This window comes from Camelina sativa, chromosome 17 (genome assembly GCF_030686135.1).
Source record: "Camelina sativa cultivar CO46 ecotype springtype chromosome 17, ASM3068613v1".
NCBI classification, from domain to species: Eukaryota; Viridiplantae; Streptophyta; class Magnoliopsida; order Brassicales; family Brassicaceae; genus Camelina; species Camelina sativa.
In genome coordinates, this window is record NC_141896.1 from 23190043 (window position 1) to 23330597 (window position 140555).

A 140555-nucleotide genomic window follows, 5' to 3' on the forward strand; every position below is an offset into this window, starting at 1 on the left:
CCAAGAGCATGGGATACAAAACTCGATCAAGTTCTAAAGGAGATGAACTTTAAGAGGTGTGTCAAGGAGCCATCGGTATATCTCAAGAAGAACGAGAAAGAAATCTTGATAGTGGCAATCTATGTTGATGATCTGTTCGTAATGGGAACTTCACAGAAGGTTATTGAACAATTCAAGGAAGATATGTCAAGGAAATTTGAGATGTCGGATCTAGGCAAGTTAACATACTATCTCGGTATCAAAGTAATTCAAGGAGAAGATGGGATCATGATAAAACAAGAAGGTTACGCACATGGGATCCTTAATGATACTAAGATGGAATCGTGTAATTTGACTCATGTGCCGATGGAGTCAAACTTGAAGCTCTCCAAAGCAGAATACGAAACTGAGATCGATGCAACAGGTTATAGAAGAGCTATAGGATGTCTGAGATACCTTCTTCACACAAGACCGGACTTAGCATTCGCAGTTGGAGTTCTAAGCCGATACATGCAAAGCCCGAGAGAGTCACATGGAAAAGCTCTCAAGCACGTGTTAAGATATGTGAAAGGTACGACTAACCTTGGTTAGCATTTTAGAAAAGACGGATCAAAGAGGGTGATAGGATATAGTGATAGTAGTCACAATATCGATGTCGATGATGGGAGAAGTACATCAGGTCATAGGTTCTACTTCGGTTCATCGCCAATCACTTGGACATCACAAAAGCAACCCACCGTCGCTTTATCCTCATGTGAAGCAGAGTTTATGGCAGCAAAGCCGCAAAGAAAGCTATATGGTTCAAAGAGTTGTTAAAAGAGATTCTTTGTATTGACGAGAAGGTCATACTAAAGATTGACAACAAGTCGGCCATTGCGTTAACAAAGAATCCGGTGTTTCATGGGAGGAGCAAACACATACTCTCAAAGTATCATTTCATTTGAGAGTGCATAGAGAACGAACAGATTGAAGTGGAGTATGTACCCGGTGTGGAGCAGAAGGCGGACATTCTTACTAAGCTGTTGGCAAGAATAAAGTTTAAAGAAATGAGGAGCCTAATCGGAGTTGTAGAGACAAAACTTCCCGGAGTTCAAGTTGGAATTAAGGGGGAGAATGTTGGATAATTCCAAGACTTGGAGACAAATTAATCTCCTTCTAGAAGATGCTAGAAGAGATAGAAAATAGGAAATACAAATATAGTATAAATATTAGAAGTTTTGTAAGTTTTCCTATTCCATATAGATTTAGGGGTTGCTAAGATCTATATAAATAAGAAGTAATGGAGAGGTGTTCCATAAGACCTAAGAAAGAAAAAGATTTAGTTTTGAGAAGTTTTTAAATCAATAAAAAAAAGTTGTTCTTTAATCTTTCAAGTTCATAGTTCTTTTGATTTGAGCAGTTTGGCTTGTGAGATACTTTGTAGTATTCTAGGAAATGTCTTGACTGATTTTTATATATATCTTGTTATTGAATGTATCTCGTTGATTATAGACTTTATAGTGACCTCATTTGGTGACGACTGACGAGACCAAGTCATTGGCTTATAAAAGATATTAGAGTTTGCATAAATTTGTGTTCCTCGTAACTGTGCTGTTACGAAAACATATATGGGCTACATCAGAGTAAGATCAACATCACGTTTGAAACTAAAGAGCAACATAGCTAGAGAGCATATAGTCTTGTAATAGTAGATTGCAATAGCCGACCGAACATATCCAATACAAGTTGAAAGTTGAAACTATGGAGACAGTTTTATATTAATGCTCAATCCTTGGTTGGATCTGGACTGGGCCTGAGCCTGGGAATGAAGGCCTTTAAAGATATTATTTTGGGGAATTTTCATCAAATAATTTGTTTTCCTAAACCTAATTAAAAGAATACTATGAATTACAAAATACCGTTTGTTAATAATATGAAAATTGACAATTCGTTTTGTTTGTTTCCAACAAATTGACAATTCTTATGTATGATTTAGGAATTTTTGTCTGTGCAAAAAAGAAAAAAGAAAAAAAAAAAAAGGAAGAAAGGGATACAGTGACAGGACTGTGAAAGAGGTCTCAATAAATGACAAAACGGATTGGTGGGGGAAGGAAGGAAGGAGGAGGAATCGTCGTTGATAAGAAGAGAAGGTCCCCAAGAGGAGGTGGTGGTGGTGGTGGTGGTACTCTGTGACAGTAAATTTCGTGTTTTTATTGACCAAATCCCTTTGACACGTCACTTCTTTCGCCACCGTCTGACATTTCCCCCAACACCTCTCTCTCTCTCTCTCTCTCTCTCTCTTTTTTTCTGGTCCTTTTGACTCTTTTTTCTTAATATTATTTTGAGTATGATGATACTGAAAACATTCTTAACTACATACACATGGTATCGGATTTTATCCCATAAGGCCATAATTTATGTGACAAGTGAATATTTAAGCTGCGTTTTTTAAAAAAAAGTTTCTTGAAAACCAACTAATCTTTCTTCTAAAATATGGACGTTACATTCTCTTTCTATATAATTGTTTTGTTATATGTTTTCTATTGCATGTGATTTAATTTATGTCAAGCCGGTAGGAGAAAAATAAACGTTGCATTGGGTTATAGTTGAATAAAATGCTGTTATAGATTATTTTCTTCCCTCAAATTCTTACATTTTTATCTAGTGGGTGTGGGTTTAATGCACTAGAAATGTTTGTTTTTCTTTGTATTTCAAATCTAATTTGGATATAGAAAATCCGAGATATATATAAGTTAGATGTATTTTTTAGTCTTTATATACATAATGTATAATGTATGTATTGTACAAGAGAGTATATTTGTAGGCATGTAATTTGTCTGTATATTTATTACGGGAAGGGAGAGAGAAAAGAGGGGAGGCGTTGGTTCCCGCGAGAATTTCGCCTTATTATCCGTTGTCCTCTTTGAGAATAATTTATCTTTTTGTCTTTCTCCATTTTTTTATTAAAAAAAATCAATTATTCACAAAAATTACACCTAAATTTATCATCACATTAATTATATAGCATTGTCTCTATATCTCAAAATATTTTAAAAAATTGAATTAGTTATCAATAATATTTCAATATATATTTTTAAGATATAAACCTTTTTAGATATAAACCATAGTTTCATGTAATCTTTTCACACATTTGACGTTTGAATTAACGTTGAGAGGACCCACAACCACAGCTTCTTCTCCTCCCCATGCAAAAAAGCTCCTCGAGCTACTCAAATCAATTAAACACTGCAAAACTTCATCAAATACTCGTCTCTTCCTTTGCTCTCTTTTCACCTTTTTTTTGTTTGGTTTGCATCTCTTGATAATATTAGTATTGTTATATATTTACTACCTTCTTTTACCGTATAACATATTATTATACATGTGTTTGACTATAGAAATATTGATATTGTATATGTAGCACGACCTTTTCAGAATGCATATAGTCTTTCTTTTGTTAATGGAATGAGCATTTTAATTAAAAAGTACTTAAAAACTTTTTGAAAAAAAAAAAAAAAAACAAGGAATAAGGGAGAAAGAGAGAGAGAGAGAGAGAGAGAGAGAGAGATGATGTCTCATGAAGGTGAAAACAAGGAAGGAGCGTAAACTTTACTGGTCACTTTCTTGTTGATCAGTATAACATCTTTGCAACATTTGGCAATATCTCTCATCTGACGGCTTGCAGAGCAGCAGAGACCTAACCCAACAATCGTATCGTCGAGACTACGACACGTGGATGAGAGAGCTTCTGTACGAAAAGATCCAAAGATTGAAATGATAATGTAATGATGGTTTAATAATTTATATACTTTTTGACATTCTGTAGACTTCGTGCTCTTCTCTGTTCGTACAACAGACAGTAAATTACTATCCAGCAGTGTTTCAGTCTTTCCCTCAAACCGCACAGAGAAAGTGAGAGAGAGACAGAAGCCATCTTTTAAACTTTATAATTATACTCCCATTATATACTATAATATATATATATATATATGATAATGTTTTTTTTTTCTTTTAATTTAGTGGGTGAATATGAATATAGCTCATGTAACAATTTTACTTATACCACGAGGAAAAGAAAAGTTTACTTACATTTACGTAAATGTGGTTTAGTCATCTCTCTACCTATTTAAGGGAGATGATTTCGATTTTTAAGCAACAATGCGTCATGCTTGCTAAGCTAGTCACTGGAGTTGCTAAGTATAATTGCAAACTTTCTTTTTTGGACTCAAAAGTACGATTTTAAACTTTTGTAGTATTACACTAAATTTTTTTTTTGAATTTGTATGATTAAAGTAGTAATAATTTAAGAAGAAAGTCAATCAATTTGGGGGGTAGCCCAAGGAGCAAGGATAGATGAAAGACTTTTGAGCTAGAGAGAGAGAGAGAGAGAGAGAGAGAGAGTAAGACCAATTGTTCTCTTTTTCCCATAATTCTCCTTCTGATTCTTATGGATCTACTAACTTGTGCCATCCCTCTGTGTGTCATATTATCACAAGATCATTCATCATCAATTCATCATATAGCACCAACAACTTTAAACTTGTATCTACATGTAAAAAACAAACTATTAAAAACAAAAACCAATCAAACTTTGTGTGTTGACAATAAAATCTATTTAGCTAATTTAGCAAACTAAAATAGGTTAGATTTACATTGTAGGGGTATGAAATAGTATAACTTTGTTTGCAAAATACAGTATGTGATAGCATTTAATAGTTTTGATGAGTGGGTGGGTGTATGTTGCAATTATTGGTGAATGATTACTACCTTTTGCATGCCTTTTATATTCCGTTTTGCTTTCAAAACTTGAAAACAATAATAAATAAAAATAGAAATTTTAAAATTGTAAGGTTTAGGATGTTTCGCGTTGCACGTGACAAGACAATGACACAAGGCCGTGTTTCAATTGTCAAATGCGACTACCCATACAATGTGAAGACAACCATACTTTCAATTGTCAATTCTTAGATTTTTCCTCAAGAATTTGGATGATTTTGATATATAATATATGTTTATTTATTTGATAAATAGATGGTTGATATCAAATGTTGATTTGAATCTATATTATTATTTTCACAGTATTTTTTATAAAAAAGCTTGGAGTTCAGACTTATTTACAGACAATGCCACTGTAATTAAAACATTTAATACAAATTTTAAAAAAAAAAAAAATCAAATTAGGAAAATCGAGTATGAAAATATATATTTTCCTAAATATCTGAACAACATCAATTTCTATTTTTCTTTTTAGTTAAAAATTTTAAAATGTTTTAATGAAAAAAAACTATAGTATTTTACTTTATTTAATTTCGATTTTTCATAATTGATTTGGCATTATACATGTTTTTCATTATACATAAATTGTTTAATGTTTTCTATGTTAAAATGGATAGATCAATTGATGACAAAATAGGTAGAAAAAAATATAAAAATAAACTAATAATGTATGATTTTATTATACTATATATATATATATATTTTTTTTTTTTTAACCTCCACAAAATGATATATGTTTTTTGACTAAAAAAGATGTGTCATTTATAGAGTTATGATGTCAAATACAAATATATATATCCTGTTAGACAATTTAAATAGTGAATACATCAAATTTAGTCATATGAGTAATATCAATAATATTACTAAATTTGTGATAATAAAACCAAATTTGTGTAAATACAGATTTTAGCAATTTAACATATGCACAATACTAAAAAAGCAACAATAATTTATGGAAAATTTTATTTATTCACGGGTCCAAACCTAAACTAAAAATAACCATAAGAATGTGATGGAAATTAGGTTAATATTAGTACACAAGCAAAATATTTTAAAACTCATTCTTATATGAAAGGAGTTAAAAACCAACACTAATCCGCTCCATCATACTCATAGACAAAACTAACTAATTTCAAATTGGTGAATAAAATTTAAATCATTTTATACTAACTACAAACTATTATACATATTAACAGATGTTTACTTTCACAACAACTAATTTTGATTGATTAAATTCCAAAATAAAAGAATTTTGATGAATTAAATTTCAAATGAAAATAATAGTTTTTAAATAGATAAAGACAATAAAAGTACAAATATCTCAATATTATTGTAAAAAGGTTTAAAACATATATTTGATCCAACATAATGTTTTTTTAGTAAGTTATATAAAATATACAAAAATACATAATTTTGCAGTGTACCGCAGATTAAAATCTAGTATTTTTAATATTGGGAGGCGTTTCGGTTTTATATTAGAGGGTATAGTAAACTATTCGTGGCCACAGAGAAATTGGATGAGTCTCTCAATCTATTATTTGGTTTATGAATAGTTCTTAGATAATTTATTGGTAAACGAAATTAATTGCCCCATGATTAATAAATCGTATATAAGAACTAAAGTTTGTTTTTGGTCACATTACGATTTTGGTTAATAGATATTTTCAGTTATTATAACTATATTAACATTTGAAATATATTTTGTGTTATGTCTTTTTAGTTTTGCTTATTTAAAAAGATTTTTACAACAATAACTTCTAAAAATTTCCAAAAATAACATTGCACAGAAACTCAATTACTAAAACTTCTATAATCGATCAAAATTTATTATGTTTATTACCATAAAATCTTGACAACATCTATACATTTCGATTTTTCCAAAACAACTCTACCCATTAAATTTTTATTCCCATAATATTTCCAAAACTATCTTTAGAGATGGTATAATCTCTCAAATTTAAATAATATCTTGATACTGCATAATAACTTTTACGTATATAATTATTTCACGGGTTAAATCTAAAAAACATTAAACTTATGGGTTAAATTTATAAATACTAAAAATTGAAAATATAATAATATAAAAATAGTTCTTTCACTAGTTAAATCTAAAAAATACTAAAAATATAAATTTAATAGCCATAAAAAATTCAATACGGCAATAATGTAACATTATTATAAATAAAACCAAATAGTTGTTCCGTCATGTCAGCAATATACAGCTGGTCAAATTTTAGAATTAACAATTAAAATACAATTATACAATCTTAAACACTAAACAAAAAAACAAAATAAATACAATTTAAAAAAAAATTAATTTTTTATTATAAAAATAATATTCCGCAATGTACCGCAGGTTAAAATCTAATATATAAATGAAAAAGAAGTTACGAGAAAGAAAGAAATAAAGGGAAGTTATAATATATACATCAATTTGTACGGAGATGTTCCGTTGATGTGATTTACGTGAAGTTTTGTTGGTTTCTCATGTATCTAGAACTTAATAAAATGTTTTTATTCTTAGGTTCATTTAGGTTTTTATAAACCACATAACAGAAAAAAACTTGATTGACATAATAAAACCACTCGTTCATTAATCACATTGATAAGGTAAGATTCAAGTACCATGTTTTTATAAAACATATTATATTAATCGGTATCTTAACTCTGCCAAGATCCATTGGAACAACGACTAAGTCTAGATGCTTTCTTAGTCTATTAGTTTGGGTTTGAGATGATCAATTCCTCCGGTCCAGATACATTAATGTTCAATCAGTTCGATTGTCCAACTACGTTGAGATGCTAATCATAAACTCACCACACTCATCTAGCTAGTTCATATATTTCGCTAAGCTCATATACAAATTGTTCAACTTCACCATTTGATGCCATTCCAAATCACTCTGGTCGGCTATTTAACTCTAAAAATTTATCAAATCTCATGATAAATCTATACCTCGATAATTAATCTAATCATAATTTAGGCTCCAATGTGGATCATCTTGTATATCATGTGATTACACACGCCATCATCAAGTTAATGACATAACTGAGTAAATTAGTAATCAATTTGATAATGGCTTAGCCTCTAATATTGATCACTTGTTATGTCATCAACTTGATATTGGCTTAGGTAACGTGATTACCTTTTGTTATGTTGCCACTCACCCATCCATATCCAAAAATTTCATTGATGACTTGTTCTTCGATCATCCATGTGAACTAAACTAAATTATTTGATCTATCACTCAGATTTTCCTTAGTATAAGATTCAATACAACCAGTTTGTGCAAAAAAAAAAAAAAAAACATTAATTAGTTTAACTAATGTTAATCATTTTTTTTCGGGTCGTTTAGCCCAAAACTTGTTTTTCAATTAAATTATTATTCGATTATTCTTTGACTCTTTTTTTTTTAGCAAATTATTCGATCATTCTTTGACTATGTTCTTATTTCAAAACAAACTAACCCGATGTATTCATTGCTGGATATAGATGTTAAACATTCTTTGTTTATTTATTTTTATTGAAATCACTACTTACTCTATTTTTTTTTTCTTTTAACTAAAAAAATACTTTTTAATCTTTGTAATTTTTTTTGGTTAATATAAAACGAAAATTTTTTATTACTAGTCGAAAAATCTAGACTTGAATTTGTTATATTTTCTAAGGGGGGTGTATTCAAACCATGATTTTGGAGAATTTGATGGGATTTAGTAAATTTAGAATTTTGATAGATTTTAGGGAAGTTCATATGATTTTCTGTAAAATTCTTTCAAATCCCACCTAAAACCATGAGATTTGGATTTCTGTATTTTTAACTAAACAAATCCTCTAGAATCCTCCAGAATCCTAAAAATTATTAAAATCCTAATCCACAAAACTGTTTTGAATAACAGTGGATTTTAAAGTAGATTTTTAAATCATCAGTTCAATAACAGTGGATTTTAATAGACTTTTTAAAATCCATGATTGAATAACATGGAATTTGTAAATTTCACACAAATCACTTAAAATGTCAATTTGAATACACCCCCCTAATACTCGTGGGTTTGAAAATATATAAAAATTAGATACAAATTGCATTATATATTTTTTACTTTAATTTGAACTAGGGACAATTGTTTAATTTTATTTATAATGATGTTTGATTTTCACGGTATTTAATTTAGTAATAAAATTATATATTTTAAATTTTATTATTTTTATATTTAAACGGTAATACAATTATTCTTAAAATATTATAATTTTATTAGGTTAAAACACTAAAATTATGAAATTTAACTGTTTGTAAAATGTATAATTAATCAGAATAATATTTTGTATTTATTTAAAATAATACTAGTATTGTTCTGTTTAATATATAATTATTTAATTTAACTGATTGTTTATTTTTCATTGTATACAGTTTAATGATTGATTTTTTATTTTATTTTATTTTGGTACACATATATAGAAAACAAATTTGCTATTAATAAGGAATTTAAGTAGAATTAATTAGTTTCTATAAAATAATGATTTTGTCAATTTGCCATATTTTACTTATTGCTAGTGCAATTTTGTAGGGACTAAAATGTTAAATAAGCAAAATTAAAAGGATAGAACCCAAAATATACTTCAAAAATGTATATATTTAATCATAGATTTGTTTTGCCAATATCCGTATCCAAATTACAATTACACATATTAAAATTTATTTCAGTTATGAATATTTAACAAACATCATTTCGTCAACTCAAATCAAATCCATGACAAAATCAATTTGGCAGCAATTAATTTATCTCAATATATTGGTTATTTTGGTCTGTCGGATGGATAGCAATCGTCATGCTTCGTATAATTCGGTGTGCTCGAGTGTTGACGACTAAGGAAACATCAAAATCTTAAGTGAAAGCAATGAACTAAACATTCTTTGGTGGGCATCTATCTACCTTATACATTTGAATTATTATTATGTTTTCTCTCTTCTATGCCTTTTACTTTTTCCTTATGATATATTCAATGGACTTTAGTGATACATCGTCATGTATAGTAAATACACTCCAAGAACAAGTTCCAATATTAATAATATTTGGGACCTGAAAACATATAATACGAGATATTTTTCTTTACTTTTAACGAGAATAAAGAGATATTCTTTGCTTTAATGTATAAGTTAATTATCTTTTCCAAAAGCTTATGGTGATAGACAGTTCATATGCTTTATACCCACTCTAAAACCTTAAGGCCAATCTAAAGGTAATCACTAATCATATATTAACCAAACTCACGTCCATTTTTTTCTTAGCAAAATAAATGAACTTTTATATGTAGAAAAAATTATAGATATTCTTCTTACAACTTTACCCATTCTCCTTTAATTTGTTTGCTTTTCTTTCATTCATGTCCTCTTTTGTCCTTCTTTTAAACCTTTTTCTCTCTTTACTTTTTCTGCTTTTTCTCTTTTATGTCTTTTCTTTTTTACTCTATTATTATTCTTTATATAGATTTCTATATATCTTTATTATCGGAATTGTAAAATAATAAAAATAAATGTTCAACCAAAGAAACAGAACATTTATTGTGCCTCTAGTGGTTGATTCTTTACTAGCTCTTCTCAATAGAGAAGGAAAAAGAACAGTGTTTGTCAACCTTCCAAGAGGACACTGAGATTTGAGCTTTTAAAAAAGACTTATTCAATTGATATGAATATCGAACTAGTCATTAGCCAAAATAGAAGTTAATTTGATACTAATTAATTACTAGCTAGCTAAACAATAAATTTAGTGAGGTCGACCCAAAGTAAACTCAAGATTTGGCTTGAATGGACTTGTTCCCGAGATGCTTGATGAGCTCATCTCTTCTGATGATATTCTTTCATAACTTGAACACTTTCCATCTATTTCCTTCTGTTCCAATTTTAAAAAAAAACATTCATCACAATTAGGAAAATCTTCCATTGTGTAAATATATGCTTTGCATTATTATATGAATGATCATCATGTAAATGTAAATAATTTATCATTAGTTTATAAAGTGCAGAAACTTATGCAACACTAAGTAAAAATAATCTTAACATTTCCCTAGGGGTTAAATCTTCCACTAATTAAGAAAATAGTTCTAAGATCTAAGCTTACCCTATTTATTGTCCTAAGGACTAGTGTGTGACATTGACACAATTATAGACATCTTATTCTTTCTTATTGTTCAATGGAAGCTGCCGTGGTTTTTGCTTTTGCCCATATTAGCCTATAAGACAAACTTAGATAACCGCACCTCAAGGCATAAGCTTTCACAAGTCACAATATATGCGTGTCAAAGGTCAAAACAAAAAAACTCATCATGGTCAATGTCAACATGGTTAGGTTTTCTTTTATTTTATTTTTCCGAATAAATGTCTAAATAGCGAAAATACCCTTTGCTTTTGAAAATTCCTAAAGCAAGCTTTAATGAAAGCCCTTTTTGTGGCACCCCTTTTTATGTTTTCGGGTGACTTAGCAATGAAAAGAAATGGACAATGCATAGATAAATTGATATGTAGTACAATACATATACTATACACACACATATTTTCGTATACATAGTTATATGTTGCAGAAAGAGATGTATCGTACCTCAGAAGGTAGCATAATTTCTGCAACGTTATCGATTAGCTTCCCATGCAAACGTGCTTCTCTGCAAAAGCCAACAAAAGCTTGTTATATGTGATATTCGCTTTATAGAAATGAATAAATAAAAATGAAAAAATCAAAGAAATAAACAAAAAGATGAAGAAAGTGAAAAAGGAAGATATGAAATTACAAGACGAAAGAAAACAAAGCGTCTTTCTTTTGGTAATAACAAAGTTGTTTTTATCTCTGTCGACTGGCATGGCTGTTTGTTTAACGTAAGCAAAGTTTAGAACGTTGTAATATTATATTCTGACATATATATCTTACTTTATTTTTAGTATAAAGTTGAGAAATCAATCTTTTTCCTCCAACCCATGTGTTTGCCCATTTGATCATGTGTAAACCATTCTAAAAGAGCTTTAATTCCCCTAAATATATATCTCGAATTAATTTATATATATATGTGTGTGTGTATTCTTCTGAGTTGTGACTGTGGAGTGAGAGCGAACAACACATGATGATTAACCCATCATGTGTTTTGTCTCAACGCCAATCCGTTGGGTTTGTGGCTGAGAAAGAGACAAAACAGGACTACAAAGCTGAAACATAAAACCTAACCCAATTCTTAACTACACTTATATTATATATAAATATATAAAAGCATGCAACATGTACATGCTTGAGCGAGACTTCACGTTACATGTAGTTATTAAGTATTAACGATGGAATAATCATCTATATCTAGGCATGAATGTATGAGTAAAGATAGACCGTATATGCACGTACCCGGAAGAATTGGTCCATAGGCCATTTCCTTTCTCTAGAGGATTCGTCAATTCCTCACTATCTCTAGATTTTCGATTCATATCGAACATCCAATCGTCTGAGTTATTATCTCCTGACGATCCATTTTCATAGACATCAGATTGTCCTAAATAACATATAGAAGAAAACAAACAATTAGGGTTTCTATCAGAATCATACAATATCATTATTAAACCATATATATCCAATAATTTCACCGCAAAAGAATCTGAATTATTTCCCTAACACTAACCTGACGAAGCTGCTGCTTTGTCGGTTGTCTTCACTGTTCTGTACATCTGATAATATTTTTTAAAAATGTTCATCAAAAATATAATTAAGAAAACGCATGTACAGTATTAGTCAGCAGTATTAAAATTTCGATTAATAAGTCAAAAAGCAAAACTCTTAGTTCCGTATATATATAGATGCATGTATCGAATCATATGGCAAAGGAAGAAGAGACCAAAGTAAGGAGACCAATGTACTGTTGTCTTCCGACACAGTTGAATAGTCCCAACCAATTTTCAAAATAAGAAACATATATATACGCTGATACGCATACAATTATATTCTACTAGTTATATATATGTGCACAGACACATTGGAATAATTTAGAAAAAAAATTGGAACTGTTCGGACACAGAAGCATTAATTGACATTATTAATGAAGTTTGCGATTTTCATGTACCCATGCATGAATTTATGTGTCTAACCATGGTTAAAATCTAGCCCATTAAACATATGGAGAAGTGGAACCATGGTTAAGTTAGATGAACCTCCTCTCTCTCTCTCTCTCTCTCTCTCTCTCTCTCTCTCTCTCTCTCTCTCTCTCTCTCTCTCTCTCTCTCTCTCTCTCTCTCTCTCTCTCTCTCTCTCTCTCTCTCAGTGACTGTGTGTAAGACCAAAACCAATTCATCATTGAGAAATGATGGTGTTTCTTGTACTCTCCCTTTCTGATTTTTCTATTTTCATTATTATTAAAATTACTTTTTTCCTACCGATATATTCTTATTACTTAGAATTTATCCATAATTAGATTGTCCTAAGAATTATCCCTAATAAGAAATTAGACTTGTGAGCTATAGTATCATAATAAATAAATATATATATATATATACATTACAAAATAAGCCCAATCATACTTAATTCGAATACGATAAAATGTGTAAAATTAAATGATTATGTAGAAACAAAGTCCAAATGTTAGTGTATAACCCAAGAAAAATGGATGATAAGAAACCACAAAGTACTACTAATGTTTTTCTTGAAAATTAGCACAATCACTTACGCAATTTCTCCATCTCTCAATTTCTCTCTCTAACTTTCTATTCTATGTGTGTCAGTAATAGTAACATTGAGTAATTTTTGGTTTACTTGTAACAGGACAAGTTTAATCTTCCAAGACGAAATTTTATTTTAAAAAAACTTGCAAAAAGAAGACTGTCGATCAAGGACCATGAAATTTTTATTTATAATATAAATATGTATGGAATGTTTAAATGCATTTTTCTTTTGTCTTAACTCAAGCAAGGGCTGCATTATTGGTTGGCAAAATTGGATTTAATTAAGATAAGAATAAAAAAGGAAGGATCAGAAGAAAACAAGATTCGATCTGTTCTGACTCGAGTGGAACTCTGATTTAAGGAAGTCACCGAGTCAAATGCATCGATACCCGAGACGATTATTACACTATTAACTAATTATTTGCTTATAAAACTTTTTTTTTCATCCCAACTAATTATATAGCAATCATAGAAATGACTATCTATACTTTTAATTAATTTACCTGTAAATGGGACTTAACATGAGCCAAGGTGAGATCTTTGACATCCATGAGCTCAAGAACTGATTTAGGTGTTGCTCCTAATTAACAAGTGAATAAAACAAGAACTCATTAAACTTTTATTAAAAGGGTAATTAAGAAATGAGAAAGAGATAAGCCTTAAGGTAAAAGGAACATACTTTCATGGCCACCGAGTAACTCAACGGCGTGAACGAACCGGGCATGGAGAGTGGTTGTCCATCGCATCCGAGGAGCTCTCATGCTTCTCTTAGCCGGGAATCTTGGCATGAATCTCGCTCTGTTCAGTGTCTGGTGATGATGATGATGATTGTGGTAATTAGGGTTTGTAATCAAACCGGAGTTACTTACGCTACTAGTATTAAAGCTATGGTTGTTTCCGGTAAGAGACGGTGGAGAAGGGGAGGAAGAAGGAATTAGAGAGGACGGATCGAAAGGGAAACATGGCGGCGGCGGACGGTGATGATGATGAGGAGGAGGGTTATGGTAAAGTGGGATTCCTCTGATTGGTCTCAAGTGAGTATTAAGGTCATGAGCAAGAAACCCTTGTAAGTGTTGTTGTTGCTGTTGTGTCGGAAATTGGAAAGAGGTCAAGATGTTAGAGCCGTTGCAATTAGGGACAAGGTGAGGCTGGTGATGTTGATGTTGTTGATGATGATGAGAGTTGTTAGAGAGCGAAAGGTCTTGGAATGGATGATTGGTTGGCTTTGAGCTGGAATTAGAGACGAGAGTAGATGTTCTTGAATCGAGAGCTCTTCTCCAAAACCCTAAATCGAGTTCCTCATGATCTTCTTGATCAGTTGTTGATCTTCTTCTCTGCCATGTCGATGACGGTTTGCTGTTAGGAGGACTTATCTGTAAAGATAAATCGGGCTGAGCAGGAAACAGCTCCATGAAAGAGACCTTTTTAAACTTATTATATTATTCTTCTTGAATAGATTCTTCAGTCAGTTTCCAGAGATGAACCCTAGTTCTTGTTCGCTTGAATTAAAGACAAAGAAAATAATAAAAAGAGAGCTATCCTAATTTTTTTTATATTGTGGGTAAGGGAGGAAAAAGAAAATGGGTATTAAGGATTTGAGGAAGATATTTCTGGGTTTTGTTGAGAATGTTGTTTCTCTATAGTTGGAGGTTAAGCAGATTTTGCAAAGATTTTTGAGAGATATAGAGAGAGAAAAATCAATGACAAGGTAGTATGTAGTGAATGGTTGTTTCTTTTGTGTGAAGTATATGTGAGAAAATGACACTTGAGTGTGTGTATGAGAGAGAGGAGAGAGAAAGGTGTTTGTGTGGACATGGGGGGCTAGAGGAATTTAGGTTAAGAAAGGGGAAGAAAAGCAAAGAGATAAAGAAATTGGAAAAAAGAAAAAGAAATAAAAAAACAAAAGTGGTAAATGGTAAATAAGGCTTTCTTTTTTCTTTCTTTCTTTGCACTCTTTTCTTTTCTTTGGAGCAGAAAAGTAAATCCTTTATTTTTGTTTTAAACCATTTTTATTGTTCTTTTCTTAATCTACATTCCACCTTTTATTTTATTTTTCATCTTTTTACTCTTTTTTTTCTTCCTCAAAACCAATAAACTTGTGAAGTGAAATTTTCGAAAATATATAGCTATCTTGGTCTCATAGTTAATGGAATGATATATGATTCTTTGATTTTTTTCTGGCGATGGCCGTCTATAAGTTGGATATGAAGATTATCAAATCAGTTATGTCATAACTTAATTTGCGTTGAACTAATATGGTGGGAATGAGAAAAAAGTCTATATGACATACGGAATTTAAAGAAAAACAAAAAGAAAATGTTCATTTTGTAGAATAAAGTGATCCTTGGAATGTCTTTTTCTAAACATAAATTAACTAAAATATTCATCACATGAAGAAGAATAGAAAGGTGAAAACTTTGGAATGGTTTTCATCAATCTTTAGCATCCCACACGCTCTCTCTCTATCCTTTGCTTTTAACTGAAACCCAAGGTTGATTTATCCTTTTTACAAACCCTATATTCATTCCAAAAAGAAGAATAAAATTTAAATATAAAAAGCTTAAAATCTCAAATGAAAAAAGGAAGAACAAAGAAAAAGATGAAAAGAAAGAGTGAGAAAAAGGGGGAAAAAAAGAGGAACAAAACAAAGTTTGCTTATTTTAGCTTGTATGACTCTCTCTTTCACATGATTATCACTTTTCTCTTCTCCCTATGTTTTTTTTCCTTTCATTTGTAAATTATACCTTAATGATTAAAAACCCTTACCACATGTTTTTTTGAATAATCTGTTTTCTCAGAGTGATGTTTCAAATCAAGTCCAACATAAACCCCTGTGACTTCACTTATAGCAATTGCTATTGTGAATATCACAATGAACGATGGTGACCTATATGAACTACTCGATATTACAATTATTAATTAATTCCGAAATTATCTTTATGTGAGTACTAGATGATTAAAAAAAAAAAACTTTTTTGTTAGACACTATTTTGGAAAACAATTAAAACTAAACATGCAGACTAAGTTGATATTTGAAATTCAAAATTGATTAGCAGAAATTAGTATATTGTTAATATAAAAAAAAAATATATATATATATATATATCATACTATCATGTGGTTTCAAACCTTCCCAATACAGCCAGCTCGAGTCAATCAAGTTGGGGATAACATTGTAATTTACAATGTCGGATTTACTATGCGAACTATATTGTTGTGGTTTGTCAAAAGGACAATCGAAAGATTAAAAAGAAAAAGCCCAAACCCAATCAAATGCCTCATTTTAAACAAATACTAGCTAGAATTTTATAAAAAATTAAGAAGAAGACAATAATCACATCGCTCAACTACTTAGAATAGAAGAGACGGGTTCATTGAATAATAAAATTTGAATGGTTCAATATTTGACTGACTCTAAAATCTTGTCGAAAAATGATTTGAAGGATACCTGCAAATTAATTACGAGATATTAAAATAATAGATGTGTTCAGTTTATTAAAACCATACTATATTAAATCATCGTGACATAATGGTTAGTAGTGCCGATTACTTAGGCATAGAGATCGGCAAGATACCTCCATAGGGAATAGAAATCTCCATAAGAAAACGACATTTGATCTTAATTTTCTTGAAATTCACAAACATGTTTCTGTAGCTGATTTTGATTTTTTGATTAGTCACAACTACTAGTAGTAGTATATTATAGCACAATAAGCATTCTACATTAATGACACAAACACAATTAGTATTAAACTATTACTAGTATTAGATTCTTGAGTTTTTCACAAGGTTCCCAATAAACCCAAAAATACCGGTGTACTTAATATCGAATCATGCTTAATGTTTATATTATTTGAACCATGTTAGAATATTATTAGAAATTTGGGATGATTTTCTTTTTTTTTTTACAATTATTATAATATCTGACTAATAAGTTCGTCTGTTATGTTATGAATGTAAAAATAAAACTAACATAGCTCGTTTTTGTTTTTTTTACATCATTGCAAGGTTCATAGTATTTGAAAGCAAATAGAGATAAGAAAAAAAAGAGTTAAATAGAATGTCCAACTCGCACAACATTAAATGTGGTAGAAGAACCTCACTCAATTTTAAAATTATGACCCATTAATGGTAGCAGCAACCATTACGGAGCATCAAATTTTTGTAAATAAAATAAACTTTACCGTATGAGTATACACGTATACAAATATGTAGGAGGATTACGTAAATATATAGCTAGTTAGGTACGGTTTTGGCTATTGAATGGTCAATGCGGCAATTAGAACTACGGTCTAATAATAAAACACACATGCTTCGAGGATATGTGTATATGCCTAGGTATTTGTGTGTAAAATATAATATTTTCTAAAATAATGAATACTAATTTATATAAATACGAGGACATACGAGTCCAAAAGAAATACGTAAAACAAATACTGAAAGTTTTATAGTCCAAAATAAAATATTTAAGTTTGTTAGAAAACAAAATGTATTAAAGAAAATTCTAAAATTAATAAAGAAACTATATTTACATATCAAGTATAATAACAAAATTCTAAAATAAAGAAAATATATTTACATATCTAGTTTACATGATAAATATAAACATAAAAGTAAAAAAAAAAATTGGGATATAAATACAAAATAAATTCATCATATTAGTGTAATATTATGGATATATATAGAAGTAAAAAGTTTAGAAAAAAAATTTTACCTTAGAAATTGTATATGAGAAGGTTCATGAAATAGTCAGTTATATATGCACACGAGTTTTTTTGGTAAAAGTATGCACACGAGTTTCAAACGGTGTTCTAAATGCATGACTTGTCAAGTCGGGACTTCAAGAGATTCGATCAAATCGAGCTAAGCATAGAAATTAATGTGCTTCTAATTACCACAACAAAAAGAAACACAGTTTTCTGACTGAAGCAAACGGTAATTGTAGTTATAAGAAATGTCACAAGGTAACCGTCAGGGGCACTCAACAATCAATTTTATTGAATCCTACGGCTACAATGACGAACTTAAATTTATGAAACTTGGTTTCAAGATCTAGTTCATATAAGTTTCTAAATCTATCCCTTACTTTTGTTTTCCAATGAAGCTTGATGTACCTAACAAACATTACCGACTGAAAAAAACCATATCAAAAGAACTTTAATCTATACATCTAGACAATCACACAAACTTTTCTAACATCTAATTATGCTAAAATTTTATTGGTTAAATTCGCCAATCAATTAGCATTGGCAATTATATCCATCTAATTTACTAACCACTTATACACAATTTTTCATTTTTTTTTGTTTTAAATTGGCTTTGCTATTGTATCAAACACATTTGGGGCAAAAACTGTTTAACATTTTGAAATATCAAAATTAAAATGCATTGGGTTTAGCTTCTTGGAAAAGAGGTTAGGTTCAACTGGGGATTAACAATATACTTATTCATCTTCTTTCAGGGACTGCAAAATATTTTTTTTTTATTATGCCAAACTTTTTTTTTAAATATATTCTAGAGTTCTTGAACGTTTCACAAAAAAAATTTATGAAGCAACACCTCTTTGATGTCAAAGTTCATCACTTCAGTAGCTCAAATAGCTTTGTACTCAAACTCACAAATAAGTGGCTATACTTCCAATATATGAAACTTTTCCTTTGGCAAATATCGTAAGTCGAGACAAAATTGTGAACATCTTTGGATATAATACTGCTTGTAGAATTTTTAACATTCTTTTAAAGGCTGCAAAATATCCACCATATTCTCAACTATGACAATGATGTAAAATGTATTTCACTTCTTTTTTTTGAAAAATATTTACACCAAAGTCCATCTATATAACTTTCGTGGATGTAACTCTCATTCCAATAGTTATAAAGTACATCCTTGTAGAACTTTTTTTTTCTTTCTTATTTCCTTCAAGATTTGTTTCACAACCCTCAACTTTTATTGCTTCAAATCTTAGACCCTCAAACGACATCATTCATTTTCTGACGTAGTTTAAGCCTTTCAATTATTCTAGGAAACTCATAAAATGGAAATAGAAATCTCCCAGCGTGTAACATCCAAAATCACACTTGAATGCTCTCTAACAATTATGAAACTATTTTTCCCTATCTACAATTTATTAATCTTTTATATTTTTCCAAATTTTAGACATTATAAATCTACAACTATAAATTCTTTTCAGCATCTTGGAATAATCCATAATATCTTTTGAGTTTTTTTTTCAACTTTTTTTTTTTGTATTAGGCTATTGTGTGCTGCTTTCATAGCTTAGAACAGTAGGCTTTATCACAATTATGTTACAACTGTGTGGTGCGCCCTTCAATTCACCCATCAACAGAACATTCAAGTGGAAGCCCTCTGCCTATTTGGATCCTCACCAAATTACCTTCATTATTGAACCAAAAAGAATGTTTTTTTTTTGGCAAATTTTGGGTCATCCACTTGGTCGACACTTTGAACAATAATTTGATTCTTTTTTTTTTTGAAACACCAATATTTGATTTCATTCATCACAATACCAAGAGAGTTTGACCCATGAGAGATCAAGGTTTGTTGAAAGATCTTCCATGAGTATATCCATGGTAGACACAATGGTCATTGTCAAACATTGACTATATGACGTTGATAAGTTTGCTGCGGTTATGCTTCTCGCCGGCACGAGAGGAGCTACTCGAAGTAGTGCATAAACCATCTCAAGAAACTTTTTGAACTTTGGAGCAGTAGAGGCTTCCTTTGAAGCTATCATCATGATACAAACAAGATAACTGTCAAACCGTAACATAACCGGTAGTTTCTCTCTCACATAAGAGCCATGGCTATGGAGATTAAGAAATTCACATATGCTTTGTAGCCGGGTTGACAGTGACAATACATGAGCAGACATGAGCTTCAGGTTTGGTGACAAAGGTTGGGGATAAAGATCTAATGGATTCGGGAAAAAGACACAACTCCTTGAACTGTTGGCAGCGGAGTGATGCATAAGATCGCTAAATAGAATTTGCAAGGAATCATTGGTAACCAAAGGTCTCCTAACACCGGGGTTAAGCAGAAAGTAATTTGAGTTCAGCACTAAACCGATGGAAGGCTTCAGGATAAGGGGAGCAAAGATAAACACCATATAAAGAGCCGTTACCAGGGATATAAGATACTGATTAAGCAGGCCTAGCAATCTAGTCCGATGATTCCTCAATAGGAGTCTTCGACCTATGAGGATATTCTCACGACCTAGATCTTGATACAAGCTATAAACTGACCAAAGAGTAAATATCGGACCTGCATTTTTTCGTAGTGGGCTGAGGCTTGATGACTGCTAATGGGCCGACTTCAGGTTTCAGGTCCATCAAAGAAAACCCTAGGGTTTCATTTGTTGTCCAAAGGCAGATTTGTGGGCGGCGGCAGATCGGAGAGAGCATGACGATTTGCGGTGGATGGCATGTCTCTGAAGGAAGCACGTTCATCCCCGCCAAGTTATGGCGGTGGTGTGCGGTTGGAGCGGAGATCCAATTAGGAGAGGAAACCATGACCCTGAAAAGAATCTCGCCGTGCGCCGTCCGCGTCTCCTCCTGGCAATGTGCAATAGATGGTCCAAGAGAGATCGCTCCTGCCATCGACGAAACCAGGAAGAGATGAATCTCATCTGTGCATGGTACTCCAGATCGGGACTTGTAAGCAACTGTGGATTTTCGATCCGCTATCATAGGGTCTGGACACATAGAGGGGTTGTTGAGGTTTGCCGGAAACCATCTCCAACCGTTGAGTGGGGAACTAGCCAGATTTTGATCTTTCAAAAGGTTTCGAGAGAATTGACTTCCAATATATGAGACTTTTCCTTTGGCAAATATCGTAAGTCGAGACAAAATTGTGAACATCTTTGGATATAATACTGCTTGTAGAATTTTTAACATTCTTTTAAAGGCTGCAAAATATCCACCATATTCTCAACTATGACAATGATGTAAAATATATTTCACTTCTTTTCTTTTGAAATATATTTACACCAAAGTCCATCTATATAACTTTCATGGATGTAACTCTCATTCCAATAGTTATAAAGTACATCCTTGTAGAACTTTTTTTTTCTTTCTTATTTCCTTCAAGATTTGTTTCACAACCCTAAATTTTTATTGCTTCAAATCTTAGACCCTCAAACGACATCATTCATTTTCTGAGGTAGTTTAAGCCTTTTAATTATTCTAGGAAACTCATAAAATGGAAATAGAAATCTCCCAGCGTGTAGCATCCAAAATCACACTTGAATGCTCTCTAACAATTATGAAACTATTTTTTCCTGTCTACAATTTATTAATCCTTTATATTTCTCCAAATTTTAGACCTTATAAATCTACAACTATAAATTCTTTTCAGCACCTTGGAATAATCCATAATATCTTTTGTGTTTTTTTTTTCAACTTTTTTTTTTTTTTTTTGTATTAGGCTATTGTGTGCTGCTTTCATAGCTTAGAACAGTAGGCTTTATCACAATTATGTCACAACTGTGTGGTGCACCCTTCAATTCACCCATCAACAGAACATTCAAGTGGTTACAGCACCACCTCTGCGACCGATCCCACCGGAGTTCGACTCCACTAAGTCGCGTTATCCCGCGTTGTAAGGATTGGCTATGAATCGGGCCTTGTCGATTTAATGATGACAAAAAAAAAGCAAACAATTCACATAGAAATTCGATGAAGGATTTAAATAAGTACCACTACCACTATGAAGAGGCATTAAGATTTTCAAATATTTGAATATATAATAACCAAACATACATGTTTTCCTTTTTGTAATTTCAACTCTCAACTGTTCATATCAAATCAAATTAATTCAAATTATTCCAATTCATTAGTTTTGATTAGATTGAGTACTGAAAAAAACAGAGTTCTATTCAGCATTTAATATTCTTTTTCTATTATATTTACTTTTAAATTTATACAAACTATATGCTGTCAAACCAAAAGAAAAAAGAATAAATACACACTACTGATGAATACTTTTCGCAATAATTGAATAGATTTTATTGAATGTTCATATTATTTATACAAAAATATTTTCGCCATGTAGATCTCTGAAAAAAATGAATTATCAACGAATAGAGTAGGCTATCATGATAGTGATATAAATTTTAGTATCATTTACAATTTTATTTTTCTAATTACCAAGTGTTTTTATTTTCAAGAATTTTAGTGGGTTTTACTCTTTCATATTTTTCATCAGCCTTTGTTCTCTTCTAAACTAATAAAATTATAAAATTTTAAAAGCTGTATTATTATTTTTGGAAAAGAGTAGGTTACATATTGATTGCTCGAGTGATTACCTAATACACTTAACCGCAAGACAGTATATACGGAGTCGAATCCACCAAGATCAATGGTACACTAAAGATTTGTAAGAGTCGTAAATAGCTAAAGTGAACGAACGATAGTTTGTTTGGTTTCAGAAATCGTAAATAAAAATGCAAGAAATAAAACGATTAAACTTATGGGATTAAAACATTGGGTCATAGGATATATCAGAGATCAATGACTAATGAGAAAATAAAATATGGAATTCAATAATTAAGAACCATTCTAGAACATGAAGACTATAATAGACTAACCCTCTTTCAAGGCATTAGAAACTAAATTTAACTATTAGTTTGCTAAACTTTCATTTGCAACCTCCTAGCCAAATTTGCATTACAATCAAGTGCATTAAGTTCACAATGCATCCTAACATCAACTTTCGAAGGCTAGAAATATATTGCTCGATTCAAACTCATTCAGGTATTCTATTGAACACTTTTGATGCATAGAAAAATCTAGAGTCTAAAACAAGGTGATCAGTCCTATTTTAGCATTAAGATAATGTGAATCAAAGAACCTAAGGATTAAGAACTCCAAACAATAATTAAAACATAAATTCATTGAATCTCCTAATTAGAATCCTAAAACCCAATTGGAGAACTACTCACACATTGCAAAAGAGAAAACAAAAATCATAGATGAAGAAAACATGATTAAATTGCAGAAATAATAAGAACGGTTTTAGAAATCTTTTCCAAATTGTCAATGAAAATGAATCTCTAGAATCCCAAAAAAGTGGCTTACAAAAAGTCTCATGTTGCAGAAAAAAGCATAGAATAAAATTTAAGATTTTTCTCCCAACAAATAAAAAGTATTTATAAAATTCTCAAAATAAGGTAAAAAGGTAACGGCCTAGTTATGACATTTTCTCAGATAAACAGGTTTCTCAGGTAGGTGGATTTTAACATGAAACTTGCCGGTGTAGACTATGTTTCTTAGCCAGGCGGGGTTCTCATATAGGCGGATTTGACGTGAAACTTGCCGGTTCTGACTTCGTTTATCAGCTAGGCGGGTTTCTCAGATAGGCGGGTTTTAACGTGAAAGTTACCAGTTTAGACTTTGTTGCTTATCCCGGCGGATTTCTCTAGTAGGCAGGTTTTCACGTGAACCAACATCTATTTCATATGCTTGTTTATATCCAGAATGACTTATTTTTTCTCCATTTTCATCTAAAATGTCCTAAACCCTATAAAAACTCGATAAAGAACTAAAAAATTTCAAAAACACACTTTGACTCAATAAAAAATATAAAATAAGAGAGCAAACAAATACTCATAACTAATAAAAACACCATATATCACATACAACTTTTCATATCTATTTACCAATATAATACCAAGTCTAAGACTACAATTTTAACTACAATGACACGTAATATATGTAACTGTATTTTATTTTTTTCTTGGAATAAAGGAATTAAACATGATTGTTAGGTAATGTCTTATTCAAAATAAAATAAAATAAAATAATTGATTTCATTCTTTCGTGTGATCAATACCTCACCAAAAAAAAAAAAAAACATTCTGGTAATGTTCTTTAAGTTTCAACCTTTATAGTACATTCAAGAAAAGATTTTGTTCCCATTGAATGGTGGCTCTTTTCAGGTGGAATATTAGTTTTCTTTACCTCTCAAATATATGTGCATTTTGAATTTGGTATCCATTTAATAATATTTTAAGTAAATAAGAATATCTTTTTTCCTAACATTATTCTTTGATTAGGTTAATCTGTCTACATCGTGAAACATAAACCTCTCTTTTTCCCGCATAACTGTTTAGAAAACTTAACTTTTGTTTCACATCAAATCTTTTCTCATAATAATACTTTAAGACAAAGGACTTGTGATAGAAGATTTAAATTTTAAAGAAAAACAACTTATGCATACCGAGAAAACATACACCACCATACAGGCTTTTCCTTTATATATATACAAAATAATAATAATTTTTCACATTCTAAAATTATTTCCACTATAATTCTTTTGCATATTTCTCAAATCAAAAATAAATGATAATTTTAAAAGAAAATAAACTGTAGTTAGTTTTCGGTTCTTTTTTTTTGTGTGCAACCAAATAGTTTTCTGTGTCATATATAATCATTTTGTATAATAACATATGCATATATACTTTCTTGGTGGTTAAAAGATATTATTCTAAGATCATTATTCTTCACATAGGAAAATTAGGATATAATCAAAATTAAAGTCTAAATGATAAAAAAGATGATTTATGTGCCAAAAAGTACAAATTTAGTGGAAGATTGGATTGATTCTCTCCTAAAATATTGATGATATAAGTGGCTTAGTTACAAAAAAGAAAAAAAAATTGCGACGATAAGATTCATGTGCGTTGATATGAAAATGTCTTAGATCGAATTAGAAAGTAACTGACAGTCATCCACGTCAAAGTTTAAACGTATTGCTTCTAGGTTTAAAGAACCAAAAAAAAAAGATTGGTTAAAGATTAATAAATGTGAAATGTGAAATCTCAAGCGTTGAGCATATGCATGATGTGATGTTTATTTCACAAATAACGTGAACCAGTTCACATCTATAATCCGATATGATAATGCATAATTTAACCGAAGTGTGGCCACTATAAATGCATGCTCATATCTTTATATATGAAGATTAGATTCAAGCAAAATTCGATACTAAAAATATTTCGATTTGCGGGACTTATCTCATAGATAGCTCACAAAAACAGCAATTTATTTAAGCCGTAGAATGTCTTACTCCAGCTTAAAACTCGATCACAGAAACATTCTTATAATTCTTTGATTTGCATAATTAGTCATTGTTCTAGTATTTTCTCAAATATCAAGGCAGACAGCGGAGCGGTGTTCAGTGGTCTAAACTCGTTTTCTTGATGACTTGTTAATCTGAAAGTATATTTGTTCCCCACTGTTTGGACTGTTTTAATTATACGATGAGAGAGAGAGAGAGGAAGTATTTTTCCCCAAACGGATATATATATGTGAAAACGCTAATTATATGAAGTTACTTATATGGTATGCATGGTTCTTGCTATAAAAGTTCCGATTTTATAATAACTAAAATATTTATATTATATGTTAGTTACGCAAATGAGGTAAAATACGAGCTTAAAATATGATTTCATGTCATATATATACGGATATTTTCTTGTATATAAATAATTAAATAAACCTCTCTTTATGTAACACCAATAATCTATAAACCATATACGAAACGAAAATGCATGTTGGTTTTGGAACAAAAATGTAACATGTAAACGTAGGTGAATTATGTTCGTTGTTGTCTTAATTTTTATCACATTTATCTTTTGATGTGGATTTTCAAAGTGGAAAATGCGTTGTTAACTCGAATGTCTCCAAGGTAAATGATGCTTTTAACAAAATAAAATTTTAAAGGAAAAGGGGAAACAAAATGAATCTTTCCAGTGACTTTGAGGAAAGACAGTTTTTTATATAAATGCCCTACGAAATCTGTTCAAATACTAATCACTCCACTCATATAAAATATAATATATAAAGATAATTAATTTATATATGATATATGCATATTGACAAGAACCATTAACATTGCTTAATTCTTCTTCTACTTCTTCTTTTATTGTGTCGGTTCGCTCGTCTTTATATGTATTCTTTTCCCATATTGTAAAATAGAATAGTTTTGTTTTATTAATTTTAATATATATTCCAGAAATTCTCTAATTTTTTTTCAAAAATAATTCTCTATTCATGCTTTGTTATAATATATAGTGGAAAATTCCATTCATTTAGGATTCTATGTCCACATAATCAGATTTTTATTAGATTCACAAATATACTTCACCGCCGCAGTAAAAAAATGTTGTCCTTAAATAATATTAGCTAGTGACAAAATAAAAATCCATGCATTCTATAAAAGAAAAAGAAAAAAATTATGATCTACTATAAAGGCAGAAAATGAAATTTAGTTGTATCCGGATCGGTCTGAGTGGGTTGGTGTTTTATTAACGGTATGTGTATCGCCAGCTAAACATAGGCCTGGGCAAAATACCCGGATCCGTATATCCGATCCAAACCCGATCCAAAAAACACGATCCGAATCCGTATCCGAAATTGTAAAATACTCGAACGGGTTCTAAATCTCTAAATCCGAAAACCCGAATCCGAATCCGATCCGAACCGAAATCCGAACGGGTATCCGAATATACCAACATTATTAATATATAGTAGTAATATATTAGTAATATTTATAATTTTAATAATATAAGTGTTCAAAATATTCATATTTTTAGATATTTTCGACAATTTGAAGTATTTAAACTGTTTATTAGTAAATTTAGATAGAAAATACTCTAAATTTTTAGATATATTGCGTATTATTGAATAATTTAGACTAACTTAGATACTAAAATTTTGAGTTTTGTCAACTTTGGATAATCTGAATCCGAACCCAAAATACCCGAACCGAACCCGAACGGGTACCCGAATGCCCAGGCCTAGCTAAACATGATCATTAAGGGGTGGGCAAAATACCCGCACCCGATACCCGAACTCGAACCCGAACCCGAACCCGAAGTAAACAATTCGGGTCGGGTATAAATCACCCAAACTATCTGATCGGGTGTTCATATTAAATAAAACGGATACCCGAATCCGACCGGGTATACCCGAACACCCGATTAAACACCCGAAAGCATCCATAAGACCATAACCATTCCCGATTTCTTGTTTCTTGATTCATCATCAATTCCGCGAGAATTAATTTAAAGTGTTAGAGTGGGTTTCTTACATTTCATTGCTTGTGTGTATGAGTATGTATGTGTTTCTTTTGTACTTTATTTATTTTTGGCCTCAATTCTGAATTTGTTTTAGTAGTGGAGTCAACGAACAGTTAATTAGTCTGAGTTATAATAATTAAAAGCATGATTTAAACTGGATACACATTATGTTTTTGTTTAAGAATTCTGATTTAGTATGTTTTTTTTTATTTCTAGATGGATTCTAACTTTAAATTTGGTGTCATTTCATGTTTCAGGAAATCAAGAAGAACTATTGGTTTATGAACTTATTGTTTTTGTGTTTGGATTTGTCATTTCTTTTTATTGAACTCAATATGGTATGATGAAGTTGGGTTTTTTATATTTGATGATCACAAAAACAATTTGGTGTCATTTCATGTTTCAGGAAATCAAGAAGAACTATTGGTTTATGAACTTATTGTTTTTGTGTTTGGATTTGTCATTTCTTTTTATTGAACTCAATATGGTATGATGAAGTTGGGTTTTTTATATTTGATGATTACAATCAGTTTGTTTAGTTTGATAGTTTGGGTGTAACCCAAACCCGATGGGTGTTTACCCGAACCCGATCCGAAATCTAAAATTATTCGAATGGATCTTATAATTCTAAACCCAAACATCCGAAAACCCGAAATACCCGACCCGAAACCCGATATATAGGGTACCCGAATGCCCACCCCTAATCATTAACCTTGTGATCTGTAAAAATATTTTCAAATAGATTGTTATTAAAAACAAAAAATGTATGCATTGCCTATTTTAAAATGTTTTGAAAACGTAATACTTAATTAAAATATAAATATCTCATTTTCATAACCTTTGAATATTGCAGAGAGAATATTAGTAGCAAATCATCACGATTTCTTTAAATCCATCTAAAAAAGTCAAAAACTATTTAGAAACCTAACGAAACTCAAATAGTTCCAAATATTCATCAGAAAAAGAAAACACAAAAACTTAAAAGTTTTAATTCTTGTGCTAATGTTTAGACCCATCAGACGAGTTTCAGTTTTCTTTTTTATTTATTGGGGAGTTTACTAAAACATGTTTTAAGTTTGAGCCCTAGTAAAAAGGAAGATCCACCAAAAATGGAGGAACCAAAGAACAAGCCATCGCCTCTTGAGGTTGAATCTTATCTAATTTCCCAAAAAAAAAAACTGTAATTTATTTTGTGACATTTCTTGTTGTTCTGATTATAACGAAACCTAGTACAAACAGACAAAAAGAAGTTTCCGTTTGTGTATTTCTCAAAGTTAGACATAAGAAAACGTGTAGATCAAGCAAGTGATATTACTATGAGTCACAAAGTCTCCAAGAAGTTAGACGAGGAGCAAATCAATGAGCTCCGGGAGATTTTCCGGTCATTTGATCGGAACAAAGACGGAAGCTTAACCCAACTTGAGCTCGGATCACTTCTCCGAGCACTCGGGATTAAACCTAGTCCAGACCAATTCGAAACGCTTATAGACAAAGCCGACTCTAAAAGCAACGGACTCGTCGAGTTCCCGGATTTCGTGGCTTTGGTCTCGCCGGAGCTTCTTTCGACGGCGAGGAGGACGACTCCTTACACGGAGGAGCAGCTTCTCCGATTGTTTAGGATATTTGACACGGACGGTAACGGGTTCATCACTGCGGCGGAGTTAGCTCACTCTATGGCCAAGCTTGGTCATGCCTTGACGGTCGCGGAATTGACGGGGATGATTAAGGAGGCGGATAGCGACGGAGACGGCCGGATAAATTTTCAGGAGTTCGCAAAGGCTATTAACTCTGCTGCATATGATGATATATGGGGTTGATGTTTTTTTTAGTGGACTCTTCCATTATTTTCCCCCATAATCTTTTTAGTTTCTATGCTTAGTAGTTTTCATTAATCTACATGAAAATATATTCTTATATTTACAATAATTACTCAAGTTGAAATTCCGGTTCTTTTAAGTTTTCAGATTCTTGACATGCCTCGGTGATATGAGTAAATATTTCGCATTAAGTAATCTCTTACTTGTGGCAAATTTCATATGTATGTATTAGTTCATTGAAATATGGATATATACTCGATCCAGCAATTGATAGACCAATCCATATGTTTTGAGGTCTAAAAAGATGATAGAGCTAAAACGATGTACCTACGATGTTATTATTACGTTTAAGTTTTAGTAGGGAAATATAATCTGTTATCGAGTAATATATTTATTGAAAACAAATATCATGTAACTTTTGTTTCTTTGTAATCATGAATGTAAATAATCTTGCTCAAAAAGAAAGAAAGAGGAAAAAAAATCTAATGCATCTTTGTTTCTTATTTTCTCAAAAGTTTGTTGCATTTCATTGTAAAATTTTTTTGTTGCAACAAAATATTACCTTACAGAAAAGGTTAGAAATGTTTTAGAAAAAAATAATAAACAATACAGTACTGAACTTCAACGGTCACCACCATCGCCAAAAATTGCAAAACCTTTGATCTCTTCCACATATCTCAGATATTACTCAATTTTAAGAGAAATGTTTAAATGAATTTATACTAGCAATGATAATGATCATGTATAGTATATGTTTCAAACTATTAATTATAATCTCAATAAAGTCTACGAAACTTTATTATTCAAGCGTTAGAAAGAAAATAAGACATTGTCATGTTTTCTACATACTTGCTTCTGATTCTATCCACAAATCACATCAGTTTCTGGAAATAAAAAGCACAATTATGTCAAGAAAGATTATAGACTCTTTTATGGGTTTTTGCTGCTTAGTCTTTCATCACTGTGCCATCCACTGCAAAATGTCTTTCCTGATAACACCGTCAAACCTGCCACCTGTAACATAGCTCGGCTGAATCAGACTTGCAGCTAGATTGCCACTGTAGCGTCTGTACTGAGTTGAAGTTCCACTGGGTCTCGGCGGTTGGATCATCATAGAGACAGACGGGAATGGATTGTGCCGGAAGTGTCTCAATGAGGAGAACAAGTGCCTATCGGATTCACGGTTTTGAGGAGTCTGCGTCGTGTTTGTGTGCGATTTGGGACGGGACATTTCCGTTAATCTTTTTGCCTTGTCCAAGTTCGAGTTGGTGTTATGTGGTAGTTCTGCCCGAGTACGGATCTGAGCTGCTGGTTTCATCCGGTCTAGCCAACGGAGAATCCAGTTTCCAAGATTCCTACCAACTTCTATGTCTCTCTCTTGTATGTTCTTGTGAACCGAAACTGCCACATCGAAGATTTTACGAGTCCTCCTGAACCAACCAAACAGGACAACACAGTCAATGCATAAGCATAACCCTAACAAATGAAGCTAAGCTTCTGTCAAAAATCACAGAAAGGAGGATCACAAGGAAGAAATCTATACCGTAACTAGACTAGTTTCAACCTGATGATGTTATGAATACCGTAACGATGATATTCATAAACTTTTCCAAGAATCTCAAGCAAACACATGCAAGTGATAGATTCAAAGACCTCAATTAGACAACTCTCTTGGAAACCAAAGGCGAATCCAACGATACGATACCATCAAACACACCGCTAGTTCTCTAATTCCTACAAATCACATCGAGCTGTATGCTTCAATTGCAAAAGATCAAACACAACAAGGACAACAACAACGAGATCAAGAAACGAAACTATAGACTTGATTTTTACACAAATGAATCGATTACAGTAAAGGAACTGCTTCGATCAACCAGATTCACAATAGGATTGTTGTATCTATTCATCATCAAGGGGAGGCTCTCAGGTTTTGAACCCAAACGATTCGAAAAGCATAAACAGAAATCAACAATTTCAATTACAGAACAATGCAATTTCTCAAAAATTCTGAAGCAAAAACCTAATTTCACGAATCGAGAACAACACAATCAACATTGATCAACCAGATTCGAAACGATCTCGAGATAAACAAAAAAAAAATCTCACCGATGAAGAAACTGACGGATTTTGGGATGTTTCGGAGAAACAAGACGTCGCTGGATCTTCAAGGCGAGCCTATAAGTCCGTCTCAGTCCCAAGAAGTAGGCTGTTCCCAGAGTTATCTCCCAGAGCACCATCTTCCTTCTCGAACCTTCTTCGTCTTCTTCGGCTACACGATTATCTGATGATCGCCATTTCGGTAGTCGTCTCACTGCTCTTCTTCGACTGGTTCATCGTTGATACAATCTTATTGGGCCTTCATTTGGCCCACTTTGATAATAAACATATGGGCCGAGTTAAACCCAACGAATCTGACTTAAAAATGTGCTTTTTTTTTTTTTTTCTTCTTCTTTTCTAATAACGAATCTTGTGAAAGTCTCATTAAACTTAATTAAGAGACTACATAACCTAAGGGGGTTATTGGATGTATGATTTTGATGGATTTGGAAATCCGAACAAAAATCATGTGTTATTCAATCATTGATTTTAAAATACTTATCAAAATCATGTGTTATTGGTTCCATGATTTACAAATACTTTTTAAAATCCTCTGTTATTCATTTAATGATTTGTTTTTGGATTTCAAAATCCACATTATGTTTTATATGGATTTGAATGGATTTGATAGTGTAAAATAGAATGATTGAAATCCAAGAATAAAACATGTTATTTCGAAATCCATCTGTTTTGATTTCTAAAATTTACAATTCCATATGGATTTAGAAATCATCTCTCCAATAACAGCCCCTAAATAAAATCTACTTCGACGTTTTTTTCTTTTTTACACAACTGTTTTTATTTATAATATAAAGCCAAAAAAAGACAGGCCATACCAATATTACAATCCACCAAAGCCCAACAAACAAGCAAAATGCAGAAATCAAAATAAAAAAAAACAAACATAAAGGCCCAAACCCAAGAACAATACTTGGGTTCACCCCTAGGGGTGAACCTCTCCATTCACCTCCTTATAAAATAAGGAAATAAAATCTGTATACATTATTATAAAATTAAAAAATTAAACCGCTTTTTAATAAACCCAAACCGATATATATGAAATCTAAACCCTAACCATCTCATTTGTGAACCCAAACCGACATATAATTTCGTTCTACTTGTAAAATCTAAACCCTAACCATCTCATTTGTGAACCCAAACCGACATATAATTTCGTTCTAATTGTGAAATCTAAACCCTAACATCTCATTTGTGAACCCAAACCGACATATAATTTTGTTCTACTTGTAAAATCTAAACCCTAACTATCTCATTTGTGAACCCAAACCGACATATAATTTCGTTCTAATTGTAAAATCTAAACCCTAACCACCTCATTTGTAAACCCAAACCGACATATAATTTCGTTTTAATTGTAAAATCTAAACCCTAACCACTTCATTTGTAAACCCAAACCGACATATAATTTTACTCTAGTTTAAAAATCTAAACCAAGCCAAATATTTAACATTCCTTAATTAAAAGTATACAGAATTTGTTTCCTTAATTTGGGTTGCTTTTTAATTTATTTTTTATTTATTTTTTAAATGAAATATTAGATGGAAGATTTTGATTGGCTGAGAGAAGAGGGGGTGAATGGAGAGGTTCACCCCTAGGGGTGAACCTAAGTATTTTTCCAAACCCAAGGTAGAAATCCTTCCTTGAAGATTGATTCTGTGGATCACAAAACACGTGGCAAAAGGGAAACGCTAGAGAAGACACGTGCGAAGTCGAAGAGGCTGAAGTCTACAGGTCTCCGGTCATCGACATCAGAAAGTATCGTCGGAAAACGTCACATCCGGCCGAAAACGCCGGCGAACAACAGAGGAATCTCGATCTGCACCCATAGGAAAAGGCGAGTTCCAATTTGCTAAGAAAAAGACTCCACCAAATGCAAAATTCTTAATCTTCTTCTTCAAAAAAGCTTTCAATCTTCAAAAAAGTAGATCTACCCAACCCAGAAAAAACACAACAACATAAAAAGAGAAAACTAAAAAACTTAAGCCACCGTCCGCCGAATATAACGCTGCCATGGAGACCAACGCAAGCCACCCTTGATAAGGTAATCAACGGTGCTGGTCAAAAGCCAGCTAACGCCACGAAGGAAGCTGGCCGTTGCCGGAGAGAAAAACACAATAAAAACCTTTTGCTCTCTATTAGATTGTATATATTGGTTAAGCTTATTAGATTGATTTCCGGTTTATTAGGAATCGGTTTAGGTTGGTTTACTGTATATAATACATATATGTACAGTTTGTTACGATTAAATAATACAGATAAAATCATTTCACAAAAGCTCTTTACTCTCAAACTCTATTATGGTATCATAGCTTTTCTTCCGCAATTCTCTGTGATTTCACCATCTTCTTCTTCAAATTCTCCATAATCTCGCTGGCGAAACGCTTTTATCATCATCGGATCTACTTCCTATCTTTTGATTTTTGCGAAAATGGTGAAGAAAGGGGGAAAATTGAGAAATCGAAGTGAAACACCCGAGATTGAAGCATCTGCTGCGAGGATCTCTCGCGGATCAGTTGTAATCAAAGATCCAGAGTGGAAATGGCGAAACAATAACGTTCTTTTCGATCCGATGGATATGGAGGTCATGGATCTATGTCGAGGTCATCCGAAGCCTCCGATAGTCCGTTATGTCTTCAATCCTCCGATCATCCAGGTTTGATGATTGTTGCTCATACTCTAGATGGAACGAACTACAATAGCTGGGCTATAGCAATGAGGATTAGTCTAGATGCTAATAATAAACTTAGTTTTATCGATGGATCCTTGCCTAGACCAAGCGAGAGTGATTTTGATTTCAAGATCTGGAGTAGATGCAATAGTATGGTGAAATCATGGATTCTTAATGTTGTGAGTAAGGAGATATATGATAGTATTCTCTACTATCAAGATGCTGTTGAGATGTAGAATGATTTGTTTACAAGGTTCAAAGTAAACAATATACCAGCTAGAACAAGCAGTGATGACTCTAAGACAAGGTCAACTCGATTTATCCAGCTACTTCACGAAGAAAAAGACATTGTGGGAACAATTGGCTAACACAAAGTCCAGGACGGTGAAGAGATGTGATTGTGATCAGGTCAAAGAGTTACTTGAAGAAGCTGAAACTAGTCGAATCATACAGTTTCTCATGGGATTAAATGACGATTTCAACAATATCAGGAGTCAGATATTAAACATGAAGCCTCGACCAGGATTGAATGAGATCTACAATATATTGGATCAAGATGAGAGTCAGAGAGTAGTGGGTGTGTCTTCTAGACCAACCTCAAACCCTGTTGCTTTCCAGTCTCAAGCTGTGATCCCGGATCAGAATTCGATTTTGCTAGCTCAAGGAAATTTTCAGAAACCAAAGTGTTCCCATTGTTCTCGCATTGGACATGTTGCGGATAAGTGTTACAAATTACATGGTTATCCTCCTGGACATCCAAGGGCAAAGAAGAACAACTATGTGGGAAGCACGAATCTTGCTAGTGCTGGTCAGATAGAGGAGAGTAAGGATCAACTTAAGGAGAATGTCAATGATGATATGTCAAAAGAACAGCTCCAACAAATGATCACTTATTTGAGTACTAAGCTTCAGTCTTCAAGCGTCACTTCATGCCCTGAGAAAGCCATAGCTTCGACTTCTACTCCCGTGCCAACTATCTCACAGATATCTGGTACATTTCTCTCTTTATATGATTTGACTTTCTATGACATGTTAACTTCCTCTATACCTCATGAAACTGAGTTGTCTTTTAGAGCTTGGGTTATAGATTCAGGAGCTAGTCATCATGTCACTCATGAGAGAAACCTTTATAGACATTATAAACCCTTAGATAAAACCTTTGTTAGATTGCCTAATGGTCAAACAGTTAAGATAGATGGTACTGGCTATATTCAACTTACGGATTCATTGTCTCTTCATAATGTGTTGCATATACCTGAGTTTAAATTCAATTTGTTAAGTGTCAGTGTTATAACTAAATCTCTGAATTCTAAAGTGAGCTTTACTTCCGATGAATGCATGATACATGCTCTTACTCAGGACCTAATGATTGGGAAAGGTAGTCAAGTTGCGAAGCTTTATGTCTTAAGTCAGGATAAATCTCTGGTTAATATGTCTTGTAATAGAAACTCTATCTGAAATACTGTTATCAAAATCTAAGATAAATAAAAATAAAAGTCATTGTCATGTTTGTCATTTGGCTAAGCAAAAACATTTACCTTTTAAATCAATTAATCATATGAAAGAAAAACTTTTTGAATTAATTCACATTGATACATGGGGTCCTTTTTCTGTTCCAACTGTTGATGGTTATCGTTATTTTTTAACTATTGTTGATGATTTCAGTCGTGCTACTTGGCTTTATATGTTAAAACAAAAATCTGATGTCTTGCATGTTTTTCCTGGTTTTCTTAAATTGGTCGAAACTCAATACAATTCTAAAGTTTGTTCTGTAAGGTCTGATAATGCTCATGAATTGAAATTTAATGATTTGTATTTGAAAAATGGAATTAAAGCTTTTCATTCATGTCCTGAAACACCTGAACAAAACTCTGTAGTAGAAAGAAAGCATCAGCATTTGTTGAATGTAGCTAGGGCCCTTATGTCTCAATCAGGAGTTCCTATAGAGTATTGGGGGGATTGTGTTCTTACAGCTGTCTTTCTTATTAATAGATTACCTTCACCAGTTATAGACAATAAGACACCTTTTGAGCGATTAACCTCCACTACTCCAGATTATAATAGCCTTAAGGCCTTTGGTTGTCTGTGTTACTGTTCTACATCTCCCAAGTCTAGAACTAAGTTTGATCCTAGAGCTAAAGCTTGTATATTTTTAGGTTACCCCTCAGGTTTTAAAGGTTACAAGCTATTAGATATAGAGACATACTCAGTTTCAATTTCTAGACATGTCATTTTCTATGAGGATATCTTCCCTTTTGCATCATCTAATATATCGGATGATGTAAAGAATTTATTTCCTCATATTACTCTCCCTGCGCAAATCACAGATGATCAATTGCCTTTAGTGCAAACATCTTCCGATGCTCTTCATCATTATGACGAGTCATCATCCATGGTTTCTGTTCCTTCTGAACCTAAACCAACTCGGCAGAGAAAACTGCCTTCCCATTTGCAGGACTTTCATTGTTATAATAATAATACTCTTACTAAAACTAATACTTCTCCATACCCACTTACAAACTATATTTCTTATTCATACGTATCTCAGCCTCTCTGTGCTTTTATTAATGCTATTGCAAAGTCGAAAATACTTAAAAAAATTTCAGAAGCTAGGCTGGACAAGGTATGGGTTGATGCTGCAGGAAAGGAGATTGGTGCTTTTATAAGGACCAAGACTTGGAGTGTTTGTGATTTACCTGATGGTAAGGTGGCTGTAGGTTGCAAATGGGTATTCACAATCAAATATCACGCAGATGGCAGTATTGAGAGACACAAGGCTAGACTTGTGGCGAAGGGATACACTCAACGAGAGGGAATTGATTTCACTGACACCTTTTCTCCGGTTGCAAAGATGGCAACGGTAAAGATGATCTTTTCTCTCGCACCCAAGATGCAATGGTTTTTACATCAATTAGATATCTCTAATGCATTCTTGAATGGTGACCTCGATGAGGAAATCTACATGAAACTACCACCAGGCTATGCTGAGTTACAAGGTGAAGTTTTCTCTCCTAATGCGGTTTGTAGGTTGCATAAATCGATCTATGGTCTCAAACAAGCGTCGAGACAGTGGTTTTTGAAGTTCAAGACTACTCTTGTGGGATTTGGATTCGACACATGCCATGGTGATCATACTCTTTTCGTGAAAGAAGACAATGTTCAGTTCTTAGTTGTCTTGGTATACGTCGATGACATTCTCATTGCAACTACGGATTCCACTTTGGCTTATACTCTACGAGATCAACTGAGTTTGGTCTTCCAGCTTCGAGATCTTGGTACACCTAAATACTTTCTTGGCATTGAGATTGCAAGAAATGAGGAAGGAATTTGTCTCACTCAGAGGAAATACGTTCTTGACTTGTTGGAGACTACTGGTTTTTCGGATTGTAAACCATCTGATGTTCCCATGAAACCATATCAGCAGATGTCATTGACCAATTTCTCTCGACGAAAGAAGAAAAAGGTTCCTCCAGTCACTGAGGGTGATGATGAATATGAAGTTGAACCTGCTCATCCTTCTGATTCTACACTTGAACTTTTAACGAATACGAAGCAGTATCGTAGATTGATTGGAAAACTTCAGTATCTGACTATCACTCGGCCATACATCACTTTTGCAGTTTCTAAGCTCGCACAGTATTCCTCTGCTCCGCGAAAGTTTCATCTTTAAGCTGCACATAAGGTACTTCGTTACTTGAAGGGTACCATTGGGTAGGGATTATTTTATGGGAAGGATGATGACTTCTCGCTTCGAGGATTCTCTGATGCAGATTGGGGAGCTTGCCCTGATAGTAGGCGTTCTGTTACTGGCTTTGCTATTTTTATCGGTCAGTCATTGGTCTCTTGGAGGTCCAAGAAACAAGACATGGTTTCGATGAGTTCTACAGAATCTGAATATCGAGCCATGAGTGTGATTACCAAGGAGTTGTTGTGGTTCACATACATCTTGAAATCACTCCGGGTACCTTTCTCTCTTCCAGCTTATTTGTATTGTGATAACGAGGCTGCTCTCCACATAGCGAGTAACTCTGTTTATCATGAACGGACAAAGCATATAGAATTTGATTGTCACAAGGTCAGAGAGGCGATTGAAGATGGTGTTCTGAAGACCATGTTTGTTCGCACTGGTAATCAGCTTGCTGATATCCTAACCAAAGCTTTACCTCCGGCTCTCTTCAATGCTAATATTGGCAAGATGGGAGTCATCAACATCTACTCGTCTCCATCTTGAGGGGGGGAGGGTATTAGATTGTATATATTGGTTAAGCTTCTTAGATTGATTTCCGGTTTATTAGGAATTGGTTTAGGTTGGTTTACTGTATATAATACATACATGTACAGTTTGTTACGATTAAATAATACAGAGAAAATCATTTCACAAAAGCTCTTTACTCTCAAACTCTATTACTCTCTGAAGGATCTATAGAGAGAAGAAAGATAAAGGTTTTCATCGATCAAAAACAAAGCCAGCCAACGACGCTATGGAAGTCGCCGATGCCGGAGACAAAGCCAGCCAATGGCACTATGGAAGTCGCCGATGCCGGAGACAAAGCCGACCACCAACGCTAAGGAAGCCACCGATGCCGGAGTCAAAGCCGGCCAGCGATGCTATGGAAGCCGTCGATGCCAGAAAAAGAGCCGACCAACACTGTTATGAAAGCCAGTCGATGCCGAAAGCCACCGTCAAAATCATTGAAGCTTTCTCTCTCTTTGAAAGATTTTAGAGAGAGAAAAGAGAGAGAAACTTCTTACATCTACTTCGACGTTTATAAATTCTTTTTAAAAAGACTAATCACTGCTGGAGTAATCTTTTAGATGTGAATGAAGAAGAAGAGTCAGAAATTAGGGATTGACTTCTGTGGTTCACGTACGTTACCTGCAAGTCTGCAACAAAGAAGAAGAAGGTAAAGTTAATTAGACATGTGTGTGGCACATGAGAAGTCACATGGGTCGCTAAGCTGAAGAGGAAATTGTTTTCTTTTTTTAATTTGGGATTTATTTAGAGTTTTACATTTTAATTAAAAAGAATTAGAAATTTACATTTCTAAATAATGTCAAGTTATTATTGGCTATATATATGTTACTGTGTATGCTCATCGAGAGCAATTGATTTTCACCGAGAAATAAACAAGCTTTTAGAGAATTGATTTCAACTTCTTTTTATTCTTCTGAGAGCAATTCTTTTTTTTTTTTTTTTGTTTCCTAGTTCACAAAAACACTTTGTTGTTGTAAGCTTGTAGTACAAGCATATGAGAGATAAGGCCTTGTGTGTTTAGAATTGTCTAAATATACATGAGATAAGGTCAAATATGTTTAGGAGGATCTAAATATATTATTGGGAGTTATTCAATTAGGTTTTGGTTTTATGTTTTTCTCTATGAAAGGATGTACTAGCTTGTGGCACAACTTATGAGTTTGAGAGCTTAAGGTTTTGAGTATTTTTCCTTAAGATTAATAAAAGAGTTATTCTTATTATACACTTGTGTTCTATTGTTGGTTTCTACACGTGGTATCAGAGCTTAATCAATGGCGGGAGAAGACATAAAAGCTTTGACAGAAGGAGGAAGAGATGACAAAAGCTTGATGACGAGTCAAGAAGGAAAAACAAGTACGTCACAGGCTGCAGGATCGTTGTCGGCAATAGATGGAGGATCTTCCTCCATAAAGTGTCCTATGTTGAATTCGAGTAACTACACCGTATGATCGATGAAGATGAGGATTCTGCTCAGAGTTCACAAATCATGGGATGTGATCGAACAGGGGAATATTGATGAGACAAAGAACAATTTGGCAATTGCTTTAATCATACAGTCTATCCCTGAAGCTCTTACTCTCCTGATTGGAGTTTTGGAAACCGCTAAAGAAATATGGGAAGCTATAAGATCAAGGCATATAGGAGCAGATATGGTTAAAGAGGCAAGGCGTCAAACCCTGATGGCTGAGTTTGACCGGTTAAAGATGAAGGAAACAGAGAGGATTGATGAGTTTGTTGAAAAGTTGTCTGCTATGTTGACAAAATCTGCAGCTTTGGGCAATGAGTTGGCTGAACCTATGATCGTAAAGAAATTCCTGTCAAGTCTTCCTCGTAGAAAGTTTATTCATATTGTGGCTTCTCTGGAGCAGGTACTTGACTTGAATAATACAAGTTTTGAAAACATCGTAGGTCGACTTAAGGCTTATGAAGAAAGAATTAGCGAAGAAGAGTCAGAACAGGATGATGATCAAGGCAAACTTATGTTTGCTAACTCAAATTCTTTTGGAAGCTACAGAGGTCGGGGAAGAGGAGGTCGCTCTTTCAGAGGCAGGGGAGGACGCGGCAGTTTAGCTTTCAACAGAAGGATAGAGATAAGGAACAAGACTTGTCACATATCACCTGTTTTCGTTGTGATAAACAAGGTCACTATGCGTCGGATTGTCCTGATAGGTTACTCAAGCTGCAGGAGAATTGAGAAAAAGGACGAAGAGACTCATACTGTAGATGAGCTGATGATGAATGAGGTAGTGTATCTCCAAGAAGATAAAGTGAAACCTAACAACTTTGAAACTAGTGTCGACAACACTAACATATGATACTTGGATAATGGAGCAAGTAACCATATGAGTGGTGTTAGGAGTTTCTTTCATGATCTGTGTGAGAAAGTGACAGGTAAGGTGAGATTTGGAGACGACTCTCGAGTCGATATCAAGGGAAAAGGCTCCATGCGGTTCATTTTTGAGAATGGTGAGAAGAAAGTGCTAAAAAATGTCTACTATATACCAGATTTAAAGAGTAACATTGTGAGTCTAGGTCAGGCTACGAAAGCAGGGTGTGAGATACGGATGAAAGATGACAAGTTAATGCTTTATGACAAGCTTGGGAAGTTGCTTGTTACGACAGGGAGATCCAAAAACTGCTTGTACAAGGTTCTGTTGGAAGTAGAGAACATTGAATGTCTGCAACTAGTTTATGTTGATCAATCCTCTACTTGGCATGCGAGACTGGGTCATGTTAACACTGATACGATGAAGTTGATGATCGACAAAGATTTGGTAACAGGAATACCCAATATCAAAGTAGAAAGACAAACATGTGTGTCGTGTTTGCTTGGGAAACAAACAAGAGATTCATTCCCACGTGCGACATCCTACAGAGCTTCTCGTCCTCTTGAGCTGATACACGGCAACCTCTGCGGACCGATCACACCTGCGACACCTGCTCAGAAAAGATATGTTTTCGTGATTTTAGATGACTACTCGTGTTACATGTGGACGGTTCTTCTGAGAGAAAAGAGTGAAGCACTTGAGAAGTTCAAAAGATAATTGCAGAGCAAGAGACGAAGTGTGCGATCAAGACACTCAGAACCGATAGAGGAGGGGAGTTCACCTCAGCTGAGTTCCACTCTTATTGTGAGAAGAATGGGATCTTGAGATAGTTGACAGCTCCATATTCTCCTCAACAAAACGGGGTAGTCAAAAGAAGAAACAGAACCCTTATGGAGATGTCGAGAAGCATCTTGAAGCATATGGAGTTACCAAACTTCTTGTGGGGTGAAGCTGTGAGGCACTCGACGTACTTGATCAACAGAGTTGTAACCAGGTCACTTGCAGAGAAGACTCCTTACGAGATGCTGAGAGGAACGAAACCAAATCTTGAACACCTAAGGACGTTTGGGTGTATAGCTTTTGCAAGATCAGAAACAGTGGGAAGGAAAAAGTTGGATGGTCGGTCGCGAGTCTTAGTGCATTTGGGAACCGAGCCAGGCTCGAAAGCCAACCGTTTGTTTGACCCAACGAGTAACCGAGTTGTTGTGAGTCGAGATGTCATGTTTGATGAAAACAGAGGATTGAGCTGGAATTGAGCAGAAACAGAGGAGCTCGGTAGTTCTCAGAGTTTTTCAATCTCAACAAGATATTTTGGAAACAGAGGTGTTAGACTGATCGAGAATGCAACAGAAGAAGCGAATGGTGAACCGAAAGACACAGAAACAGAGTTAACTAATAATCTCAGTGAAGAAGAGGATAATGATAATGAGGAACAACAACAGACAATGGTAACCAGACCTGTTAGACTTCGGGCAAAAACCGAAGTATCTTGATGATTATGTCACTCAAGATGAAGAGTTGGAGCGTCTTTTCTTGTCTATTAACGAAGAACCCTGGGACTTTAATGAGGCGTCCAAGTCAGAAGTATGGATAATGCCCTGTAAAGATGAGCTTGCATCAATCGAGAAGAACAGGACTTGGAGTCTAGTAGATTTACCATATAATATTAAGCCTATCGGGTTGAAGTGGGTCTTCAAGTTAAAGAGGAACTCGGATGGAAGCATAAACATGCACAAGGCTAGACTAGTAGCAAAAGGATACGTTCAGAGGTATGGGATTGACTATGATGAAGTCTTTGCACCTGTGGCTCACATGGACACAATCAGGTTTATCATAAGTCAATCGGCATCATACAGATGGGAGATACACCATTTAGATGTTAAAACAGCTTTTCTGAACGGTGAGTTGAAGGAAGAAGTGTTTGTTGAGCAACCAGATGGTTTTGTTGTCAAGGGAAGCGAGAGGAAGGTATAGAAGCTGCATAAGGCTCTCTATGGGTTAAAGCAAGCTCCTAGAGCATGGATTGCAAAGCTGCATAAGACTCTCACAGAAATGAAGTTTCTGAGGTGCTCAAAGGAACCTTCGCTATACTTTAACAATGGAGATGGAGAGATTCTTATTGTAGCTGTCTATGTAGACAATTTACTCGTTACTGGTTCCTCTCGGTCTGCAATTTGTGAGTTTAAACAGAAGATGGCTGCAAGATTCGAAATGAGTGATCTTGGATTACTTACATACTATGTTGGGATCGAGGTGAAACAGTTGAAAACATGAATCGTTCTGAAACAAGAAAGGTATGCACTTAGGTTCTTGGAAGAGACTGGGATGAGTGAATGTAATTCTACTCAAGTTCCGATGGATATGAACTTAAAATTGTCTAAATCGCAAGGTAAAAGAGTGATTGATGGACTCGAGTTTCGTAGAAGCATAGGTTGTCTTCGATACCTGCTGCACACACGACCGGATCTCGCTTATAGTGTTGGAATTCTTAGCAAGTATATGCAGGAGCCTAGGGAGTCTCATGGAGCAAGTTTGAAGCAGGTTCTCAGGTACCTTCGAGGGACGTGTTCTTTTGGTCTGTTTTATGGTCGTACGAACAAGGCATGTTTTGTTGGCTATAGTGATAGCTCATACAATGTGGATTTGGACGACGGTAAAAGTACTACAGGGCATATGTTTTACTTTGGTGAATCACCAATTATGTGGTGTTCACAAAAACAAGAGATCGTGGCTCTATCTTCTTGTGAGGCAGAGTTTATGGCCGCTACTGAAGCCGCCAAACAAGCGATATGGCTGCAGGAACTTCTTGAAGAAGTAACCGGAGAGGAGAGTGGAAAAGTGATAATCCATGTGGATAACAAGTCAACAATTGCTCTGAACAAGAACCATGTGTTTCACGGTCGAAGCAAACACATCCACACCCGTTTTCACTTTATCCGTGAATGTGTCGAGAAAGAGCTGGTGAGTGTTGAGCATGTACCTGGGAGTGAGCAGAGGGATGATATTCTGACTAAGGCTCTTGGAAGAATGAAGTTCAAGGAGATGAGAACTCTAATGGGAGTGTTTGATGTGAGTGAAGATGGTCTCAAGCTTAGGGGGGAAAATGTTGTTGTAAGCTTGTAGTACAAGCATATGAGAGATAAGGCCTTGTGTGTTTAGGAGTGTCTAAATATACATGAGATAAGGTCAAATATGTTTAGAAGGATCTAAATATATTATTGGAAGTTATCCAATTAGGTTTTGGTTTTATGTTTTTCTCTATAAAAAGATGTGCTAGCTTGTGGCACAACTTATGAGTTTGAGAGCTTAAGGTTTTGAGTATTTTTCCTTAAGATTAATAAAAGAGTTATTCTTATTATACACTTGTGTTCTATTGTTGGTTTCTACACACTTACTTCATTATATTCTCACAAATCTTTCCTCTTCTATCAGCGAAAACATGGCGGACGTCAGCGAATGCACCCCTGTACGCTGCTTATGTTGGCCCTGTAAATGTGTGCTCAACTTTTTTGTATCACTGCTCTTTTTCACCTGCTACGCTTCATTCTTCGCTTGGATCATGTTCATATCCAACGACGTGAAATTCCAAGTCTACGACGCGGAGCTGACACAATTTAACCTCGAGAACAAGAACAACAACCTCCATTACAATCTCACTTTGAACCTATCCATCAGAAACTCCAAGAGTAGTATTGGCATCCATTACGACAGGTTTGAAGCAATCGTTTACTACATGAACCAGCGGTTGGGAGCTGTTCCCATGCCGTCGTTCTACCAGGAGAAAAAGAACACGACGGTTCTCAAAGCAGTCTTCGAAGGCCAGAACCTAGTTTTATTCGACGATGAAGGACGCACCAAGTTTGAAGACGATCGGAAGACTGGGGTTTACAGAATCGACGTGAAGATGAGTATTGGTTGTAGGATTATGGTTTTGCGATTAGTGACGTGGCCGATGAAACCTAGTGTACGTTGTCATCTCAAAGTACCATTAGCGTTAGGTTCCTCTAACTCAACAGAAGGGTTTGATTTCAAGTCAACCAAGTGCCGCGTTGGATTTTAATTAACCATTTTTTTGTTTGCTGTTGTGGATTTGATTATGTGGAATATGTTTAGGTCTTTTGGTTTTGTCACAAAAAAATTGAGTCATTTGTTTTATATATTTACATCAGATTTAAATTATGTGAAAATAACTTGTAACACTTTAAAAAATATTTACCATTTGTTGATGTAAATAATTTGTATCAGTTTATTTCAAATGGATGCTATATTTAAGTCAGTTACAACATATGATTTTAATTATTTGTGTCAGTTTATTGTAAACAATTTTGAATTTTGGTATCATTTATAGATAACCGGTACTAGTAAAATATTTTTTATTTTAATAATACAAAAATTAATAACAGATTTTTTAGAATAAATATTTTCGAAATTATTTTTAATATGCAGAAAATTGTTTTCAATATCTATTAAAATCTTTACTAATATCTTTTATTAAAATTGTTATTTACAAAAATAGTAAAAAGAAAAAACAAGTTACAACCCATTTAATATAGATTCATCATCGATTTACAAAAGAAAAAAAAAGTGACATGAACTTAGATCATAAATTCATAACTAAGCTATGGTTTTTTCTTGCTTAAGTGTTATATGTATTTCTTCATCCTTAAGTGATATATGAAACACATATTACTTGTCTTCCATGCCTTTCTTTTCCAGTTTCTTGATGACATTATTGTTTAATCTTGAGATTTTCTGAGTATATAACTGAAAGTAACATAGAAAAAAAAAAATTCTACATGAGATAATAACAGAAAATTGATAAAAAAATATGGAGAAGAAAATTACACTTTGACTTCAAATGTTCTTAGATGTGATGATAATATGCTGAATATGTGTTGTAGATGCATAATTTGTTTTACCTTTAGTTGTCTTGTTGATAATAAAAAAAAACTTATGCAAAATTTGTTGTTTTGATCACTTTCAAGTTTGTTTTGTTTGTTTTTGCTAATGAAGAACCATTTTCACCTTTAAATAATCACAAAGATTATCTTTTTTTGAGAAGTTACAAAGATAGTGAGTTGTGGAAATGAATTTTCAGATTTTAAAAAATAAATAGTCTTTAATACATATAGTTTTTAATAAAACAAATAAAAAGTAAGGAATTTAAAAAATAAAAGAAACAGAATTCGATTTTAAATATTAAAACCACATCTGGAGTCTAAAGAGAAAATATATGTTTATGATTTTTTTGTTTATAATTATTAATTTGTGGTATATTGATTTATTGTTTTAAAAATATTTTAAGTTTTGACACATGTAAACCAATTATATACAACCGATATCTATAAAATTATGGAATTACAAGTATATTTTTTTAATTTTGAATTGAGTATGTATTAATTGGCACTATTTTATTTCTGAGATCAATTGTGTATCATATATTAATTGATATTTAATTTGCATCATTATATTAAGTGATGTAAATTTACATTTTTGTTAAATATTTTTGAATGATGCAAGTTAAAAAAAAATTGTGTCATTTTTATTGAACCGATGTCAAATTAGTCGATTACCACATCAATAATTACAATTGATACTAAACCACATATTATACATCTTTTATTAATAAGTCTTTTAAATGGATATCATTTACTTTTGTGATACTATTTAAGTGATGCAATCAACCATTTTTTTTGTAGTGTGTGGTAATGCACTTTTTTCACTAGACAAACAAAGTAACAAAGATAGTTTTAAAAAAACAATCAAAGAGGAGTTGATGAATTACTATGTGACTTCCTCATTCTCAAGGTTTTTACTTTTTATCTCTTGCCCTTTGCTTTGGTTCGGTTCTTCGGCTGTATGTATCTGTTGTACATACTCGAAATGGCAGAAGAACATATGTAAGAGGTATAAATTTCACCGAAACCTTATCTAAATGTACATTGACATGGCGTTGATACAAATGATACACTAATGGTGACACATCTAATTGGGACTAATTTGATTGTGATCAATGTAGAATTATGATAATTGTACATTTCTAATAGTGTAGACTCATAGATTTTTGTTTTTGGGAGAATATCACCTTACTTATCAATTCTTTTGAAGTCTATAAAAATTCTATCAGATGGGAAGTGTCTTTAGTCAAATGGTTACATCATCACCTCTGCGATCGGTCTCACCGGAGTTCGACTCCACTAAGTCGCGTTACCCCGCGTTGTAGGGATTGGCTATGAATCGGGCCTTGTCGATTCAATGATGACAAAAAAAAAAAAAAAAAAATCTATCAGATGAAGGAGATTTTTTTAAAAGTCAATCACCTAATAAGACTAATTAAACTTTAATATACAATATAAAAGTTACTTAATGTATTTATTAATCCACTAAGCCATGATTTGAATGAATTCCTAAAATCATCAATTCAAAAATAAAAAACTTTTAATGAATGTAAACAACTTTTATAAATATTAACCAATAACATTTGACAATAATAAAGGTTTTATAATATAAGATTGAATAAGAATATAAAGTTTTTAAAAGTTATATCTCTTTAACCGGTTGCGGAAACGGTAGGTTGTCGTTTTGGTTTAGCGGGTGAAAGTGGGTATGTTTGCGGAAGATTTATGATTGTTGTGATAACGTACGATTAAAGTAAAAATTATCAACATAAAAATAGTATATAATAATAAAAATTAATAACATTAATCATGTGAAAATATAAAAATTTAAACATGATTAATAAATAAAAAAAATATATATGTTTTAGAAGTTAAACAAAAAAAATTTATAGTGAATATATATAAAACTGATAATACATTTTTAGTTTTTTGTTTATGAGATTTTCTTTTTCAACAACCTACAGCCGCAAACGTTTGAGGAATGAAGCTTTTGAAATTTTAGCAATTTCGAACTCTTCACAATAGTAGAAAACAATTTTCTTAATTGCGTTTAAACACTAATAACATGCTACGTTAAGGAGTGGTTGCGGAAAAAACAATACTAAGTTCTAAAAACATAAAGATAAAAAATGTAATAATAAACTTGGAAGTAAGCATTAATTAAACTACTCTCTATTAATATATCGAAAATATATATTGTGGAAATATATACCTGACGATCCCTCTGATTCCAACCCGGGTTTCCAGTGTTAGAGAGGGAGTGGAAACCCTCCAAAACGCCATCACCCTACCACCCATTGGAATTGGACACGGTCCCCTCCACCCGTGGATCCTTTGGAAGATCTAGAAGGAACAAAACAACAAACTATTCTCCAAGCGCCATGACACCCCGAAGGATACGATAGCCACTAGCTCGTGAATGGCAGGGGGCCCAATTAGCGATTGAAAAGCCAAAGCATGCTCACACAAAGACTAAACGCCCGGAAACAGACACGGAAGTAATGACTCTACACACGGATGCGGCCTGGGATGTGGGATCCCGAAAAGCAGGGTTAGGCTGGCTCTTCTCAAACATCAAATCGGGAATCAAGATTTCCGAGAGTAGAACTGTGCTGCATGTCGGTTCACCACTGATGGCGGAAGGAATCGCGATGCTTCATGCTCTCCGACATGCCTTGACTCTAGGTTTCACGAAACTCTCTGTAGCTTCAGACTCATTTCAACTGATTGAAGCCATTAATTCAGAATCTCCACAGAAAGAGATCCACGGGATTCAACAAGATATCCTGATTATCTGTTCGTCTTTCCTTAAAATTTGTTTTAGATTTGTACCGAGAGAGGAAAACAAAGAGGCCGACGCTTTGTCTAAGGCTGCCCATTTAATTTCCCCGGTTGTAAAGATCTAATGTTAATTTATGAAAGTATTTGGTTTGTCAAAAGAAAAAAAAAAAAAAAAAAAAGCTTACGCGTGACTATTTCATAATTTTCATTAATATTTTTAGCATAGCTGACTATTATTTCATATTTCCTGTCTAATTTGTCACTTTATTTCCATATATCCATTTTTAAGACAACAGACACGTCTTCGATCTGATTATTTCGTAAGCCAATATATTGAAAACAAAAAGTAAAAAACAATCAGAGACGTCTATAAATAAAGAAACTAATCTCTGTTCAAGTTTGTTCAAACCAAAAGAAAAAAGAAACTAGTCTCTGTTACTTGATTCACAAATCTTTCCTCTCAACTCAAGATACATACTTGTCTCCTTCTATTAGGCATTCTAACGAACATAACACATGGCGGACAAAGTCGACCGTCCATGTTGGCCCTGTACTTGTGTGATCAGTTTCTTTCTATCACTTGTCTTTTTCATATGCTTCGCGTCATTCATCGCTTGGATCATGGTAAGATCCAACAACGTGAAATTCCAAGTCTATGACGCAGAGCTGACACATTTCAACTTCGAGGACAAGAACAACTACCTCGACTACAATCTCACTTTGAACCTATCCATCCGAAACTCCAAGAGTAGTATCGGCATCCATTACGACCGGTTTGAAGCAAACGTTTACTACATGAACCATCGGTTAGGAGCTGTTCCCGTGCCGTCGTTCTACCAGGGAAGCAAGAACACGACGGTTCTCAAAGCATTGTTCGAAGGCCAAAACCTAGTTTTACTCGACGATAAAGGACGCAACAAGTTTGAAGATGATCGGAAGAGTGGGGTTTACAGAATCGACGTGAAGATGAGCATTGGTTGTAGGATTATGGTTTTGCATTTAGTGACATGGCCGATGAAACCTATCGTACACTGTCATCTCAAGGTACCATTAGCGTTAGGTTCCTCTAACTCAACAGGAGGGTTTGATTTCCAGACAACCAAGTGCAGTGTTGGATTTTAACCATTTTTGTTTGGTGTTGTGTATAAGAATATGTTATATTCTATATGGCCTATGTGATTGTAGATTTTAGTCGGTTTCTATTAAAATTACTAGAATTCGGGTGAACTGATACCCTCCTTCCTTACCTCAATTATATATATATTTATGTTCTTCCGTCAGTAATGTTCATGTGTATTATATGTATATATGTGACTACTGGATGTGACCCTTGGGTTTATTTGTGTTAACTGAACACAATTATAAATACCACAATAACTTGTCGCTGAAAATATATGAAAAAAGAGAGAAATGTGTGGATTCCTTTTCCATCAAAAGAGAAAAAAGTCAAAGGGAGGAGAAAGTCATTTGGAGACTTGAGTCCATCATCAAGCCTAATTAAGCAATAAATCAAGGTTACTATTCATTGTTGAACTAAATTAAATCTAGATGTTATTTGGAATATATAGATTTCATCAATATAGAGATCTAAATTTATATTGTCGATTCGATTATATGGTAACACTCGGCAATTTACTGGATTGTTTGGTGGCAAACTCGGCAATTCCATTGCTGAAGTGTTAATCGTTACAAAAATATTTCAATCGTATATGATATTTGGTGGGCTGGTGTGGTTTTATAATCAAGTGTTGAATACTTGAATGAATCGTGGATATGATTTATTTTTCTTCCTTTTCATATCTTTGTCATATGATATTAAATATTAATGGTGGTCGTCTTTACTTCTTAATTATTGTTTTCTGTTTTGAACCAAACTCGTCTATTGTTCATGTTAAGTGAAGATTAAAAAAGGAAAATATAATTTGGTAACAAGAAAGAAATTAAAACTATTAAAATGAGATAACTGTAGATATTAGAAATTTTTAATGTGTTTTGGCGATTAGTTAAAAAAAATAGAAATAAGCAACTATGTGTATAGAAAATGTAGTAATAAAAATTAAATACATACAAAAATTAAATAATTGAGAAAAAAAAATAGAAATAAGCAACTATGTGTATAGAAAATGTAATAATAAAAATTAAATACATACAAAAATTAAATAATTGAGAAAAGTGGTGGGTTTGCCGTAAGCATTAAAAATTCATTGTGAATAGAAAAATATAAATATTGTGGAAATTTCTTTTAGCTTAGGTGCAACTATTTCACTATTTTTTTTTTGTCGCATAACCGTCACTCTATTTGACATTTGCCTATTTTAATTTCGTAAACCGAATAATGTTCTTAATTTTCCTTTTGTCACAAAACAAAAAAAGGAAACTTCGACAACATAAAAAAAAAAAAAAAAAGGAAAACACAATCAGAGACGTCTATAAATAAAGAAACTAGTCTCCGATCGAGTTTGTTCAAACCAAACAAAAAAAAAAAAAAAACCCTAGTCTCTGTAGTCATCAAAAACTCGAACGGTAGTCACGAGATCCAATATAATTTTGCGTTTAGCGATGAAACCAACTCTACCTTGTCATCTCAAGGCACCGTCAAGTCCTCCCTAGGGTTTTAACTCTCAGTCAACCATGTGTCTCGTCTCCCTTCTTCTGAGAATTTTGTTTCTTCTTTTTTGATTTGGAATACGTTGTTGTCTTTTGTAATATTTTCTTTTTTTTCTGTAATCTTTTCATTGAACAAAGATAGTTTTGTTAATTTCATTAGAGAAATCAAAATCGAGAACAAGAACAAAAACAAGAACAATTTACTTTTTTTTTTTTTTTTTTTTTTTGTAATTTAAAAGAAATCATTTTTTGAATATGGCCCAATAACGGCCCAAACAATTTACTTCTTAGCACTCACACCACGTGTCTTTTACGACAACAGATAAAGCCAAAAAACTAGGTATCTCTCTTAGAAGCAACTTCGAATTTTGTGTGTTTTTGGTTCTTCAAACACAACCCAGAAATCAAGAACAACGTTTGCAGATTCCTCATCGATTAAATTCTTAATTTCTCTCCTTAACCCTTCAATTTTGTTTAGTTTCACTCTCTATAAAAAGATGAGTTTTCAGGATTTGGAAGCGGGGAAGCCATTGAAACCGCCGCAGAATCTGATCAACGGAAACAGAGATGGGACACAAGCGGTGGCTTCCGGTATTTTTCAGATCAACACAGCGGTTTCTTCTTTTCACCGGCTTGTTAATACTCTCGGCACGCCTAAAGATACCCTGGAGCTTCGTGATAAGCTGTGAGTTTTTTTTTCTTTGGGATCAGTGCATTTGATCATCTCAGTATAACTTAGGTTGAAACTGCGAAATCGTGTCTTAGTTATATTAGGGTTTTATGAGATAAGTCTTGTATTTTCATTTGTGTATGTGTTGTGGTCTAAAGTTTTAATCTTTTTTCACCTATGTATATGTTTTTGTATGTGTTGTTCTGCCTGTGCGGTGTATGTTGTTTGGGCTTAGTTCTCTGTTGATGTATCAGGCACAAGACAAGATTACATATTATGCAGTTGGTTAAAGACACTTCGGCAAAACTTAAGGAAGCGAGTGAAACTGATCATGGCAGAGATGTTGCTGTGAGTGTGTTTTCTCTCAATATGAATGACTTGGAAAGATCTCTATTGCTATGAGTTTCTTGTATTGATGTATCACTATTTATGAATTGGTATTTGCTGCAGCAAAGTAAGAAGATTGCAGATGCTAAACTTGCCAAAGATTTTGAAACAGTGTTGAAAGAGTATCAGAAGGCACAGCATATTGCTGCTGCAAGAGAAACTTCTTACACTCCTTTCGATTCAAAAGAAAACCTTTCTTCAAGGTATGAACAAAACTACTCTCATAAGAAGAGAAGTGGTATTAGTTACGTTTAATTCAACAGTAGAGATAACCACTATGTTCTGCCTATTTTTTGATTGGAAACAAAACTGGTTCAACCATACAAGTTGTGTTGTTGACTTTGAGTCCAATTTACCTGTATTTTTCTCTTGAGTTGTTAGTTCTTCACTAGTAAAATCTCTATATAGCCCACCTTGAAGTTATTATTGATGTTTCTGTTTTTCCTATTCAGTGAGGTGGACAGTGACTATAATAGATCACAAGAGCAGCGTGTCCTCATGGAATCTAACAGGTACGTAACTTCTACACCGCATATCTCTGTAAAATAATGACTGTGTACTGTTCATGCTTGTGAGTTGTGACCTCTCTTTCTTCATCTGAAGGCAAGAATTTGTGTTGCTTGACAACGAAATTTCCTTCAACGAAGCGGTGATAGAGGAAAGAGAACAGGGAATACAGGAAGTTCAGCAGCAAATCGGTGAAGTAAACGAGATTTTCAGAGATCTTGCGGTGTTAGTTGAAGATCAAGGAGCCATGATCAGTAAGTCTCTTAACCAAAAACAACAGTAAAGGACCAAGAATGCTTGGATTTCAATTCTCAATCCTCTTTAATATTCTATTTTACTGCAGATGATATCGGTAGCCACGCCGAGAATGCATATTCAGCAACAGCTCAGGGAAAGTCCCATCTCTTGAAAGCATCCAAGACACAAGGATCAAACTCATCCCTGGTAAGAAAAAAAAAGAAAAGAGATCCTCTATTGGTTCACTTGCTTGTTATTCATGTTCCTAACTCCTCTGGTGATTTATGCAGATGTGCTTGCTAATGGTGATATTTGGGATCATTCTTCTCATCGTTATCATAGTACTAACAGCTTGAGATGACCAGTGCAACATCATTGTGGTCGTACATTCGAGAGAGAAGTCTTGTTTCTGGACATAGAAATCTGAGTGTGCAAAGCCATACTTGTGTCTGTATATTATTATTCAATCTTCTTTCTTGTTGTTACTTCGCTATGTGAATGTTGATGGTAATAAAGAAAAGGCATAAATTTGATTTCGGCGATTTTGATGCCCTTGAGTCATCCGGGCTTGTAGTCGTATCATCATTCCTCTACTTACCGAGTCGTTTATGTTGGTTTGTTCCGTATGGTTTGGTTTAACCAAATTTGTGGTTCGTTTCCGTTAGGTTCAGAGAAAAATAACCAAATTCTGTAAAATGAAAAATCGTATTCATAATCATATCAATTAAATTCTGTGTGTGTTTTTTTTAAACAAACTATGTAACAAATAATTTCATGAATAAGGCAAATAAATATAGTTATTACTACAGTCTCTTCATTATATTAGCTGTATTAGTTTATATGTCCGTTTTTCAAAATTCCAATCATACAAATGTAGAAAAGTGTCTACAGTTTTATTATTTTTATGTATTATATGATGATTAATGCAACTAACAAGAATGTTAAACAAAGATAATAAAAAATCATAATTTTAAATCTTAACAAAATCTTCTAAATATCTATAATATTAATAATGGAACATTATTTGGATATTTTGGTTTTTACAATTAAAATTAGAGTTTTTAATAGTGTTTGATTATATAGATAGTATAGAATTAATTGTAGAGGTGGTTTGGATACATGTATAAGTATTTTTCATATTCCATGTTTATCCTTAATGAGCTTCCTAATTTGTTATTTAAATCAATGGTATTTTATGTAATATTTTACAAAACAATCATTCTTTCTAAAATGTGCTTCAAAAATGATAATATAGATGTTCAAACTTAAATTTTAGTGTTGGTATATAAATATGCAAATTCTTAATAAAACTATATTATGTCCGTTGAAATCTTATGTCTGTTAAATACAACTTATAATAAATATTATGTCTGTTAGAATCTTCTCATAACAAATATTTCTGACAAGATATAATTTGTTATCAAAATTCTGATGATATCTTTAGTATCAAAATGATCATTATATACTCTTGCAAATTTGAATTTTTCCACTTATTCAATTGATTCGAGCTCTTTTGATTAAATGATTATCCTTAAGATTTTCTTTTCTAATTTCGAAGATCTTTCGACGAATACTTATACAACTTTAGAGACAAATATTCAAGTTAAACCCACACATCTCGTGGATCGTTTCCTAATATACATATACAGTACATAAATAGTTCAACATGATCGATGATGCGAGAGACTTTGACTCCTTGCCTGGGATTCTTCTTGGGCTTGCCAGACGAAGAGGATACTTGTCACTTAATACTCGTATTATTACTATTCTTCGTGTTTGTTGCCGCTTTTTTTTCCTTGGATTCGCCGAACGAAGAGATTTCGTGATACACCTGTTGGCTTACGGTCGTCGCCATCATCATCAAATATATTTTTTTCTTTATCGCAGAATAAAAGTAATAAAATATTTTTTTTAACGACCGAACACAATAAAAAACTAAAGTTCTCCAGGCAATTAAATTAAATAATTTGAAAATAAATTAAATGATAAATATTAAAAAATACATATTTTACGAAGAGTTACGATAAATAGACGCAACCATATATTATATATTTAAAGTTGTATTAAATTTCTATATTGCTATAATCATTTCTAAAATCTTAAGTTAGATTATAAAATAACGTTGAATATTAGATATTAATATTCAAATTATTTAGATTCAACATAAAATGCATAATGTGTTTCAACAAAAGATGATTTGTTAATTATTGAAGAAGAGACAAATATATATATATAGTTCAAAAAAAATTATTTTTTAAATAGTTACAACTATTAGAAATAGAAGTAGACAATTTTCCTCCTAATTGGCTTTGCTAATCTAGTAAAAACTGTTAACAAAAAAGACTACTAAAAATAAAAAGTGTGACAAAATATATATATATAAATAAAATATGATGACACAGTTCTACAATAATATATGCAAATGTAAAATGCGTAAAAAAAAAATTCTATAAAAGGAAAAAAATAATGTAAAATATATTTTTTTGGATATAAAAGACATATTTTTTTACTAAAATACGTAAAATGTACAACTAAAACTAACTATCGTCGTCATCTATTCAGATTATTGTTATGATAGATAGGATTACTCAATAATTGCTCTCTTTACTTTTGTTGGGCCTCTAGAAGTCCAATAAAGGCCTAATCGTGAAACGACAGAACAACACATCCGAGTCGGAGTCGGAGTCGTCGTCGTCAGTCGCACTCCACAGACCTCTTCAATGGCGGCAGCTACTCAATTTCTCTCACAACCTTCATATCTCCGTGGAACTCTGAATCAATACCAATTGAACCAAACTTCAATCTCCAGAACCCCAAATTTATCTCTTAAACCCACCTTCAAACGCGTCTCCGTCAAAGCCGCCGTTTCCCAAAACTCCTCCAAAACCCTCACGAAGGATTCTGCGTCGTTCGATCACTGTTTCAAGAAATCATCAGATGGGTTCCTCTATTGCGAAGGAACTAAGGTTCACGATATTATGGAGTCAGTCGAGAGAAGACCCTTTTACTTATACAGTAAACCTCAGATCACCAGAAACCTAGAGGCGTATAAAGAGGCATTGGTAGGAGTGAGATCTGTGATTGGTTACGCTATCAAAGCTAATAACAATCTCAAGATTTTGGAGCATTTGAGGAGTTTAGGCTGTGGTGCTGTTCTGGTCAGTGGAAATGAGCTTAGGCTTGCTCTTCGTGCTGGTTTCGATCCTACAAAGTAAGATCCTTTTACCCATTGCCCTGTCTCCCATTTAGAGTGTATGCAACTTGGAGTTGACTTCATACAAATAGTAAAGTCTTTGACTTGTTGATGAAATCAGAATATGAATGGTATGATTTGGTATAATCGTGATGTGATCGTTGCTGAGACTATGTCTTGTTGTATAAAATGAATAGGTGCATTTTCAATGGAAATGGCAAGTTGTTGGAAGATTTAGTTCTAGCGGCTCAAGAAGGTGTGTTCGTAAATGTCGATAGTGAGTTTGACTTGAATAACATTGTGGAAGCTTCAAGAATCTCTGGCAAGCAGGTCAATGTACTGCTGCGTATCAATCCTGATGTTGATCCTCAGGTATGGTTAAATTTACTTTATTTTGGCATTGTAATTGGTTTGCACAGCTTGGATACATGAGTGAGCTTTTCTGTTTTGTTACATTTTTTCAGGTCCATCCATATGTAGCTACTGGGAACAAGAACTCAAAGTTTGGTATCAGGAACGAGAAGCTTCAATGGTTTCTGGATGAGGTGAAGGCACATCCCAAAGAGCTGAAGCTTGTTGGAGCTCATTGCCATTTAGGCTCTACCATTACGAAGGTATCTCCGATTATAGTTGCTTAAAGTTGTGTTTTGATGTAATCAGATGGAAATGGATTGCTCTCTATTTAATGCCCCCCTATGTTTGCGTTTGCTCCGTCTCTTAGATATCAACTCTTGAGCTTTACATATTTGCGTATGTTTTGTTTATTCCAGGTGGATATATTCAGAGATGCTGCAGTTCTCATGGTGGAATACATTGATGAGATCCGGCGTCAAGGTTTTGAAGTCAGTTACTTGAACATTGGTGGTGGTTTAGGGATAGATTATTACCATGCTGGCGCTGTCCTACCTAAACCCATGGATCTCATCAACACCGTAAGAGCAGCATCTCAAAACTGTTCCCTTCATTTGCTCTTAGAAAGTACTGTAATTGGTAGAATCTTTATAATCCTTGATGTGTTTCAGGTAAGAGAGCTTGTTCTCTCACGAGACCTGAATTTGATAATCGAGCCAGGGAGGTCGCTAATTGCAAACACGTGCTGTTTCGTCAACCATGTAACCGGTGTGAAAACGAATGGAACTAAAAACTTCATAGTGATTGATGGAAGTATGGCTGAGCTTATCCGTCCCAGTCTTTATGATGCTTATCAGGTAAAAACCGATGTGATTCTCACAACAGCTCTCACCAGCTTATGCCATATGCAGATTTTGTTTCCTTGGAGTTATAGTAACATCCTCTTGTTCTTGTTTTTTATAATGCAAAAAGCACATTGAGTTGGTCTCTCCTACACCGCCTGAAGCAGAGATTACCAAATTCGACGTAGTGGGTCCTGTTTGTGAATCTGCTGATTTCTTGGGCAAAGACAGAGAGCTTCCTACTCCTCCACAGGTATGATAAGGATCTGATTCTGTTTGGCCGCTCAAGTAAAATGTGGAATCTAATGAGTTAGAAACAGGGAGCTGGTCTGGTGGTTCATGACGCTGGTGCATACTGTATGAGCATGGCTTCCACTTACAATCTCAAGATGCGTCCTCCGGAATACTGGGTACCAACACATTTTCGTGTTCTTTTTGTTTTCTAGAGAAATCACAGGAGAACCGAAAGAAATTTTGTAACTTGTGTTCTTAAATTTGTGTTGTTTTTGTTTTGGCAGGTTGAAGAAGATGGGTCGATCACTAAGATAAGGCATGCTGAGACATTCGATGACCATTTGCGTTTCTTTGAAGGTCTATGAACACTGGGAATTATTTACTCAGCATTGCTGCTTTTTAGTTGAATTGTATGATTGAGTATTCAGAATCAGAGCCATAATGCTATTGCTGTTTTAGATTTGTCACACTTTGTGCTTTTGATTCGAAGTACTCAATAAGTGATCATATGAATAAGAAAAAGGTGACAAGTGAAGACAGAAAAGAAAAGGTGAATTTGTGGGTTATGCTTACTACTACAAGTCAAAAAGTTGTCCATTGTCCAAACACACAAAAGACTTGAGAAACTAACGTAATGCCAAAAGCTGTTTCATTTGGTTTGTAAGGTTGAGGAGAACATTGGTGCTACTAAGCTAGTAAAAATTAATTAGATTTCAATAGATAATTTTGGAGTAAAATGTTCTTCTGTTCTAAGTAACCATTCATATCACAAACCTAATTATAATTTATTTACAGCACCAAACATTAAAAATGAACAAAAAAAAAACTACACAACAACACATAATAGATTTACTCCTTTTTGGTCTTAATTCTGAGTTTGATTGGTCAGATGGGCTTTCTCTTTTTCTTTCAATTTATTTTAGTTAAATTCGGTTGACATGGTAAGTCCTCGAATTAAAATTACGGTTTAAGATTGTTACGGCTCCTCCGTCAAATCTCTTTGAAATCTGTCAAATCTCTCTGAAGTGGACATTTTCCTGATTTGATTAGGCGCTCAGTGATTCACAATTCCACATCACAACAAGTGTAGAAAATGTCTAGAATTTTATTAATTCTATATCGAATATAAAAATAATCTGTATTCTAAAAATAAAAATATTTAATTAAAATTATTTAACTTTATTTTTTCACTAATAACATCATTTAATTTTTAAGTATAATATTACAATCTCAAATCTCAAAAAAATGTTAATCCTTGCTATAACATGAATCATAGTTTAGTAAATAACTATTTTGAATTATATAAAATATAAAGCCAATGACATTGATATTGAAGAACAGCATTAAACCTTCATGTATTGTGAAGGCTGCAGCAAATGCAACAAAAGAAAATGCAACTAACAGCGTTGCCACTACGAGAAGAGCGTTGGCCTGAATTTGATGTAATTATGATATGGAGTCGGTGACAAATCTGTAGTTATTGGTACCTTATGCAAACGATGCGGTGCGTAAGCATAGGTTGCTTATGCATTGGCGTGTTTCCGTTCGCATTTCGTCCATTTATCATTTTCTCCATTATTTAAGATCCAAATATGTAAGTAAAAGCTTTACTCCCATTTTCAGTAGCGATGTGAAGCACATTTTGACCAGCTTCGTTAATCAATTCTCTTGAATATGAGAAACATCTCAACAATCTATAATGGATTTTGATATGACCTCCTTTTACAGCCATGTGAATAGGAAAGAACCCATCATCATCCTCTATGTATACATATGACCTAGATTTTCTTAATAAATAACAAAATTCTTTGAAGTATCCTATGAATTATGCAAATGAAAGACATGTACTGTCATTTTTGTCTTTTAAGTGAGTAAGACTTTGATTCATACCAATAACAACATCAAGAATATATGGTGACAAACAAACAAGTGAAAAGATCAGTTAGTTAGCAAAAATAAGTAATGAAATGAATTTAGTGAACAATCAAATAGAAACAGCTAACCAGTAAGAAATATCAAGCAAGTGAAAGATTAGTTTAATTAGCAATATAAGTACTAAAATGAATTTAGTGAACAATCAAATAGAAACACTTAATTAGTAGGAAGTAACAAGCAAGTGAAATAGTAGTTAATTAGCAAAACATAAGCAATTCACCCAAAAAAAAAAAGCAAAACAGAAGCAAAAAAATGAATTTAGTAAATAATCAAATAGAATCACTTAACCAATAGGAATTAGCAAGTAAGTGCAACAATAATTAATTAGCGATTTTGGAGTAAAATGTTATTTTGTTCTAAGTAACCATTCATATCACAAACCTAATTATGTTTTAACTACAGCACCAAACATTAAAAAAAAAAAAAACTACACAACAACACATAATAATAGATAAACTCCTTTTGGTGTTTATTTTATTTTAACGAAAACTCCTTTTGGTCTTCTTACTTCTGTTTTTTTGGTCTTAATTCTGAGTTTGATTGGTCAGATGGGCTTATGCTTTGATTTCGGTTTATTTTGGTTAAAACTCCTTTTATGGTTTTATTTTGGTTAAATTCGGTTTATTTTGGTTAAATTCCTCGAATAAAAATTACGGTTTAAGATAGTTACGGCTCCTCCTCCGTCAAATCAAATCTCTCTGAAGTCCGATTAGATTTGGCGGTGAGTGATGAACGGCGCATCTCCGGCTCATTCGTTGGTATCGACGACCGCCGTAGCTGGTGGCGGTGGAAGCAGCGGCGCCACCGCTGGTCTAGACGATTTCCATTTTCCACCGGATATTCCCTCTATGCAAGACCGAAAAGACGAAGCTATGCGTGGTCAGTTCTTAATACTCTTTGCTCCCATTTTCATGCTTTCGCAAAATTAGGGTTTTATGTAAGAATCGCCAATGAAATTTCTCAGGTAATCAGAAATTTTTAAATGTCACATCTCCATTGTTAGGGTTCTTTGATGTTAGTAATTGTTTGTTTCAATTTTGCTAGGAATTGGGAGGTTGCAAAACTTTGAAAATTGCTATCTGGTAATCTCAATTTTTGGTAGTTGTTTGGGTGGATTGGATTGATATGCTGATTCGACTGTGACTTCATTTTGTATTGCTAGTTACTCAAAAAATGATTAGGGATTTGAGTAGAACAGGAGCTTGCTTGTTTGAGAAAGACTATCATGTTAATAGATTTGGGCTGTTTTTTTTTTTTGGTCATGGTGTGCAGTTTTGAAAGCTGATTTGATGGCTGAACTTGACAAAGAGGTTAAATCTTTGGAAGAAGATAGTTGGATGTTCGAAGGTCCTCGTTCTCGAATCCATCTTATCTCCAGAAGAGGTCTGTTTCTTCTTCTTCTTCTTCTTCTTCTTCATTCAATCCAGTTTTCGTGTATGGTAGTATGTTGTTACACATCGATCTTGGATATTAATGAATGTTAGCTCAAATAGGTCTTGAATACTTGATGACTACAATAGCCATTATTTTTTCTTTGAGTCCAGTGTTAATAGCAGTGATCTGATCATCCCATTGATTCAAAAATTTCATATATTGGCCATTCTCTAGATCAAGAAAAATCGATATGATGAGACGATATTGATGGAATCTGCGGGTTTCTTTCTTCTGTGTGTGTGTGTGTGTTTCTTCGTGTTTCATTATCACTAAGACAACTCTGCTAGCTGAATCATATTTGTGATAAAAATGGGTTTCTGATTAGGTAACTTTCTAAAGAAAGAAGGTGTAGCTGTGGCGAGATCAAGCATTATTCAGCTGCCTAGATGATCAGATTCAAGTAAGAAAAATTTCAGAAATGGTCGTAAGGTTATGGTGTTCGTCACACATGTCACTTTATTTCTATCCATTTTAAAGGGATAACATTAGCTTATTCCAATGTTGTTAATAATTGTTTACAAGTGATGAGTGTCTGTTACCACCAATATGAATGAGTACTTTAGAGTATCTGTATATCAATGTTCTCAAGAATCTAAATATCAAACTTTCATTTTTATGATATTATCAAGGACAGTTTTTAAGTTTGACATTTTTTTAGACAATATAATTGTTTTGAAACTAAGATATTATTCCTGAATTTACTACTACTTTTTAATTTGTTCATTTCAAGAAAATTAGATTATCCATCTTCCCAACTTGAACAAAAGATCCTTACTAGATGTATGGGTAAATCCCAAAACTTGTTACCTATTTTTATCAGAAGCAAAAATTGATCACCACCACCTGAAAACCACAAAATTCTTGAGTTTGTTAAAACTGACTGTGACAAGTGTCATACAAGTGGATCACATTTGCCACGTGTCATGTCCTTTTTAATGTGTAACCTAGGACTTGAACCACACACAAGTGCAAATAACCTAGTTAGATGACACTTGTTAGAGAGCGACGTCACCAAGAACCTCTCACACTCTCTATTCCGCCACCACTTTGCCACCGCAACACCATTGCCTTTTCCATCCCATCTCAATCGTCATCATCATCATCATCATCATCAAGCCCTGATTCCTCTCCGGTGGAAACCTTAAACGATCTCGAGAAACTCGCCGTTTTGGGACACGGAAGCGGTGGAACAGTCTACAAAACCCGTCACCGGAGAACCAAAACGCTCTATGCTTTAAAAGTCCTCAGGTCAAATCTTAACGCCACGACGATGAGAACAACCGCCGTCGAAGCTAACATCCTCAAACGTATCCAATCGAGTTTTGTCGTTAAATGCTACGCAGTTTTTGTCAATTCATCTGATCTCTGTTTCGTAATGGAGGTAATGGAGAAAGGATCTCTCCACGACGCGTTGCTTGCTCAACAAGTTTTTCCCGAGCCAATGATATCGGCGCTCGCTAACAGAATCCTCCAAGGGTTACGTTATCTGCAAGAAATGAGAATAGTTCATGGAGACATAAAGCCTTCAAATCTCCTTATTAACGAGAATGGAGAGGTAAAGATTGCGGATTTTGGTGCGAGCAGGATTGTAGCAGGAGGAGAGTATGGATCGAATGGGACATGTGCTTATATGAGTCCTGAACGTGTGGACCCAGAGAAATGGGGTTTTGGTGAAGTTGGATTTGCAGGAGATGTGTGGTCCTTAGGAGTTGTGGTTCTTGAGTGTTACCTTGGAAGATATCCATTGACCAAAGTTGGGGATAAACCGGATTGGGCGGCTTTGGTTTGCGCGATTTGTTGCAGTGAGAAGGTGGAGATTCCGGTGAGTGGTTCGCCGGAGTTTAGAGGTTTTGTTGGGAGATGTTTGGAGAAGGATTGGAGGAAGAGAGGCACTGTGGAAGAGCTTCTTCGTCATCCTTTTGTGATGAACAGATAGCACTAGTAGTCTCGGTTTTGGTTTTTAGGGTTGAGAAAAACAGATCCACAAATAAGAACCGAAACTTCTACTCCAGTTTGGTTTTAAACTTTTGGGTTTGGTTCGAGTTGAGTTTTGAATTTTTTTCGAAAATAAGATAACTAATCAATTTAGTTAGATTCATAAGATAAAAGACTTTTAAAAAATATATTTTCTTAGAAAATTTCTGTTTATTTGAAATAGTTCGGTTTAGTTTACACCAAACTTAGACTCGGTTCAATAAATTCAGCTAGATTTTTTTTTATTACTGTAAAGAAAAAGAAAATCCGGTTTCATTCGGGTTTAATAATGGCAAAAAGAGAACAAAATAGTTGACCTCAAAAGTTCACATTGCTCTTCTTCAAGAAAATAGGCTAAAAATTCAAGAAGAGATTGAAACATGACACATCTTGATTGTAATGTGTGGATTAAGAGTTGTAAGAAGCAGTAACGTTTATACAAGTTTGGAAAAGGCAAACGAAAAAAATGATCAGTGGATGAAATGTATATGCTGCTCTCAGACTGTGTTACCAGTTCAAAAGACTTTAAAGACTCCCCAAAATCAAGGATTTTGCCTGAATGAAATAAACATAATAAATAAGTAAGCAAATACTGTTTGAGTAATTAGAGTTTGTCTGATAGATTACTACTACTAAAGTTAATTTTAATTACCTTGAGGGATCTACAGTTTCAGGCGAGAGAAGACCCATCTGTTGAGTCAGATTATCCATATGTTGAGTTTTGTCCCATCCATTTTGTTTCTGCTCTGTCTCATTGTCCACTGGTGTGAAATCCATATTATCTGAGACCGTGCTTGACATCAATAAGTCTTCGAGTAGTGAGTAATCAACAGGCTCTATATCAGGGTCCATTGGAAAGTCGTCGATGTCAAAGGACAGAGAATCATCGATCAACAGATCTGGGTCAAGGAAAGGACTAGAATCTCCAATGTTTGGTTCCAAGAAATCCTCTGGAGGCTTCTCTGCGTTAATTTCTGGTAGCATATGAGAGAATTCGGGAAGAGTTAGACCATCAGGTGAAGGTATACAGTTCTCGGTTGCTTCTGGTTGTGCTGAAACATTTTCAGGAGTTGTTCCAATTGGTGATGATGGCTGTATATCAGAAGCTGTTGGCATTTCCTGAAGAGTTATACCCGATGCATGGTTTGTTGAAGTATCCATCTCTGTTCCCTCAGTAGTAGAAGTACCATTACCAAGAAGGAAACCATCATCCCCGGTTTTGTAAGGTTCCATCTTCATAAGCTGCTTAAACATTGCTTTGGCTTGCTCGTGCATTGGAGGTTGATACTTCACTATCTGTCCATCAGGAGAAGCAGAATCATTATTACCGACAATGCCGTCTCGCTTGAATCTCCGCTTCTTATTGGTATCACTGATGCGCCTACTACTCTCGTTTTGTTGATTCTGCTGTTGTAAGAATTGAGATAGAAAATGAGGGCTTTGTACTGCCTTTGCAAGGAATGACATTAACTGTTGTTGCCGATTCTCCATGCCCTGGAGACGCTGAACCATCGTTTGAAGTTGGTTATCAGTGGACTGTTGCTGCTGTCTTAATCTGACGAGTTCTTGCATAAGGACGTTCTTATCTCTTTTTAGCCTCTCAACTTCTTCTTCGAGACCAAATTTGCCAACTTCAACACATGCACTAACAGATGCGTTCTGTCCATTCGAGTGCTGAGATTGCTGATGTCCATGTCCCTGGGCAGATTTTCGCCTAGTTATTGTTTTTAGCAAGTGCTTCTGACCTCTTAAAAAACCTTCATTCGCAAATTCCCATCTATCTGGGTCAACCTTTCGGAAACCCTGTTTTTAGAAAAGGCACGCAAAATGTAATGAGAATGGATGCCACCGAGACAAATGAGAAAGAAGTTGCCCGACAGGGGAAACCTTAAAAGTGAAAATCTTAAAACTTCAACACAAATTCTAACTGCCAACTATTCACAGATTTTCAAACAGCCATTGACAGGAAGTAACTTATCAGTTGGCACATGCTACAGAGCAAATTTCAGTCAGAAGCCAAGTAAATGAAACAGACCAACGGTGGTTCAATCTAATATCGTGAACGGAAGAATCAGGAAAACTGCTAAATACATGTTCCTTTTGTGGGTCTTAATATCCAATAGCGATCATTAAAACTAAGAGAGTGTAAGGTCTCTATGATATACCAGTGTACTCTGTATGTCAGAATCTGCATGAAATAAACTAGTAAAGATCGAAATTCTCTTTCAAATAGTGTCCCAACATGTGTTACAAGGACACTAAGGAATAATAATATTCACGAATGTTGCAAATAGGAACTGTCTGCAGAGAAATCAAGCTTTCACCATCTTGCAGAAATATTACTAGCATCCTGCTCTAAACAATTATTCAGTACAAGCTCTACTCACGAAGACCTTATGTAAATCTACTTAGATAGGCAATACAATCTCCATCCAGCCTATATGAACAATATAATCAAAATCGAAGTGTACAGAGAAGATCTATGATTCCCGCAACTGACATACTAACCAAAAATGCAAAGTCCTACTGCACAAATATTGGCAACACCAAATACCCATATATCTACGATCTAGTTTCTACTCCAAGCCATAAAAGGCTCCATTAAACTTGACTCATTTAGAAGTTGCAACAAGATGATGATACATAGTAATACAGAGAGTCGATAACCTTGCAATCAGGTCATGATCAACATGAGACTTGCTCTCTTTTTCCATTTTTCTTCTTTCTTCATCTTTATAATGCTGAGAAAATTCAGGAAGGTTCATTACTATCTTAGACTATTGCTAAACCTGATTACATGGAGTCAGACAGACAGAAAACACATTAAAGGATGCATCTCTATCTCAGTTTCAAACTATCACAAGTCCAAGTTGAAACACTAATCCAATCACTCAGACCAGAAAAGAGACTTGATTCAGTTATTTTTATTTCCCCTAAAACTGTATCTAGTGTAAGCTCCATCAACGCCCTTACAAATCTTTTATATCAATACTAGATCAGGAATCTGCATTCCATGAGAATATGCTAGACTGATTTCAAACTTTCAATTGCAAAAACTGCATTTCCCATGCTGTGGTTTATGTCCTAACAGACAGCACCAATAGTTGATTCCTAATTGTTCCAACAAGAACGCTATTGAGAAACCCTTATCAGTATAGCTTATAGACGATGAAATGCAGTATATCATCTATTCAAATTCCAAAAAACCATAAGGTCCTAAACTAAACAATCACAATACACCAGTCTCAGTCTTGGATAAATCAACAGCAACGAATAAAGTAGGCTCTAAAAAGACATTACTCAGAAAGCTACCTATCCTTTCTATAGGCTAAAACCATTGTTCAACAAGCCAAAAACTCCTCTGCTCAGTAAGTTAGGATCAAGAATCTTCGTAGCAACAACATCAACTAAACCTAGTTCATAACGGTGCTACTATTTACTTCCAAAATTGAAACAAGTGAAGGGAAAGAGGGGAATTACATAAGTATTGAGCTGCCTGACGAAGCTGGAGAAGTTATTATGCTTAAAGTTCTTAGGAAGAAGATCTCTAGCGAACAGCGGTGGATCCCAAACGATAAAACTGTTGTTATTAGCACTCCACGACACAATCGAATCCGTAACGGGATCATCAACCATGTCATAGGTCTTGCTCAGGAACGGAGGAGGCGCGGTTGAACTTAGAATCACGGCAGGCTGTGGTTGAGGTAGAGGAGAAGGCTTAATCTCCATTGATTCGACAGTTTCAGATCCTCCTCCTCCTCCTCCACCGTCGCTGGTGGATACTTTGCTGTTCACACCACCATCCATTCGGATTTGTTGTTTCTAGTCAAACAATAATGAGAATTTTGAGAAAACCTAGGGTTTTAGATTTGTGATTGGGGGGGGGGGGGGAGAGAGAACTCGGATTGAAGAGAGAATCTCAGAGACCAAAGACGACGAGAGAGAGAGAGAGAGAGAGATGGGCGGAGGAGAGAGAGAGAGAGATTAATCTGAGAGATCGACGGAGCAAAGGAGGAGAAAGAGACAGACAGAGACGACGGGAGACCCATGAAACTTACGAAATTACGCAAATAGACATTGCGCTTTTTGAGATTGGGATACGTGTCATTTTATGAGTGGTTGTTACGCTCTGAGTCTTTGCGCTGACACGAGGATCGATTTTTTTGTAAAAAAAGAAATATTATAATATTTAAAACTAATTTTAAATTTAATTAAAAATTAAGAGTTTTTTTCTGGAACAAAGTGGAAGGTTCTGTTGAAAAAAAAAAAAAAAAACAAGTGGAATGGAAGGTCCTATCTGAAAATTTAAATGATTACAGTAAGTTTAAAGAGAAATTATTGAAAACATAAAATTTTAACACAGATTAAGCTTTATCGGAAAAGGAAACAGAATTAGAAAAAGGAAATAACAAGCGTATTTCCTTTTGTGTTAGTGTCACCGACCGACTCACCGTAACATTATTATAAATAACCTTTGAACTTGATTGAAGAGCCTAGCTACTTCTACATACACAATTCTCTAGAACGATTAAACGCAGAAACACTCTTTTGAAGATGAGGAAACATCGTTACATGGTCAGAAACGTTGATGCAGTTCCGTCTCATACAAAAAACGGAATTGGTTTCCACTGCTTGTCTTCTATCTCCGATCGACATGTTCATCATGTAAAGGTCGCTCCTCCCTTAGGCTCGAACTCGAAACGTTTTCGTAACCCACGAAAAGTTTCTTTTAAACCCTCGAAACCGTCTCGTACCCTGAAGGTGTGGCGATCTAAATCGGATCTGGTTCGTGAGAAACTGAATCGACAAGTAGAGTTTTTTGGTGGTTCTGTCACAATGGGTGCTGCTCCGTCACCGATACACGTGCCCATTCCAATTTTTTTGCGTCGGAGGAGCGGGAGGGTTATAGAGTCTACAAAGCTAACCCCCATGACTTGAATGAGAAGTCAAGAAAACGAGAATCTTTCAAGAGTTTTTTTTTTTTGTTTATTTTAGCCTTTTGTTCTGTGTTAGTGTAGACTCTGCATTGTAACTCAGTAGTTGATAATTGTAATAGATCCACAACTAGATAATGATTTCGCTTTCACTAATATTTTTCTGGTAATGAAATTTTTTATGTTATTGTGTTACCTTTTTTTCAGCTTTTTGTGATCATCACTTAAGAAAAGCTTTAGAGTCAAAATAAACCCTAATTAGACAATCAAAGTTTGGGTTTGAATAATGAAAGTTTCTAATACCTCAACACTGGGACTGCCACTGCCACTTGGTTTCTTTCACCTCAAAGACTCATATCTATCTGACAAGCCTTGTGGTTCAACCAGTAGCGTAATGAAACATTCATATAATAACACTAGCTAGAGAATTAACAACAATCACAATTAGGAGTAGAGAGAAGATTGAAAAAAGGTTTGGTCTAAAACAGAGACATCCATGTCAGAACCTGTTGACCAAACATCTCTTCTCTCATAAAATATCTGCGGCTTCAAGCTTCAACTCTTTCTTTATCTTCAACATCATGACTGTAGTAATTTCAATGTTTTAACAGTTTTATCGAGATATCTATACCCGAAACTACATAAAAAGACCTTCAGCTTATTTGTGACTGTTCATTTCACCTGAAGTCTTCATGTCATCTACAAACGAAACAATCCCATGATCGTTTTGAATGGCCAAAGAGCTTCCATTAGTTATTCGGTGAGTGAAATTTGAAAGCACTTCTTCACCTGGAAAGATCATAAACTTGAAAATTGGTTCTTGTTGAAGAACAGAGCTTCTTGATCCAATTTCAAACAGTTCAAGAAATTGAATTTGACATTTGAGACAATGTCTGCTCCCATTGGACGTGACCATGCCAACTACTAGCTTCAGTCAACCCCCTGCAATATGTAAAATCAACATCCTCAAGATGTTTCAGTTTAGAAATGGTTAAGGATACATGTTTTAACTTGTTGCATTCCTTTATATATAGGAATTCAATACTAGCGAAGTTCTCAATCCACCAAGGAACTTCTTCGATCCTTGTTTGTTTTAGACTTTTAGTGGAGTTCTAAGGTGTTATTTGAGACATCAGGAAAGCTCCTCAATCGCAAGCATCCGCTTAGATTAAGGTTGATGCCCAGTACAAGAATGAGGTTCAGATTCCCTGTATAGTAAGGAAGAAGCTCCACCAAAGATAGGATTTCTGAAAGAACCAATGTCTGACTTCAATTTGGTCTTCAAAGAAAGAGACAACATTGCTCACGAAGGGAGACAACATGGTCACCAATGGCCTAAGTGGTTGAAAATGTAATCAAAACCAAATTTAGAGATATTAAACTATTTTCTGAAACTTCCCATTTGGAGACTCTTTCCCAAAGTTACCTGTAAGCTTATCTAGACTGGATGAATTATCTATGAGTTGTTTGCCAACACAAGTTAGTGAATCAATTAGTCAAAGACGTTGGTATTTCCTGACTCTATGCAATAAGTTACACCCTACATTAGTTTCCCCTATACCCATTGCATATAAATAATGGCAAGTTGTAATGATGATCATGGAGACAACATTGGTTCAACATCACCATTTTAATTTACAGGTCGACGAAACAGATCAGAAAAGGAGAGAGTTAAGGTATACGAAGTGACATACCGAGAACATATATAGCAGTCCAGGAGATGATTTCTCTCAGACACTTATCACCTGCATCTACGTTATTGTTGGCTTCAAAGGGGTTTTAAATTTTGTTTAAGAACATTTATATCTTCAAAAAATCAACCAAACCCATCAACGCTTTTATTGGACCATAAGCAAATGAGAAGACACAACAATGACAGATAAATAATATATATTGAAACCGCACTCGAAGAATAAATCAAACTGATCAATGTTTCTTTGGAACATAAAACAAACGACAACCTCTGGAAAAGAAAAGAAAAAAACAGAATCTGAGTTTGATCTTTACAGACATGCATGCCTTTACCCATCTGTGTGTTGCTTGCAACCCTTTGGTCCATAATGCTGAACAGATTTCTTCACCACTTTCTTGCAAAGATAACAGAAATGAGCTTGACATGCCCAGCAAAACAAGTGATTGTTGTTTCCAGCCTACACAATAACCAACTCAAGAATCATCTCATGAACCCCAAAACCCCATAATTCACTGGCTTGATTAAAACCAAATTAGCTTTTACCTTTGCATTGAACTGGCGGCAATTAGGACACAGCTGGCCGCGCTGTGGAAACTGACCGTTTTCTGCAAACATTTGAGCTTGAATTTGTCCAAGGACTTGTCGCTCATTCATCCTCTCATTCCATTCTTGGATCGCCTCTTGTGGGAATAGATCACATGTCCCCTCGCTTTTACCAAAGAAGACAAGGTTTATTTAGTTCCAAGATATATACATAACATATGTATGCATCTATTCTTTTATATATGTAACATCACTAACCTGAAATGTTCATAACCACTGATAGCTTTGTTGCAACGGTAACAAAAGTATTGGCCACAGTTATTGCAGACCATTTTGTTGCAACCTCCGGTTCTTGAGATGGCTATTTTGCAAGATGGGCATTGTTTAGCGCTTTTCATTATCACCTTCACACTCATAATTTCATTGATCATTTCTTTTTCTTTCCGCCTTTGTTCCTCTCCAAGACGAGAAGAACTCTGACGCTCCTGCATAAGATTTACATGTAAGAAAAAGTCATCTGTCTAAAGATCTTTAGGGATATAATAAACAGAATTGTAGTGATTGATCAAAGGCACAATAAAGATACCTGCAAGATTTGAAGCCTAAGCTCCGGGCTCATGCAAGCCACACCCACATGTCTCTTTTCTTTACAAAGTGTACAGAAACTGAAGTGGCACTTGAAGCATAAAGCAAGCTGCTCCTCATCCTCTATGCAAGGGGTTTCACATCTAGGACAGTAAGCGACGTCAGTCATGGCTTCCAATGTTTTCTGCAACATAAGAGTTTCCCAGCGTTCATACGCTTCATCGCCCAACAATCTCTTCAATATACCTGGCGGAACAACTTCTCCACATTTCGAGTCCGGACACTTAAGCTTGTTAACTGTGCCTTCAGAGACATGTATGTCTGTGTAGGTCTTCATACATTTCAAACAAAAGAAATGCTCGCATGGTAACTTAACAAAGTCAATACCTGTCCAAGGAGTAAAAAAATAATATGGAGAAACAAGTGTAAGCAGCTTGAACCAACCCACATCACTAAAAGCAAACAGCTATGAAGAAAGGACACGTTTTACCTGCAGATTCAGAGAAACATATACAACACTCATGCAAGCTCTGAAGGAAACTATCATGACGTTTCTCATCGTCATAACTCCTAATATAAGGAATATCTGAATCCGGAGAACGACTTCCAGACACAGCACGCTTATCTCTAGAACATGTAACCCCATAAGGACCAAGAACAACCTCATCATCAAATCCGAGATGAGAAATCGACGAGTTCTGTAACCAGTCCATCCATTGGTACAAGACTTCTTGCCCTGGCTGTTCACTCCATATAGAGTCCAGCATTGAGCAGAGACTTGAAATCTTATCAGGGTTCATCCACTGAACACTTATTAAGAAATAAGGCGGTAAGTGGCTCGGATAAGCACTTGGTAACAAACATGTCAACACAATCGGCGGAAGATGCTGTGCCTTGAAAGAGTACAAGAAATCCTCTGGCTCCTTACTTGAATCAGCTTGTAAGTTAAGCTTCGTAGAGATGGTATATTCATTAGTAGCTTCAACGTTTACATGAACCTGCAAAAACCAATCATTAGAAGATATTGTTATGTCACATTTATCTCTATATGAAACCTGCAAGTACAAAGCTTATCTCTGACCTGAAAGTATCGCATATCTTTATGCCGATCAAAGATGAACATGTTTCCTCCATAGATGTACCCCAATGCCAAAAGCTGCAAGATTTCAATACAAATCAGTAACCCCCAATGAACAATCTAAACCACAGCATAACTTTTATAATCAAGCCTAAACAGCACAAAGGTCAAAACTTTATACCTCATCTTCCTGTAATTGATCATTCATCTTTAGTTGATCCTCTGTTAGCTCTGGCTCACTGACGCTAGATCTCAAATCATTCAGAATAGTCAACATAATGTCTCCATTCGTCTCATACTCATTAGCATTAGTACCAGCATCAGCAAGTTCTTCACTTTCACCTCTATTCACATCTGATTCCTCAGAATTCGAATGATCAACAGAACTGAGATGAACCTTCTCGTCCGTAATCGAATTCGGGTTCTGTTTCACCTTTAAGCTACTCAAATCATCAGCCAAGCAATCTACAACATCGGATTCAGTAAAATTCACCTCAACGGGACGAGGTTTTGAATTTGATACACGGCCGCGCCGACTCCTAGGGCTCCGGTAAGGTTTCGAAGGTTTTGTTAATGGCTGAGAAGTAGACGGAGAAGCAGCTGTAGACGACCGATCCGTGGAGGTCGTGTCTTCTTGCTTATGGTCCAATTCTGATTGATCTTTTACTGGATTCGCATTCCCACCACCACGACGGACGTAACGGCGGTCGTGATTTCTACCACCACTGCCTCCGTGTGCCCGTCTCATGATGGTGATGGCGGTCTCGTAGCGCAATTGGGTTTTTGATGACGTAGTTTAGTTTGGGGTTTTCTTTAGTAGACGATCGTGTCCGAAAGGTTTTCAATTTCCATGTTTAAAAAACATAGAATTTATGTTTATACCAATATACATACCAATATCTATACTATTAAAGCAGAAGTACTCTCTAGAGTAAAAATGGACCATGACTTGGTTTTGGTAGGTTTTTCATTAAAAATGATTAGAGAATCACAAAATTTAATCTAATTAACCTATAGTTTCGATTTTGACAAATGACGAAAATGCCCTCGGTCGATTACTTTAAAAAAAACGGGTCGGGACGCGGATCCTTAAAAAAACCGACAATAGAAGGAAAATAACCACCGGATCTGTTTGTGTTCGAGAATAATATTTTTCGGATCCAGTTTATTATTTAATTCAAGATTAGTTAATTAAGATCCCAAACAAACCCATTCGTTATAGGCAAACACTCTGATTTCATAAATTTTAATACCGAAGAATTTGAATATTTACTTAATTACCGAAACATATCATAACAAATATTAATTTAAAAGGAAATTTTTCTGATTCAGTTAAAATCTTATAAAACGAATATTCAAGTTACCATATTTTGTTTAATTCCTTGATTTCCGATGTTACAATTATGAACTAATCTTTTACGATCAAATTTTCAAAGGAATATTCGTTTATCAGTTGTAACGAATCAAGCAAGTAAATATATTTTGCGTATATTCCTGATATCAAATCTTAACTTATAAGTGATAACCTAAATCAATGAATTATAACTATAAATATATTGAGAACTTTCTATTGGATTATTATACTAAAATAACGATTTTTACTTCGTTACACAAAATGATGGCTCTACCCCTATCTTACACTCCTTTGAAAGACCTAAAACCATACAAAAACGCTTGGCGTATTCAAGTCAAAATTCTCCACAGTTGGAAAATGAATACCGCTAAACTTGGTGAATCACTCGAACTAATTCTCGCTGACGAAACAGTATGTATTTTAAGTATAGATTTATTATTCTTTTGCTAATATATTAATATCAATTCATTCTAAGAGTATTTTTTTTGTTTTATATAGGGTGACAAAATAGGAGCTTCTATCAGAAAGGATCATATCAAAAAGTTTGAATCTGAATTGAAGCCTGGATCTTGGAAAGTTATATCAACTTTTGGTTTGAATTTCTGTACATCCTACTTGCGTCCTTCTCTTATTAAGTATAAGATTAGTACCAGATATGGTACCACAATTATTCCTTCTGAAAATGTATCTGATGATCATTACCTATCATTCACATCGTTTGATAGTATACTTGCTGGAAATCTTGACAAAAATCTCCTGCTAGGTAATTTCATAATACATATATTTTGTTACTAATTTACAAAGATGATTTTATTAATAGTTGTATTATTTATATTTACAGACGTTATTGGTCAAGTAGTCAGTTCTGGAGGTTTAGAAGAAATCACAAGTCGTAACAACATTACCATGAAGAAAATTGAGTTTGAGATAAGAGACATTGAGTAATATTATAAATCTAAATATATATTTTTAGATTTTTTTTGTTCATAACAAAAATAATATATATATTTTCATGCTTATACATTATACTATTAAAAATCTATTTTATATAGATTTTCATGCTTATATGTTATACTATTTTAATATAATCTATGTCTGTTAAAATTCTTATTTAGGGATAAACGATTATCATGTACTCTATGGGAAACCTACGCTGAAGCTTTAGATCGTGCTATCAATGATTCAAGTGATGGAATGGTTATGTGTTTCCTACGCTTTGTTAAACAAAACAGCTATAAAGGTAACAGTACGCATAATATTTATACATTTAATTTCTAGGGCACAAAATATTTATCAAAAGTATTTTTAGAAAACATTTAACTACTGTATCATATTTATATTTCATTTCAGAAAAACGATACATTGAGAATGCTTTCGATTCTTCTATCTTGATGATCAATCCTCAGTTACCAGAGATGGAGGCTTTTCAGAACATGTAAATTCAAATAGCTATGAAATTATTAATCAACAATATGTTTCATTATGATTTACTATTCCTCTTTTTCATTTTAGTCTTCCTGCGGATCAATTGGCTTTAACAATTACCAATTCTGGTGGAAAGAGAGTTTATAACCCGTCTGGCTCCAAGAGTGGTCTTGACTTTCCTTTGCAAATGATTGCTGACGTACTTGCTGAAACAGAGGTATTTTACATTTATTAATAGTCTAACAATATATTAACATAATCTATTTTGGAAAATGTATGAGTTATAAGCTTAAGGATGTAATATTATTTTGATAGGTAGGAAAATGTAGAATCGCATGTACTATTTCAGCAATCGATACAGATTGGGGTTGGTTCTACATTAGCTGTCGAAAGTGTAATAAGAAGGTTGATAAAGAGGACCTGTCAATTAAAGTGGAAGATGTTAAGAAACCAAGCAAACCAAGGTGGAGGTGTGAAACCTGTAACGAGTGGGCCACGTTGATTGAGCCTAAGTAAGTCTTCTAATTATTTGTCATATATTTTGAAATATGAATATTTGTTGGTTTATCTATTAGATGATTAATTCCTCTTTAGGTACAAATTACATGTCCACGTTTGGGACAAGAGTGGTGAAACCAAAATTTTCATGTTTGATAGTTGGGCATCAAAAATTGTTGGTGTTTCCGCAGCTGAAATCCTAAATGGTTCATTTGAAGAGGTATATTTTTAAATTCCTTGGTTAGATTTTTAACAAAATATGGAATCATTCACAATATCGAATATGCAGATTACGGATCCTACTTTGATCCCTGATCAGATTAAGGCTGTGTGTGGGAAGACCTTTCAATTTCTGATATGTATTGGTGGGGACAATCTTTCTGGTGCTAATGATAGTTACAAGGTTGCTAATGTCTGGGAAGGCAATAAATTCATGGAAATTAGTAATGAAGCATCTGAAAATACTATTGACAGAATTAGTCTCACCTCTGAACAGGTTTGCCTTTTTTTATTAAATATAGTTTCTATATATCTATATAGTGCTATCAGAAACATCTAATGTATATACTTTTTTACGTGCAGGCATCACTGATGATTACTAATGGCACTGAGCCTTATGAAACTGATCATTCTTCCAGTTCAACTCCTTCGTCGAAGCGCAAAACAGAAGCCACAGACCCAAACATTGATCAATCATCTACAAGCAAGAAAAAATGTTCCGATCAGTCTACTGATTTCACCGAAGATAAAGGAGATTATCCTACCAAGGATTTGAATGAAGTCATTAGCTGTGAAGATGTTGATCACGGAAAAACATAGTCCTACTCCACGTTTGGTTTCCAATTATTTTCACATTTTTCCTTTGAACAATAAAAAACATTTTTAAATGCTTATTTTAAAACTTTGTTGGTTATTTATTTGGTTCAGTTTTTAATATTATTTTGCTTTGGTTATTTATATGGTATTTTTATTGTTTATAATTTATTTGTTCAAAACTTAATTTATTTTACTAGATATTTGACTGTTTAGTTTTTTTCTATACTTTAGAATATTGTACTCAATTATTTAATTTAGAAATCTTCAATATAGTAAAATAAGGATCTCTTTCAACAGAGACATTGATGATGAATTAGACTTCTAAGAATCATAGTTTCAATGGAGTATATGATGATGAAATCTACTTTGAAGTAGCATCAGTTTCATCATGTATCTATAAATGTAAAAGAAATTTATACTGATTCTAATTTTTATTGCAGTACATGCGATTAGTAAAAACTGCAATTCAAGCAGACTGTCTAATTAGTATTAGTACAATATAAATATGAATTAATCTATTACAATGTATAGTTTCGATCAAATTTAACCATTGCATGTATGGATTATACACCAAACATAAATTTTTTGTTATTTTCAAAGTCTTCGCCTTGATTACTTCAATTTCGAACTGACAAAAAAAAAACCGACATAAATTTGTAAGTAACTTCCAATCACTTTTCATATTCCTCTTTTCTAGATATATATATATATATATATATATATATATTTTTTTTTTTTTTAATTTTTTTTGCAACTTCAAACTTCATTCACGATAAAACATTTACTATATATCTATTATCTAAAATATTCTAACCTCTCACCTTTCATCATCTTTCTTCTTTCTCCAAAATAATCAAGAACCAAACCAAAAAATGGTTGCATACATAGAGGATTTGAATCCATCAACAGATAGGTTGAGTGTTGCTGTTAAAGTACTGAGGCTCTGGATACCCGAAATAATCATAATGCAGCCTACCTACATTTGTTTGATCTTGGTTGATGAGAAGGTAACAATCCATTTATATCCTTCTTCTTAATATTTAAATCTGAAATTAGTTTTTATATATTTTAGGGAACAAGAATTCAAGCTAAACTCCGAAGTCAGCTTTACAGCTGAAGAAAGAATTTATCTAAGTTCTGATTCAATTGACCCTCAAGATAAACGTGCTCTGAAAAATAAAGTTTACTCACCAGATTTTCTAAATACCATTAAGGTTTCGGGTATACCTTATCATAGGCTTCGTTTGAAAATAGGTTGTCCGATTATGTTAATGAGAAATATTGATCCGCATGGTGGTTTAATGAATGGTACAAGACTGCAGATCACCCAAATGGCGGACCATGTTTTGCAAGCTCGGATTTTAACTGGTACGCGAGTTGGTAAGATAGTTCTCATCCCTAGGATGTTGATATCACCATCAGATACTAGGTTGCCTTTCAAAATGCGCCGAAGACAGTTCCCAGTGTCAGTTGCTTTTGCAATGACTATCAATAAGAGTCAAGGTCAATCTCTGGAAAATGTTGGTATATACTTGCCTAGACCCGTTTTCTCCCATGGTCAGTTATATGTAGCAATGTCAAGAGTTAAATCAAAGTCTGGATTGAAGATGTTGATAACAGATGCTGAGGGAAAACCTCAAACAAAGACCACCAATGTTGTTTTTAAAGAAGTTTTCCAAAATCTTCACTAGGAAATGGAATGGTACTTACTCCCTAAATTCTAGGTATATTATAATTTCGTTTTATTAATATATATGTTACTAACTCTATATTTATTCTAATTTGCCCTACAGAGAAAATACAACACATGGTTGAATGGGTTAATGACGGAATATGGTACTTTCATGACTATATGAGTCATTTCTACTCTTACTATTATTTTTATTTTATTTTATTATTGTTTACTTTGGATATTAAACATTCATAAACACAAATAGAATCTTAAAACACAAACCAACAAAACTATAGTCCGATATTGCTTTCTGCGTAATCCATTACGAACCTACTATCCGATATTGTCCAATATATACCCTCTAACATATCTACTATTCAATATACTCTTTGTCTGTCTGATTTTGTAAGCAGCTATATTATGCAAAGTATGAGATTATATAAAGCGACTGATTAGTTTATTACCGATTACGTTTTTATTTTAACTTCGATAATAAGATAGATTACCTAACTCAGATAAGAAAAAGGTTAAAAAAATTTAATCCCGTGCTGTAGCACGGGTTATCCTCTAGTTGAAAATAGTAAATTCCCTATGCTAATATTTTGGAAGTATACATAAAATTAACCTTATCTTATTATATAAAGTTGGGTTTTGAAAGTTAGTCATTAACAAGATTTTGACATGTGTCAATTTATCAATCTCAGATTTTTGACATGTGTAAAAGTTAATATTTAATAGGAGAACTATAATTACAACAAAAATAAATTATTTTGTTTTAAAAATATTAATAATGTAAAAAGATAATTATCAAAAATTACAGATTTTATAAAAAAAATACAAAGGTTTTTTAAATAATAATAAGGAGATTATATATATATATATTTCATAAAATTCGAAATTATAATATTATTTACTTCTTTTAATTTTAAATTATTAATTTTACAAAAAAAGGATTAAGGATATTATACAGATAATTATTAATTCTAAAATTTTGTAAATACTCACTTTTATATAAAGATATATCGTCTCATAATTAAATAATTTATTCAAAAACACTGCTTTCAATTTTATTTAATTAGAAATTTTTTTAATGGGAAGTTAATTTTTTCTTATTCTTTTAAACCAAATTTTTCTCCTACTTTCTCCTTTTTCAGATGGGAAATGGTAAGATTAATATGTTAACCCAAGAAAAATATTAATAAATGCATCTTCTTTTCCTAATACTGTATTTTAAAATTTATTGTAGTATTTTTAGATTATTTTATTTAATTTATATTTTCATTTTTGAATTATTTAAGATTCATATACTACCGTGTTTATAATATTCTATTGTTTCTTTAATTATGTCAAATTATTTGTTTTAATTTCTCAACCTTGATTGGTTGGTCATAAAGCCTTTCTTATTTTGCAAACATAAATGTTACTATTATTCATTCAATCCCAAAGGGAGATAACGAGTAGAAGCTCATCAACCTAATGGATGGATAAAATAGGCTAATCAAACACAAGCTTACAATAAACATATATAGATAGATCGTTGTTGATAGATCCATATGAGCTCAAAGACTGTGACATCCTGATTTGCGGAAAAGGTATAAAAGAATTGATTTAGCCACATATATCACCAAAATGCACTTATTTTTTTGGTCAAGGATCCTGAGAGAACTTTATGATTGGTGACCTTTCTGGAAGTGATTGTCGGAACTGTGCGAGTGAGGACAAAACACAAGAAAAGATCATTTGTAGATTTGTAGGGTCGGTAAACAAGTTTTTAAAGTCTCTCTGACATAACAAACCGGCCATCAAATATGGGTGGGTCTATGGGCCGGGAAAGATATAGGGCACACTTAGGAAGGCGGGCCTATGGACTGAGAGTGGACATGGGCTCACTAAGCAAGGTGGCGGTTGAGGCGTTACAGAGACAAAGCAACATCATGGTGTGTCAAAGACACTTCCACGAATACATTGGGAAATTTAACATTAGTTACTATCAAAAGATTTTGTGACGTCAACATTTTTTTTTTTACTTTCATTAGTTGTCGGAGCAAGCCATTTTGAGATAGCAAAAAAATGTGAACATATTCTCTCTACACAGGAGGAGGGCAGAGCCAAGGTTCTTTCTATAGTGGAGAAGGTTGCACACAAGGTTATCTTCCCTAGGGAGGAAGGTGGAGGAGGTTGGACGCAATGTTATCTCTCCAAGGGAGGAAGGTGGAGCCAAGGTTTTCTCTATGGTGGAGGAAGTGAGACGCAAGGTTCTCTCTATAAGGGATGAGGGCGGAGCCGAGGTTTTCTCCATGGTGGTCATACATTATTGTAATGGTACATAATTGATTAGTATATTATGTAATATATTTTTTATTCAAAATATGTTTTGAGCCAACAATTTTTGTAATTAAAAAACTATAAAGAAGTGAAAGTAAAATAGTTGACTTAATGTGTTCATATAGACATTTTCTAGGTGATGATAAAGAATAAATTTGTAACATAGAATATAGTTAGGTTTTAAAAAGTACACTTTTAATAGTACACATACATAAAATATTTGTAAATAGATATAAATCCGTGTATTATAACAAACGTACGACACATTTTAATATATATTTTTGTTAAATTTAATTTAATTTATAAAACTTTAAACCCGCACATCGGGCGGGTCCTCATCTAGTTATTTATAAAATGTCAAAAAAACAGCTATTCAAGATAAATATAAAAGAAGTCAAATACTAATCAATTTAATTACTTTACAAAAATATATTACATAAATAATTTCCAAAAAAATAAATAACCAATCAAATTAAACAGATAAGATTTTATATATAGTTTATCATGTTAGTTTGTTGCTTAAGAAATAATCATTATACTTCCCCTGTAATCTTTGTTTGATTCTATTTTTTTGTGAAACAAATTAGATAAACACCACACCATCTAATAGATAAAAATGTAGAGTTTTCCTCGTATATGCCATGTTTGAATTTTCAAAGACGTATATAATTATTTAACGTACCTATGAAGAAAAAATAGTAGTGTGTCAATCGAACATAAAGATAAATGGTAGTCTAAAACTATAAATATTTAACTAGAAGAAACTATACATGTATTTTTTTTTTATATAATTCAGGTATCCAAAGCCCAGTGGGTCCTGACTAGTCCACTAGCCCGAAGGCTTGGCGTGCGTCCCAAAAGCGGCAAGAATGGTTCCTAGAGGCCGCATAGCCCATTGTTAAATTTTTCTGCGGTGGCCACTTAAGGTGTTTGCAGCCGTGGAGATTCAAACCCGAGAGTATTAGGAATCTCACCCTCAATCCGAAATTCATCCTACCACTGGCCCACATATGAATGGTTTTTCAATACAATAACATCACTTATTTTTTATTTGAATATAAATTTACAATCTCGAATCTGAAAAAAAAATGTCAATATGTGCTACAACACAGATCATAATCTATAAAGAATAACAATTTTGAACAATAAAAAAAAAAAAAGAGGAAATAAAAGTATAATAGAGTCCACAATCACATAGGCGTTTATCATGCATGGATACAAGAAGCTTTGTCAAATGATCTCTAATGATATCCAACCGGAGCCGGAGCTTCCTTGAGTTCGTGTCCTTTAAATTGTATATCCTGCACAAACGTTAATTTAACCCCCAATATGTTAGCCAAAATTTCGAAAATTCACATTAAATAATATTACTATACATCTTTTGCAAATAAAAGTATAATAACTCCTTACCGAAGCATAATGATTAATATCTCGGTGGTGAGCTTCGTCAGCTCGGATAACATAAACCACGTCCCTGAGCGTCGCGTCTCTAGGCAACCGCCAGTAATCGATTGCGATGGCTGGAGCTGGCGAGTTTTCGAATTTTCCGGCATCGATGTCTTCGAGGAATTCGGTGTAAGAATTCACAGCCTCTTCTTCTAAGTATCCAGTTATGCGATGAGCAAGTTTCGGAGAAACTACATAAGCCAAGAAATATGCGTTGAAGAAAACGCCTTGGACCGTGAACACAATCGCCCGTTCGTACCTTTAATAACCGGTTCAAATGGTTAGATAAATTAACTCTAACAAATAATGATTTGAATTTAGATTGTATTAATTACTATATAGTTGTATAATACAAGTTATACGTGGTATTTTGATAAGGTACAAAATCAGAAGGGTACATGCATACATACCATTTGGGTTGTGAGAGTTCAATGAAGGTCATAAGATGCATACGCTCATTCTCGGCCTCTTCGAGCAAAGCTTTTATCCATCCACCGCTATGTTCAAATCGTCGAAGAGATTTCAAGTGCAAAAGCATCCCTCCGACCATTCCTGGCACTGCCGCCACTGTCTCTAACAACATTGCATGGCACATATGCTTCCTCTAAATACGCAAAATTATTGAATTAGGAAAAATAAACGAACAAATGTGTATATGGTCAAAGGTTTAAGAATCAGAGTTCAATTTCAAAAATTTACAGATTATCTTTTTTTCAATATGGAAAAATGTTGTAATCAGCTACTTTTGATACAACCCAATTACTGACTACCAAATATTTGATTATTTGAAAATTATATGAATACGAACAATTGATACAACAATTTAAAAGTTCTGAAGAAGTTACCTGAAAAAATAGGTGAACCGGTATTTTCAGAGTTTGGACGGTCCAATATGCGAATTTGTCAGTAAAATTGGAAGGTTTGTGATGTTTGGTTACATCAATAGACACGTCCGGTTTGTATGAATCCCATGGTTGAAAGCAATTCCACTTCCAAGCTGAACCGTCCGGTTTAGTGATCTTAGCCGGAGGTATACCCCAATAAGTGGATATAACTTTGCCGTCGACCGTTCGGATAGGGTTTTCCGGTTGGTTATTCTCACTCGCCGGAGATGACGTGACAGAACTAAAAAACCGAACAGTGGGCAAGTGGCTGATGATATGTCCCCTTATCCCCGGTCCAGTACCTAAACCGGTGAATTGTACCGAAGATGATAGCACCGGTCGAAGGGTACGGTAAACCAATTTAGAAGACATGAGTGACAACAGCTGTGGTATGATATATATCGACGAGGTTTTGGGGGTGAGACTTGAGAGAGTAGAGAATACTAAAAAAATGAGAGAGGGTTTTAAATTATGTTTGGTCTTTAGATTTTGTTATGTGATCAATTAAATTGTGAAGAGTATAATTTATACATATGAGAGTGATTATAACGAATCTCGGTCAAGTTCAAAGTTTCTTGGACGATGAATAAGAATAGAGGACATGTTTGACACGTTTTGTCATATATTGTACGTTTCTTGAAAAGTATTATTAGAACAATGTGAAATTACCATGATTGTATCTATCACAATCATATTATTATTATTTTTTGAAAAATGTTTTGTCTATATTATTCAATGAATAATATTCATCCGGTCAATAAAAAAACTATTCAGAAACAAAACATTTTAAAAAAGAACTTTGTAAAGATGATTGAATCACAAATCCATTACTAGATTTATTTTGACTAAGATTTATTTATTTATTTAACATTATTAACAAAATTTATAAATATCACTATATCAGGTTAAGTTTATATATACTACTTCTTGTATAAGTCTGACGTTGATATTAGAAAATTATGCTTAGAAAGAACCAAGTGAAATCATCCCGAAAAGTCCAGAGATTCTATTCCTTAATCACTTGCAAATTTGTGAACCACGAAATTTAAAATCCATGAAGTAGACTTGTGTACACAAAAAAAATTACATGAACAAAAAGAAAAAGAGATATTTTAGAATATCTCGTATGGTTATGAAACACTTGATTCTTTGCTTCATTCATCTCTCTCTCATTTCATCTCTCTCTCTAATGCCCAGCCTCGTCTCGAACCAGTCAAGCGTTGCACCATTATGTGCCTTCGTTGACCGGTGAGCTACAAGAGCTAGGCATTCTCATTGCAGCATTTAACTTATTTATATGAAGGTCACATAATTTATGATCAGTATTCAGTATCAAATTAACTAAATTATTATTAGTATATCGATATTCTCAGTTTATAGAAATCTCAAAAACATAATTCACTCTAGTAATTAACAAAATTTATTCTCAGAGCTTTGTAGTTGTTTTTTTTTTCTTTTTTTTTATCAACAACATAAAATATTGGCTCTAAAGTTAATACGAAGAAAAATTGTTTACAAAGGTGACACTAGACGATTCAGCGCGAGCTTTATAGGCCAAAAAAATATGTCTTAACATTTGCACTACGATAAATAAGTGAAAGAGAAAACAAAGAAAACTCCTCCGTATCGCTTTTGATATCGTCTAGGTAAACTGAGAAGATCGGTCACTCGGAAGGGGAAGACACCATCTTCACCAAATCTGAGAAATCCATAAAAAAGGTTATGTCTTTGTTGTCTGCTCCAAACGAACCTTCAGAGAAGAAATAATTAACTAGTCCCAATACATCCACTTTAATAATAGGTCACGTCTTTTGGTAAAAAAGTGCAGTTATACTGTCTGGCCCAGAGGTTTTTTCAGGGTGCATCATAAACAAAGCCTCCCGCACCTCTTTCTATATAGTCGGGGCCGTGATAAAAAGATCATCCTCCACAGAGATCGGTGATTGTACCTCACTCAAAGCATCCTCAAATTCATGAGGATTAGTCGATGTGAACAAATCCTGAAAATATGTTACCGCAATATTTTGAATATCCTTCCCCTCCATAGCCCAAACATTATCATCACCATGTCGTCCTATAATACGGTTCCTAGCCCGACATTGTTTTGCTAAAGCATGAAAATATTTGGAATTAAGGTCCCCTACCTGCATCCAACGGTTCCTACATTTCTGGTGCCAATATATCTCCTCATCATGATATGCCTCACGCAATCATAAAGTCAGTGCCGTAATCTCCTCGGATCACCTTCCATCATCTACTTGCGCAAGGGTAAGTTCACTTTTTATACCCTCATTCGTCTCCCTACCAAATGGTTTTAAAGTTTTCTGTCATCTAGAGATGGAACACCGACAACTAATCAGCCTGTCAACAGTAGCTCCCTCGGTTAACCCATTCTTCAGTGATAGCTTCGAGCAACCCTTCCTTCCCAACCCACCATTTATCAAACCGAAAACAATGCTTACCCCTTGAAACCTTATCCTCGATGGTAGCTAAAATCGGTTTATGATCTGATCCTATCATGGGCAAATATTTAACGAATGATTGTACTAAATATATCATGTCAGTCTTCATTCGCCAGAGCCCTATCTAACCGATAACGAATAGGTTTTTTTTGCCATCGTTTCCAGAATAAAAAATCACCAAAATAAGAAAACTCAAGAAGTCCACAATTATCAGTCATAGAATTAAATGGAAGAAATGATAACACAGAGTGTAAAACTCCCCCGTTTCTCATGATTTCCTTTTAATTCAATTAAAATCATCAATAAAAACCATGGGGAATCTCGAGACAACCCATACCTCATTAACTGTTCTCATACTTGTTCTCGCTTACTAAGAACCGGGTCTTGGTACACAAAAATCATACACTTTTTTTCTTTTAACAATTACCTTAATATCCAAATCTATTAGACTTAAATAAAATAAAAACTAAAAATTTATTATTATAAAAAGGGTTAAACCGCCACTACAACCAATAAAATCAACTATTTTTTAAGTGTGAATAACCAAAATGACCTAACATGTCTCGGACGCGCAGACCCTTGATCATCTTCTAACTGAATTGAAAACATTAAAAATTATAAACATTAGAAATGTTCCAAAATTTGTTTATTAGGTTGTATGCTAAATAATCCCAGTAGATTTCAACGTTTTAGACAAAAAAAAAAAATCATAACAATTACGTTAAATATGATAGCTACTAAACAATATTGTAATTTACCAACCAATTCATAATATATACCAATGTTCAAGTTTTTCCATGGAAAATTTAACAAATTGTAAAAAAAAAAAAAAAAATTCACAAAAATAGAACACAATCTCAAATTTAATTAGTCTTTGGCTCTTTGCCGACAAAATCTATAATACAAAAAGATATTTAGAAATACCTCAAATGTTTTTATACACAACACAATGCTCTCTCTGCTGCTGCTCTTGCTCTCTCTCATTCTCGTGCCCAGCTCGAGCTTCGAACTCATCACACGTTGCACGTAAATGTACCATCGTAGACCAGCAAGCTACAAGAGCCAGGCACCTACTCTACAACTTTAACTTTTTTAAATAAATTCGCTCACCTATTTTATCTTCAATATATATATTTTTTGTTTAATAAAGCGCTTCTAAATAGTTTTTTTTTTTTTCCAGTAAATTCACAAACCATCCTAGATTTCAATATGCAGACTATGCAGTCAATTATAATAGTCGTTGAATGTTTAAAAGAATCGGCTACTCGAAATATATAATTTGAAATTATTAATCTAATTATAAACTTAGCAAATAAATTAGTTTTTCTATTTCTTTTTTTTGTTAAACTAATTTAGCTTTAAGTGAAACTTACAAGTTACAAATGGTAATGGAACTGCGTATTGTATACATGGAATAAATGTTTGGAGCTCAACGATTTTATAAAAAGATAAATAAGTCATACTAGTATATCCATAAATTTCATTGAATGAGCAACACTCATTTCATAGCTGTGTCATCATTTAATACACTGTAAGAAAGGATTTTTTTTTTTTTTTGTTTTGTCAGATTTCAATTCCTCTTAATTCTATAAAACCATATCTTCTTTTATTACAGTGTCTTTCAATTTTCATCACTTTATTACCAAATTTAGTTACTTATCTGCTGCTCCAGAGTTTCAAAATTAAACTAGTAGTATTGTCCAAATAAAGATCTTATCCACTGTCCACACGTTTCGTATTTTTTTCCTTGTTTAAACAACTGTTTTACCCCGACCATGATCTTTCAAAATATCTTCTTCAAATCTTTCAATCTCAACGACGATTTTTGAGTGACCTTAAGTACTAATCTTATACGTCTTCTTCATCATCTTCATCATCTGTGTTTATTATCTGTTCATATACATATTTCCAGTTTATCGTTTTTTTAATTTTTTTTTTCTTTCTTGGGTTTGTCAAATTTTGTCGTTAATCGATGAATTTGATTGTTTTCAAGATTACCCATCTCTGGAATCCACGAAATTTCTCAGCTTTTCCGTGATTCTTGGTGAAATTTGTAAACTTTCACAAAAAATTAGGGTTTAGACACACACGCGATGAGTCATCATCATCGGCGAGATTCCGGCGGCGATGTAGTTCACGTGATACCCACGAACAATCCTCCGCCGGATAATTGGTTTCCCAATCTCGGCGATAGTGCCGTTTGGGCGACGGAAGATGATTACAATCGAGTTTGGGCGGTGAATCCCGATAACATCTCCGGCGATAACAATGGTCCTCCGAACAAAAAGACTCGAGGCTCTCCGTCGTCTTCGTCAGCCACTACTACTACCGCTACTACTTCCGCCGCGAGCAATCGTACCAAAGCGATTGGGAAAATGTTCTTCAAGACGAAGCTTTGTTGCAAGTTTCGCGCTGGGACTTGTCCGTACGTGACGAATTGTAACTTTGCTCATACGGTGGAGGAGCTTCGTAGACCACCGCCGAATTGGCAGGAGATTGTGGCGGCTCATGAGGAGGAGAGATCTGGTGGTATGGGAACTCCTACCGTTGCTGTGCCTGAGTTGCCGAGGGAGGAGTTTCAGATCCCGTCTTTGGTGTCATCGACGGCTGAGAGTGGGAGATCTTTTAAAGGAAGACATTGTAAGAAGTTTTATACTGAAGAAGGGTGTCCTTATGGAGAGAGTTGTACGTTTCTGCACGATGAGGCTTCGAGGAACAGAGAAAGCGTTGCGATTAGTTTAGGACCTGGCGGTTATGGAAGTGGTGGGGGAAGTGGCGGTGGTGGTGGTTCTGCTAGTGGTGCTGGTGGTGCTGGAAATAGCAATGTAGTAGTGCTTGGTGGTGGTGCTGGTGGAAGTGGAAGTGGAAGTGGGATTCATATTGTGAAGCCTTCTAATTGGAAGACAAGGATTTGCAACAAATGGGAGATTACTGGGTATTGTCCCTTTGGTGCTAAGTGTCATTTTGCTCATGGAGCTGCAGGTAAAAGATTCCGCCTTTTGTAAGATTTGGTTTGGCCTTTATGAATGCAATGGTTAGGCCTGAAGATAAGGAGTTGACTGAGCTCATGGGTCTCTCTAGTGGTTTGCCAATTTTGTAGTGACTTATCGTGTGTTAGTTTAAACATTAAACCAATGTTGCTTGATGAGTGGGCTAAACGAATAAAATACTGGACAAGCCGAGTGAAATAGTTAATCCCCAGTGACTTGCTTATTCGCTGACCCTGTCAGGTTCTGTATTTTATAACACTGCTTTCTTTGGGTTTTGTTGGTCTGTGGTTGCTATTTAGGCTGTTAGCTTTTTGTGTTAAGATAAAGAGTAGTGGAAGTTTTAATCAATGTTGCTTTGTGGATGGACTAGTGAAAATGGTACTATAGGTTATAAAGGAGCCTAATTAATGGATTGAGTGCTTGTATTAGTTTAGCTTGCTGCAGGACACTATTGAAAATATATTTTTCTTCATTTTCGTTATATTGTAATGAAGCAGACGAGTTTTTGAATTCTTAGGCTCAGGGCTGAGCTATTGGTTGCTTGAAATCTTGAAAGTTTGATAGCTAATCCATCTTACATTTGTAAAAACGGAAACTTTATGTTGAATCTTTGATAGTTTCTTATGGGAAACAAATTCTTAGAATTGTTCAACTTTATTATGAGCTTAGATAGTTCCGTAGTCGTGTAGGTTTAAAGTTTGAGTCTTTATGGTTTGCAGAGTTACATAGATTTGGTGGAGGACTCGTAGAAGGAGAAGGCAAAGACGGAGTATCACCCAATCCGGACACAAAGCAAACAGGACAAACCCCAAAAGGACATTCAGACACAACGACACTTCTATCTCCAGGAGTTCCTCATAATGTAGATGCCAGTTACCACAGTGGAGTCGCATTGCAACGAGCAACTAGTGCGGTTACACAAAAGCCTGGGATCAGAACTCATCAGAAGTGGAAAGGACCGGCGAAAATCAGTCGGATATACGGTGATTGGATCGACGATATTGAATAAAGTTATCGCCTTTTGTTTTTACATATCGGTTAGATAACTGGTAAGAAAATTACAATCTCCTTTTTAAAAAAAAAAAGTTTTTTACCTTTTAGTTTTCTGGTGATGATGGTACAGTTTGTAGAGTTTGTGTATCTGTGTAATCCTTGTATCTCTTGTTGTGGTTATTGTATTGTAGATTATGACTTTTAAGAAGTTGAAATATCATCTTTCTTTCTTTGTATCTTTCTTATGTCTACCAATACCAAAAATTTTAGAGGGATTTACTAGTTTGTGTATTGACCTTTTTTTAATATCATTGTGCTTAAAGCATGAGTCAACATTTTTTTAAAAAATTATAATATAATAATAAAAATTATTGTTTTATTTTTTTTAAAAAAGTTATTTTGTTTGAGATAATATTTATTTTAAATTGTTATGTAAATCTATTAGTCTATTTGAATAATAATTATTTTAGAATATTATAGTATTTTATTTTTGACGTATTATTATAGTTTTATATTGTTTGTTTGTTGTATTTACATCATTATTTTGTGAAATATAAAATAGTAATTTTAATATTATAATTATGAGCAAATAAAAATTATTAATTTATCATTTATATAAATTAAGTTTTACCAACCTGCCAATGTGGAAATTAAAACACACAATTTTCATATAATGAGTAATATATCTTCGTTTTAAAAAAATTCAAATCACAACATATGCAGAAAAATATGCATTTTAAATTATAAGTATTATAAAAAAATTCCAAAAAATTTGTAAATAAAATAAAATAAAGATGATAGGAGAATCATAATTTGAAAAGTTAACAAAATCTTCGAATTTAATTATTAAAAATAAAGTCTTAGTTTTTAAAATTCTGATTGGTTTATATATTAAAAAAAAAATAATTAGTAATTTCGTCCATAATTTATTAGAGAGAGAAAATATTTTTTTAGATTTTTTTAGATTTGATTTGTGAGTGTTTTTTATTTTTAATTAATTATATTTATTTAAATTAGTTAATTAAGCTTAATTATTAATTAATGGCAATTGAATGTAATTTTTTAGTTTTATATTTGTATTTCTCAATTAATATAGTAGGATTACAACTTAGACCTGAAGACCTTAAAACTAGAATGTAAAAGTAAATAACTTTTTTAACCGGCCGTAAAGGAAAAAAAAATCACCAAGCTTTTCTCACAAAAGACTCGCTCAAAAGTCAAAATTATAGGACCTTACCTTTCTCCTCATTTGTCTCCACCCCACTGACATTACCCTTCCCACACGGCAACGTCAGAATAAACCCTTTCTTTTTCAACAAACAACCTATGAAACCAGTCACAATATTTCTGATCCGACCGTTTCACTACACGGTCTCAAAATGTCTTTATCCACGACGAGCACAGAGAATTCCAAAGCAGTCCACACCCTCGTTTCCTCCCCTGTCACCATAGTTTTGACCGGTAGTCTTCTCTTCATCATTTTCTCCGGTTTCTTCTCCTTCTTCTTCTGTGGATGTTGTTTTAGGAAACTCATGAACGTTTGGAACAACCATCGTAACCGAAACCGTCCTAGTAACCTAATCCAACCGTCTAATCAACCTGAAAACATCGGTCTCGACTCCAAGATCATTGAATCCTTCCCTGAGTATCCTTATTCGGTGAAAAATCATGGGACAGATCAATGTTCCATTTGTCTAGCAGAGTTTAGGGATGATGACACCATCAGGCTCATTTCTACTTGTAATCACTCCTTTCAAACAATTTGCATTGATCTTTGGTTTGAAGGACACAGGACTTGTCCGGTATGTCGGCGTGAGCTCGATGTTGAAGACCGGACATCGCTAGAAAAGCCGTTAGATGTTCCTGAACTCGATCTAGTTACATCTGAAATCCGCGACGAGCCTTTGTCCCACGACACAGTCACAATCATCGTTCACGAGGAGCATCCAACTAGTATTGATATCGCTAGTTTAGAGCATACAGACGAAATCGAAAGCTATGAAAGACGAATGAAAGCATCGAATCTGCGGTTTTGGAGGTCACATTCTACTGGACATTCTATAGTAGTTAAGGCCGAAAACGAACAAGAAGAAGATGAAGAAGAAAAAGATGAGATTAAGATACATATTGAGATCTCTGGAGAATGTCAATTCGAAGATCACAAGATGACTTTACCGAACAGAAAGTTGTATTGTGTTAGGGGAACTTACTCTGTAGGATAGAGCCTGGCCTGAGAATGTGAATTGTCTTGGTTGATATATTCTTTGTTTTTGGGCGGTCCAATTTTGTAATGTTTTTATACTATAGGTTATACATATAGAAGATGTTAAAGATTGTTGTAATATTTGTACTTAAATTCTCATTATTCCATACTATACTTCAAAAAAGTTCATACTATCCTATTTCAAATTTTCATTTTTGGATTTTATAAATTCTAAAATATTTTAAAATTTATTTCTATTACTCTATCTCCCAACATGTAAGATTTTCTTAGGTTTTTTTCTTTGTTCTAGTTTATTAAACTTTCCTAAGTTTCTATGCATAAATTAATTCAAGATTTTTTTTGACTATTTCCACTATGCAATATTTTTTTTCTATTGGTTGAAATTTGTTAAACAATAAATTATTTATTGATTTTTTAATCTGTGTTTTTAGCTAAAAACTCTTATATAATGGAATATAGGTGTATAATGGAATCAGTGTTTTTTAAAATAAATAAAATTTAAGAAAGAATATAAAGTAAATATTTTAGTTAGTAAAAACTATCTATAAAAGTAAATAGATATACCGAGGTGTCCAATGTGACATTTGGTATAAAATGTGCTATTCTGCGGTTGAGAAAATTAATCACATTTTCTTTGAATGCCCTCGCTCGTGTAAAGTTTGTGATTTATCTTCGACTCCAGTCTCGTCAGAGAGTTTTCCATATGAGTCGATGTACTCGAATTTAGAATTTGTTTTCTAGAGGGGTTCCTCTCAACATGGTGATCCTGATCAACTTCTTCAATTACCATGGATTTTATGGACAATCTGTAAGACCATAAATAAAAAGTTTTCAAGGTTTAGAGATCGAACAAATGATATAATTGCTCAGGCTTTGGGCGATAAGTTAGCCTGAGAAGAGGCACTCTCTTTTACGGCGGTCATGTAAGCTTCATCTCTGTCTTCGGATGTCCAGGTTTCTTCACCTCGTTTCTAAGACGGAGCCCCTCCCCCTGCATTCGGAGTTAGAAGCGTTGTTGTGGGCCATGGAGCGGATACGTGCTGCAGGGATCACTTATCAATATTTTGAGACTGATTGTGTTGAGTTACACACTATGGTGCAGTCCCCTGAAGATTGGTCGTCGTTCTCCAACCTGCTCGATGAGATTAACTCGCTGGAGTCCTTCCTACAATTCTCCATCTCTTGGATCCTGCGTGCGTCAAATACGAAGGCGGATTGTCGTGCACATGCTTTACGTTCTCTTATCTCTGATATTTTTTTTATAAACCCCTTCCCTCTGGCTTGGGCAACTAACCAAGGAATTTTATTTTAATTTATTGCTTGGTTGAAAAAAAATAGTAAAAAAATACACTTTTAGTTAAAAAAAATAGTTGTAGATGAATTCATAGTTTCTTAAAATAAATTTAAGTTTAACAAAGAATATATATTTAATTATTTTCGTAAGTAAAAACAATGTATAAAAGCGAAGAGATAAACTTTTAGTTATAGAAAATAGTTGTTAAAAAGATCGTGAAATGGCAATGGCTTTTATTAGTCAGATCCGCCCTTCTCGGTGGTCGTTAGCAGCTGCTATTTGTTTTTGCTACACTAATGTATATCCATTTACAAATCTACTATCTACATTACCACTAAAAGTGTATTTGTACATTAAAATATACTCTTTAATCTTTTCTACTACTAAAAAATTATCTTTATGAACACATTAAATTACATATTATATGTCTCTTCACTTTAACATTTTAATATTTACAAAAACGCATAAGTTAATCTTACATACTCTTATCTTATATATTACAATAACAGTCTTTTTGAAAAAAAATATTTGATTGGTGAAAAAATATGAGATGATCTATTTTTTTTTTACTTCAAAAATATTGTTCTTTACGTAAAGGTGAGTATTTACATTTTTTTAGAAACAGTAATTAATTATAAATTTTTACAATCATTTTTTTATCTTATATAAAAAGTAAATCCTTTTTCTTCTAAAATTAGCAACTTAAAATTAAAATAAGTGAACAATATTATAATTTTGAATTTTATGATATATATATATATTATTTCCTTATAATGATATTTTCTAAATTTTAAAGCTGTTTAAATTTTATAATTTTCTTATAATTGCCTTTTAATATTCTTAAAACTGTTAAAAATAAAACTTTTGTTTTACATTTGGAAGTTTACAAAGGTTTTTTTTTAAAGATCTAATCAATACTAATAAAAGTAGAAGCTATAAGATCCTAAAGCTGTTCACCTAGGATTTTAAACCACCAATAAAAATTAGACATGTCACTGATTTACATTTTTAAATCTCGAGAAATTTTTATATTAATAAGATTTTTTTAAAACAACCAATAGGGATTAGACATGTCATTAATTAACATAAATTTCAGAATTTTGTATTTCAGATTTTTTAAATAACCAATTACGATCAGACATCTCAATATTTAACATTATTGAAATTATGTTAAATTTCTATATTAAAATACTTACAAATAAGTGTATGTACAACTTCCCACATTGGCTAGAAAATTTTTAGACAATGACTGAGAACTATTACAAATAAAACTAATATGCTTCCAACTACGAATTAGCAGTAAACTTGATTTATCAGGCGTCCAAATTTTTAAAATTTAAAAGTTTAAAATATTATAATTATCTATACTAATAAAAGTTAGAGCTATAAGCTCCATACAACATCCACATAGGATTTTAAACAACCTATCAGGATTCAACATGTCACTGATTAACATTTTTTAAATTTACAGAATTTTCTATATTAAGATTTTAAAAACTATATGAGAGAAGATATCAAATATTATAATATTATTTTTACGTGTGTTGCAGAATTTTCATGTTTTCTTGCTGTATAAAGTTTTAAATGTTATAAATATTTAAACTACATCTAAGTTTTAAACTATAAATACGTAAACTCTATTAAAAGTTACAAATTTAAGTATTATTAAATATTGTATATTTGATTTTTCAATATGTTGAAAATATCTTATTTATCTCTCTATCTGCTTCACATCTCTTATGAGCTATAAAACATGTTTTTGTTTATGACTTTATAGGTTATTTTATATTATTTCAGTAAGTTTTTTTTTGGGTCTAAAGAAGAAGGATTGACGTTAATTTTTGAAGTTTAAAGAAAAAAGATCAACGACGAACACATTTTTTTATTAGCTATATATGTGTTCATATTACTTTCTCTGCAAGTAATTTGCAATTTTGTATTATTAAAGATTTTGGTTTAAGAAGTTTCAATAAATGTGGATCTAAAACCGAGTAATGTGGATCTAAAACCGATTAAGTATACATGTGAAAATATCAATAATTGAGTGCATGTGGTGACTATGCTGATCCATGAAATTTTATGAGAAAATAGGCAATAATTTTTGTTTTGGAGTTTGATGGGTTAACAAGGTATTTGGTTGTCTAAAAAAATAATTATTAAGTAGAAGAATGTGAGAAAGCTGACAAGGTAGAGGAAGCAGAAGAGTATAACAAAGAACCGGACGGTAAAAGTAATAATGACAATTATCATGAAAATTTGACAATAAAAATGACGAGAAAGAATATGAAGTATAAGAAAACAGTGAAAAAAAATACGAAAACATAGATGGTGTCGGTCAATTGAATATGAGAAAACAAGACTAATTCATGATTCAAAAAATGTTTCGTTTGTATGGTGGTCAAAGAAATGGCTTAGTATATGCAAGGTCACCGTTTGAATGTCTGATCCGCCTCGCCTAGACGTCCAGTTAAATCCATGATTCTTTTTATCATATTTGATTTTTAAGCACAACTGATTTTTATATTTTTTAAAATTTTTTGTGTATCTGAAATAAAAGTTTGGCCTAAATAGAAATTTAAAGTTTTCTATAAGATAATATTTCATAACTGTCATCAATCATATATATTCATCAAAATATATCAAATAAACCCACACGTAGCATGGCTTCAAAACTTAGTGATATTAAAACAAATTACTATGTTATAGTATTGGTTTAGTAAACTTTTTAAAAAAAATTTATATTTGATACAAAAAATAATATTAATGTAAAATTTAATTAGATGTGGAGACTCCTAATTTAGTAAACGGTTAATTTGTTGTCATGCCTTTGAATTCTTTACAATTTTAAGAATTCTGCTAATGAAAGACAACTGAAAACTGTACATAACATATAAATAGCCAATAACAATTTTCTGTTCATGCATTATGCACGGTCTGTCTTTATTTAGAATCATCTCTCTTGCTATAAATCAATAAATATATAACACAACAACAACAAAAAAGACAAAGAAGATTTTTAAAATTTTTTTTTTCTTTTCAAGAAACAATGGCTGCACACAAAAAGAATCTTACATCTTTCATCATTGTTTTGATAATGATTATGTTATCAGTGTTCAGCGAATGCGGCGAAGGAATGAAAAGAAAACATTTGGGATATGGAACTATAGCAAAAGACAGAATTCCTGCATGCGGCTATAAAAACCCTGCTGAATGTATCAAAATTCCGGTTAACCATTATCATCGTGGTTGTGAAGCTTCAACACGTTGTCGTCATCAACTTAAACTTTATAATGGTCCCTAAATCATATTACTAAATATTTTCTTTCTAAATATATGAAATGATGTTTTTTTATTGATAAATATTATTGATGTAAAATCGTTAAATGTTATGCTAAAATTTAATTTATTTTAAGATTCTTTCGTTCTTTTATAAACTGAAATTGTTAAATATATACTTATATTTAAGTAACTTAATCTTCTTATAAATGATTGTCTCTATTGTTTTATTGAAAAAAAGATAACCAAGGTTAGATGTGTAATTTGACACTGGTAAATTGAATATTGAAAATTTTGAAATTTGAATTGTTTGCTCGGTACTTTGCTCTCGATCGATCACTTCTAAAAAAACATCACCTATATATCGTTGAGATGTTCTAACCAATGATATTTAACGTAAAAATATGCAAATTAAAATATACCACTTCTACAAACAAACAATGAACTCAAATAATAAAAAACTAAAACAAAACGAATTTGATATATATATATTAACATTTTTGCAGCAGTTTTGGTAAAGAAGGCTTGGAGTTGGAATATATTTACATCTCATGCCATTGTCATCAAGACATTAAAAAAAATTGAAATAAGCAAAAAAATCGGGTATGGAAATAAATGCTTTCCTAAAATATCTTAACAAAATTAATTTTTTATTTTCCTTTTTTAATTACAAGTTTTAAATCTATATATTATTGGGTATGGAATTTTAAAATGGTAAGATAGATTACTAAATTGATAAGCAATTGAAATTTCTTGATAATAAAGGTATGTAGTTAATTACGACACTTACACTCATATCTGTTAGCATATTCCAAAATAATTTTCTAAATCCTACAAAACATATCGGGAATGATAATTTCTTTAAGATATTTCCAATTTTCTAACCAAGATTTTTAGAAACACTCATAGAAAAATCTCTACCATTTTCTTAAACCATTATAAATACTTCTCATAAGCAAACCAGTTCTTCTACGACAATGTTAAATGCCAATGAAAAGGTGATTTATGTGCTACTTATTATGTCATTTTTACTTTTCCTGTTTTTATTTTGTCCTCTCTAATATCGTTTTTTCTTCTTTTCTATATTAGGATGTTAGGACTTAGGATCCATGATTCTGTCAATATGTTTTATGGATTGTCAAATTCATAATTAAAGTTATTGATTTACATTGTACTTTGATATAACATCTTCATTTATTGTTTTTTTATATTTTTCTAATCAATTCCACATACTTCATAGGCTTTTTTTAAAGATTAATAGTTAAGGAACAAAAATGGTCTCATGTACAACACGAAGTAATTCCTAGAATACAAACTTTTGATGATTTACATGTTAGACAATTTCAAAAGATACTCAATACTAGATCGCTAATAAATTATTTATGGACGGGGTCAAATGGCGAGCCAATACAGGTAATTCATCATTTCATTTTTTTATTAATATGAGAATATTACATATATAATATTAAATTGATTAAATTACGATTATGTAAAAAACCTAACTCGCAGCATACTACGATCAAATCCTAAAATTAACAACCAAAATATCATTATATAAACTTAATTCTAGGTTCTAGGTTCTAAACCTAATTGACTAACCCTAGTTTTTTTTTTCACTCGCAGCCTTACCTTCCTCCCACCAGACAAGAACATGAAGACTCTCAACCAACATTCAATCTTCTTTCATTTGATTTCTCTGAACCATTCTTCTTCTTCGTTCGATTTCGCGGTGTACCGCGGGTTAAAACCTATATATATATATATTATCGCCCTGGGAAAAATAACCTAACCAAATTGTCCAAACCGAACCGAACCGAGATTCAGACAAACGGTTCGGTTAGTGTTTCTTTGTTCGGTTCAATCGGCACAATTTCTGCAGAAAGTTTGTGTATGTCTTCGGGTCGGTTCGGTTGGGTTAACCGAACGGGTAACCGATAACCGAAAATTAAGGATTTTACTATAAATTCTAGGTTCTAAACATAATTGACTAACCCTAGTTTTTTTTTTTTTTTTTTTTTTTTTTTTTTTTTTTTTCACTCGCAGTCTTACCTTCCTTCCACCAAACAAGAACACGAAGACTCTCAACCAACATTCAATCTTCTTACATTTGATTTCTCTGAAATATTCTTCTTCTTCGTTCGATTTCTTCTCACTTCAATTAATCTCTTCTCTGTTTGTTCACCATTCTTCTTCTTCTTCTTCTTCTTCGATCTTCTTCCGCTTTGTTCCATGTCGCCTGAGTGAACCGCCGTCGTCCGCAACCAGAGTTTGAGTGAACCGCCGTTGTCTGCTGCTGCTTCCTCTTCCACAAAAGAAGAAAACCCTAATTGTTTATTGTTCTGTATTTTGATGGGCTTTTCTTTGTTGGGCTTTTTATTGGGTTTTTACAACTGAAATGATATTTTTAAAACCCAAAAAATTGAATTTTAATTAAAAAAATAAAGTCGGTTAGTTCGGGTCTTTAATCTCATAATCAAATGAACCAATATCAGAACCGAACTGAACCGAATTTAATTTTGGTTAGTTGCCGAACAATTTTAAAAAACTGTAAATACCCGATTACCAAAATAATCAACCCGAACCGAACCGTATTACCCGAATTTACAGGGCTAATATATTATATAGACAGACAGAATATACATGGAATCCAGACCAGGATTTCCAAGAGAAATCATATGGGTCTCTCTATCCATAATTAACAACAAAATTAGTGTTGTTCTCTCTTTAAGGTTTGATTTTTTTTTTTATCAACTCAATACAATAAAAATAGAATGTGTTGCTCTTATTTTCTGACACATCAGCCTCAATATTGAAGCTGATGTTGACACCTCAGAAAAAATCAACAGCCTATCAAATTAAAACAATTAATACATGTCAGTAGTCTAGAGAAGTTGGGCTTAATGTGTTTTGGTTATGAGAAGTGTTAATGAGCCGTAGGATTGGTCAAAGCCCAAACAATAGCTTCTATTTTTTGCTGTTTAGCACATATGCAAATTTTGGAATGAGATTTACGGCTCATCAAGTAAAATTATAGCTATGGAAAAAGTTTTCTAAAGATATGGTAATTAAAAGAGTTGTTGGGCATAATCTGGATCATGTCAAGGTAATTTGCTGAATCACCATAAATTTCTTCAATAAAGAATACAAATTTGAAGTAAAAGTAAAATTTTCCGGAGAGGTAGGGTGTTTTCTTTGGACAACATAATCATATTTGTTATAATATTTTTTGTCTTTAAATTTATTTGATTATTCATATAATCATTTTTCCAGTTATTAAGTTATCAATATGATTTTTATGGAAAGAAAATCATTTTTTTCAAAAATCTCTATTCAAAACAAATAACTCAAACCAACATTTTATTTAAATATTTATAATGATAAACATATATTAATTCAGTTATTTACAATATTGTATATATATTTTATAAGGGAAAATTAAGCTAAACTTTTATAATGATAAATATATATTAATTCAGTTATTTACAATATTAACTATTAAAATTAAAGTAAAAATAATTAATTTATGATGGAACTTAGTTGACTGATATTTTGGTTTTCTTTATGGATCAGACTTAAAGCATTGTTTAGAATAATAAATAAGACTTTTGTTGTTTTCTTAAAGTAAAATAAATTTTCACAAAAAGATGATACAAAAAAGAAAATTCATAATCTTGTGTTTTTGCTAAGAGGATGTCATTCAAGTGGTTACCTTATAAATATTAAAATGCATAAAGTATACAATAAAATTTGAGTAAAATCATAATACTGAATTCCAATTTTTACAAGACTTTTAAATGCTCAATCTTATTTATCTTAAACTACAATTAATTATCAAAAATAGTCCGCATACCAACAAATTCCAAACAAATTAAGAAAAACTTACAAACAATATAAAAAAAAACACAACAAAATATTTTAAACCGATGGAAGAGTATATGGATCTAGGGGATATTCAGATCATATTATCGATGGAGATAAGTAAATCTTTTAAACCGGATAAACTAATCTGGCATTATTCTAGATCAGGGAGGTATTCGGTCAAATCTGGCTACCGCATTGCACGTGAATTAATTAAGGAGGTGGAGTACGGTCCGACGTGCACGGCTCTTAAGGCCCAGGCTTGGGAATTAAGGTTCCCCCGAAGATCCAGCACTTTTTCTGGCAAATGGCTTCCGGCTATCTTCCTGTGATGGAACATTTGGCTCACCAGGGGGTCCGGTGCGCTTTGCTCTGTAGTAGATGTGGTTTGGAGGCGGAGACTATCAATCATGCTCTCTTTGAGTGTCCCCGATCACGTCGCATCTGGGATTTGTCCCGTTAGTCTCTGGTAGCGAGGGTTTCCCCTTTGGCTCTATCTTTTCAAATTTAGATTTCTGTTTTGGCGGGCGCCGATTGCTTCAGATCTTCGATTGAAATTGCCATGGGTGGTTTGGTCAATTTGGAAGGACAGGAATAACAAAATTTTTCAGGGCTGCGAAGCTAAGCCGGTTGAGGTTATTAACCAGGCGAACGTTGACATGCTGCTATGGGAGGAGGCCAGGTTCTTCAATGCGGCCCCTCAGGATTCTTTACCTTTGGAGGTTCGGGATTCTGTACCCCGGTGTCAGGTAGATGGCTCTTGGAAGGCCTTAGACCCTTTGGAAGGTTTATGTTGGTGGCTTTGCAATAGTGAGGATAAAACGTTGTTATTAGGAGCACGAAGTCAGCGGCACGGTCCTTCACCCTTACATTCGGAGTTGCAGGCGCTGTTATGGGCGATGGTCTCCCTTTTGGAGTCAGGTGTTGATTGTCAGCTCTTTGAGTCAGATTGTGCGGAATTAGTGTCAATGGTGCAATGTCCGGATGAGTGGCCAGCTTTCTCCAATTTATTGGATGAGTTCAATCTGCTTCGTTCTTCCTTTCCTTCCTTCCAGCTATCAAAGATCCCGCGCACGACCAATGTTCAGGCAGATTGCCTTGCCCGATCTTCAAGATCTTTACTTTCCGCAAATTCTTTTGTAAACACTTTTCCTCCAGTTTGGGCAACCAACCTTGGAGTCTTATTCTAAATTAATGTTTGGTTGACAAAAAAAAAAACCACAACAAAATAGTACCGAAAAAGGAAAAAAACAATCCCGCGGCGTAGTGCGGGTACTATACTAGTATATTAAAGGAGTAGTCGAAAGAGCTCACATTCAATCTAACAAAAATTGACCTCTATTGCCCTTAATGAAAATTGCCCTCAAAATATTTTTGGACAAGCTTTTTTCTCCTATTTAGGTTGCAAAAACACACCACATTCATCCTTAGACTTAGGATTACTATTTTGCCATTAATGAGATTCAAATCTGGACGTTTTTACACTTTTTATAATTTTTAAAAATTATTAAAATATTAATTACGAAAATATATGAATTAAAAGTCAAAATTCATTAAAAAATGGCAAAATCCAAAATCTAATATATACATTTTTTTTTTCAGCAAAAGAAATATATTCAGAATAAAATCTGTCAAAATACAAAGGTTCCATCAACCATATAGGTGGATACATACAATCTGAAGAAATCTAGATTAGTACAACCATGTTTTGCTAATAAATGAGCCACCTCATTGTTTGAATGATAAACAAAAGAAAATTGAACCTTAGTAAACTGCCTGGAGCAGAACTTAATATCCTGAATTAAACTGTAAATGGAAACATCTATCAGAGATCTATTTAGACAATCAATTAAAGTTTTACAATCTCCTTCAAAGCAAACATTTGTATAGCCGTTGTTCAAAGTTTGTTGCATTGTGAACAGTAACGCCTCTGCTTCACCTTCTAAAGGACTATTTGCAGCCCTTAGTAGACTTGAGCCCCGGAATAATTCTACACCTAGGAAATTACGAACCATCCATCCTCCTATTGTTTTTCTTGGAGTTAGCTGTATAACTGACATCAAAGTTGCATTTAACCATTGGTAGTGTAGGTCGTGCCCAATGAGGGTTTATCGATTGAAGACAAGAAGACGTCTGGCGCTTTTGTGATTCCATGGACAATATCCATTCAGTAATATCTGCTTTGGATTGTGAAAAGGTTTGATGATGATCCTCTGCTTTGTTATCAAAGATAAAGTTGTTGCGACCTTTCCAAATGTTCCAGATTAACCAAAATGGTAAAAGTTTTTGTTCCATAGATAAAGTGCAGTCTTTGTGTATTCGTAGCAAATAAGAGACATTTAATTCATGGTCTGTGTTATGAAAAGAAGTCTGCAGTTGGAGATTTGCCAGATTCCAAACTAACTGAGCCGAGGGACAAGTAAATAAAGTATGGTTGGTCGTTTCGTCAGACTGTTTACATCGTTGACAAGTTTTATCAATGGCTAGACCAAGAGAGATAAGTCTAGTTGCTGATCCTATTGATTTAGATAAAACGTTCCAAAGAAAGTGCTTTATTTTTGGTAAAATATGCAGGGCCCAAATTTGTTTTTTCAACTCAACAGAACCATAAGGTATGTTAGGAGCAGGTGCCAGATTGGTAGGATCATGTGTAGCAAACCAATAGCCAGATCGAACTGTGTATTCACCAGAGGAGTTGTAATGCCAAATGATTTTATCCATCATTCTAGACTGAGGAATGTATATTTGCTTTAACGCATCATAATCTGTCGGTTCAAGGAGGTTGGCGTCAGCTTGAGTATTCCAAGACTTAACGGAACCATGTGAATGAATAAATGCAGACATTACTAATGTTGACACAAATAGATGAACCATCTCCAACAACAACTCGTAAACCTTTTTTTAGCAATTCAAGACCAATAAGTATAGAAGACCAACCATAAGACTGAGATTTTTTTGGTGTAGCATCCAGGATTGATTCATCAGGAAAGTATCTAGCCTTCATATCGTTAGCAAACAAGCTATTAGGATATTGTAAAATTCTCCAAGCCTGTTTCGCTAACAGAGCATCATTAAACTTTGCTAAATCCCGAAAACCCAAACCACCTTCTTTCTTAGAATATTGCAGTATTTTCCAAGCAATCCACGGAATACCTCTTGAAGATGTGTTCTTCTTCCACCAAGAGTTCGTTAATAGAGACTCCAATTCTCATATTAGGCCAAGTGGTAGTTTAAAACAGGACATTGCATAAATAGGCATGGCTGCTGCTACAGATTTAAGCAAAACTTCCTTTCCTGCTGGTGATAGGAATTTTCCACTCCAGTTAGAAGTACGTTGTCGAACACGATTGACTATATACTCAAACATTTCTTTCTTTTTGCTACCAAATTGTTATGGCAGACCAAGATACTTTCCACCACCCTTTTTATTTGAAATCTGCAGAATTTGCTGCATTGAACTTTGGCGATGACCATACACGCGAGATCCAAATGTAAGAAGGGACTTTGATGTGTTAATTATTTGTCTTGGATAGTATTCATAGACATCAAATACATCCTTCAAGGCTTGGCAATTACGTTTATTTGCTCGACAGAAAAACAAGCCATCATCTGCAAATTGCAAATGAGTGATAAGAGGAACTCCATTGCTAATTTTTATCCCTTGTAAGTGTCTAGAGGAAACTTGAGAGTTTATAAGATGACTGAGTATATCTGCACAGAGGATAAACAAATAAGGTGATAGTGTAAGTTTAGAAAGAACAAAAGAGTTTCTTGTGTAGCAAGTTGCAATAGAACAAATGAGAGAGTATAGAGATTGTTTAGAGTGTAATCGGAAAAGTGTAAAGGAGAAGAAGGTTTATTTCTTCTTACTTGATTTAGATCCTAGGTACAAACTAAATATAGACAATTTACAAATGGCATATTCTACTAAGATCCTATGCACAAATACACACACGGATAGCGACATCTTTTCTAAGTTAGACATGTGACTTTGACTTAAGCTCCCACTTGCACCACTTGCACCAACTCGCCTAACGGCTATTTGAGAAGATTCTAGAGGGTTGGCGACCGTTGAAGGCTTTTGTTCATGGACTGGATTCGTTGGTCCTTCTAACTGTACAAACGGCCCATCTTGGTTCATTGTACGGACGCCCTATCTTGATTCCTTGTACGGACGTACGGACGTACGGACGTACGGACATAGGCGTGTGAGTTCTCATACTACCCCTCAAGCTTTGATCGATTAAGATCATCGATTAAGCTTGGAATAACGAGCACCCACCTCACTAAAAACCTTAGTATAGAAAACCACTTAGGAAAAACTATACATAAGGGAAAAAGAGTGTAGGTGCCATGTTAGGAAAACTCATGGTCGAGTAAGGTCTTGAAGACCGAGCTTAGGGTGAATATACTCACACACTTGTGGACTGGCTGCCTTGGTAAGGATATCGGCTAGTTGTTCTTTGCTGTTGGTGTGGCATGGAAGAGTGACACCAAGCTGAATCTGTTCTCGCACCTTGTGACAATCAACTTCGATGTGTTTTGTCCTCTCATGAAACACCGAGTTTGTGGCTATGTGAATGGCTGCTTCATTATCATAGTGCATGGTGATAAGTTTTGATGACTCGAATCCAAGATCCTTTAGCAAGGCTTTAAGCCACATCAACTCGGTAGTTAGTTTCCTCATGGCCCTATACTCGGCTTCAGCACTTGATAGTGATACTACTTTTTGTTTCTTGCTTTTCCATGTCACAAGGTTGCCTCCTAAGAATGTGCAATATCCTGTGGTTGATCGACGATCCTCACGGTCTCCTGCATAGTCAGCATCACAATAGCCCACTATTTTCGTAGTTTCGTTCCTTCCCATCCAAATGCCTTGCCCTGGTGCACCTTTGATGTACTTGAGGATCCGATTCACCATGTGCCAATGATGTATCATTGGATTTTTCATGTGCTGGCTCACCTAGTTCACAGCAAAGCAAATATCAGGTCGAGTAATGGTAAGGTATATGAGCTTACCCACTAATCGCCGATATCTTGTAACATCTTTGAATGGAGCTGTCTCAAGCTCCCCCTTTCCTCCTGTCTTATAGTTTTCTTCAAGTGGTGTTGTTACTGCCTTGGTTCCAAGTTTTCCTGCTTCACTTAAAAGATCAAGAGCATATTTCCTTTGTGATAGATATAAACCCTCATTAGACCTATATATTTATATCCCAAGAAAATATTTGAGCTCTCCTAGATCTTTGATGTCAAAGACTGATTTAAGAAAGTCTTTAGTTTCTTTAATGCCTACCTTGTCACTTCCAGATATGATGATGTCATCAACATATACTAGAATGACTACAATACCTTTTTCACTTGGTAGTGTGAAGAGGGTGTGATCAGCCTCTGATTTGCGAAAGCCTCTCCCAAGCAATGTGGTACTCAGTTTATGGTACCAGGCTCTTGGTGACTATTTTAAACCATAGATTGCCTTGTTGAGCTTGAAGACTTTGCCCGGACCAATGGTCTCTTCTAAGCCGGGTGGAGGTCGCATGTATACTTCATCCTCGAGTTTGCCTTGCAAGAATGCATTCTTGACGTCTATTTGCCACAGTTCCCAATCCAAGTTGGTAGCCAATGAGAGAACCACACGGACAGTGTGGATTTTCGCTACCGGAGCAAACATATCAAGATAGTCCTCGTGCAACAAGTCGCGCCTTATAGCGTTCAATCTCCCCATCACTCTTGTATTTAATAGTAAAGATCCATCGGGAAGTGACTGCCTTCTTCCCTTTGGGTAAGTCAGCCTCATCCCATGTGTGGTTTATCTCCATTGCCGTCTTTTCAGCACTAACGGCGTCACGCCACACCTTGTGTTCCTTGGTTTCATCATAAGTGCTTGGTACCCAGTGTTTGTCCACTTGACCAAGAAAGACTTGGTGTTCCAAAGGAAAGTGAGCCAGAGTGCACACCGCTTGAATAGGATGTGCAACTGCAACATTGTTGTAGAATATGCGAGGAACCTTTTGTAGCCGTTGACTGCGCCTTAAGGGGACAACCTCCCCATGAGCCTGTTGTAACCGTTGACTTCTCCGTAATGGGATAACCTCCCCATCATCATGTGTTTCATCATCATCATCATCATCATATATAAGTTGCTCATCAGCTTGACTATCCTTCTCTAGTGCCTGCTCTTCATTTGACCCGGATGGGTTACCGGAGGTAGGCGGAGTGAGGGCTGCATCTGAGCCATTCGTGTCAGGTTCAACAGGTGAAACACGGTCTCCAGGTGAGTTTGGCCTAGCTGATTTGTCGGCGTCCCGATTGTTTTCAACACTTAGCCGCTCAAGGATACTACGGAGGTTCTCGGCACGATCGGATGACGATGCGGATAGGTCACGAACCTCGTCCCAATTTTTCTTGTCATAGTATCCCCGAGTTTCCACAAACTTCACATCACGAGACACCAGGACACGTCTAGACTCAGGATCATAGCATTTGTAGCCTTTTTGAGTTGTAGAGTAGCCAGTAAACATGCTTTTGGTACTTTTGGCATCAAGTTTGTCCCTTAATTCACCTGGTTTTAAGACAAAACAAATACACCCAAACACACGTAAGTGATCAAAGATGGGTTTGTCTTTGTTTAGTAACTCAAATGGAGAGACATCATCTAAAATTTTCGTGGGAATCTGGTTGATGAGATAGCATGCGGCAAGGACAGCATCGCCCCAAAAACGTTTTGGAACATTGGTGTGAAACATCATGGACCTTGCTACCTCCATGAGATGTCTATTCTTCCTCTCAGCTACACCGTTTTGTTGTGGCGTGTAGGGACAACTTGTTTGGTGAATTATGCCATGTTTGGTAAGGTGTTGCTTGAAGGCATGGCTTGTGTACTCCCCACCATTATCTGATCTTAAAATCTTAATTTTTGCATTATAATGGTTAGTCACATATTTTTGAAAGCTAATAAATGCTTCAAGCAACCTATCTTTAGAAGGGAGAAGGGTTAGCCAAGTATACTTAGATTTTTCATCAATGAATGTGACAAAATATTTTTGGTTCTCCCTAGATAGACATGGTGATGTCCATACATCAGAGTGAACCAGATCAAAACAGTTTTCATAAATAGTCAAAGACTTTGGAAAAACAGATTTGCAATGTTTGCCAAGTATACAAGCCTCACACTCATCATTTTTAAAAGAAATATCTGGAAACACAAGTACTAAGGCTAGCATGCCAAATAACATTGTTTGTTTTTACAATAATCAAACTAAAACAAGATAAATTAGAAGATGGTTGATTCAAGTCCTCAAGCAAGTATAAATCATCTTTAGTGACTCCCTGGCCAAGCACTTTACTTGTCTCAATATCCTGAAAATATACATCATTAGGCCCAAATATTGCATAACAATTTAAATCAGTGGTTGCTTTCTAAATGGATAAAAGATTTGATGTAAAACTCGACATATAGAAAGCTTTAGAGGTTTTATCAAACAGTTTTAAGTTTCCAATGCCTTCTACTGGTACCTTATCCCCATTTGCTATAATTACATTTCAACTAGCAGGTTTAATTTCACTAATCAACTTAGAATCACTAATTATGTGATGAGATGCGCCAGAATCAACAATAAGAGGTTTAGTTGGTTTTAAAGCAAGATAAGAGTCACTGGAGGCATCCTTAAGGGCTTTGATGAGTGCATCAAGGTCTGATTTCCTCACTAGCTTGGAAAAGGCTGCGAGAGCCATTCCATTTCCTCCGGAGGCTTGCTGGTTTGGTTCGGAAGTCGTTGCTTCTCCCATCATGGTAGCTTGATGAGCTTGTGGTCCTCCACGGTTAGTCATAGGGCGACTTGCTCGGAGATGAGGGTGGAGAATCCATCACCGGCTCATAAAATGGCCAACCTTCTTACAATGGTCACAAACAGGTGGATTCTTGTCATCATGCTTGAAATAGCCTTTATTTGCAGAAGCTATCTCCACCTTATTGGCCGTTACAAGCTCTCCTTTGCTCCCAAACAGACCCATAGAGCCATGTTCCTTCTAGATCTGGCTATAAACATCATCAAGGCTCAGAAGTTTGTCCAACCTCAAGATGTGTTTGATAAGATCGTTGTAAGAGGGATTCAGCGTTAGAAGTAGACCAAACACCTTATCTTGTTCTCGCCGCTCGTTTAAGATGGCCGGATTAAGGTTGGCCGGATTAAGGTTGGCCGGTCGGAGCATCTCAAGCTCATCCCAAAGGGACCGAAACTTTCCAAAATGTTTGGTAAACTCCATATCTTCTTGGCTGAGGTTGTTAATGGCCCTCTTGATCTCAAATACTCGGTTTAAATTGGTAGTGTTGCCGAACACATTTTGTAATGTGTCCCATAGATCCTTGGCCGTTTCGCAATATGAGTAGGCTTCAAGTATTGGAACATCAAGGGAGTTCTGAATGATGGCGAGAACACTTTGGTCTTCTTAAAACCATTTTTCTTCACCACTAGCGGCTACAGCTTTGCCGTCTTTGGTTGACTCTTCTTTTGGAGCTTCATTCAATGTAATATGGGTCCAAAGCCCTTGGCCACCTAGTACCGTCTTTGTGGTTCTTGCCCAAAACAAGTAGTTCTCTCCTTTGAGAGTAACTGGAACAATCAAGGTTTTAGAACCTTCCATGTTGAAGTGACCGTTGGCTAAAGCTATTGTCCAACGGATAAATGAACTTGACTTTCAAAGTTGAAACATAAGGAGGTTAAAGAGAAAGAGATGGAAGCGGAAGTATTTGGTGGGTGTGAGAATTTAGAATGAGGAGTGTAACCGCTCTGATAGCATGTAATTTTAGAAAGAACAAAAGAGTTTCTTGTGTAGCAAGTTGCGATAGAACAAATGAGAGAGTATAGAGATTGTTTAGAGTGTAATCGGAAAAGTGTAATCCTAGGTACAAACTAAATATAGACAAATTACAAATGGAATATTCTACTAAGATCCTATGCACAAATACACACACGGATAATGACATCTCTTCTATGTTAGACATGACTTTGACTTAAGCTCCCACTTGTACCACTTGCACCAACTCGCCTAACAGCTCTTTGAGAAGATTTTAGAGGGTTGGCAACCGTCGAAGGCTTATGTTCATGGACTGGATTTGTTGGTCCTTCTAACTGTACGGACGGCCCATCTTGGTTCATTGTACGGACGGCCTATCTTGATTCCTTGTACGGACGTACGGACGTACGTACATAGGCGTGTGAGTTCTCATAGATAGAAGGTCACCCTGACTTATCCCCCGACCAGGTATCACCTTTCCATATGGAGTACCATTTATGAGAACTGCATATTCAACTGTACGGAGAGTGGCCATGATCCAATCAGTCCATGTGGATGAGAAACCAAACAACCTCATCGTCGTTTCCAAGAAATTCCATTTTACACGGTCGTATGCCTTGCTGACGTTGGTTTTAATAGCCATATATGTTTGAGAGACACGTTTTCTTGCTTTGAGAGAATGCATGAGTTCGTGTGCTATCAAAATATTAGCAGTGACCATACGTCCTGGAATAAATGATGCCTAGGAATTTGACACAATTGTATCTAAATGGTGCTTTAAACGATTTACCAGACAATTAGAAATGATCTTGTAAATTACATTACAGAGACTAATAGGACGGTAATCAGATAGCGTAACTGGTTCTGGATTTTTGGTATCATACATGAAACAACCAAACCCGTTTTTTTATTTTTAAATAAATACAATACATAATTAAGCATTCCATACTACTTAATTAACCAATCCAAACCACAACAGATCATTAAACCAACAATAACCATTAAGCACAGCGGAAACATACCAATAATACAAAACTAATACATCATCAATACAATAACACTCCTAAATATCATATCCAATAACCTAGCATTACTCTATCCAAGGTTCCAACATAAACAATATAACCAACAACACACAAACGAGACCCTAGATAATCCTCCTTCTCATCGCCATGATTCCACGTCACATACCTGCACACCACAAACAATAATCAAGATGCGTAAGTATTATCATAAATACTTAGTGAGACAATCCTCCCATCTACTAGGCTATACCCACACGCAACTGAGAACCAATGTTTATCAAATAACTACCAAACACAAACAAACCAGGGAAAACGAACATCAACCGATGCTGAACAGGTTGGTGTCGACCAACACTACCTAAGTGTCGATCGACACTCCTCACTTGGTGTCGACCGACACCTACTTGGTGTCGATCGACACTGCCTCTTCAACGCGATTTGCATGAAGCTGGAAGTTGAAGAACCACTTCCCAAATCCTCCAAATCGTCCAAAACTCTTCCAAAGCCCCGGGAACACATGGGAACCACATCCCAACCACAAACATACAAGGAATCACCACAAACAAAAACAATACAAGCAAAACAGAGAATTCTCAGGCTTAGATCAGCCATGGTCATGCACTCACCTCTTTTTCAGGAGATTTGATTTAAAAACAGTGGAAACAACTCCTCAAGAAGCTTCTCCTTCGTTCCCAGCAACAACCTCACCTTCCACAGAAACAAATCTCACCAAAAACCACCAAGAACAAGCCAAAATCTCACAAGAACACTCTCAAACACTTTCTCTCCTTTTTCTCTCTTTTTCTTATTCAACGGTGACCAATACATGAAACCCTTGACTTGGGTCGATTCTCCCCTTATATATCCGGTTTAGGCAAACCAATTAACCCAAACCAACCCAAAATCGGGTAATAAAATTAATCTGGTCGAACCAGAAAGGCTGGTGTCGATCGACACTCCCATGGTGTCGATCGACACCCACCCCCAAATCCCCAAATTTGGTTCGCGGGTGTTACAGTACAAATGTTGGTGTTATTCAGACCTGGTTTCATAGTAAAGAAATCTTTAACTTCGTTGGTTATATCCTGTCCTACGACCTCCCAACATTCTTTATAAAATCTGGCCGTTAACCCATCCGGACCAGGCGCCTTGTCATCACCAATCATTGAAAGAGCTTTGTAGATTTCCTCAGAAGAGAACTCCTTTGTTAGTTCATCATTGATTGTTTGTGTGATAGTAGTATGAAACCTCACATCGCACACCGTCCGTACCTTATCGGACCGTCCATACCACACCGTCCGTACAACATGTGAATGGGCCGTCCGTACAGTATCATGTATAACAAGGCCCAGCTCGTGTATGAAGCCTCTCCAACGGTCACAAGTTTTCTAGAACCTTCCCAAGCAGCCGTTGGAAATGAGAAAGCAAGTGGGAGCCTAAGTCAAAGTCACATGTTGTATTAAGAGAAGACATGTCGCTTTCATAGTCTTAATTGTCTATAGAATCTTGTATAGGATATTCCTTGTGTCACATGTGTCTATATTTAGTTTGTAACTAGGAACCAAATTAAGTAAGAAGTTGAATTCTTCTTCTACACTTTTCTTATTCTCTCTCTACACTCTCAAACACTCATACACTCGCTTACACTCTCTCTCTTTCGTTACACACACTCGACCTTCTTCTTGTTCTAAATCTTACATGGTAGCAGAGCCTTGTTGTTCCATAGTCTAAATCTCACATCCATCAAACACTTATGCTCTATCTTCTTCTCTCATTTCTGTTTCGATCTCAAAAGTCATTTCTCTTTAACCGTTGGATAATAATATTAACCGGTGGACAATTAATAACAATTCACCATGGAAGGCACCAAGACCTTGATTGTTCCAGCTACTCTCAAGGGAGAGAATTACTTGCTATGGGCAAGAACAACAAAAACGGCACTATGTGGCCGAGGGCTTTGGGCTCACATCACTTCGAGTGAAGTGCCAAAGGAGGAGGCGGCTCAAGAAGGAAAAGAAGCTGCCAAGAGTGGTGAAGACAAGTGGTTCCAAGAAGACTAAAGTGTTCTAGCCATCATTCAGAACTCTCTGGATGCTCCAATACTCGAGGCCTACTCTTACTGCGAAACGGCCAAAGAACTATGGGACACATTACAAAATTTGTACGACTACACCACCAACTTAAACCGAGTATTTGAGATCAAGAGGACCATCAACAACCTCAGCCAAGAAGATATGGAGTTCACCAAACATTTTGGGAAATTTAGGTCCCTGTGGTCAGAGCTTGAGATGCTCCGACCTGCCAGCCTCGACCCGGCCATCTTGAACGAGCGGCGAGAACAAGATAAGGTGTTCGGTCTACTCTTGACTTTGAACCCCTCCTACAATGATCTCATAAAACACATCTTGAGATCAGACAAGCTTCCAAGCCTAGATGATGTGTGTAGCCAGATCCAAAAGGAACATGGCTCTATTGGATTGTTTGGAAGCAAAGGAGAGCTTGTAACCGCTAATAAGGTGGAGGTAGCGGCTGCGAACAAGGGGTACTATCGACATGAAGACAAGAACCCTCCGGTTTGTGACCATTGTAAGAAGCCTGGTCACTTCAAGAGCCGGTGTTGGATACTCCATCCACATCTTCGAGTCAACCGACCCATGACCAACCGTGGAGGGCCAAGAGCGCATCAAGCGATCATGGAACCATCAACCGCTGAACCAAACCAGCAAACCTCCGAAGGAAATGGAACTGCACTAGCTGCCAATTCAGACTTGGTGAGGAAGTCTGACCTTGATGCACTCATCGAAGCCCTCAAGGAAGCCTCTGATAACTCTTATCTTGCTTTAAATCAAATTAAAGCGCTTATAGTTGATTCCGGAGCATCACACCATATGATTAGTGACTCTAAGCTAATTAGTGAAATTAAACCAGCCATTGGAAACGTAATTATAGCTAATGGTGAGAAGGTGGCAGTTGAGGGAATTGGTAAATTAAAACTATTTGATAAGACAACTAAAGCGTTTTACATGCCTAGTTTTACCTCAAAATTATTATTGGTTAAGAAAGCTACTACCGACTTGAATTGTTACGCTATATTCGGTCCTAACAATGTGCATTTTCAGGATATTGAGACCAGTCAAGTACTTAGACAAGGCGTCTCTAGAGATGACTTATATGTGCTTGAGGACTTGAATTTATCTTCTTCTAATGCCTCTTGTTTTAGTTCAATCTCTATCAAATCAAACAATTCTATTTGGCATGCTCGATAGGACATCCTCATTATCGTGCTTTAGAACTTATATTTCCAAGTATTTCTTTTAACAACAATGAATGTGAGGCTTGTATTCTCTGAAAACATTGCAAAAAAGTTTTTTCTAAGTCCTTAACTATTTATGAAAATTGTTTTGACTTGGTTCATTCGGATGTTTAGACATCCCCACGTTTGTCTAGAGAAAACCAAAAGTATTTTGTCACATTTATTGATGAAAAATTTAAATATACTTGGTTAACTCTTTTACCTACTAAGGATAGGGTCCTTGAAGCATTCATTAGTTTTCAAAATTATGTAACTAACCATTATAATGCTAAAATTAAAATTTTAAGGTCGGATAATGGTGGCGAGTACAAGAGTCATGCCTTCAAACAACACTTGACCAAACACGGCATCATTCACCAAACCAGCTGTCCGTATACCCCACAACAAAATGGTGTGGCTGAACGAAAGAATAGACACCTCATGGAAGTAGCACGGTCCATGATGTTTCATACCAACATTCCAAGGCGTTTTTGGGGAGATGCGGTCCTTGCAGCATGCTATCTCATTAATCGCATCCCTACCAAGATTTTACATGATGTCTCTCCATTTGAGGTACTAAACAAAGAAAAACCGACCTTTGATCACTTATGTGTGTTTGGATGTACTTGTTTTGTCTTGAGACCAGGTGAACTACGAGACAAACTTGAGGCTAAAAGCACCAAAGCGATGTTCATTGGGTACTCTACTACACAAAAGGGCTACAAGTGTTATGATCATGAGGCCAGACGGGTCCTAGTCTCTCGTGATGTGAAGTTTGTTGAATCTCAAGGGTACTACAGCAAGAAAAATTGGGAAGACCTTCACGGCCTCTCTACCTCCTCTTCCGATCGTACAAAGAACCTCCATATCATCCTTGAGCGGCTAGGGGTAGAAAACAATCAGGCCAAAGACAAACTAGCCGGGCCAAACTCACAAGGAGACTCTGTTCCACTTGTTGACCTCGACCCCAATGGTTCAGAGGCAGTCCCCACTCAGTCAATTTATGGTGACCCGTCCGAGTCCAATGAAGAGCAACCCCAAGCACTCGAGGAGGAGAGTCAACGATGAGCCACTTACACATGACGATGATGATAATGAAGCACATGATCATGGGGAGGTTATCCCCTTACGGCAAAGTCAACGACTACAACATGTTCCCCACGTGTACTACAACAATGTTGCAGTTGCCCATCCGATTCAAGCTGTATGTACTCTTGCTCATTTTCCTTTGGACCACCAAGCCTTTCTCCGTCAAATAGACAAACATTGGGTTCCACAAACCTTTGATGAAGCCAAGGAACATAAAGTGTGACGTGATGCAGTCAGCGATGACAAGACGGCCATGGAACGCAACCACACATGGAATGAGGCAGATTTACCAAAGGGCAAGAAAGCAGTCACATCACGATGGATCTTCACTATCAAATACAAAAGTAATGGCAAGATTGAGCGTTATAAGGCCAGACTTGTGGCTCGAGGATTTACACAAACGTATGGGGAGGACTATCGAGATACCTTTGCTCCGGTGGCCAAACTACACACGGTTCAAGTTGTTATCTCGTTGGCCACTAACTTGGACTGGGAACTATGGCAAATGGACGTGAAGAATGTGTTCTTACAAGGCAAGCTTGAAGATGAAGTCTACATGAGGCCCCCGCCCGGTTTAGAAGACACCATCGGGCCGGGAAAAGTGTTAAGCTCAACAAGGCCATCTATGGTTTAAAACAGTCACCAAGGGCATGGTACCACAAACTAAGCACTACCTTGCATTGGGAGAGGCTTTCGCAAATCAGAAGCTGATCATACTCTTTTCACACTACCAAGCGACAAAGGTATTGTAGTCAACTAGTATATGTTGATAACATCATCATATCTGGAAATGACAAGGTAGGCATTCAAGATACTAAAGTAGCCGTTGGAAATGAGAAAGCAAGTGGGAGCCTAAGTCAAAGTCACATGTTGTATTAAGAGAAGACATGTTGCTTTCATAGTCTTAATTGTCTATAGAATCTTGTATAGGATATTCCTTGTGTCACATGTGTCTATATTTAGTTTGTAACTAGGAACCAAATTAAGTAAGAATGAAATTTTCTTCTACACTTTTCTTATTCTCTCCCTACACTCTCAAACACTCATACACTCGCTTACACTCTCTCTCTCTCTTGTTACACACACTCGACCTTCTTCTTGTTCTAAATCTTACAAGTAGGTCGGAAGTCAGCAAATCCATTGGCGTAACTGGATGACCAGTTGAAGTGTACAGATTTTGAAAAAATTCTGCAGCATGAATGCCAATAGAAGTATCACCACAATAAGAGTTGCTCTGATCATCCTTAATTGAATTTATATAATTTTGTGCGAAACGGTTCTTTGTTGTAGCATGAAAAAATTTAGTATTGTGGTCACCAGCTTGTGACCATAAATTTCTACTTTTCTGTTTCCAATAGATTTCCTCATTCTTGTATGCAACAGCTAAATCTTGTCTTAGCCACAGGATTAAATCTCTGTCTGAACAGTGAAGACTAGACATGGCTCTGTTAAGACGGAATTGAAGAGCGTCTATCTGTTTTGCAGAATTTAGGTTGTGTTTAAGCTTGCAACGAGCCATATAAGTACGACAGTGCCTGATTTGGTCAACAATGGTATGATCCTGTTTTAAAAAAATTAGAATAATATATTACGAATATTCGTTTAAATTTTTTTTATATTTTTTTAAAATCTTAAAATGGTAAAGATAATTATGACGTTTTTCCTTCCAACCTATATATATAGGCTCAGCCAATACAGTAGAAGTCAGATTCATTAAGCTAAACATATAGATTTTTTTTTTGTCAACCAAACATTAATTTAAAAGATAACTCTAAGATTGGTCGCCCAAACCGGAGGAAAAGTATTTACAAAAGAAGAAGCTGAATTTAACGATCTCGAAGAGCGAGCTAGGCAGTCAGCCCGCACATTAGACTTGCATGGAATCCTCGAAAGCAAGAAAGAGGGAAAGAAGGAACGGAGTAAACTGAACTCATCTAGCAGGGTGGAAAAACCGGGCCAATCATCGGGGGACTGCACCATCGCCAGTAATTCTGCACAATCCGTCTCAAAAAACTGTCAGTCAACGCCTGATGCTAAAATGGAAGTCGTCGCCCAAAGCAAAGCTTGAAGCTCCGAATGAAGGGGTGAAGGACCGCGACATTGACTCCGTGCTCCCAATAACAGCGTTACATCCTCACTATTGCAGTACCACCAACCTAATTCTTCTAAAGGATCTGATGCCTTCCAAGATCCATCGATCTGACACCGGGGGGCGGGGGTCTGATCCTCCAAGGTTAAAGGATCAGAGGAGGTCGAAAAAGAGGATCTAGCTTTCTCCCATAACAATTTATCAGTAGCCGCCTGGATCAGAACATCACCCGGTTCTGCCTCAATACCCTGATAAACTTTTTTGTTCCTATCTTTCCAGATAGACGAAAACTAATATCCGAAATAGTCGACTGGGAGGACGCCCTCCAGAAAAGGAAATCAAGATTGGAAAAAATAGAAGCAAAGGGGAATCCATCAATGCATATATCTACTGGAGACAAATCCCAAATCTGAGGCAAACGGGGACACTCAAAAAGAGCATGATTGATAGTCTCCACCTCCAAGCCATATCGCTTACATAGAAGATCACACCGGACATCCCGATGAGCCAAACTTTCCAACACAGGAAGGGTGCCGGAAGCAATCTGCCAGAAGAAATGCTGGATCTTTGGGGGAACCTGAAGTTTCCAAACCTGAGCCCTAAGAGATGTGCACGTCGGCCCATACTCTACCTCTTTTATTAAATCGCGGGCGAGCTGGTAGCCAGATTTAACCGAATATTTCCCAGATTTAGTATAATGCCAGATCAGTTTATCCGGTTTAAAGGATTTTTTAATCTCCATAGATACAATGATTTGAATATCTACCAGATCCATATACTCCTCTAGGATTGGCATATGCCATTCCTTCGTGTATGGATTAATCAAATGGTTGACCATTAGATTGGGATGTAACTGCCGACCTCGACCATTTGCTGGTCTCGGTTGAATATCCGGAATCCACGGATCCCGCCACACCAAGACGTTACATCCCAAACCAATCGCCCACCAAGAACCATGTTCCACCAAACCCTTAGTTGAGAAGATACTCCGGCAAGCAAACAAGGGGGAATAGGGTTTCTTAGCCTGTAGAGGATGTTTATTCCGAAAATATCTACCTCGCAAAACTCGAGCCATCAGAGACAAATAATGAATTAACCGCCAATATTGTTTGGCCAACATAGCATCATTGAATTGTTCTAGAGCGCGGAAGCCCAAACTGCCTTCACATTTATCCTCACATAACCTATCCCAAGCGACCCAGTGTAAACCTCGTGCCTTATCATTAGACTTCCACCAAAACTTTGAGATAGCACTCGTTAATCGAGCCGTTAACTCCGTTGGTAACTTGTAGCAAGACATAACATGGGTTGGGAGAGCCAGAGCTACCAATTTAATCATAACTTCCTTCCCACCCTTTGATAAATACTTTGCAGACCAACCATTCACACGATCATCCAAACGGTCAGTGACGTATCGGAACGCCTTTGTTTTTGAACCCTGGAGATCCTCTGAAATACCCAAATACGAGCCCATACCACCCTCGCTGGAGATACCCATTACATCTTTTAACTGAGTCCTTACTTCAGGGGGTACTTTTTTGCCAAACATGATGGATGATTTCTCCAAATTTACCTCCTGCCCGACGCTCGCCCATAATCTCCTATAATACCCATAACCGTACTACATTCAGCAGGCTCAGCCTTATAGAAGAAAAAACTATCATCAGCAAACAACAAATGTGAAATGGTAGGACAATCCCGAGCTATCTTTATACCCGAAATCCTATGCTCACTTTCAGCCTTCTTAATATTGGCAATTAAGACCTCCGTACACAGTATAAACAGATAACGAGATAAAGGAACTCCCTGACGTAGACCCCTCTGAGGTTTGATATAACCTCTAGGTTGACCATTTAGGAGGACTTGATACGAGACAGAAGAAACACACCACATAATCCAGGAAATCCATTTTCTATCGAAACCCAGCTTAACCATTACCGCTTCCAAAAAATCCCACTCAACACGGTCGTATGCCTTGCTCATATCCGTCTTGAACGCCAAAAACTCCGATTTACATCGTGGGTTGGTATTTAAGCCATGAAACATTTCCTGAACCACCAGAATATTATCTGTAATTAAACGTCCAGAAACGAAAGCCGATTGGGTTTCAGAAACAAGGGATGGAAGAAACCGCTTGAGTCTGAAACATAGTACCTTAGAAATAATCTTATAACACACATTACAAAGGCTAATTGGCCTAAACTCCGTCATCCGTTGAGCCATCTCCTTCTTAGGTATGAGACATAGATTCGTTTCGTTTAACCGAGGATCAAACCGGTCAGTACGGAAAAAATCCTTCACCAAAGCTACCAAATCTCCTTTAATAGTGGACCAGAATCTCTGGAAAAACATTGCCGTCATCCCATCAGGACCTGGTGTCTTCTCGGGATGCATCGCAAACAAAGCCTTGCGAACCTTTGATTCTGTGATTTTCCTGATTAAACTCCTATTCATAGAGTCTGTGATCAAAGAAGGAACCTCCTGAAGCATCTGTGAAACACCCCGCACATCCGACCGTTTAAAGAGATCCACAAAATATTGTGATGCAATATCCTCCATACCCGAATCCGATTCGGTCCACATGTCATCAGGTCCATATAATTCAGTAATCCTATTCCTTACCCTCCGCTATTTCGTGGAAGCATGAAAGTATTTAGTATTTTTGTCGCCAACCCGTAACCAGAACTTCCTACTTTTTTGCTGCCAATATAAATCCTCATCCCGATAAGCCTCCTTCAGCTTTCGCTCTATGCTACGAATCTCCTCCTGCGAAATCGAGTCATCCATCTTCGCCTCTTGCAACGCCGCCTTCAAAGAGGAAATAACCATAGGCCCAACACGGACATTGTTTTTCCACCACCATGATATTGAATTTCGACAATTCTTTTATTTATCCACGAAGACCGGAATTCGAAAGTTCTTAGTGCGATTCCACCCAAAATCCATTGCTCGAGGCAGACCGTCTCTCCCCAGCCACCGCTTATCAAAACGGAACTGACGTTGCCTCCGTAAGTTCGATTTTAAACAAGTTGCCAGAATAGGGCAATGAACAGAGCCAATCATTTCTAAATACTCAACCTTTGAATGAGGAAAAAGACAATGCCAGTCTTCATTACCTAAGGCTCGATCTAAACGACATTGAACCACTTGATTATCCCGTCTATTACCACGCCACGATAGTTGCTCACCATAACAAGGAAATTCTAACTTACCACAATGCCGGATCATAGAGATAAAGGGCGCAAAAGAAGAGGCTGACCGCATAACCCCTCCTGATTTCTCATGGTTCCCGACCAATTCGTTAAAATCACCGATCATAAACCATGGATCAATTCTGAATGAACCAAGATCCACCAACTTATCCCATACCTCCTGTCTATTTTGGGGAACAGGATCCCCATAAACAAAAGATAGATAAACCAATTATTGTCCAAAATAGGCTTGAGCATCAGTTAAACGATTACTATAAAAAAGAATAGAAAGTTTTATTTCATTCATATAAAAAACAGCCAAACCACCACGGGAACCACAAGGGTCAACCGTATACATATTATCATAACCAAACTTAGCTTGAAATTTTTGTAAATAAGAATAACATTTTTTTGTTTCTCATAAAAACAAAACATCAAGATGATGCGTCTTCCACAAATCTCCCAGATACTCCTCTGTCAGGTCTGCTCCAATGCCCTGACAGTTCCAACTCATGATTTTCACGTTCGTGCCGGTGGTTTCGGGAGAGCCACCATCCCTTTCTTAACTGATCAACCGCCGCCCGCAGGTTGACCAGTCACTGACTTGGACCCTTGTTTCCCCAACACCTTCTGTTTCTGGCCATCACCTGCAGATTTAGATAGAGCTTTAGCAAGCAAACGTTTCCCAGGAGATGCTAAAGACAAAACAGGTTTTTTAACTAATTTCTTAGACCGAGAGCTAGGAAACCCTAAAGCATCATCCTTTTGGTGACCTAGAGTAACCCCTCTCATAGCAGAACTAACACCACTCACATCCAAAACAATCAGGAGAGAGGATATAGGAATACTTCCGGATTAGACTCGTTTGAAACATTGCCATCCGCCCCCATACCCTCCTCCAACATCGTATCCTGCTCTATCGCAACCTCCCCCTCCTCCTGAAGACTACCATCCGAAGCATCACCCTCCTCTAATAAATCATCTGTAGCTTCATCAAATTCCGAACCTACCAAAGACTTGTCAACCTTGTGTTGGGGAGAACTCTCCATCATTGTATCTCATTGAGAACCACCTCCAAAACCCTCTAGCATACTCTTATCATTCTGACCAGGTTTAGCCTTATATAAAGGCTTAAGCCAACTGGATCCAGCACCCTTTCGATTCAGTGGATAAGTAGAAGCATGCCCCATCTGTTCCCCAGGAACAAACTGAGACCCGCGTTTACCTCCCACCCCCATCGCCACCGCACCATACGATCTCTTCTGCTCCCATGCTGAACCATAATATCTGTCTTGGTGATAAGAACCGGAACCACCCTCCCTAGAAAAAGACCCGTGAGCTTGAAAATCCAAGGCTCTCTTAGCATATTTCCGAGGCTTCTCCCAACCACCATCGTTGTGCAGCACACCCTGTTTCCCCATGCCTTGATGACGCTGAACCCCTCTTTTATCTGCCTGGAGCTCGACACCTTGATTACCAGTATCCTTAAATGAGCTCTGGACATTCTCTCTCCTCATGAGTAAGCCGAGAGCAATTATCATAATACCCATTTAGTTTCTCATACTCTATAGTAACTATAACCTCATCACCTGATTCAAAAGGCACAACCATCTTGAAGAGAAGAGGGTTGAAGCCGTTGACAGTAACACACACACACTGCTTGTTTCCTCATCAATTTCTCTAATGATCCCAAGCTTCTTACCAATAGCCTCCAGAGTAGCCACCTCCCATAGATGCATTAGGGTACCAGCAACCTTCACCCAGAAATTAATCGCAGAGGGATAGGTTGAGGAAATAATTGGTTCCCTCTTAACCAGAGAGATCATCCTACCATCAGAATGGTAAGGGCCATTTTGTAAAACTCCTTGCAGGTCGAGCTCATCTGCGAAGTTAAACTGGAAGGTACCTTGGCCCAAATCTGCACCCACCACCTTTTCTTCAAGCTTCCAAATCTTAGGCAGAGTGGAAACCAAAGACTCCATAATCGTTGAATCGAAGGATTCATCAGTCTCCCGATAAGGGTGAGAGAGAACTGCTGAGTTCTCTGAGCCAAAAATGAATTGGAGATTTTCACAGTTTCCGTACGCACTAGAGGAGCCTTACCCTTAAGAAAAGCCGATTGAGCCATGTGAGGAAGCACCAACAACAACAACCGGATCCATTGCACAACAAAAGACCAGAAGCCGCACGAGCCAGAACAAAACAGAGAATAGGGGAGGACAACAAAGGAAACGTGAATGTGACGAAGGAGACCAAAACTCTAGCTATATACCCTGATACTCCTCATAAAGCGTCGACCCAAAAGAGAAGATCTGCCAATCAACTGAATCCCAAAAAGACACCCAGATAACAATCTCAAATCAATCTCGTATCCCATGAACCACCGAAACCAGAAACAACATCTCTCAAGGTAAAGACAGCATCGAATCCTTACCTTAAAACACACAACAAACGAAATCACCAACATAAATACCATCAAATCCCGAATGGAGACCAAAATAAATCCCGCAACCCTGATTTCGCTCCAAACATTAACCCACATACAAGATCTCCGATCAAACCAGATCGAATCTCTAATATCCGATTGCAACAGAAGATCTCCTTTGAAATTGAGATCTACTACCAAAGTAAGAAGCCCTAAGGAATTAAGAGGTAGACTTCCGGTCTAACCCCGAATAAACTCACCCAACGGAGAACGCAAGAGACCCTCTCTCCATCTCCCAGCCTTGCCGGAATCCTTGAAACACATATATTTGTGGTATGGATGATGAATGTGAGTGATAGTGAGATATGAAATAAATGGATGGCAGGGTGTTTCAATTCCCCTTATGCAGTTGCAGTATAGGAGGTGTCAATCCAATCTGAGAGTTTGTGAACAATCAAGATGTGTAAATGAGCCTAAGTTAAGCCAAGTATGCAAAGGATGTTTGTCACTAACAATCCTATTGATGAAATGTAAAGAGCAGAAAGTAAAACTACTAGACCTAGATGCTAAATGTAAATGGAACAGATTGATTACAACAATTATGAAGCTAGAACAGAAATAGAAACTATGCTAATGAACTAATGCAAGATAAGTAATGAACATGACACTAAGTAAATGCAACAGAAATGCAACTAGAATGAAACAAGAGATAAGACAGGACAACTACAAATCATAAACAAGAGTTCTGGGGATGAACTCGAGCAAGCACTCGATCGAGTGTAGATCGAGTGCAGGGTCGAGCTGGACAAATCTGTGAAACAGAGCAATGCAAGAAAGACAGAGCAATACACAAGCGAATCAATAAACTACAGGATTAAGACTTAGAAATCAATAAACAAGGAAGGCCTTGAGGAGGGATTCATGGGCTGGACTAATGAATGAGGTCATCTAACTTGGTCAACAAATCTCAAGCAAACTTTGAGCTAATCTCTAGACATATATTTCTAAGACAAGTTTAATCCACTCTCATGGCAAGAAACAATCAAACCTATGCATCTCTAGACTTGTTCTCACAAAGAAAAGAATCTACACAAGCAGGCATTAAGCAATATGTCTCATACCAAACAAGACCTCTAATCTCTTAGCAAGCCTAATGGTAAGCTCTAGATCTAGCCTTATCTATGCTCCTTAAACATTGGTGTGATGCTAAGATGCTTGAAATCAAACCCTACCCTCTCAGTTATAGGATCAACATTAAGAACATCTAGCCTAGAAGAGATTCTACCACAATCAAGCTTGACCAAACCAAACAAACCTCAAACACAGCCCAGCCTAACCCATCCTCAAGATAAAGCAAAGATCTATAATATTGAAGAAAGAACCAAACTCAAATTCTCAATATTCTGAAAGTTATGAAACCAACAATATTGAAGAATCTAGTGTTTTCTCTCTTAAAAGAGTACAAGATCTAAGAAAAATAAAAGTGCAAAAGGAATAATTCCCAAAAGGGTAAAAACTATGTTTCTGACTATTCTAAAAAGTTGGACTCTTGGTGGCTGCTGGGTACAAGGTCTTTAAATAGAAAAAGTAGTGGAAGCCCTAAAAATGCTAAAAGACAAAATAGCTAGGCGGCTCGGCCAACTCGACCGGGTGCTCGGTCGAGTGACCGGTCGAGTTGGCTTCTCTCGTGCAGCTTCCACTCGGTCGATTCCCTCTCTGCACACGGTCGAGTGTCTGGTCGAGTGGGCGGTCGAGTGGGACTCTGGACCTTGTTTCTTCAGCCTTAACTCTCTTGCTTTTCCTTCATGATTGCTTCACTTCTCCTCAGCATTGCTTACATGCTCCTTGAGCTCCAAAATCACCTGTTTATGCATGAAAAGATGCAAATGCAATGCAACTAAACTCTAATGTATGATTAGTCCTAAAGCTATGCAATTATGGTCAAAATGGATAACAAAAGATACAAAAGATGTGAATAAACTAAGGGAAAACAGGGTAAAATATATGAACATCAACACCCCCAAACTTAGTCTTTGCTTGCCCTCAAGCAAATAATCAAGACATAAGAAGGTATGTGAGGTTTGAAAGTGGGATCTCAGCTCCTAAAGCTTGCAAATAGACCATATAGAATCAATGTCCAAGTTACTAGTACTATGATGCAAGTTGAATGAGCTGTAGTTAAAGATTTTAGACAAGCATATCACAACCTTTACTGATTTGAGCCTTAGATGTCCACATGCATTCAAATCAACCATTTCCTTTAACATTCATTAATCAAGAACATGAATCAATTCTATGCAATGCTTAAACTCATTTGGCTTGGAGATAAAGGTTTTTGAGACAATGATGGTCTCTTTTTAGAGTGGGGCTTGTCAATATCAAGGTTCTCTCATAAAAATGGATTGAGCTTTAGAAGAATGCACCCAAAGTGTTTATCCTATCAATCTAAACCCAAATGATCCTAATTCTACCCTTTAACTTCTTCTTTTCTCTTTCACCCTTTTCTCTTTTGATTTTCAAGCCTTAGGAGAGGTTTCTTATTTGATCTTTCTAGTGGAATGGGGAAAATTCTTTCTTATTGCTATGGTTCTCTTTTCTTCTTATTCTTAAGACATACGAGCTTTTTGCTAGACTTTTCTTTTCTTTATTTTTCTTTTCTTTATTTTTCTTTTCTTTAACTAGAACCATCTTCAACAATTTTTACTTCCCATCCTTTCACTAGACTTTGCTTAAACACATTCCCTTCCTAAAGATTTTAACCTTTTTTTTTTCTCTTTTTCCTCTTTTCTTTTCTTTTTCAAACCAACCAAGTCCCAAACCCAAAAGTCAAACAACCTAGTCATATCTAGTTTGGAAAATGCAAACTAGAACTACACAAGGTCTTACTCTTGTCAGTTCAAACCTAACACATTCTACCAAGCTCAATCCCAAAATAGGCCTTACACACTCAAGAATAATTTTGGCTTGAAAGAAGGGTTGGTTTAGGGGTAGGGGAACTGATTCTTAATGAGGAAATCAGCTACTTGGATCAACAAGAGTGGTAAAAAAAAAAAAAAAGATGATCCAAGTATGTATATGGTATCCATGAGTTTAAAGCAATGCACACATTGATAATTGAAAGTCAATATTAGGTTCTTATAAGTAGGAAATGGTGTCAAATCACAACATGCTTCAATTTAGACCAAATGTAATGCAAGAATTCAAGGCTTGGTTCAATCTTATGCTTCTAACCACTCAACTAGCATCAAAGTCCCACTAACTTGGGCATTGATCCTAGTCTAGTGAATTAAGCAAGCTAACAAGGCAAAACTCATCATAGATCCCTAATGCAAATATTATACAATCCTACATGAAACATGCTAAACAAGATCCTAATATGCAATGCAAACTACATGAACACTCTTTTTTTATAAAGATTTTTGCAAAAAAATTTCAATTTTTTAGGGTTTTTCTATGTCTTAGATGCTATGCAAATACTAATATGAGGATGCTAAAAATTTGGAATAAGAACACAAAACACAATGTCAAATGCTATCTCAAACCCTCCCCCAAACTTAAATCACACAGTCCTCTGTGTGAAAGAAATTTGTAAGAGGATTCAAGACCAAAAACAAAACACAATTTCAAATTTTATGATATTTACAAGTGAAGGTGATAGTGGTACCTCAAGGGTTGTGGAAGAAGTTTTCCTCATCCATTTGCATGCTGTCAAAGGAGTAGTTGGGGGCTTGTTGGTGACTTGGAGGTGGAGATTGGGGCAGCTCGACGATTGCGATCGACCGTGACTCGGTCGAGTGCGTGCTCGACTGGGGGGTCGAGCTGGACTGCGTGTGTTCCTCTCTTCTTCTGTTTAGACTCCTTTGCTTCCCTGACCATGAAAACACCAAAACAAGAGTCAAAATACCAAAATCCTAAGCAATATATACAGAGATACCTTAGGGACTTTCTCCCTAGTGAGCTTGTTTAGAGTCACTAAGCTTGACTTCTATAGCTCTTCAAGCTTGAGGGGCATCCTTGAGAAGCATTGAGCACTTCTCATATGTCTCATTTTCTCCCAAATATTTCTTAACTCTCTGACCATTGACTGTGAACTCATCACATCTCTTTAAAACCCTACACAAATTAGCAAGACAAGAAGAAAATGAGTCTCCATAGACAGAGAAGTCATCCATAAAAACTTCAACAACATCCTCAATGAGATCAGAGAAGATAGACATCATGCATCTTTGAAAAGTTGCTGGTGCATTACATAATCCAAATGGCATCCTTCTATAGGCAAAAGTACCATATGGACATGTGAATGTTGTCTTCTCTTGATCATTAGGATGAATAGGAATTTGGAAAAATCCAGAATATCCATCCAAGAAACAGTAGTGAGTGTGAGTAGCTAATCTTTCTAACATTTGATCAATGAAAGGAAGAGGAAAATGATCTTTCCTAGTAGCTGAATTAAGCTTTCTATAATCAATGCACATTCTATGTCCTGTAATGGTTCTAGTGGGAATTAACTCATCATGATCATTCTTTACTACAGTAATTCCTCCTTTTTTAGGGACGAAATGAACTGGTGAAACCCAAGTACTATCAAAGATAGGATAGATTACACCAGCATCAAGCAACTTAAGAATCTCCTTTTTGACTACTTCTTTTAGGTTGGGGTTTAACCTTCTTTGAGGTTCAATGCTAGAGTAAGATTCATTTTCAAGATGGATTCTATGCATGCAGAGACTAGGTGAAAGTCCTTGAATGTCATCCAAAGTATAACCAATAGCTTTTCTATACTTCCTTAACTCAACAACTAGCAAATCAAGTTCTTTCTTACTCAACTTAGCATTTACTATCACAGGATAAGTAGAGTTCTCACCTAGAAAAACGTACCTTAGCCCAGATGGGAGAGGTTTCAGCTCTACTTTTGGTGCTTTCAGTTCAGACCAGTCATCTGTGGAAGACTCGGCAGTCCACCCGGTCGAGTGATTTTGGTGCTCGGTCGAGTGTGTGCTCGAGTGGGTGGTCGAGCTATCCATATTTGCTATTTGAACTGACCAGACTTCCTCTCTTTGTGCAGGCAATCCCTCAAAAACCTCTGGATGGTCTGATTCTCTACAGGAGTCCAATATCTCCTCATAAGCCTTGGTTTCTTTATGAATGAATCCTTCCTCCCCACTTTTGGTCAAAGCAGTTTTAAGGTGATCTTGTTCTGCTAGTTCTTCCATCAATTCTCCTGATAATTTGTCCATCTCTTCAATCCAAAAGACTTGCCCTCCAATGGTTGGTTTCTTCATAGTCTCCACAATGTCAAATGTCATTTTGAGGTCCTCTCCCAAGTTAAGATCAATCTTCCCTTGTCTCACATCAATTATTGCTCCTGCTGTAGCTAGGAAAGGTCTCCCTAATATCAAAGGGTCTTTTGGTTCTTCATCCATTTCCAAGACTACAAAGTCTGTTGGGACTTCCACTGCTCCAACTCTAACTGGTAGATCTTCCAAAACACCATGTGGTAGTCTTATTGATCTATCAGCTAAGATCAAGGATATATTGCATGGCTTGTACCTTGTAAACCCTAGGCTCTTAGCAACGATAGAGGCATTAGGCTTACTGAGGCTCCCAAATCACAAAGGCATCTGTTGAAAGTTAAAGGGCCTATAGAGCAAGGTAGAGTGAATGAACCAGGATCTCTTAGCTTTTGAGGATTCACTTGCTTTTGGATGATAGCAATGCACTCATGGCTAAGAATCACCATTCCTTGAACTTCTTTGATCCTTTCCATCACAGCATCTTTCAAGAATTTCTGGTAAGGGAGAATCATCACAAAGGCATCTATTAGAGGCATCCTAAGCTCAATCTCTCTAACTTGTTTATCAAACAATGCCTTGTATTTTTCAACCATCTGCTTCTTAAATCTTCTTGGGAAAGGTAGTGGAGGCTTGTAAGGAGGAGGAATGAACCAGACTTCTTTTTCTTTGGAAGTAACTGGCTTAATTTTCTCCTAAGAGGCTGCTCGATCGGGTGCTCGATCACACACTCGGTCGAGTGAATGGTCGAGTGGTGGGTCGAGTTCGATGACGTTTTCATTCTGAGTCTCTTCTTGTTGAAAACCCTCCCCATCTTGAACACCACTGTCCTCAGTGTCTGGTAATGCCCCCTCTCTTGTTGGTAGAACCCTTCCACTGCGTAGATTGATAGCATGAGCAGATTCTAGAGAGTGCATAATGGCCTTGCCTTTGTTGTTGTCTTGCATTGGGGCAGAAGCTAGTTGAGTCTCCATGGTCACAATCATGGATGTCAGTGTGTCAAACTTGGCATGGAGTTCACTATAAATATCTGCTATCCTCCTGTTCAACTCAGCAAATCTATTTGCTGCCTCAATCTTTCCTTGTGTTTGCCCAATCAACAACTGTTGCATCATGGCTCTTAAGTCTTGGTCTTGGCCTTGGTTAGTCTGAAACCCTGGTAGGGGACACAATTGAGGCTGGAACACTTGATGTTGTTGTTTGGGGACATAGTTGTTCTGTTGTTGAGGCTGTTGAGGTGGATAAACTTGGTCTTGTGGATTTGCTACATTGTTGCTTCTATAGGAGAGGTTGTTGTTCTTGAACCCTCCTTGGTTGTAGCCTTTGAATCCACCTTGGTTTTGCATATAACAGACCTCAGCAAACTCATTCTCCCCCTTTTGAACTGGAACCTCTTCTTCACCAATGAAGTGAATGGACTTTTGTTGGCTACGAAGGATCTTGTCAAGCTTCTCTTGACCATCTTCAAATCCTTCTTGTACTTGTCCTCTTGGTCAGTAGATGTGGACATTATGGTTCTGTCATAATCATCATTGTAATTCCCATCAGACTGAGCAAGGTTCTCAACTAGTTCCCATCCTTCTTCCACATTCTTGTTGAGGAAGTTGCCATTAGAAGCTGTATCAAGAAGCATTCTGATCTTGGGAAGCACTCCTCTATACAAGGTACTTAGGAGGGACTCATTGCTGAAGCCATGGTGAGGACACTGAGTCTGAAATCTTTTGAACCTCTCCCAAGCTTCACAAAAGCTCTCATTGTTTCTTTGAGCAAACCTAGAAATTTCATTCCTCAATCTAGCAGTCCTTGCATTTGAGAAGAATTTGGCCAAGAAAGTCTTCTTGCAAGCATCCCATGTGGTTATTGCTCCAGTAGGAAGAGACTTCTCCCAAAGGTGAGCCTTGTCTCCAAGTGAGAATGGGAAGAGCCTCAACTTGAATCCATCTTCACTAACTCCATTAATCTTTGTAAGACCACAGATTCTATCAAATTCATCAAGGTGGTCTAGAGGATCCTCCATTGGCAACCTATGGAACTTGTTGGCTTGGATCATGGAGATCAATCCACTCTTGATCTCAAAGTTGTTGTTTGCTATTGTGGGTGGCACAATACTAGCTCTCTGGTTGTGTGTGTTGGGTGCGTCTCCAGCACCAATGTTCCTTGGTCTTGGAACTGGATCATGTTGCTCCATTACCACTTGATCTCTTTGCTGTTCTGGAACTACTCTTCTTTGCTTATGTCTCAAACCCTTTTGCAGCCTGTGGATGTTGTCAATAGGCCTTTGAAGATTATCTTTCCCCTTTGACCTGGTGTGCATCAACAGACCCGAGTGAGTGGTCGAGTCGACTGGGAAGTGGTGTCTATTTAGATACGATGTCTGACTCGATCAAGTGCTCAATCACGACTCGGTCGAGTGGTGCTCGAGTGGTTGGTCGAGTGGGTACCTGAAACTCAAGACAGCCAAACAAAAGAAGATTCGAGTTCAGGAACTTTACAAGTGGATAAACGAACTTAATTTTAGACTAATGATGATCCTAAATATCACAAAAACACTCTCAAATGGGCAACGGCGCCAAATTGAAACACATATATTTGTGGTATGGATGATGAATGTGAGTGATGGTGAGATATGAAATGAATGGATGGCTGGGTGTTTCAATTCCCCTTATGCAGTTGCAGTATAAGAGGTGTCAATCCAATCTGAGAGTTTGTGAACAATCAAGATGTGTAAATGAGCCTAAGTTAAGCCAAGTATGCAAAGGATGTTTGTCACTAACAATCCTATTGATGAAATGTAAAGAGCAGAAAGTAAAACTACTAGACCTAGATGCTAAATGTAAATGGAACAGATTGATTACAGCAATTATGAAGCTAGAACAGAAATAGAAACTATGCTAATGAACTAATGCAAGATAAGTAATGAACATGACACTAAGTAAATGCAACAGAAATGCAACTAGAATGAAACAAGAGATAAGACAGGATAACTACAAATCATAAACAAGAGTTCTGGGGATGAACTCGAGCAAGCACTCGATCGAGTGTAGATCGAGTGCAGGGTCGAGCTGGACAAATCTGTGAAACAGAGCAATGCAAGAAAAACAGAGCAATACACAAGCGAATCAAACAAAGATCAAACAGCAGGATTAAGACTTAGAAATCAATAAACAAGGAAGGCCTTGAGGAGGGATTCATGGGCTGGACTAATGAATGAGGTCATCTAACTTGGTCAACGAATCTCAAGCAAACTTTGAGCTAATCTCTAGACATATATTTCTAAGACAGGTTTAATCCACTCTCATGGCAAGAAACAATCAAACCTATGCATCTCTAGACTTGTTCTCACACAGAAAAGAATCTACACAAGCAGGCATTAAGCAATATGTCTCATACCAAACAAGACCTCTAATCTCTTAGCAAGCCTAATGGTAAGCTCTAGATCTAGCCTTATCTATGCTCCTTAAACATTGGTGTGATGCTAAGATGCTTGAAATCAAACCCTACCCTCTCAGTTATAGGATCAGCATTAAGAACATCTAGCCTAGAAGAGATTCTACCACAATCAAGCCTGACCAAACCAAACAAACTTCAAACACAGCTCAGCCTAACCCATCCTCAAGATCCTAAGCTACTACTCACAAGAACACATGATGAACATCAAAGTCATAAACCCAGAAAATACTGAAACTTGCATCAAATGAAAGATAAAGCAGAAATCTATAATATTGAAGAAAGAACAAAACTCAAATTCTCAATATTCTGAAAGTTATGAAACCAACAATATTGAAGAATCTAGTGTTTTCTCTCTTAAAAGAGTACAAGATCTAAGAAAAATAAAAGTGCAAAACGAATAATTCTCAAAAGGGTAAAAACTAGGTTTCTAAATATTCTAAAAAGCTGGACTCTTGGTGGCTGCTGGGTACAAGGTCTTTAAATAGAAAAAGTAGTGGAAGCCCTAAAAATGCTAAAAGACAAAATAGCTAGGCGGCTCGGCCAACTCGACCTGGTGCTCGGTCGAGTAACCGGTCGAGTTGGCTTCTCTCGTGCAGCTTCCACTCGGTCGAGTCCCTCTCTGCACACGGTCGAGTGTCTGGTCGAGTGGGCGGTCGAGTGGGACTCTGGACCTTGTTTCTTCAGCCTTAACTCTCTTGCTTTTCCTTCATGATTGCTTCACTTCTCCTCAGCATTGCTTCCATGCTCCTTGAGATCCAAAGTCACATGTTTATGCATGAAAAGATGCAAATGCAATGCAACTAAACTCTAATGCATGATTAGTCCTAAAACTATGCAACAATGGTCAAAATGGATAGCAAAACATGCAAAAGATGTGAATAAACTAAGGGAAAACAGGGTAAAATATATGAACATCAAACCTCCATTCAAAAACTAGATCCAATCGCCATCGCCATCGCCATTGCCATCGCACGTTTTTCAACACATTATACGGTTATACCTATTCTAGAACTCTCTTTTTCTTCCTACAATTATTTTGTTGTTGTCAGAGCTCCTTTCCTTTCTTGCTAAACATATTGTTTTGAGAGTATAAATTTTTTTTTTGTATTATTGTGCTTCTAATGAATCAAGTTTACTATTGTATGATTTTTTTTTTTTTTTTTTCATGTTGATGTGCTATTGCTTTGGTGCTTTGCATGAATTAATTTTATGCTGCCATAATTTTTAATTATTATGTTGAATCATATCAAAAGTTTTACTCATTTTGTAATGTTTGATTGTGTTTTAGGTCTACCTGTCACGGACCATGGGTGTTTTTTTGTATATCAAAGATCAAAAACAAGACTGGACGAACGAGTTGATTAAGCAAGCAAAAAAATCAAATCGGCGAGGTATTATTAATAATTGTGTTTATTTGCTTTTTTGTTGTGATTGTTATTTAATTTTATTTTCTTGGTTAAACATGATCATATTTTTATTCGATGAGGTTTTTATTCTACAAGCAAAGGAGCAAAGACAACTTTTGGTATTATAATCCTAGTCTTTTATATGATTCATCGGATTCTATTTTTATGCTCTTAACCTAATACATATTTTTTTGTTTCAGTTGAATTCATGGATGATCATTGATCATAATTGTGAATCTACAAAACTGAATATAATGAAATTTAGGTATTAATTTTTGCAAATCTGAATCCTTAATTTTTTAAAATAATATTGTTGCTAATGTTTTTTTTGTGATGATTATACTTGCAGAAAAATTATAGTGGATTCTATTCATAACAAATTTATGGTAATTTTCTAAAAACTTGGATTTCTTTCTGTTTCCAAATAGATTTAAATTATAATTTTAGTTATATGTAACTTGTTTCATAATTTGTTTGTTTCAGTTGAATTCATGGGTGATCATTGATCATAATTGTGGATCTACAAAATTGAATATATTGAAATTCATGTATTACTTTTGCTAACCCGAATCCTTATTTTTTTAAAATAATATTGTTGCTAATTATTTTTGTAATGATTATAGTTCCAGAAAAACTATGGTGGATTCTATTCATAAAAAATTATGGTAATTTTTAAAAAACTTGGATTTCTTTATATTTACAAATAGATTTAAATATGTTTTATGACTAATATTTAAATAAATATTTGGGATTAATATTTGTGACTAATATTTCTTCTTCTTCTTAAATTGATAGAAAGAAGAAGGAAGGAATATTAATTGGATTCGCGACTTAATCTCTCATATGCTTATCAAGAAAGATAGGAGATTAAGGAAACTTAGGAAGAGTTTTCTAATAACTTACAAGCATTTTTTATTTGAAATTGTTTTAGAAGGATATACTGTTAGAATTAAGCGGAAGAAATGAGAAGAAGAAGAAGAAGACGGCCAAGAGAATGTGAAAAGACTTATATTTCATAAGATACACTTAAAGGTTTACAAGAGAAGATATATATATAACAAGAGAACTAGGGCTACACCCTAATAAATCACATAGGGAATAAGGAAGGAGATATAGTCCTTCCCAAAGTTGAACACAACTCTTAAATGCACCGCCCAAGAATATTCTTCTCTTTATCCCAACGGCTCTTTATCCCAACGGTTAATATCGAGAGCCTTATGGTCAATACTCCCCCTCAAGCTTAGCCAAGTATAATGACTAAGCTTGGAACCCGCGAGAGACCACCTCGTTAAAAACCTCAACATGGAAAACCACATGGGACAAAACCATGTTAAGGAAAAGAGTATGATCTTCACGGGTTAGAAGAGATCCTTCATGGATGTGTGAGGTCGACTATTCCAAGTTTGCTTGAGATGTATTCGCAAATCTGTGGACTAGTGGCCTTTGTGAAGATGTCAGCCAGTTGATCCTTGCTTGGCGTGTGACACGGCAAGACTACTCCCTCTTCAATTTTCTCTCGTACCGTATGGCAGTCCACCTCAATGTGTTTGGTTCTTTCATGGAAGACCGAATTGGTTGCAATATGTATTGCCGCTTTGTTGTCACAATGCATAGTGATAGGTTTGTCAATCTCCACCCCAAGGTCCTTGAGAAGGCCTTTAAGCCATGTGAGCTCGTTGGTGAGCTTCTTCATAGCTCTATACTCCGACTCGGCACTTGATTGAGACACTACCTTCTGTTTCTTCGACTTCCAAGTAACAAGGTTCCCACCAATAAACGTGCAGTACCCTGTCGTAGACCTTCTATCGGTTGTGTCACCCGCATAGTCCGCGTCGCAATAGCCGACGATCTCAGTGTTGTTGTTCTTCCCCATCCAAATGCCTCGGCCAGGGCTCCCTTTGAGATAACATAGGATCCTCTCAACCGTGTTCCAATCAAAGTTAGTCGGCGCTTTCATGTGTTGGCTCACTTGATTCACGGCATAGCAAAGATCCGGACGTGTGATAGTGAGATAGATCAACTTGCCCACCAGCCTTCTATATCTTCCCACATCCTCATATGGCTCAGCCAGTCTGTTCACCGGCGCATTTGGTGATTTCTTCATCTCCTCCTTTCGCTTGACCTGGTAACCCTCTTCAAGCGGCGTGGAGACCGGTTTTGCACCAAGTTTACCAGTCTCCTTTAGCAAGTCCAGCGTATATTTTCGTTGGGAGAGAAACAGCCCTTCCGGTGATCTAGAGATTTCAATCCCAAGGAAATATTTAAGTTCACCAAGATCCTTTATATCAAATGCGGAGTGGAGAAGAGCCTTAGTGGTGGAAATGCCGGCATTATCATCGCCGGTGATGATTATATCATCCACATAGACAAGCACCACCACGCGACCACTAGCTGTGCGAAGTGTAAACAAGGTATGGTCTGCTTCCGATCGACGAAAGCCATTGGTGCGAAGCGTTGAGCTCAGTTTGTGATACCACGCCCGAGGAGATTGTTTCAACCCATAGATGGCCTTACGAAGACGTAGAACTTTGCCTGGAGCAACAATGTGTTCTAAGCCCGGAGGAGGGTGCATATACACTTCTTCTTCAAGCTCCCCCTGAAGGAAGGCATTCTTGACATCCATCTGCCAAAGATCCCATGAGAGGTTCGTAGCAAGAGAGAGGACAACACGAACTGTATGGAGCTTGGCTACCGGGGCAAATGTGTCCATGTAATCATCTCCATAAGTTTGTGTAAAGCCACGAGCGACGAGACGAGCCTTATAGCGTTCCACATCACCGTTGCTCAAATATTTAATTATGAAGACCCATTTCGAGCTGACCGCCTTCTTTCCCTTTGGAAGATCATCTTCATCCCAAGTATGATTCCTAATCATAGCATCGGTCTCATCCTCAACGGCCGCGACCCATTCTTTGTGTTCTTTGGCTTCATCGTAGGTTTGAGGGACAAACTGAGCGTCGATCTTGGTGAGGAAAGCAGCATGGTATTGAGGAACAAGGTCAAGCGAACACACAGCTTGGATTGGATGAGCCACGGCCTGATTATTGTAGTAAACCCTTTTGTCTTTCCATGTCGACGGATGAAATTTGAGACGTTCACTTCGCCGAAGGGGAACAGGCGGTTCGGAGGGATGTGCCTGAGATGGAACGTCGGTCGTAACCACGGCATGGTCGTTGTCCACATGGTCTGGTTCGGCACATGGTGCATCAGTAGGAAGAACAAGCGGCTCGGAGGCATTTTCTTGATCTTCCTCATCTACTGTCGGTATAGTGGTTACTTCCGGTTCATTTGGAGTCTGAGTAGGAGGAGCGTGATCCGGTTGATTTGATGGTGTTGTGATGCCTAGGTGGTTTAGGAGAAACCGAAGGTTGGCTGCACGATCCGAGTTGGGTTGAGATAGGTCCTTGAGGCTGTCCCAGTCCTTTGTCGCATAGTATCCTTGGTGTTCAAGGAACTTCACGTCGCGAGAGATATGAAGGCGGCCATTAGCCGGGTCGTAGCACTTATAGCCCTTCTGACTTGTTGAGTAGCCAATAAACATGCATTTGGTGCTCTTGGCATCGAGCTTAGTCCTTTGTTCTCCTGAAACCAAAACAAAACACACACACCCAAAATTGCGTAAGTGGTCCAAAGAAGGTTTAATTTGGTTTAGTACCTCATATGGGGATTTATCTTGTAAAACTTTGGTAGGAGTCCTATTTATCAAGTAGCAAGCCGTCATCACAGCATCTCCCCAGAACCGTTTGGTGACATTGGTTTGAAACATCATTGACCTCGCCACTTCCATGAGGTGTCGGTTCTCTCTCTCGGCAACACCGTTTTGCTGGGGCGTATAGGGACAGCTAGTTTGTTGTAGGATGCCATGTTTGGATAGATGAGCCTTAAGTTTGTGACTTGTGTACTCCCCTCCATTGTCAGACCTTAGTACCTTTATTGTTGCATTGAAATAATTAGTGACATAATTCTGAAAATTAACAAATGCATCATAGACTCTATCCTTAGATGGTAATAAGGTAAGCCAAGTATACTTTGATTTTTCATCAATAAAAGTCACAAAATACTTGTTATTGTCTCTAGATAAACATGGTGAAGTCCAAACATCAGAATGCACTAAATCAAAATAATTTTCATAAATAGTAGTTGATTTAGGAAAAATAGACTTGCAATGTTTACCAAGAATACAAGGTTCACAAGTTGAATTATCAAAAGAAACATTAGGCAACATTAATTCAAAAGCTCTAGAATGGGGATGGCCTAGTCTAGCATGCCACACATCACTAGAGATACTATTAAGGTTCGATATCAAAGAAAACATATTAGGTGAACTTGATGAGGTTTTCTCTAGGACATAGAGATCTCCCTTAGCATCTCCTCCTCCAAGGACCTTTCCAGTCTTAATATCCTGAAAATGCACACTGTTAGGACCAAATATAGTATAGCAATTTAAATCAGTTGTAGCTTTCTTGACCGATAAAAGATTAGAGGTGAATGTAGGCATAAAGAAAGCTTTTGAATTCTTATCAAACAGCTTCAAGTCTCCTACACCCTTAACTGGTATTCTATCCCCATTTGCAATAATAACATTTCCCACAGCCGGTTTTATGTTGTGTATGAGACTAGGGTTACTTATCATGTGGTGAGAAGCACCCGAGTCTACAACAAGTGTTTTACTAGGCTGTGAAGCAAAGAAAGTGATAGCAGAATCCTTTAGAGCGGCAATGGACTTGATGAGGGCCTCCAGGTCGGATTTTCTCACAAGATCCCCAAGCGAAGCCGCCATAGCCGTAGCCGCTGCACTACCTTGGTTTGCCGCACTGGAACCTTGTCCGCTTGATCCTTCATGCGAGAGATGCGCCTTGAACTTAGCCGGTTTGAAATGAGGATGGAGGATCCAGCACTTGTCCTTCATGTGTCCCTTCTTCTTGCAGTGGTCGCACACCATCACTCTCCGGTCATCATGCTTGTAGACACCTTTGTTCGCGGTCGCCAATTCTTCCTTTCCACAAAAGAGACCAAGGGAGCCTTGTTCCTTTTGAACTTGTGAGCACACGTCCTCAAGCGTAGGCAGCTTGTCTCCACGGAGGATATGCTTAATCAAGTCATTGAACGCCGGGTTAAGGGTGAGCAAGAGGCCAAATACCTTGTCTTGCTCCTTCCGTTCGTTGAGGATAGCCAGATCTATTGTACTTGGTCGGAGCATCTCAAGCTCGACCCATAATGACCTAAACTTCCCAAAATGCTTCGTGAATTCCAAATCTTCTTGATGGAGACCGTTAATCGCCTTCTTGACTTCAAACACGCGAGTCAAGTTGGTCACGTTCCCATAAACGTTCGCCAGCGTCTCCCATAACTCCTTGGCCGTTTCACAGTACGAGTAGGCCTCAAGGATAGGTGCGTCTAACGAATTTTGGAGAATGGCAAGCACGGTCTGATCTTCTTGGAACCACTTAACTTCCTTCTCGAGATCAGCCTCCTTGTCTTCTTCCTTTTCCTCATTACCGCTCTCCTTAGTGACTTTCTTGGGAAGTTGGTCCGTTTCAACGTGGATCCAAAGTCCTCGGCCACTGAGTGCGGTCTTTGTGGTTCTCTTCCACAACAGGTAGTTTGCTCCCTTGAGCACCACCGGGGTCACAATAGGCTTGTTGTTGTCCATTGTTGAATAGAGTAGAATAGCAAATAGAATAAAGAGTAGACTAGCGAATAGAATGGTGAGCTGAGTAGAATAAGAGAGTAGAATACAAGGTAGAATCAAAGAGGAAACCGAGAAAGAAAAGAAGAGAAGGTTTATAGAATCATAGATCGATAAACATGCTCTGATACCATGTTAGAATTAAGCGGAAGAAATGAGAAGAAGAAGAAGAAGACGGCCAAGAGAATGTGAAAAGACTTATATTTCATAAGATACACTTAAAGGTTTACAAGAGAACTAGGGCTACACCCTAATAAATCACATAGGGAATAAGGAAGGAGATATAGTCCTTCCCAAAGTTGAACACAACTCTTAAATGCACCGCCCAAGAATATTCTTCTCTTTATCCCAACGGCTCTTTATCCCAACGGTTAATATCGAGAGCCTTATGGTCAATATATACACTATATAAAAATTGTAAATTTTCCCTTTTGTTTACTAAAATTTAAAAGTAATAGAAGATAAATACTAGAATATATGGCGGATCTTTTTTTTTTGAGAAAATCACTATTTCTAAAAATGTTATACAGAATAATTTTTCTTTCACTTTTAAATATAATTCTTTTTAAAAAACGAAAATCAGAAAAATCGGAAATCAAATATTCATATTCTATTTTTTTTTTTTTAAATGGAAAATAAATATTGGAATCTATTGTAAATATTTATTTCGAGAAGATTTCTGTTTTTAAAAATGTTAAATTTGAAGATATGGCACAATCTTATGTGACCCCGAAAAACTCTCATAGGGTTTAGTATTTATAGTTTAGGGTTTAATTTACATAATTTTAATATGTTTAGAATTTTTTTGGTTTAGGTTTTCTACTTTACATTTAAAGTATATTTTAGAGAGGGTAAGGTTTAGTATCTAGAGTTTAGGGTTTAATTTTGACCTATAATGCTATATTATAACTTTAGAGATGATGTGCTAAATTTGGAAGTTAAAATTATTTTTTGTGCCATTTGTGAGAATATTACAGCTTAGAATCAATATAATTTGTTGGACGTTACCAAATTATATATGTTTTATATTAAAAAAAAAAGGAAACATAGACTTTTTAAAATATCGAAGGATCAAGTGAAATTTAAGATGTTAAAGTAGTATATTAAATTTTTTTAAAAAAACTGTTAATTGGCCTCAAAAAATAATAAAATATTTTGAGGCTTCATTATATGCTTTGACATTTTTTACCATAGTTTGTTTCTTTACAAGACTAAATATTTTGATGACTATAAAAATATATAAATTACAACTAAATCTAAAAAAATAATAAAATAAAAATCAAATGTTAAAATTATTGTTTATAATCAGTATTTGCCCACTCAAGAGTGTGGGTAATCACCTAGTTTTAAATAAAATTAAGTTTTCTTTTCTCTATTTTACTTTTTTACAAAACTTTCTAATGGTAAGTTTTGAATTTTTACATTTTTATCTTTTAAAATTTTAATTAATTCAGAATTGATATTTGTCAACATCTGAATGATACAATTAATATGTGTCACAATATTGTTAATGAGTAATTTTAACATCAAGTTTTATATAATAAGATATGATATATTATACTTAATTTTGACATCAAGCTTAATGAGAAAAAAACTGAATTAATGATAAATTATACTGCATATGAAATAGTATAACAATAATAAGTATTTTATAATATATCAAAAAATGAATTAATAACATATCAAATTTTTATATTTACAAGAAAAAATTGAATTAATAATAAATCAAATTTTTATATTTACAAGATAAGAGCTATATTTTCCCATTTGTTAAAAAAGAGAAGTGAACAAACCGAGACTTGGGGAAAGAGAAAATGGCGACGGCATCGGAAAATTCAAGAGGAATCGGCGGAGGTGATCGAACGGCGAAAGCAGTCGTCGCCGATCAGATCACACAAGCCGTTAATTCTACTGCTAATCTTCTCCAACTGATGCGTCAGTCGTCTTCTTCTCAGGTATTTATTCTTCAAACCCTTTTCCCATAGTCACCGATGAAGATGGTGCGATTGGATTATATGCGATTTAAGGTTGAATGATTCTTAATTTGTTGATTAAAACATGTTCTCAACAAATTTTGGAAATTTCTCGAACCTGTGACTGTGATCAAATCTGCATCCTTGTTAATTTAGCATCTTAGAGGTTGAATTTGGTCTAAGGAGTGAATTAGTGATGAAGTGGGGATGAGATTTTTGGTGGCTTTAGCTACAAGTATGCAAGTAAGATTAGTCTTTGATCAAATCTGTATTTGTTGTTGCTCTAGGGATTGGTTTTGATTAGGTTTGTTTGATGAAGACCTTTAGGGTTGATTCTGATGATATAAAATGGGGATTTGGTGAAATAATTTTAGACATAGATGCAACAGTTTCGTTGTTGTTCTAAGAAGAAGATGCCTTCTATTTCATTGGAAATCTAGTTATCTCCTCCTAGATCATGTAATAAAGAAGCATCTAAAGAGTCTTATTAGGATGAGTGAGTGTAAGATGTTTTATCTCTGATTTTGGAATGATGGCTATGTGCAGGCGCAGTTGGCAAAGCTCCCGAAGAATCTTTTGGCGAAAGCTTCACTGACTAAGGCCACTGGACAAGTATGTATGTGTTATGGTGTAGAAGAATCAAGAATGTATGAAATCAATAATGACTTGTGTGTCTTATGGCATTTCTCATTTTCTTTTAAGGCGTTGGCGCAGCTTCCTCAAGTGATTTCATCTCTGGACGCTCATATAGAAAGTGGATTGCACAGGTTTGGATTTTCTTTGGCTTGCAAGAACTACCCTATTTTTTGAACAGCATCCAATTTAAATCATTCAAAACTTGTATCAATTGGAGTTTGACTCTAATAGATAGCTTCAAGCCTTCAAAACCATTGACTGAGAAATATGATGAGAGAATACTCCCTTTAATATTGAAGAATACTCGTGTTCTAATTTTAAAGGCTTTTCTTGTCTCAACACAGCGGTGTTCATTTGAACACAGTAACTCAGTTACTTGAAAACATGGAAAGCACACAGCTTCGTGCTCTTCGACAATCTAATATTTCCCCTGTGGTATAAACTTTGATCTAACAATTAGATGTTTCTTCTGTTTTTCTGTTACATTTTCCAGCAACCAATTGAGATTATCATAATTTTATTTCTGCCGTTTTTTCGTTTCTGCGCATTTGAAAATTTCAGACAGATGACAAGTAGTGATCTCCAAGATAGGCACATACGGCGTCTCCTACTTCGTTGTTCATTCATCTTCAAACAATCACACTTCCCTACTTCGTTTCCACAACAGAGAGAAATTTGTGGTGGTGACTTAGTTTTCGATTTTCCTGGCGGTTCTGATTCCAGAATAGCTCTGGTTGTTAGCTAGATTGCGACTTTTGATATCAGCTTTAATCAGATTCTCTTATAACTCAGACTGAAATCTCCCATGTTCTTTGTTATAGTATATAATTGGGGTGTGTTAACCCACTTTTAGCTAAGTGTTTTTTTTTTGTATTATTAAATTAGAAAATTTGTTTTTATTTATTTATTTATATTTCCATTTTTGAAGTATGTTCTACCTTTTTAGTTATATTAATTTCAAAAGTTATTTACAATACAAACTTAACCTCTAAAATAGTTCACAAAATAAAACAATAAGTAATACTCCATCTGTTTCACAAAGAGTGTCATTCTAACACTTTTCACACAAATTAAGAAAACATTGAAATATATATATGCCCTTATTTAA

General features: G+C 35.3%; 18 protein-coding genes, 1 non-coding gene and 4 pseudogenes across 26 annotated transcripts; 15 read left to right on the top strand and 8 right to left on the bottom strand.

Moving 5' to 3' along the window:
• Window positions 1–10390: 10390 nt before the first annotated feature.
• On the bottom strand, window positions 10391–15269 carry LOC104759614 (putative transcription factor KAN2). Its single transcript, XM_087497156.1, has 6 exons — window positions 14092–15269; window positions 13916–13992; window positions 12380–12425; window positions 12109–12253; window positions 11326–11386; window positions 10391–10620 (listed from the first exon to the last, which is right to left on the bottom strand). Exons 1-6 carry the CDS (start codon window positions 14822–14824, stop codon window positions 10495–10497), a joined length of 1188 nt encoding a protein of 395 aa, XP_087353282.1. The 5' UTR covers window positions 14825–15269; the 3' UTR covers window positions 10391–10494.
• A 13314-nt stretch (window positions 15270–28583) lies between these two features.
• LOC104757595 (putative calcium-binding protein CML17) lies at window positions 28584–29477 on the top strand. The gene has a single exon (XM_010480347.3). It carries the CDS (start codon window positions 28827–28829, stop codon window positions 29325–29327), a length of 501 nt encoding a protein of 166 aa, XP_010478649.1. The 5' UTR covers window positions 28584–28826; the 3' UTR covers window positions 29328–29477.
• Window positions 29478–30095: 618 nt separating this feature from the next.
• Window positions 30096–31684, bottom strand: LOC104757596 (uncharacterized). The gene is made up of 2 exons (XM_010480348.3): window positions 31437–31684; window positions 30096–30757 (listed from the first exon to the last, which is right to left on the bottom strand). Exons 1-2 carry the CDS (start codon window positions 31565–31567, stop codon window positions 30286–30288), a joined length of 603 nt encoding a protein of 200 aa, XP_010478650.1. The 5' UTR covers window positions 31568–31684; the 3' UTR covers window positions 30096–30285.
• A 2192-nt stretch (window positions 31685–33876) lies between these two features.
• LOC147924233 (uncharacterized) lies at window positions 33877–35498 on the top strand (annotated as a pseudogene).
• Window positions 35499–44137: 8639 nt separating this feature from the next.
• On the top strand, window positions 44138–44758 carry LOC104759616 (putative syntaxin-24 pseudogene; annotated as a pseudogene).
• A 3339-nt stretch (window positions 44759–48097) lies between these two features.
• On the top strand, window positions 48098–48502 carry LOC147924234 (uncharacterized). The gene has a single exon (XM_087496673.1). It carries the CDS (start codon window positions 48098–48100, stop codon window positions 48500–48502), a length of 405 nt encoding a protein of 134 aa, XP_087352799.1.
• A 496-nt stretch (window positions 48503–48998) lies between these two features.
• Window positions 48999–53327, top strand: LOC104757597 (putative syntaxin-24). 2 transcript variants are annotated; one of them, XM_010480349.3, is made up of 7 exons: window positions 48999–49459; window positions 51909–52002; window positions 52105–52244; window positions 52494–52553; window positions 52645–52802; window positions 52892–52992; window positions 53076–53327. In XM_010480349.3, the coding sequence occupies exons 1-7, from the start codon at window positions 48999–49001 to the stop codon at window positions 53139–53141; spliced, it is 1080 nt and encodes a 359-aa protein (XP_010478651.1). In that variant the 3' UTR covers window positions 53142–53327. The 2 variants fall into 2 exon arrangements, with proteins under 2 accessions (XP_010478651.1, XP_010478652.1); XM_010480350.3 differs by lacking the exon at window positions 48999–49459 and adding an exon at window positions 51297–51669.
• A 1997-nt stretch (window positions 53328–55324) lies between these two features.
• Window positions 55325–57954, top strand: LOC104757598 (diaminopimelate decarboxylase 2, chloroplastic). Its single transcript, XM_010480351.3, has 8 exons — window positions 55325–55996; window positions 56176–56350; window positions 56443–56592; window positions 56749–56910; window positions 57001–57186; window positions 57302–57424; window positions 57492–57581; window positions 57690–57954. Exons 1-8 carry the CDS (start codon window positions 55506–55508, stop codon window positions 57768–57770), a joined length of 1458 nt encoding a protein of 485 aa, XP_010478653.2. The 5' UTR covers window positions 55325–55505; the 3' UTR covers window positions 57771–57954.
• A 2050-nt stretch (window positions 57955–60004) lies between these two features.
• LOC147924235 (protein SAMBA) lies at window positions 60005–61415 on the top strand. The gene is made up of 3 exons (XM_087494399.1): window positions 60005–60219; window positions 60613–60723; window positions 61100–61415. Exons 1-3 carry the CDS (start codon window positions 60069–60071, stop codon window positions 61162–61164), a joined length of 327 nt encoding a protein of 108 aa, XP_087350525.1. The 5' UTR covers window positions 60005–60068; the 3' UTR covers window positions 61165–61415.
• Window positions 61416–61756: 341 nt separating this feature from the next.
• LOC147924236 (mitogen-activated protein kinase kinase 10 pseudogene) lies at window positions 61757–62816 on the top strand (annotated as a pseudogene).
• A 244-nt stretch (window positions 62817–63060) lies between these two features.
• On the bottom strand, window positions 63061–66804 carry LOC104757601 (heat stress transcription factor A-1d). 3 transcript variants are annotated; one of them, XM_087497148.1, is made up of 4 exons: window positions 66229–66786; window positions 65416–65489; window positions 63401–64551; window positions 63061–63303 (listed from the first exon to the last, which is right to left on the bottom strand). In XM_087497148.1, the coding sequence occupies exons 3-4, from the start codon at window positions 64318–64320 to the stop codon at window positions 63291–63293; spliced, it is 933 nt and encodes a 310-aa protein (XP_087353274.1). In that variant the 5' UTR covers window positions 64321–64551; window positions 65416–65489; window positions 66229–66786; the 3' UTR covers window positions 63061–63290. The 3 variants fall into 3 exon arrangements, with proteins under 3 accessions (XP_087353274.1, XP_010478656.2, XP_087353273.1); XM_010480354.3 differs by lacking the exon at window positions 65416–65489 and having other exon boundaries at window positions 66229–66804; XM_087497147.1 differs by lacking the exon at window positions 65416–65489 and having other exon boundaries at window positions 63298–64551.
• A 2751-nt stretch (window positions 66805–69555) lies between these two features.
• LOC104757603 (uncharacterized) lies at window positions 69556–72461 on the bottom strand. Its single transcript, XM_010480355.3, has 7 exons — window positions 71763–72461; window positions 71585–71659; window positions 70994–71501; window positions 70505–70890; window positions 70177–70403; window positions 69919–70084; window positions 69556–69832 (listed from the first exon to the last, which is right to left on the bottom strand). The coding sequence occupies exons 1-7, from the start codon at window positions 72327–72329 to the stop codon at window positions 69704–69706; spliced, it is 2058 nt and encodes a 685-aa protein (XP_010478657.1). The 5' UTR covers window positions 72330–72461; the 3' UTR covers window positions 69556–69703.
• A 738-nt stretch (window positions 72462–73199) lies between these two features.
• On the top strand, window positions 73200–74595 carry LOC104759617 (uncharacterized). Its single transcript, XM_087496674.1, has 6 exons — window positions 73200–73346; window positions 73434–73698; window positions 73777–73876; window positions 74051–74175; window positions 74286–74370; window positions 74448–74595. Exons 1-6 carry the CDS (start codon window positions 73200–73202, stop codon window positions 74593–74595), a joined length of 870 nt encoding a protein of 289 aa, XP_087352800.1.
• A 522-nt stretch (window positions 74596–75117) lies between these two features.
• Window positions 75118–75677, top strand: LOC147924237 (uncharacterized). The gene is made up of 2 exons (XM_087496675.1): window positions 75118–75354; window positions 75441–75677. Exons 1-2 carry the CDS (start codon window positions 75118–75120, stop codon window positions 75675–75677), a joined length of 474 nt encoding a protein of 157 aa, XP_087352801.1.
• Window positions 75678–76546: 869 nt separating this feature from the next.
• LOC147924238 (uncharacterized) lies at window positions 76547–78074 on the top strand. The gene is made up of 3 exons (XM_087496676.1): window positions 76547–76681; window positions 76763–77356; window positions 78036–78074. Exons 1-3 carry the CDS (start codon window positions 76547–76549, stop codon window positions 78072–78074), a joined length of 768 nt encoding a protein of 255 aa, XP_087352802.1.
• A 2615-nt stretch (window positions 78075–80689) lies between these two features.
• Window positions 80690–82514, bottom strand: LOC147924239 (ubiquinol oxidase 3, mitochondrial-like). The gene is made up of 4 exons (XM_087496063.1): window positions 81963–82514; window positions 81528–81721; window positions 81082–81376; window positions 80690–80972 (listed from the first exon to the last, which is right to left on the bottom strand). The coding sequence occupies exons 1-4, from the start codon at window positions 82371–82373 to the stop codon at window positions 80913–80915; spliced, it is 960 nt and encodes a 319-aa protein (XP_087352189.1). The 5' UTR covers window positions 82374–82514; the 3' UTR covers window positions 80690–80912.
• Window positions 82515–85938: 3424 nt separating this feature from the next.
• On the top strand, window positions 85939–88684 carry LOC104757605 (zinc finger CCCH domain-containing protein 12). Its single transcript, XM_010480357.3, has 2 exons — window positions 85939–87445; window positions 88173–88684. The coding sequence occupies exons 1-2, from the start codon at window positions 86557–86559 to the stop codon at window positions 88460–88462; spliced, it is 1179 nt and encodes a 392-aa protein (XP_010478659.2). The 5' UTR covers window positions 85939–86556; the 3' UTR covers window positions 88463–88684.
• Window positions 88685–89746: 1062 nt separating this feature from the next.
• On the top strand, window positions 89747–90782 carry LOC104759618 (RING-H2 finger protein ATL81 pseudogene; annotated as a pseudogene). Its single transcript, XR_015585735.1, has one exon. The product of XR_015585735.1 is annotated as an RING-H2 finger protein ATL81 pseudogene (transcript).
• A 10320-nt stretch (window positions 90783–101102) lies between these two features.
• On the bottom strand, window positions 101103–101942 carry LOC147924240 (uncharacterized). The gene has a single exon (XM_087496677.1). It carries the CDS (start codon window positions 101940–101942, stop codon window positions 101103–101105), a length of 840 nt encoding a protein of 279 aa, XP_087352803.1.
• A 13371-nt stretch (window positions 101943–115313) lies between these two features.
• On the bottom strand, window positions 115314–119091 carry LOC104759619 (uncharacterized). The gene is made up of 7 exons (XM_010482529.2): window positions 119006–119091; window positions 118291–118762; window positions 118060–118194; window positions 117541–118014; window positions 116960–117435; window positions 115778–116870; window positions 115314–115634 (listed from the first exon to the last, which is right to left on the bottom strand). Exons 1-7 carry the CDS (start codon window positions 119089–119091, stop codon window positions 115314–115316), a joined length of 3057 nt encoding a protein of 1018 aa, XP_010480831.2.
• A 7897-nt stretch (window positions 119092–126988) lies between these two features.
• On the bottom strand, window positions 126989–136972 carry LOC147924241 (uncharacterized). Its single transcript, XM_087496678.1, has 5 exons — window positions 136958–136972; window positions 135797–136667; window positions 133767–134731; window positions 133031–133658; window positions 126989–127374 (listed from the first exon to the last, which is right to left on the bottom strand). The coding sequence occupies exons 1-5, from the start codon at window positions 136970–136972 to the stop codon at window positions 126989–126991; spliced, it is 2865 nt and encodes a 954-aa protein (XP_087352804.1).
• Window positions 127982–128088, top strand: LOC147924242 (small nucleolar RNA R71). The gene has a single exon (XR_015587910.1). It is a non-coding gene; the product is annotated as a small nucleolar RNA R71 (small nucleolar RNA).
• A 1614-nt stretch (window positions 136973–138586) lies between the features above and the next one.
• LOC109124751 (tobamovirus multiplication protein 2B) lies at window positions 138587–140304 on the top strand. 4 transcript variants are annotated; one of them, XM_010480359.3, is made up of 5 exons: window positions 138587–138793; window positions 139358–139423; window positions 139514–139578; window positions 139792–139882; window positions 140009–140304. In XM_010480359.3, exons 1-5 carry the CDS (start codon window positions 138653–138655, stop codon window positions 140021–140023), a joined length of 378 nt encoding a protein of 125 aa, XP_010478661.1. In that variant the 5' UTR covers window positions 138587–138652; the 3' UTR covers window positions 140024–140304. The 4 variants fall into 4 exon arrangements, 3 of the variants coding, with proteins under 3 accessions (XP_010478661.1, XP_087350037.1, XP_019094944.1); XR_002036298.2 differs by having other exon boundaries at window positions 138610–138793; window positions 139358–139427; XM_087493911.1 differs by lacking the exon at window positions 140009–140304 and having other exon boundaries at window positions 138594–138793; window positions 139792–139967.
• The last annotated feature ends 251 nt before the right edge of the window (window positions 140305–140555 follow it).

What these genes read in the sequence shown, in the direction of transcription:
- LOC104759614 (XM_087497156.1), bottom strand. Translation starts at nt 14,824, where the DNA reads ATGGAGCTGTTTCCTGCTCAGCCCGATTTATCTTTACAGATAAGTCCT. An exon ending in CAAAGCAGCAGCTTCGTCAG is followed by an intron (nt 12,254 to 12,379) that starts GTTAGTGTTAGG and finishes TATGTTATTTAG; the next exon opens with GACAATCTGATGTCTATGAA. An exon ending in CTATGGACCAATTCTTCCGG is followed by an intron (nt 11,387 to 12,108) that starts GTACGTGCATAT and finishes TGGCTTTTGCAG; the next exon opens with AGAAGCACGTTTGCATGGGA.
- LOC104757595 (XM_010480347.3), top strand. Translation starts at nt 28,827, where the DNA reads ATGAGTCACAAAGTCTCCAAGAAGTTAGACGAGGAGCAAATCAATGAG.
- LOC104757596 (XM_010480348.3), bottom strand. Translation starts at nt 31,567, where the DNA reads ATGGTGCTCTGGGAGATAACTCTGGGAACAGCCTACTTCTTGGGACTG. An exon ending in ATCCGTCAGTTTCTTCATCG is followed by an intron (nt 30,758 to 31,436) that starts GTGAGATTTTTT and finishes TGGTTGGTTCAG; the next exon opens with GAGGACTCGTAAAATCTTCG.
- LOC147924234 (XM_087496673.1), top strand. Translation starts at nt 48,098, where the DNA reads ATGACTCTACACACGGATGCGGCCTGGGATGTGGGATCCCGAAAAGCA.
- LOC104757597 (XM_010480349.3), top strand. Translation starts at nt 48,999, where the DNA reads ATGGTAAGATCCAACAACGTGAAATTCCAAGTCTATGACGCAGAGCTG. An exon ending in TCCTCTAACTCAACAGGAGG is followed by an intron (nt 49,460 to 51,908) that starts GTTTGATTTCCA and finishes TTGATGTATCAG; the next exon opens with GCACAAGACAAGATTACATA. An exon ending in ATCATGGCAGAGATGTTGCT is followed by an intron (nt 52,003 to 52,104) that starts GTGAGTGTGTTT and finishes TATTTGCTGCAG; the next exon opens with CAAAGTAAGAAGATTGCAGA.
- LOC104757598 (XM_010480351.3), top strand. Translation starts at nt 55,506, where the DNA reads ATGGCGGCAGCTACTCAATTTCTCTCACAACCTTCATATCTCCGTGGA. An exon ending in GCTGGTTTCGATCCTACAAA is followed by an intron (nt 55,997 to 56,175) that starts GTAAGATCCTTT and finishes TAAAATGAATAG; the next exon opens with GTGCATTTTCAATGGAAATG. An exon ending in AGCTTCCTACTCCTCCACAG is followed by an intron (nt 57,425 to 57,491) that starts GTATGATAAGGA and finishes AGTTAGAAACAG; the next exon opens with GGAGCTGGTCTGGTGGTTCA.
- LOC147924235 (XM_087494399.1), top strand. Translation starts at nt 60,069, where the DNA reads ATGAACGGCGCATCTCCGGCTCATTCGTTGGTATCGACGACCGCCGTA. An exon ending in AAAAGACGAAGCTATGCGTG is followed by an intron (nt 60,220 to 60,612) that starts GTCAGTTCTTAA and finishes CATGGTGTGCAG; the next exon opens with TTTTGAAAGCTGATTTGATG. An exon ending in CCATCTTATCTCCAGAAGAG is followed by an intron (nt 60,724 to 61,099) that starts GTCTGTTTCTTC and finishes GTTTCTGATTAG; the next exon opens with GTAACTTTCTAAAGAAAGAA.
- LOC104757601 (XM_010480354.3), bottom strand. Translation starts at nt 66,555, where the DNA reads ATGGATGGTGGTGTGAACAGCAAAGTATCCACCAGCGACGGTGGAGGA. An exon ending in TCAGGCAGCTCAATACTTAT is followed by an intron (nt 64,552 to 66,228) that starts GTAATTCCCCTC and finishes TTCTAAAAACAG; the next exon opens with GGTTTCCGAAAGGTTGACCC.
- LOC104757603 (XM_010480355.3), bottom strand. Translation starts at nt 72,329, where the DNA reads ATGAGACGGGCACACGGAGGCAGTGGTGGTAGAAATCACGACCGCCGT. An exon ending in ATCAATTACAGGAAGATGAG is followed by an intron (nt 71,660 to 71,762) that starts GTATAAAGTTTT and finishes GAAATCTTGCAG; the next exon opens with CTTTTGGCATTGGGGTACAT. An exon ending in AAGATATGCGATACTTTCAG is followed by an intron (nt 71,502 to 71,584) that starts GTCAGAGATAAG and finishes TGGTTTTTGCAG; the next exon opens with GTTCATGTAAACGTTGAAGC.
- LOC104759617 (XM_087496674.1), top strand. Translation starts at nt 73,200, where the DNA reads ATGGCTCTACCCCTATCTTACACTCCTTTGAAAGACCTAAAACCATAC. An exon ending in TGACAAAAATCTCCTGCTAG is followed by an intron (nt 73,699 to 73,776) that starts GTAATTTCATAA and finishes TTATATTTACAG; the next exon opens with ACGTTATTGGTCAAGTAGTC. An exon ending in TAAACAAAACAGCTATAAAG is followed by an intron (nt 74,176 to 74,285) that starts GTAACAGTACGC and finishes ATTTCATTTCAG; the next exon opens with AAAAACGATACATTGAGAAT.
- LOC147924237 (XM_087496675.1), top strand. Translation starts at nt 75,118, where the DNA reads ATGGAATCATTCACAATATCGAATATGCAGATTACGGATCCTACTTTG. An exon ending in TTAGTCTCACCTCTGAACAG is followed by an intron (nt 75,355 to 75,440) that starts GTTTGCCTTTTT and finishes TTTTACGTGCAG; the next exon opens with GCATCACTGATGATTACTAA.
- LOC147924238 (XM_087496676.1), top strand. Translation starts at nt 76,547, where the DNA reads ATGGTTGCATACATAGAGGATTTGAATCCATCAACAGATAGGTTGAGT. An exon ending in TGATCTTGGTTGATGAGAAG is followed by an intron (nt 76,682 to 76,762) that starts GTAACAATCCAT and finishes CAAGAATTCAAG; the next exon opens with CTAAACTCCGAAGTCAGCTT. An exon ending in TTAAAGAAGTTTTCCAAAAT is followed by an intron (nt 77,357 to 78,035) that starts CTTCACTAGGAA and finishes TGACATGTGTCA; the next exon opens with ATTTATCAATCTCAGATTTT.
- LOC147924239 (XM_087496063.1), bottom strand. Translation starts at nt 82,373, where the DNA reads ATGTCTTCTAAATTGGTTTACCGTACCCTTCGACCGGTGCTATCATCT. An exon ending in CGGTTCACCTATTTTTTCAG is followed by an intron (nt 81,722 to 81,962) that starts GTAACTTCTTCA and finishes TTGCGTATTTAG; the next exon opens with AGGAAGCATATGTGCCATGC. An exon ending in ATATTAATCATTATGCTTCG is followed by an intron (nt 80,973 to 81,081) that starts GTAAGGAGTTAT and finishes ACGTTTGTGCAG; the next exon opens with GATATACAATTTAAAGGACA.
- LOC104757605 (XM_010480357.3), top strand. Translation starts at nt 86,557, where the DNA reads ATGAGTCATCATCATCGGCGAGATTCCGGCGGCGATGTAGTTCACGTG. An exon ending in TTTTGCTCATGGAGCTGCAG is followed by an intron (nt 87,446 to 88,172) that starts GTAAAAGATTCC and finishes TATGGTTTGCAG; the next exon opens with AGTTACATAGATTTGGTGGA.
- LOC147924240 (XM_087496677.1), bottom strand. Translation starts at nt 101,942, where the DNA reads ATGTCTGCATTTATTCATTCACATGGTTCCGTTAAGTCTTGGAATACT.
- LOC104759619 (XM_010482529.2), bottom strand. Translation starts at nt 119,091, where the DNA reads ATGAGTTGGAACTGTCAGGGCATTGGAGCAGACCTGACAGAGGAGTAT. An exon ending in CTAAGAACTTTCGAATTCCG is followed by an intron (nt 118,195 to 118,290) that starts GTCTTCGTGGAT and finishes TCCTCTTTGAAG; the next exon opens with GCGGCGTTGCAAGAGGCGAA. An exon ending in AGATTTGGGATTTGTCTCCA is followed by an intron (nt 115,635 to 115,777) that starts GTAGATATATGC and finishes AAAGTTTATCAG; the next exon opens with GGTATTGAGGCAGAACCGGG.
- LOC147924241 (XM_087496678.1), bottom strand. An exon ending in AACACTTGTTGTAGACTCGG is followed by an intron (nt 134,732 to 135,796) that starts GTGCTTCTCACC and finishes TTTTGGTTTCAG; the next exon opens with GAGAACAAAGGACTAAGCTC. An exon ending in GGGATCTTTGGCAGATGGAT is followed by an intron (nt 133,659 to 133,766) that starts GTCAAGAATGCC and finishes CGTCTTCGTAAG; the next exon opens with GCCATCTATGGGTTGAAACA.
- LOC109124751 (XM_010480359.3), top strand. Translation starts at nt 138,653, where the DNA reads ATGGCGACGGCATCGGAAAATTCAAGAGGAATCGGCGGAGGTGATCGA. An exon ending in GTCAGTCGTCTTCTTCTCAG is followed by an intron (nt 138,794 to 139,357) that starts GTATTTATTCTT and finishes GGCTATGTGCAG; the next exon opens with GCGCAGTTGGCAAAGCTCCC. An exon ending in ATAGAAAGTGGATTGCACAG is followed by an intron (nt 139,579 to 139,791) that starts GTTTGGATTTTC and finishes GTCTCAACACAG; the next exon opens with CGGTGTTCATTTGAACACAG.